This window comes from Thamnophis elegans, chromosome 7 (genome assembly GCF_009769535.1).
Source record: "Thamnophis elegans isolate rThaEle1 chromosome 7, rThaEle1.pri, whole genome shotgun sequence".
Taxonomy (NCBI): Eukaryota; Metazoa; Chordata; class Lepidosauria; order Squamata; family Colubridae; genus Thamnophis; species Thamnophis elegans.
The window spans coordinates 78068963-78208572 of NC_045547.1; the positions used below are offsets into that span (position 1 = coordinate 78068963).

At 43.2% G+C, this 139610-nt stretch overlaps 5 protein-coding genes across 6 annotated transcripts in view; 2 read left to right on the top strand and 3 right to left on the bottom strand.

The window, feature by feature from the left end:
* Positions 1-1702: 1702 nt before the first annotated feature.
* PMPCB (peptidase, mitochondrial processing subunit beta) lies at positions 1703-22148 on the top strand. Its single transcript, XM_032221028.1, has 13 exons — positions 1703-1843; positions 4387-4530; positions 5746-5832; positions 7865-7994; positions 9423-9621; positions 10809-10888; positions 13438-13550; positions 16092-16235; positions 17387-17547; positions 19180-19265; positions 19368-19456; positions 19836-19911; positions 21825-22148. Exons 1-13 carry the CDS (start codon positions 1745-1747, stop codon positions 21887-21889), a joined length of 1473 nt encoding a protein of 490 aa, XP_032076919.1. The 5' UTR covers positions 1703-1744; the 3' UTR covers positions 21890-22148.
* Positions 22005-53006, bottom strand: DNAJC2 (DnaJ heat shock protein family (Hsp40) member C2). Of its 2 annotated transcripts, XM_032221027.1 has the most exons (17): positions 52850-53006; positions 45981-46171; positions 44812-44887; positions 43661-43759; positions 41216-41357; positions 40103-40183; positions 38937-39002; positions 37133-37224; positions 36917-37038; positions 35074-35223; positions 31403-31491; positions 31239-31308; positions 28759-28943; positions 27121-27221; positions 24799-24906; positions 24063-24217; positions 22005-22287 (listed from the first exon to the last, which is right to left on the bottom strand). In XM_032221027.1, exons 1-17 carry the CDS (start codon positions 52905-52907, stop codon positions 22213-22215), a joined length of 1860 nt encoding a protein of 619 aa, XP_032076918.1. In that variant the 5' UTR covers positions 52908-53006; the 3' UTR covers positions 22005-22212. The 2 variants fall into 2 exon arrangements, with proteins under 2 accessions (XP_032076918.1, XP_032076917.1); XM_032221026.1 differs by lacking the exon at positions 22005-22287 and having other exon boundaries at positions 24095-24217; positions 27107-27221; positions 52850-53005.
* A 1624-nt stretch (positions 53007-54630) lies between these two features.
* On the top strand, positions 54631-70498 carry PSMC2 (proteasome 26S subunit, ATPase 2). The gene is made up of 12 exons (XM_032221533.1): positions 54631-55158; positions 57181-57218; positions 59636-59717; positions 61024-61123; positions 62057-62188; positions 62720-62792; positions 62911-63006; positions 64362-64526; positions 66395-66482; positions 67682-67884; positions 69635-69731; positions 70163-70498. The coding sequence occupies exons 1-12, from the start codon at positions 55089-55091 to the stop codon at positions 70318-70320; spliced, it is 1302 nt and encodes a 433-aa protein (XP_032077424.1). The 5' UTR covers positions 54631-55088; the 3' UTR covers positions 70321-70498.
* Positions 70499-72525: 2027 nt separating this feature from the next.
* Positions 72526-114419, bottom strand: SLC26A5 (solute carrier family 26 member 5). The gene is made up of 19 exons (XM_032221704.1): positions 114332-114419; positions 104350-104663; positions 102624-102763; positions 101045-101155; positions 99304-99470; positions 96699-96863; positions 94265-94417; positions 92663-92745; positions 89844-89991; positions 88046-88159; positions 87232-87309; positions 84911-85006; positions 83679-83785; positions 82770-82839; positions 80594-80686; positions 79532-79642; positions 77928-78140; positions 75869-75923; positions 72526-74457 (listed from the first exon to the last, which is right to left on the bottom strand). The coding sequence occupies exons 2-19, from the start codon at positions 104502-104504 to the stop codon at positions 74327-74329; spliced, it is 2190 nt and encodes a 729-aa protein (XP_032077595.1). The 5' UTR covers positions 104505-104663; positions 114332-114419; the 3' UTR covers positions 72526-74326.
* An 8497-nt stretch (positions 114420-122916) lies between these two features.
* The window catches only part of RELN (reelin), a 380071-nt gene continuing 363377 nt past the window's right edge, over positions 122917-139610 (bottom strand). The window contains 2 exon segments of the mRNA XM_032221885.1: positions 122917-124031; positions 137239-137337. Coding sequence (XP_032077776.1) covers positions 123932-124031; positions 137239-137337 — 199 coding nt within the window. The 3' untranslated portion in view covers positions 122917-123931.

The window sequence follows — 139610 nt, forward strand, 5'->3', positions numbered from 1 at the left end:
AAAGCCAAAGAGCCAGCGCTATCCGAAGACGTCTCCGTGATCATGTGGCTGGCACATGACTAAACCCCGAAGGCGCATGGAACGCTGTTACCTTCCCACCAAAGGGGGTTCCTATTTTTCTCATTGCATTTTTACATGCTTTTGAACTGCTAGGTTGGCAGAAGCTAGGAAAAGTAACGGGAGCTCACTCTGTTATGCGGCGCTAGGGATTCAAGCCGCCGAACTGCCGACCTTTCTGATTGACAAGTTCATTGTCTTAGCCCGAGTACCTTAGTCAGAGTAAAGCTATTAAAGGATTAAGTACTTCGTTGCCTGCTTCTGAGTCTCCTCGAAGGCTTTACAGTAAAGTCTAACTCTCTTGAGAACTTTTGATTTAATCTCTGTTACGTTGTTTTGTTTGCTAAAAGACTCTGATAGTCCTTGATTTACAAACGCAACATTTCTGTTGCCAAACGAGATGGTTGTGAAATGAATCTGGTTTCGTTAACTTAGCCACAGAGGCACTGCGTCCCTGACAGATAGTACAGGATAATAAAAACAAGGACAAATAAGCTGAAAAACAGCTTCTATCCCAGAGAGCAGTAACTATATTGAATTTGATGGTTACAGTGCAATATTAATGCACTATTGGCTTTTCAATGTCAATTAAATAGCACGTGAAGGATATGTCTTTGTGTTTTTATTTTTGTAGTTATAATGTACACTGAAGATGGCATTTAATTTCATTGCACGGTGTCCAATGACAATAAAGCAAACTAAACTGAACCAGGTTGCATAAACAGACGGAGAGAATCAAGATCACGTGAAGTGTTAATACCACTTTATAAGGCCCTGATAAAGCCACACTTGGAATACTGCATCCAGTTTTGGTTGTCACGATGTAGAAAAGATGTGGAGACTCTAGAAAGAGTGCAGAGAAGAGCAACAAAGATGATTAGGGGACTGGAGGCTAAAACATATGAAGAACAGTTGCAGGAACTGGGTATGTCTAGTCTGATGAAAAGAAGGACTAGGGGAGACATGATAGCAGTCTTCCAATATCTCAGGAGTTGCCACAAAGAAGAGGGAGTCAAACTATTCTCCAAAGCACCTAAGGGTAGAACAAGAAGCAATGGGTGGAAACTAATCAAGGAGAGAAGCAACTTAGAACTGAAGAGAAGTTTCCTGACAGAGAACAATTAATCAGTGGAACAGAATTTGCCTCCAGAAGTTGTGAATGCCCCAACACTGGAAGTTTTTAAGAAGAGATTGGATATCTATTTGTCTGAAGTGGTGTAGGGTTTCCTGCCTAAGCAGGGGGTTGGACTAGAAGACCTCCAAGGTCCCTTCCAACTCTGTTATTCTATTCCTATTCCTATTCCTATTCCTATTCCTGTCCTAAACTAAACTAAACTAAACTAAACTAAACTAAACTAAACTAAACTAAACACAACACACTAAGATCATGGAAACATCAATGGATCTTGAATTTGAGAATCCACAGGTCTGGGATTTTTGCAGTCTCATGGTGAATCAGGAAAGAGTAATCTGCTAGAAGCTGCTTTCTATTATTGGATGGTTGCTTAACGTGAGATTGAAATTGCAAGGAAAACTCATAAAGGATTTAAAAATAGACAGAAACGCTTCCAGCATTTTTTTATGCCAATCATGTGGCTTGGCCCCGCCCACTTACCCTCGGATCACGTGACTCCCCTTCCGGGAATGCTCCCGGCTCCTCAGCCGATTCCTTCGCTTGCGAACTAAGATGGCGGCGGCCGTGTCCGCCGCTTGTCGAGCGGGCCAGCGGCTTTTCTGGGCTCGGCCGGGATTGCTTCCCACGCGGTGCTCAAACCCCGGACAGCGGGTAAGAGACGATTCAGACGTGACTGGGTGTGAAAAGCCGGCTGGACTGCCTCGGCTGCTTTCTTACTGCGGCGGGCCTTGAGCGCGCTGCATTTTGGGAGATGTAGTCTCCTGGCGGTGTAATGAGGCGGCCTGGGCGGATAAATACCGTAAGAGGGCCAGATGGCGGCGGTGTAATGGTGCCCTCTAGCGGTTTCTTGCAGTCCAACCGCTCTCGCAGGGATCTCTAAACACTGGGCAGCTTGTGAACTTCAACTCCCAGAATTCCTTAGTGAAACATCTGGTGGATTTGTAAACTCTGCCCTATAGCATTAGCCTTTCTTTCTTTCTTTCTTTCTTTCTTTCTTTCTTTCTTTCTTTCTTTCTTTCTTTCTCTCTCTCTCTCTCTCTCTCTCTCTTTCTCTTTGTTTCTTTTTCTCTTTCTTTTTCTTTCTCTGTTTCTCCTTTTTCTTTTTTCTCTTTCTCTTTCTCTTTCACTTTTTCTCCTCTTTTTCTTTCTCTTTTTCTTTCTCTTTTTCTTTCTCTTTTTCATTCACTTTTTCTCCTCTTTTTCTTTCTCTTTTTCTTTCTCTTTTTCTTTCTCTTTTTCATTCACTTTTTCTCCTCTTTTTCTTTCTCTTTTTCTTTCTCTTTTTCTTTCTCTTTTTCATTCACTTTTTCTCCTCTTTTTCTTTCTCTTTTTCATTCACTTTTTCTCCTCTTTCACTCTTCCTCTTTCTCTTCCCCTCTCTTTCACTTTTCTCTTTCTCTTTTTTCTCTTTCTCTCTTTTTCATTCACTTTTTCCTCTTTTCTCTTTCTCTTTTTCATTCTCTTTTTCTTTCCCTTTTTCTCTTTCTCTCTTTCTTTTTCTCTCCCTTCTTTCTCTCTGTTTCTCTCTCTCCCTTTCTTTCTCTCTCTCTCTCTCTCCCTCCCTCCCTCCCTTTCTTTCTCTTTCTTTCCCTTTCTCTCTCTCTCTCTCTCTCTCTCTCTCTCTCTCTCTCTCTGTTTCTTTCTCTCTCTCCCTCTTTCCTTCCTTCCTTCCTTTCACATTCCAATATACAAAAGTCTGTCTGTTTGCCTTCATGTGAAGGAACACTTTGGACCTTGATAGGGCCATAATTACACTACCAAATTCATGACTTTGAAGAAATCGGCTCTTAAATGCAGGTAGTCCTTGAGTTTGAGTTTTAAGTTTTGAGTTTTATTGAACACTTATAGGCCGCCCTTTTCCCTGAGGGGACTCAGGGCGGCTTACAATAATGAGGGAGGGGAGTGCAAGACAAGACATTAAAAAAATGTGAATAAAAAAATAATTAACAATAAAAACACAACATTCACTCAGCATTCGGGCGGGGAGAGAGTAAAGTCCTATCCCCAGGCCTGACGGGATAGCCAGATCTTGAGGGCCGTGCGGAAGGCCTGGACGGTGGTGAGGGTGCGGATCTCCACGGTGTAAGTCCTCAACTTACAACCATATGTTTAGGGATGTTTTGAAGTGACAACGGCACTTATGGCTGTTTTTCACATTTACGACTGCTGCAGTCCCCATGCTCACGTGATCACAGTTCACAGTGCTTGGCAACTGACTCATATTCATGACAGCTGCAGTGTCCTGAGGTCATGTGATCTCCTTCACAAATTTCTGATCAGCGAAATCAATCGGAAACCCAGATTCGCCGTGTTACTAACTTAACAACTGCAGTGATTCACTTCATTTAACGACTCTGGCAAGAAAGGTTGTAAAACAGGGCAAAACTCACTGAACAACTGTCTCGCTTAGCAACATAAATTCTGGGCTCAGTTGTGGTCAAAAGACTGAAGAGTAGAAAAGATGTGGAGACTCTAGAAAGAGTGCAGAGAAGAGCAACAAAGAGGATTAGGGGACTGGAGACTAAAACATAGGAAGAATGGCTGCAGGAACTGGGTATGTCTAGTTTAATGAAAAGAAGGACTAGGGGAGACATGATAGCAGTCTTCCAATATCTCAGGAGTTGCCACAAAGAAGAGGGAGTCAAACTATTCTCCAAGGCACCTGAGGGCAGAACAAGAAGCAATGGGTGGAAACTAATCAAGGAGAGAAGCAATTTAGAACTGAGGAGAAATTTCCTGACAGTGAGATCAATTAATCAGTGGAACAGAAGTTGCCTCCAGAAGCTGTGAATACCCCAACACTGGAAGTCTTTAAGAAGATGTTGGATAGCCATTTGTCTGGAACGGTATAGGGTTTTCTGCCTAGGCAGGGGGTTGGACTAGAAGACCTCCAAGGTCCCTTCCAACTCTGCTATTGTATTGTATTGTATTGATTAACATACCAGCCCTATTATTCTGGTCTGGGACCTGGGAACGTGCCCTCTCCTTAAAGTGAAAACTCAACGTGCATTTTGCACTGTAGGAACTCTCTTCATGGCGCTCCCCAAAATAATGTGGGTCCAGATTGGAGTCCTCATAACATTTGCCCTGCCGCAAAGCAAACAAGCGAGACTTTAATTTCCCTTCAATAAAACCACACTGCATTTTTTTTAATCATGTTGCTCACATGATACTTTTTTTCCCCCCCAAACTAGGCCCTCCTCCATCTTGGGAAAAACCGATTCAGGGCTACCAATGTAGCACCCCAAATCGTCGTGAATGTCCCCGAAACAAAAGTCTCGACTCTGGACAATGGCCTGAGGGTAGCTTCTGAAGATTCCGGACTTACAACATGTACAGTAAGTAACCGACACGGGCATCTGGCTTAAGGAGCTCCGTGACTTACAACTAAAATTCCAGGTTCAATTGTGGCCATAAATAGTGGCCTTAAGCGACTGATCTGTTAGCAGAAAGAACATTTTCTCCTGACGCTTCTTGTCCCGATCAGCTTCCGTTGCACATTCCGGGAGGGACTATGCTCTTACAAAATTCTAAAATTTGATTAGAATTAGAATTGGAATAATGGAATGGAATGGAATCGGAAACGAAAACAATAGAATAGAGCCTAGCATAGCATTAACTCTGGAATGTCTCAAGCAATTTCAACCAAACTTCGTTTCATAAATGATTTACCTTTTGGAGAAAAATACTGTGGGACTAAGACACTCCTAAAACCCCTTAGGACAGGGGTGGGTTCCGGATCCCGTTGCAACCGGTACGCTGCGACGGGGCTGGGCATGTGCATCACCGCCCTGCGATGCTCCAGCTGCTCGGTGGAGCATGGCACAGATGCTGGGCGCATACGCAAATGGCCCGGTTGGGTCAAATACAGGTAAGGTGGGTGGGCAGGTGGGCCCTCCAAAGCACCATACCGGAATGGTACCTGTGCTCTGAGCAGGCACCAGTATGCCTGTACCGGGGCGTACCGGCTGTAACCCAACACTGCCTTGGGATGTTTGTTATGTTAAGATACAGCCTGTTGTACCTGAAAATGGCTTCTATTGAACAGCGCAGTGGAGTTGGCATGGTAACGGCTTCACGGTACTCCACAAGGGGGCTCTGTCTTGTAAGGGGGGAAATCCCAATGTTAGAAATTACATTTGGTCCGGACATTTTCCTCCTATAAATACCCGGGCATGGAATATAGAATCAAATTGGAATGGGATGAGATGGGAAGGAAGAGGAACAGAATGCTTTATTGTCCAAGTGTGATTGGACAGACAAGGAATTTGTTTCTGGTACATAAACTCACAATGTACATATAAACAGCAAGTAATAGTTCTTAGATCATAAATCATAGCTACAAGCATTAATCATACGTTACAGCAATTGATAAATCATAAGAAACCAATAGAAGAAGATAGTCGGAAAGATGAGAAGAGAGAGTGTTCAGTCGTTTTGATGAAGATTTTAACCACCGAAACAAAAATCAGCCTGTGGTTTCCTCAGCATTTATTGAAGCTGGATTTTATTCTTTTAGTAAAAAAAACCCCACATATGTGCTTTTGAATCAGGTGGGACTTTGGATCGATGCTGGAAGCCGATATGAGAACGAGAAAAATAATGGAACAGCTCACTTCCTGGAGCACATGGCTTTTAAGGCAAGTTCTCAAACATAACATTTCTTTTTTTAAAAAAATATATTTTTATTCTTTTTAAACAAAACAACACATACAAAACAAAGCAAGAGAAGGAAAAAGAACAACTTTCCTCCATTTCATCAAGCATGTCGTTTGGTTACAAGTTTTTGTGCATCAATTCTTAAACTTCGGTTTAACATCACTGGTTTACATTAAACATGGCTAAATGTTTCGCTGTCTTTGAGCATTATGTGTTCAAATTACCATTAATATTCTTTCATTTGTAACAATCCTTATTTCCTTGAATTCATAATTATCTGTCAAATAACAATAAGTCTTTAAAGTACTATAATATCACCTATCTCTAAGGAATAAGAGCGAAAATTGGGACAAAGAATTCCCATTGGTTTATAATAAACATTCATACTTTCAATTGACCATAATGTCTCCAATCGTCCAGAATTCCAAGAATGTTTTCCCGTTATTAATTAGTTAGTCCACATAGTGGTTAAATATTTCAATTCATGTATATATCAATTATTCCTTACATCATCATTGATCTGTTTAATATACAAAGATCTTTCTAATATGAAATGGTCACTACATACAATTATACCAACGTATTCAAATCATCCCACTCTTATACATTAAAAAACATCATTGTCCTTTATAGATCATATAAATAGTACTCTATATCGTAACAGAAAAAAATAAAAAAGACAAAAAAGAAAAAAAAAACTACTACAACATAAGTAAAACGTAACATTTCTTGTATTGATTTTTGACCGGATGCATTGCAAAGCCCGAGGTAGCTTCTAGCACTTCATTTTATTTTAACAAGAATTCTTCTGGGGCGTAGGGAAGCCCAGTGAGGTTCCTTAAAAAAAAATTAAAAGCATTAAAATTCCTGTGTTGAATCTCTGGTAAATAAAGCAGGATAAAACACAGAATAACGGCAGTTGGTAGTTAAACATGTCTATGGTCACAAAAGCCCAGAAAAAAAAAAATCCTTTTCCCTTTTACCGGCTGGCAACAGGGAGCCGCAGCTGAGGGATGAAAGAGCCACATGCGGCTCTCGAGCTGCAGGTTGCTGATCCCTGGTTTAAGGGCTAATCGAATGCTGTCAAAATTCCCAGCTTCTCAAATCCCCCGCTGGCTTTTTATGAATTAATAGCAATAGCAATAACAGTGGACTTATATACCGCTTCATAGGGCTTTCAGCCCTCTCTAAGCGGTTTACAGAGTCAGCATATTGCCCCCAACAACAATCCGGGTCCTCATTTTACCCATCTCGGAAGGATGGAAGGCTGAGTCAACCCTGAGCCGGTGAGATTTGAACCGCTGAACTGCTGATCTAGCAGTCAGCCTGCAGTGCTGCATTTAACCACCGCGCCACCTTGGCTCATAAAAATTAACCTGTTCTGCTGCTTTTGCTTTCTGTGAATGCATCCGTGGCACGACAAAACCGCGCTCGACTATGCCGCACCCGATTAAACCGCGTCGCTGACGTCATCAACAGGGCGACAACAGCGAGCGCAGAGAAAGAAGGGCGCTTTAAATAGCGCTTTGAAAGCAAGCCAATTCAACTTAAGGTAAGGGTTAGGTTTAGGGTTAGCTTTAGGGTTAGGTTTAGGGTTAGGTTAAGGGTTAGGGTTAGGGTTAGGGTTAGGTTAAGGGTTAGGATTAGGTTTAGGGTTAGGTTAAGGGTTAGGTTTAGGGTTAGGTTTAGGTTTAGGTTTAGGGGTTAATTTTAGGTTTAGCGTTTACAGCGTGCTTCTGTCTCCGCGCTGTTGTCGCCCTGTTGATGACGTCAGCTACGCGGTTTCGTCAAGCGCGGTTTAGTCGAACGCGGTTTTGTGGTGGAACCGAATGCATCAACTGTCAGAATTTTTAGGACAGAGCTGTCGGTTTCTGGAATACTTTGAAATCACAAGTGCATGCATACTGCATTGGTCTAAGATGGAAGACCCAGGCAATAAAGTCTTTACCTCCCCCCCCCCCTTTATTTCTATCACATCTCCAGTTGAAATAATTGCAGACCCTTAAATCGCAGGGAACCAAAAAAAGATCTCAGCTGGATCTGGAGCTAGAGATTGAGAACATGGGCGCCCACCTTAACGCCTACACCTCGAGAGAACAAACGGTGTATTATGCAAAGGCTTTCTCAAAAGACCTGCCGAGAGGTAATTGTTTTTAAAAGTTATTTACCGTATTTTTCGGAGTATAAGACGCACCTTTTTTCTCCTCAAAAAAGAGGCTGAGAATCTGGGTGCGTCTTATACATTGAATACAGCATTTTTTGCCTCCTGAAACCCTGCCCCCTTCACCAAAATGGCCGTGCAGAGCCTTTAGGAGGCTTCCAGAGTGATCCTGGGGGCTGGGGAGGACAGAAATGAGTGAAAAGCGGTTCTTTTTTTTGCTCAATTTTGCTCCCCCCACCCCCAGGAGCACTCTATAATAAGCCTCCTAAAGGCTATGCATGCAATTTTTTTTGACAAAAACTGGGCTCGTTTTTTGCTCCTTTTTGGGGGGAGGGTGCGTCACCCCCCAGGAGCACTCTGCAAGCCCCCTAAAGGCATTCATGCCTTTTTTTGGGGGGGGAAACGGGCCCGTTTTGGGGAGGTTTGCAGAATGCAAAAACCTTTTTTTTAAAAAAAAAAATTGCCTCTTCAAAACCTTGGTGTTTCTTATACTCCGGTGCGTCTTATACTCCGAAAAATACGATATTATTATGGCAAACGAGTGGTGTGGCAGTGGAGCTCTAGGACGCTGTGAGTTCGATCCTAGGGAGGGGCACATGGCCCTGGGACGCTGCAACCGTCATAAATATGAATCAGTTGCCAAGCGTCTGAATTTTGATCACGTGGATGCTGCAACGGTCGTTAAGTATGAAAAAACGCTCATAAGGCTCTGTTTTCAGTGCTGTTGTAACTTCAAACAGTCCCTAAGTGAACTGTTCGAAGACTATCTATGTTTAATAATTAAAAATGTCCTTAGCTTATTAGAATTAAATGTCATTCTTTTGTATTGCATAACTATATATAACTATATATATAACTATATAACTATATAACTATATAACTATATAACTATATAACTATATAACTATATAACTATATAACTATATAACTATGTATCATGTATCATGTATCATGTATCATGTATCATATATCTTATATTAGTTAGCTTTCTCTCATAATTGGGGCATACCAGGGGTTGTGACATTAAATATATACCTCCCTCCCTGGACTCAGCTGATAAGGAGGAGGACCTGTGGCTTAATGGTTAAGACGTTTGCCTAAGATGTAATACAGCACAGGTTCAAATCCCAGTGAGGGTATGGCTAGCTGATGAGAGCTAAATAGCTTGAAATAGAACTATACTAGTCTCCCTTTATTTATTTATCAGCACAAATACAACACAATATGTAACAAAGGCAACAGTAAAATATTGGGCTTTCTGTCTGGATGGTCTCTTGTGACGAGCTGATGGACAGAGAATGGAAGCAGTTAGCTTCCTCTCATAATTGGGGCATACCAGGGGTTGTGACACTATATATATATTGTGACAATATATATATAATGATTATTCCGTCTGTCTTTTGTTTTCAGCGGTTGAGATTCTTGCTGACATCATACAGAATAGCACCTTGGGGGAGGCCGAGATTGAGCGCGAACGGGGCGTGATCCTTCGAGAAATGCAGGAAGTAGAGACCAACTTACAGGAAGTGGTCTTTGATTATCTTCACGCCACCGCTTACCAGAACACAGCCCTGGGACGGACGATTTTAGGACCCACCGAGAATATTAAGTAGGTGTTCTGACCCAGCTCCTCAAACACGGCAAATCCTCCAATCTCCCACTGCCATGCTGGCAGCTTCCACCCATCCAGTTCCGGTCAGGTGCAGAGACAAAGGATGACCTTGACTTTCTAGAAAGAATGTTGTTATGGCTACATCACATCTAACTCCGTACAATCCCATTTTCCCATAATAGAAAGTGTGGCAGGCCAAAGATCTAAAAGAAAAGATGGCTGCAGGCCTGACATTCACATGATGATCTGTTTAATGACCAGAAGAACATATGACTAATTCCAGGCTCAATTACACTTATAAGTCTAAGGCTACTCATTCAGGTTATCCTCGACTTACGACCACAATTGTACCCGGAATTTATGTTGCAAAGTTGAGCCGGTTGTTGAGTGAATTGTGCCCTATTTTAGGATTTTTCTTCCCACGGCTGCTAAGTGAATCACTGCAGTTATTAAGTCAGTCATTAAATGAACCCGGCTTCCCCATTGACTTTGTCACAAGGTCGTAAAAGGGAATCACGGGACCCTGGGACACTGCAACCGTCATAAAGATGAGTCTGTTGCGAAGTGTACGACTTGATCATGTGACACTGAGGATACTGCAACGGTCGTTAAGCGTGCAAAAATCCCGTCACACTTTTCAGTACCGTCGTGACTTTGAACGGTTCACGAAATGACCTGCTGTTGGGGACCACCTGTATTTATAATAGTAGTTTTGCTCGTGGCACGACAAAACCGCGCTCCACTAAAGCGCGCCTGATTAAACCGCGTCGCTGACGTCATCAGCAGGACGACAACAGAGACCGCGGAGAAAAAAGGGCGCTTTAAATAGCGCTTTGAAAGCAAGCCGATTCAAGTTAAGGTAAGGGTTAGGTTTAGGGTTAGGTTAAGGGTTAGGGTTAGGGTTAGGTTAAGGATTAGGGTTAGGTTTAGGGTTAGGTTAAGGGTTAGGTTTAGGATTAGGATTAGGTTTAGGGGGGTTAGGTTTAGGTTTAGGGGTTAATTTTAGCTTTAGCGTTTACAGCGTGCTTTTTTCTCCGTGCTGTTGTCGCACTGTGATGATGTCAGCTACGCGGTTTCGTCGAGCGCGCTTTAGTCGAACGCGGTTTTGTGGTGGAACCATTTTGCTTCCCCCCCCGCTTTGCATATTTTTATTTTTTCATTCCTTGGTTTCACTCATCTTTTAGGTCCATTAACCGCAATGATTTGGTGGAATATATCACAACGCATTACAAAGGACCGAGGATTGTGCTGGCGTCTGCGGGAGGTTGGTGCGACTCACTGCTGTTGGTCTGTAATATCAGCATGATTTATTTTAGGTTATTTTTTCCCTGCTGCTTAGCATCCTTCTTTTTTTTTGAAAATGTCTTTTAAAAAAAATTGTTTATTTTAAATGCTTAAACACATCGACAAAAACATACACAAAACTTACAGACAACATCGGAACTGCACATTCCTTCCTACCGCAGATATCTATGGGTGCATCTTTACAAATATTATTTCCCCCCTCTATACGTTCTGATTTTACACTAATGGTCCTTTTATTTCTTACTCTTTTACTTAGTCTTATATTTGGTCATTCGTATCAGACAGTCGTTGTTACCTTTCTTCTATTGTACCTCTTTTTCTACTTTTATAAATCCTACTGTTCTGTTCTGACCCCCGCCCCTCGTCCTACACCAAAGCACGCCGAGACAAAGATACTTCAAAGATTTATTAACACAGAGACTAGACCTTGGCAGCAATCCGGCACAGACTCATCTTGGCAGCAATCCAGCCTGCCAAGCTAGCCACGATAGCTTTTCCAGCTCTAGTAAATACATTGACTCCTGCCACGAGCATGTGGAACGTCATTCCTTTTATAGTCTTGAGAGGAGCCTAATTACCACCAGCTGAGTTCAATTATCTCCTGCAACTGCGTAACTGTTCTCCGTTGCCGGGCATCCAGGACCAACTCCCTTGTCTCCTCCCCACTGCTCCAATGTATGATGTCAGGATCACACACTCCCTTGTCTCCTCCCCACTACTCCAAGGCTTGACTTGAGGAGCGTGCTCCCTTTGGTTCCCACCGCTACCTCATGCGCCTCCTGGTGGCCAACCAGCCTCTCTGCGCCCTGCTCTGAGTCGGAACCCTGTCCAGGGTCCTCCACATCTTCCAGAGCCGACTCATAGGGCCCCTCGCTGTCGGAGTCTGGTGGCAGCTCCACCGGCTCCTGCTGGGCCACAACAATGTTCCTACTTTCCTATCACTGAAAATGCCTAAGAGCCAATACTCTGGACCTGTTGGCCCTTAGCAGGGAACAAGGATTAAATATGGGCGATCGACTCTAAAGAAACGAAAGGCAATCTTATAAATCAGGTGTGTCAAACTCGATTTCATTGAGGGCTGCATCAAGGTTGTGTTTGACCTTGTGGTGGGGGGGAGGATGTGGTCAGGGTGGGCCTGGCCAGCTTGATGTCACTTGTGTCGGGGGCACCCGTGGTGGCCAGAGCGCTCTACCAGCGAAAATGGGCTCCCAAGCTCAGTTTTCAGCCGCGACAGCCTCTTGCAACCCTCTGCCAGTGGTCCCCTCGAGCGCCATTTTCACTGGCAGAAGCATTATGGGCCTGTCTGCTGTTTCCAGGGTGGCCCTGCGGGCCAGTTCTAAGCACCCCGCGGGGCTGGATCTCAAGGCCTGGGGGCCAGATCCGGCCCGCCGGGTCCTTAGATCTGACCCCCGGGCCTTGAGTTTGACACCCCTGATTATAAATATTGTACGGGATTATTTCCCTTTTGTTCAACGTAGAGAGTTGTAGGGGGAAAGATGGAAAGTTCTGTTATAGTGATGCACGATCTTCAATTTTTATTAAAAAATAAGACATTTTAAAACATATAGCAACCGTTATGATGCTACCTGAGCCAGACCAAGGAGAATTGGACAGATAATTAAGGTATGGTGCAGGTCAGCCACTTCTTATAACGAGGACCTTGAGGCTCTCTGAGCTTGGCTGTTTTCTTGCAGGCGTTTCATTACCCATCTAGGTAACACCATCAGTACCAGGGACGTGCAGTCAGGGGGAGGAATTCAAACTTCATCCTCCTGGTGCGGGGCTTTGGGCAAAGGCTGGAGGGAAGTGCTCTCCCTCCCCAAGTGTAGTTTGATTGCAGGCAGAGCCACATTGCCTTTTCAAACCTGTAATCAGTGAAGCTGGTCTAGATCCTTCCCGGGGCTGGGGGAAAGTGTGTGTGCTCCAGTATGGCTCTTTGACTGGCTTCCTGCCTCCTCCTGTGGTCTCCCTGACTCCCTCCAATCCAACTTTGTGTGTGTGTGTGTGTGTGTGTGTATGTGCTTGTTTGAGAGAGAGTTTGTTTGAATGAGAGAGGGAAGGGGGTAGGAGAGATAGTCCAATCCAACTTCTGTGTTTGTGTGTGTGTGTGTTTGGGGGGGGGAGGGAGAGAGGAAGGAGGAGAAGGGAGAAGAAAAAGAATGAAGGAAACTTATTTAGCAAAGGAGAAAAACAAATGCTGTCGCTTTAAATCGGAACTGAGCATGCCTGGCTGTGGAATTCTGGGCGTTGAAGTCCACAAGTCTAAAAAAATTGCTGCCTCACCAGCCATAAATCTCACCGCACGTCACTGATCGGTACTAATACTGTACTGTACTGTAGCACCAATAATGTTAACCTAGTTTGGGTAACAAAACATCTGCAAGAAAGCAATTTAAGTTTGGAGACCACTAAGGACTCCTCAGTTCAGCCCCGAAGAAGTACAAATATTCTCCTTTATTATGATAATTTTTGCTTCTAAATGGAAAACTTCCTTCTGTGCCGATTTAGGAGTTGCTCATGGAGAATTGCTTGAGCTGGCGAAATACCATTTTGGCAACTTGCCGTCCATTAAGAAAGAAGGCGCCCCAGTTTTGCCCCCTTGCCAGTTCACCGGCAGTGAAGTAAGTGGAGGTTGTTCTCTTCTCAAAGGGGCCTGAGACACATCATCTTCCTTCTTTTAACGACCCCATGATCCCTTTTTGGGGTGGAGTCTGGGCAGCTGAATGGAGCTTAGCAGAGTGTTTTAATGGCCGGATGCTCTCCTGTTGCCATTGCGGAGTTTTGTTCGGCAGGTATATTCTCATGGTGCCCTGAGAGACAAATATTTGTCTCTGCCTAGGATCGAACTCACAGCCTCCTGACTGTGAAACGAAAGCACCACCTCTAGGCCACCGCACTACTCAAGACCTGAGGCACAACAGCCCCCACAATTATGGTTGATAGCATAATAGAAGATTTGGTTAGCGCAGCTTTTTGCTTGACCGCGAAAATTGCCGAGAAGTTTGAGAAAGGTCGCTTGTTTCTTTCAATGCAGTTTGAGCCACTGGACTGCCTGTGTGGCATCACGAGTTCAGTTTTTTGGGTTACTTTGTTGATTATTTATATATTTCCTTTTTTATTTATTAGCTTTTTAACCTGCCTTTATTTACTTTATAAGTAACTGAAGGCCGTGGATATTCCTTTCTTTTCCTGTTTTCCCCACGATGAGCAACCTGGTGAGGGCTGAGAGAGAGAGAGAGAGAGAGAGAGAGAGAGAGAGAGAGAGAGACATAGATAGATAGATAGATAGATAGATAGATAGATAGATAGAGATAGATAGATAGATAGATAGATAGATAGATAGATAGATAGATAGATATTGGCCTAAGGTCACCTAGCTGGTTTTCAGGCCTAAGGCGGGACTAGAATTCACCATCTCCTGATGATTGGCCCAAAGTCACCCAGTTGGTTTTCAGACCTAAGGCGGAACTAGAATTCACCATCTCCTGATGATTGGCCCAAAGTCACCTAGCTGGTTTTCAGGCCTAAGGCGGGACTAGAATTCACCGTCTCCTAGTGATTGGTCCAAAGTCACCCAGTTGGCTTTCATGCCGGAAGTTGGACTAGAATTCACCATCTCCTGATGATTGGCCCAAAGTCACCTAGCTGGTTTTCAGGTCTAAGGGGGGACTAGAATTCACTGTCTCCTAGTGTTTGGCCCAAAGTCACCCAGCTGGTTTTCAGGACTTAAGGCAGGACTAGAATTCACCGTCTCCTAGTGTTTGGCCCAAAGTCACCCAGCTGGTTTTCAGGACTTAAGGCAGGACTAGAATTCACCAGCTCCTAGTGATTGGCCCAAAGTCACCCAGCTGGTTTTCAGGACTTAAGGCAGGACTAGAATTCACCGTCTCCTGTTGATTGGTCCAAAGTCACCTAGCTGGCTTTCGTGCCTGAGGTGGGACTAGAATTCACCATCTCCTGGTTTTAGGCACTCACCGTCTCCAGGTGATTGGCTCAAAGTCCCCTAACTGCCTTTCATGCCTAAGGCGGAACTAGAACTCACTGTCTCCTGGTGCTTGGCCCACAAATCACCCAGTAGGTTTTTTTATACCTGAGGCCGGTGCTTGAACTCACTAGTCTCCTGGTCTCTAATTCACGTCATGTTGCTTTCTGCAAACTCCTACATTACTATATCCTTAACCTTATTGGAGATTGAGTATCAACTTTTAGCCACCCCCATAGATCCATTTTTCCTAGCGGCGTCTGTCTCCCGTCTGGGTCGTAAGGTCGCACGTAATGTGGATTACTGCTTCATTGATTTATGGGAACAAAATTGCAAGTTTTTATATTCATTCGATTGGGAAAGCGGGTGCTTTTCAGGGTGGCTATGAGGTTCAAGTTCCGTGGCCGTTTTATTCATGGTATTCCTCTGTCCTGATTTTTTTTAAAAAAATAATCTTTATTGGCTATACATTTTTTTTAATAAGACATACAAATACACCTTCAAACATACAACCCCCCACCCGCCCCGGTGACAGTCATTTACAGCCCAACATTTTTTTCTTCCTCATTGTTTAGTCTCTAACCAGCATATTCTTGTTACAAAGAGATCTATTACAATACCCATGTTCACTTTTAATTCCCATTGTTAACAACTGCTATTTAACTTTCCCAGTTTTAAGTCCCTGCTGTTCTCCTTGTCGCCCACATATACCATAGGTTCCAGCTAAGATAATGTTCCGTTTCTCCTTTGTCCCTCAGCCAACCCGTCATTCTGTCCATTTCTGCACACTCATAAATCTTTTTAATTATGGCGTCTTCCGATGGTATGGTAGTAGATTTCCAAAATTGCGCATAGGTTATATAATTGTGGCCACAATTATATGTAGGCTCAAATGCCATATAGATTTAACTCATGTTTTCCGGTTTTATGCTTAGTAAAAAAATCTCTGGTTTCCATTCCATATTTGCCCCAGTAACCTCTTTTAGCCAGTTTTGAATCCTTCTCCAGTATTTCGTGGCCTCAATACAGGACCACCAAATATGGTAGAATGTGCCATCCCTTCTTCCACATTTCCAACACAGTGGGGATAACCCAGGAAACATTTTGGCTAACCTCGTTGGGGGAAAGTGCCATCTATAAACCATCTTGTATATATTTTCCCTCTGTCCTGATTGATCAGATCCGTGTGCGAGATGATAAAATGCCTTTGGCCCACCTGGCCATCGCGGTGGAAGCAGCTGGCTGGTGTCACCCAGATACCATCCCTCTGATGGTGGCAAACACGCTCATTGGCAACTGGGACCGTTCTTTTGGCGGGGGAATGGTGAGTTGGCACCGAACTTACTGGGCAGTTTTAAAGAATGTGTGCTTTGGGACTAGGGCGGCTTCTAATAAAACATTAGCTGGGTTTTAGAAATGTAATTCCAGGACGTCTAAAAATGAATTTCTTAAACCGGGCTACCCTAATTCCTGCATTCCTTCGAAAGGTATTTTGAAGTCGATCTCCACAGTGCACGAAGGGGTGCAAAAATTGATGGAGTTAGCAGAGATGGCTGAGCTGACTGATTTGATCAGGGGTGGAATTCAGCCGGTTCGGGTGAACCGATAGTTCTGGTCAGCATTTGGCCCCGCCCCCCTCCCCGTCCCTGCTCTTTCCTGTCCTACATTTCCCTGTTTTGTAGCTCAGCTGTTTTGTGTGGCTGAACAGATTGACACATGTCAGCTGTTACACTCATAGGCGCTGACATAAGAAGGTATGTTTTGAAGCTTTAAAAGGTCGGGTTTTTTTAATGCTGAGCGCACGCGCAAAGGGCGCACACGAAGCGCGCACCAGTTGTACCCCACCGCTGGATTTGATCAAAGAAAGACGTACGAATACTTTTATTTATTTATTTTATCATTTTACTTAGTTTTTTTCTTTAACATACATAAATGCCTAGTGAACAGTGTCAATGTACTTTACACACAATAGTAACAACAACAACAATGGCTGACCATCACAGCCCGCTGAGCCTCCAGGCGCCGGTACCTGGCGTTGCACTCACGCAGGTCTTCCCTCTGCTTGGAAAGCCTATGCTCGTAGTCCTCAGTGAGGTGCTTCTGCTGAGCACGGTCAGATCCAATTTGAACTGAGCTGTTTTGCCAACTCTTTCTCATTGTGGCTACTTAGCTCCAACAACTGCTTCCTGTTGGGGCCCTTAGGAGCCCTGGCGGGCAGGCGAGGAGTACCTGGGAGGGGAGGAGCGAGTAGAGGCTGGCAAGGCACCCCTCGACGTGAGTGACATCGAGTTGGCCGCGCCCACCCAGTCACACGGCCACCTAGCCACACCCACCCAGCCGGTTCATTAGGCAGATCATATTTGTGGTCCGCGGGATTTAAAAATAATGGATTTAGTGGTCCCTGAGGCCCGAAAGGTTTTTGACCCCTGTTCTAAGGGCCGTTGAAAAGCTCGTCTTCCTTCTCTCTTTCAACAGAACCTGTCCAGCAAGCTCGCCCAAGCTGCGTGTCACGGCAATCTTTGCCACAGTTTCCAGTCTTTTAATACGTGTTACACGGATACAGGATTGTGGGGTCTTTATATGGTTTGCGAAGGGGCTACCTTAGAGGATATGATGCACTATGTCCAGCGGGAATGGTAAGTATTCTGACCAGGCTTCCCGAGGAAGCATAAATCACCCTCTTAGCCCCCCAAAACCCTCTATTTATTTATTTATTTATTTATTTTTATTTTAATAAATATTTTTATTAGTAAAAGAAAAATACAACAACCAATAACTGGTAAAAAACAGTACAACATTCACTGTTTCGCTTTACATTTGACTGCGTTTCAAGACGTTCCCATATCATCAAAATCCTTATAGACATCAGAGGTTAGATATCTTCTCCCCTCCCTCCCTCTTTCCTTCCCTTGTTTCTTCTTTCCCACTCCCCTTCCTTCCCTCCCTCCTTCTCTCCTTCCCTCCTTCCTTCCCTCCTTTCTTTTCCTATCCTACCTTTCCTTCCCTCTCTCTTTCCTCTCTTCTTCCCCCCCTCCTTCTCTCATATCTTCCCTCCCTCCTTTCCTCCTTCCCTCCTTCCTTTCTCTTCTCTTAAGTTCCCTTCTTTCTTCCCTCCTTCCCTCCTTCCTATCTACTCTCCTCTCCTTCCTTTTTATTTATACAGCTGTGAATTATAGTCATTCACGGCTTCCCCAACAGCCTGTGAAGAGTCCGACAGAGGTCTGCTCGAGTTGCCACAGTCTTTCAGGATAAGGTTGATAAGCACCCGACTTCACTTCCCTTGAAACGCCGCCGGAGACCTAATTGTCAAATGCAGAGCAAGGCTAAATGTAGCACAGAGTCAAACAGAGCTTCTCGGAGTTTGAACCGACCACAATGAACTAATTGCTTCCTGCAAAGGCTCACAGTTCTGTCTGCTCCTCTTTTATGTCTTATGGGAGGGGCCAGTCATCGCCAAGCCTTACTCCCGAGTCGCCTCTTTTTTCTTAATTGTTCTTGCCTTCTGGCAGCTCTGCGCATGCGCACACTGGGAACAGGCTCCCCCTGTTCCTCTGCCTTGCTGATGTCAGACTCCAGAGGCAGCACATAACTCCCAGATGGCCCTGGCCCCCCTCTCTGCCTCCAACGCAGAGCCCTCGTCCGAGCTTTCCCAAACTCCAGGACTGGCCCAGGTTCCTCCCCAACCTCCTCGCTGTCCGACTCTGCTCCCAGCTCTGCAGGCCACCGGCGGAGCACAACAGTAAGGGAAATAACTTTCCTTTTGAATTGGAACACAACCAGCCCCCTCTGCAGTGAGACAGGTAGTCCTCGACGTGTGGCAGTTCACTTAGCGACCATTCGAAGTTACGACAGCACTGAAAAAAGCAACTCAGGACCATTTTTCACCCTTCGTAGCATTCCCCGTAGTCACGTGATTAAAATTCAGACGCTTGGCCCCTGACTCACACTTACGACCATCAAAGCACCCTGGGATCATGTCATTCCTCCTTTTGCGATCTTCTGAGATGTGAAGTCAATTGGGGGAAGCCAGATTCACTTTAACGACTGTGTTACTCGCTTAACGACTGCAGGGATTCACTTGAACAAGGGTGGGAGGAAAGTTGGTAAAAATGGACTTTTAGCAGATGTTTCGCTTAGTCAGAGAAACGTTGGGCTCGGGGGGTCGTAAGATGAGGACTGCCTGTATTCCAGACCAATTGTTTGAATACAAACCAAACCCTACAAAGGGAAGTGACAGCTGTCAGTCACTTGTCATCTTTCTCTTACAGGATACGTCTGTGCACCAGTGTTACAGAAAGCGAAGTAGCCCGTGCGAAAAATCTCCTGAAAACAAATATGTTGTTACAACTGGACGGTATGAACTATAATGGTTGATTGGGGTTTATTCCCTCCCTCCCTTCCCTGCCCCGTGCTGTTTAATTCATTCATAGGCATCTGTAAACATCTGCAATCTTAGGTTCCACTCCCATTTGCGAAGACATTGGGCGACAGATGTTGTGCTACAATCGCCGGATCCCAATTCCTGAACTCGAAGCAAGAATTGAAGTAAGGAAACTCTCCCTTGTCTCCTCCCCACTGGTCCAAGGCTCAGGCGCCTCCTGGTGGCCAACCAGTCTCTCTGCGCCCTGCTCGGAGTCGGAACCCTGTCCAGGGTCCTCCACATCCTCCAGAGCCAACTCATAGGGCCCCTCGCTGTCGGAGTCTGGTGGCAGCTCCAAATGCTCCTGCTGGGCCACAACAGCAACCTTAGGAGTTGACATTGTGTGGCGTGACACAATTCTTAGTGTGACAGAATTGTAATTTCCCTTCTGCCAAAGGTTTTGGCCTTTCGCCTATAAAAACTGAAGGTCCGTTGCCAGGCGGTGGGCTGTCAATTGTACTTTAAATTTTCTTCAAAATCTATCTCTTTTATTTCCTATTTCAGGCTGTTGATGCTCAGACGATCAAGGAAGTGTGTACAAAGTACATCTATAATAAGCGTCCCGCGGTTGCAGCAGTGGGTAAGCACTTAATTAGACACAATTTTTTTAAAAAAAAGGTACAAGTGGATTTAATATCGGGAGGCAAAATGCAACGGAGAAAACTATTTTTTATGTCAATATAAAGTTGGACTTGGTGAAATGCCACCCCGAGAACCCATCAGAGAAAGTAAATATGTAAGGGCAACAATGGAAAAGGAGGGAGGACGAGGAAGGGAAGGAAGAAAGGGTAAAGCAGAGGAAGTAAGAGGAGGGGAAGGAGGAGGAGAAGGGAAAGAGAGGGGAAGAAGAAAAGAGGAAAGAAGGCAGAGAAGGGAGGTTGAGAAGAGAGGAGCAAGGTTGCTGCAGAATAAGATGGAGATACGAGGTGGCAAAAAAGTGGCCCAAATTCTATTTTATATATTTGTAAGAAGATAAGTGATAAACATTAATGGTTAATAGATAAATGTTAACTGTACTTATAAGAATGTATATTTGTGAATGTATTTGAATGGGAAAAATAAAATGGCGGCGCGGCTTGGCTAGCGACGCTGAGCACTGCAAGGAGGGGGTGAAGCGATTTTCAGGTAATCTAACGAAAAAGCCTGTAGAAATTCCTGTAGTCTGTAGAATCCTGTAGAACTAGTAAAAAAATCTGAAAAACTCCTGTAAAAAAAGACCTTAGCCTTCAAAGTGAGGGAGAGTCAGGTAAAACACTCCTGGGCTGGAGACTGAGTTTAATCTGGGAGGTCAGGAGGATCGGAGGTGTGGCCTCAAGATTTACCTCAGTCTCCAGGGCAAAAGGGCTGTGGTAATACCCATGAATGACTCCTCCCACGCCTCACTTCGGAAACTATGCACAGGCAGTCCTCGATTTACCACAACTGAGGGCCCTATTTCTATTGCCCAGCGAGGTATTTTGTTAAGCGAGTTCTGCCCCATATTGCGACCCTTCTTGCCACGGTTGCTAAGTGAATCACTGCAGTTGATAAGTCTGTAACCCGGTGCCTAAGGGAATCCGGCTTCCCCCGTTGACTTTACTCTTCAGATGGTCACCAAAGGATCACATGACCTCGGGACACTGCGACTGCCATAAATCTCGAGTTAGTTGACAAAAGACCTGAATTTTGATGGCGCCGTCACAGGGACGTTGCAAAGGTCGTGACACTGAAACACGGTCATTAGTCACGTTTTCCAGTGCTTTTTGGGATTTTGAATGGTCGTTAAATGAATTGAAAGTCGAGGGCTGCCTGTAGTTAATTAATCTTGTTTTTTAAAACATTTTGCAAGTTTTCATCATCTTCTTTTAAAGACCCCGTAATACCTTGCGGGGTGGAATCTTGGGCAACTGAATGGAACTGTTTAAGATTAAGATTTAATTTATTTGTATGCCGCCCTTCTCCGGGAGGGACTCAGGGTGGCAAACAACTCCAAAGGGGAAAGGGGATACAAACACAATACACGTAATTAAAATACACAAGAGTCATACAGCCATACAAGTCGAGAGGGGAGGGGAACTCATCAACCCCAGGCCTGCCGGCACAGCCAGGTTTTGACGGCTTTCCGGAAGGCCTGGAGAGGGGTGAGGGTCCGAATCTCCGCGGGGAGTTCATTCCAAAGGGCCGGAGCTGCTACAGAGAAGGCCCTCCCCCGGGTGGTAGCCAGATGGCATTGGCTGGTAGACGGAACCCGGAGGAGGCCGACCCTGTGCAATCTAACAGGTCTGTGGGAGGTAATTGGCAGCAGGCTATTTCCTGGCCAGATGCCTCCCGTTTCCGATGTGGAGTTTTTGTTCGGCAGATATATTCTCATTGTGCCCAGAGAGAGAAATATCTGCCTCTATCTAGGATTGAACTCACAGCCTCCCGACTGGGAGGCGAGAGCTCCACCGCGAGGCCACCGTACCACATTTTGCAAGCTTTGATACCAAGTAACGCCCTTCCTTCTTATTCCAGGGCCTCTTGAACAGCTGCCTGATTACGAGCGACTCTGTAGCGGCATGTATTGGCTTCGCGACTGATACTCTCAGCGAGCTTTGGGGAAATTTACGATGGCACTTGAGAAATTTTGTGACGACAGTTAAACATTCAGGACTAGAGGGATGATTTTTATTCCCTTTTCACCAAATGGCAGTGTTTTTTTTTTTAAGTCACAGGATAGATGCTGCTCCCCCGCCCCCGGATAATCTGTCCAATGGAAAGGACAATGCAAATGGAGGGGAGCCTCTTGAGAACCACAGGACTGTCTCGAAAAACTAAAATAAAACGAAGCCTATTCTACATTTGTATTTATTTTATTACAAAACAAACACACACACACACTAGGATTGTCGCGGGAGAAATCTCATTTCTTAGTTTTAGCAGCGTTCACGACTTGCTCTTGGGCGGCTTTCTTGGCTTTGACCATTTCGACCAGCTCCTAGAGGAAGAAAAATAAAAGGATAAACAGAATTGGCTCCTTTTTTTATTTCTACCCGGGAAAAACTCCATAGCACAGGGGTCCCCAAACCAGTGGTGCAGTTCAGCCGGTTCTATCTAGTTCGGGAGAACCGGTAGCGACGGGAGGCTCTGCCCACCCGCCCGAACATCATCACGTCCTGTTTTTGACTCTCTGCGCATGCGCGAGAGGCCCTGCGCACACGTGGAGACGCTCACATTTGCGAACAGGTAGCGAAGGTGATTTCATCCCTGCCTGAAACCCTGGACAGCGGCCCACAGGCCGTGGCCTATTGGGAACCAGGCTGCAAAAGAGGTGGGCCAACACGTATGTACACGCATGCAGGTCCACTCACACGAGTGGTAGGCCGGCGCACACGTGTATGTGCCCACAGCCCAACTTGCATGCACATTTGTATTCACACCGGCCCAGTTTCCCTCTGCCTCCCCCCCCAAAGCCAGGCTCCCAATCCGCAAAAGTTGGGGATCACTCCCGTAGCATATTATTCCTGGAGCAGCTGAAAAATCCCTTAAGCCAGGGGTCGCCAAACTTAAAACACTCCAAGAGCCATTTGGACCCGTTTCCCACGAAAAAGAAAACACCGGGAGCCACAAAGGTCCTAACCAGAAGCCCCCTATTCAATTCTGGAGCTGCTGACCGGAAGTTCAGTTCCCCCACCATAGAGTCTCCTCCTAGCGTGGCGTACTTTTTCCTCTACCTGTCCTAACCGAAAGCCCTATCAATTGTGGAGACAACTGGAAAACCCTCCCCTTGCCATAGAGTCGTCTCCTGGCGCGCTGTGCTTCTCTTCCCCCCATCCCGGAAGCTCCTCTCAAAATTTTGGCCCCGACCGGTGACGGAGCCGCAGCAGAGGGAGGAAAGAGCCACATGCGGCTCCAGAGCCGCAGTTTGCTGACCCCTGCCTTAAGCCATAGGACACTGCATAAGCACTGCAAGCAGTTAGCAAATTCAACATTTGCCATTGGATGCTAAGAAGGACACCTGTGGCTTGAGGGGTGGGACTCTCAAAGTCTGTTAAGTCTGGGGGAAGAGGTTTCTTTGCAAGAAAAATGGGGCAGAGGTAACAATCCTGGGCCCACCAGCTGGCAGATTTTGATCCTTTTAGGCTGGATTGAGCTTCTCACTTCAAAATTAATTACAGGTAGTCCTTAATTTACGATCACAAATTCAAAGTTTATCCTGTTGTTCTGTCGGTCACTAAGCGAACAGTTGTTAAGTTGAGGACTACCTGTACTTCATGGATTTAAGCAAGTAATCGTCAACATTAATTCAAGAGAAGAAAGTTAACAAAGATTGGACTTTTTATAGATCCAAAGTAGTCCTTGAGTTAGGTGTTTAACAAGTGTTAAAAGTTATGACAGTGCTGAATGCAGGGATTTACGACCAGTCCACAGCGTAACACCTGTTGCAGTGCTGAATTGTATCATCATCATCATCATCATTTAACGACCCCATAATCCCTTGTGGGGTGGGGCACGTCGGCAACTGAATGGAGCTAACCGAGCATTTACTGGCCGGATTCCCCTCCTGTTGCCGGTGCGGAGTTTTGTTCAGCAGATATATTCTCATTGTGTCGAGAGAGAGAAATATCTGCCTCTTATCTAGGATCGAACTCGCAGCCTCCGGATTGTGAGGCGAGAGAGCCACCTCTAGGCCACTGTATCACTCTGCAGTGCTGAATGTATGTTAAAGTTTAATTAAAACAAAATGAAAAGCAAAATTCACATTGGCATTACCTTATATCGTTTCATACAGTCTTTTTTAGACCGGCCCGGAACGGAGGTTGCTATTTTTTCCCATCTCTCGGGAGTATTCACTGGATACGTTTTGAGAGCCTGTTCTAAGAGTTTTTGCTCTTCTGTCGTCCACGGAGTTGCGTCTGTGAATGATACTGGGGGTCGGGGGGGGGGGGAGAAGGAAACGAGAATGGTCTCACGCCAAGAATTCCCTTCAAAACATTTCCCTTCAAAAGTGCGGGACTCCAAACGTGTAGATTTCTTCCAGCTATTAAAGTGCGTTTCTTCTTTTTAATAACAAGATGCTCTTTAAACAAATGGGTCTTTTTCCAAAGACAATTCTATCTTTATTTCCTTATCTAGCCTTCCAAGGAATCCCAGCCCTTCAAGCTATGTTGCTGAAACACAGGGAAAATGATGTGGCCCGCCAGCGGGCAGCAGATTCAGCCAGTGAGGAGGTTGGGGAGGAACATGGGGCCAGTCCTGGAGTCTGGGGAAGGCTCGGATGAGGGCTCTGATGAGGGCTCTGTCTCTGACTGTCTGTCTCTCTCAATCTCTCTCTCTCTCCCTCCCTCCCTTCCTGTCTCTTTCTCTCTCTCAATCTCTCTCTTTCTCTGTCTCTGTGTATCTCTCTGTCTTTCTCTCTCAATCGCTCTCAATCTCTCTTTCTCTATCTCTCAGTGTCTCTCTGTCTCTGACTGTCTGTCTGTCTCTCTCTTTCTCTCTCTCCATTTACCTTCAAAACGTTCTGATGGGGCAGCGCTGTCTGCTTGTGGTATGACGCCATGCTCTTTCTTAAATTTATCAAAAGCTTTCTTATTGATGTCGTCCTTTTGATGAGGATCTAACAATAAGGAGATATTAAGACAAATCAACCATCAATGAAGTTCGTAGGGATTCTCGGTCATCCATAGTTGTCCCAAAGGTGCTTTTTCAAGGAGGCAAAACTTTCTTCTTTTCTCTTTGAGGACGTTTCGCTGCTCATATAAGAAGCTTCTTCGGCTCGCTTAGACGAAGACCCTTGGAATGGGGTGGGAGTAGGATTTCCAGAGAAAAAATGGCAAACTACAGGAACCATTTGCACCACTCAGGACACGGATAAACCTCCCAGTGGCCTCAACGACCCTCTAAAAGGATGCAAATGACCAGCTGTCTGCAAATAATATAAACCCTTCCCCACCAATCCTGTCAGAGCTGAAGAAGCTTCTTTGGATGAGAAGCGAAAGGCCTTCAAAAGAAAAAACCCACCACCAAGAAAGTCCAGTTGCCTCCTGAAAAAAACACTTTTGGGACACTAACGAAGTTGTAGTAAATAAAATCTACTGATTTTTACTCAATGTTTAAGTAAAGATTTAGCCTATGCTCAAATAATTCAAGTCTGGTAATAAATTTACACACGTCCTTTTTTTTTTTTTAACTTGCAGTCTGAATTCTGGAAGGATTTTGTAATAATCTTTAACAATGTCCTGATAAAGCTTTTTTCCCCTCTTCCCATGCAGATTCTTTTCAGGCTGCGTAAGTACGTTTGCGGAAACGACGTACTAGTTTTTTATGTCTACAATATTTATTTATTTTTGTATTGGAGGCAATTTGGGAATGAAAGCCAAGCCTGTTTAAAACAGGATTCCTTGTTTTCTCTCTTCAAAGGCAAAAAGGCTGAAACACTCAGTTTAAGCATCGACCGGTTCTTTTAAAAAAAACCAGACATTCCTGGTTATTTTGCTACGGGTTTCATCGACTTTTTATTATCCTCCAAGGCCACCAGAATACATTTCTTGGACAAACCTATATCAGCACGAACAGCAGAAACACCGTTTAATATATTTTCTCAACGACAGCAGCTAACTGTACTATACACACAGAGTACCAGATAGTGCAGTGGTCAACAATTGGTAATGCGCGAGAAAATTTTGGTGGCCTGCAGAAAAATTATTTGCATTTTTTATATTGCACTAAATTAGGGGTCCTCAAACTACGGCCCCCGGGATGGATACGTGCAAGGAATGTTTGTGTTACTGCAGAGAATCTCCCCCATCGGGGTCTTTTTGTGCAGGTCAGAGGGGGACAGAAATTCTGGCATGGGGTCTGCTTCAGCCTCCTGGTGGGGGGCTTTGGGCGAAGGCTGGACGGAAGGACCACTGGTGGCAAAGAGCCGGAGGCCCCCGTTCCAGTGGGACTGCATCATGGCCTGGAACTGGCTGACCATCTCAGCCCGCTGAGCCTCCAGGCGCCGCTACCTGCACTCCCGCAGGTCTTTCCTCTGCTTGGAAAGCCTATGCTCCTAGTCCTCTGTGAGGTGCTTCTGTTGAGCCTCCTTCTCGGCCAGATCCAATTTGAACCGAGCTATTTTGCCAACACTTTTTCGTGGGGGCAGCTTAGCTCTTCCTAAGGAGCCAGGATAGGCCGGAGAGGAGTGGCTGGGAGGGGAGGGGCAAGCAGAGGCCGGCGAGGCGCCCCTTGATGTGAGTGACATTGAGTTGGCCACGCCCACCCAGTCACATGACCACCAAGCCACACCCACCCAGCCGGTCATTAGGCAGATCATAATAGTGATCCGTGGGATTTAAAATTATGAATGTAATGGTCCCTGAGGTCCAAAAGCTTGAGATAGTGTGTTGCAGTGAACCTCTATAACCCAGAGATATTTTCTGGTGCAAATTCCGTTACACCAAAGATTTTACAATCGTTGGCTGCATTCTGAACATGCACAAAATCTCATTCGGAATTAATGCTTTAACGATCGCACCCCTTCCTCCCACTGACTCCATCAAATTTAAGGGGTTACTGAATGGATTAACAAGATTAAAAACTCTCATTCAAGCATTCAGATGTGATGTTCTGTAATAGCAACCAGCACCCCCAGCAGAGACCAAGTAAGAAAAGAGAGACAGTGGAATGTGAAGGTTTCTTCCCTTTTTTGCTTCAGACTGGGGGGAAGGTGAGAAATCTCCAGAGGCAGCCGGAAATGATTTTAAGCTTGCGGAAGAAGGAAGACCAAATTTAAAGCCAAAGTAAATAAAATGAAGGCATGCAGACCATCTTACAAAGATAACGATACCAAGTTTCTGGAGGTTCTTTGCTTTGTTGATAACGTCTTTCGCTGTTCTTTTTATCCCCGTGGTAGAGTGCAAATTCATGTAATTGGCAATAACTTCCCATCTACAAAAAAGAAAAGAAAAAACCATCCGTAATCGAAAATTATTTGCAGAATTTTTGAATGAACTTACCAAAGGTTGCAATGAAACACTTCCAATACTGGGGAAGCTTTAAAGAAGAGATTGGACAACCACTTGTCTGAAATGGTGTTGGCTTTCCTGCCTGAGCAGGGGGTTGGACTAGAAGACCTCCAAGGCCCCTTCCAACCTTTTTTTTGCAGGAGTCATGAAATGAACACAGCAACTGTTTGCTAAAAGCTGGTTTTGCTGAAAACCATAAGTAAATATGATTTTTTTGGGGGGGTGCGGGGGGACTAAAAATTACATTAAACATGATTGTAGGACTGTGGATGCTGCAAATAACCAGAATAGAATAGAATAGAAATATAGAATAAAATAGAATAGAATAGGAATATAGAATAGGAAAATAGAATAGAATAGGAATATAGAATAGGAATATAGAATAAGAATATAGAATAGAATAGGAATATAGAATAGAATAGGAATATAGAATAGGAATATAGAATAAGAATATAGAATAGAATAGGAATATAGAATAGAATAGGAATATAGAATAGGAATATAGAATAGGAAAATAGAATAGAATAGGAATATAGAATAGAATAGGAATATAGAATAGAATATAGAATAGGAAATAAGGATAGAATAGAATAGGAATATAGAATAGGAATATAGAATAAGAATATAGAATAGAATAGGAATATAGAATAGGAATATAGAATAGGAATATAGAATAGAATAGGAATATAGAATAGGAATATAGAATAAGAATATAGAATAGAATAGGAATATAGAATAGAATAGGAATATAGAATAGGAATATAGAATAGGAATATAGAATAGAATAGGAATATAGAATAGGAAAAAAATAGAATAGAATAGAATAGAATAGGAATATAGAATAGGAAAATAGAATAGAATAGGAATATAGAATAGAATAAGAATATAGAATAAGAATATAGAATAGAATAGAATAGAATTCTTTATTGGCCAAGTGTGATTGGACACACAAGGAGTTTGTCTTTGGTGCAGCTGCTCTCAGTGAACATAAGGAAAATAAAACACATTCATCAAGAATAAAAATATACAACATTTAGTGATAGTCAAGGTTACTAAATAAGCTGTCAAATCGTACAAGGAAACAATAAAAACAATATAAATTGAAAGATACAAGCAACTTGGCTGTAGTCATAACTGGTGAGAAATAAATACTAGGAAGGAAGAGAAGAAGAATAGTAATACAGTCTTGGTAAATTATTGAGAGTATTGTGGGAATTAGTTGTCAAGTAGAGTGATGGCACCCCCGGGACAATGCACCCCACCCACCCCCGTCACAAATGTGAGTCAGTTGCCAAGCATCCGGCTGTAAATCACATGACCACGGGGGACGTCGTGAAAAACGCTCGCTTTTTTTCAGCGCCGTTGTCCCTTCAAACGGTCATTAAGCGTACTGCTTGCTGTAAGTCGAGGGCTACCTGTATGGCTGTCGACTGATGCTCATAGAATAAACACAGGCTCACCTTGAGTTTGTCCCAGCAGGAAAGAGATTGACTGCTTTAATCAGCAACTGGAGGTCATCTTCAGACCAGGTCTTGCTGCCTCCGACGCTTCCGCCGGTCGACTTCTCCGAGCTCTTTGTGGCCTGCCGCATTCGGGCTTCTGCTTCTTCCTTCTCTCTCCTTACCTGCTCATTTACTTGCTCTATCTACATGGAGGTAAACAAACACACCTCTCAACTGAATTACCAAAAACCAAAAAAGTACGTTCTCTCCAACCATCGCAGAACTGTGGCGAGACTCCCCGTTTATTTTGTTCCGATCACTGCTGGGGGAGAAGAAGCCGACACACACACACACAAAAAATGGACAGAAATTGTCAAATGGAAGGACAATTTTGATTCCCCACAGGGGAAATGAATGGCTGCAAAAATTGATGGAGTTTGAAGAGAGATTGGAAAATTGACTTGCTTTGGTTAAAGAAAAGAACACAATGACTTTTGTGTCTACTTGGAAACCACTTCTGGACTTTGTGCTTGAGGTGGACGAGAATGAAACTTTTGCTTCTGGGTTTTGTTGACTAGCTAGATCAGTTGTTATAGAAAGGGCTAGTCTATATTACTATATAAAAGTAAAAAGTTGAGGTTTGATGCTATTATCTTATTCTACTGCACCAAAAAGAGTTGGAAATCAACGTGCTTTTTCCCTTTCTTTTTCCCTACACTTTCCCTCCCCTTTTCCCTCCCTTATCTTCCCATTATTTTCTTTTGAATTTGGTATTTATATTGTATTTTGATAAACAGATACATTTTTCAACTACCCCCCAGAGAACGGACAGAAAGTCAAGGAGAACTGTAAAATAATGATGAAAATAGTCTTGCTTAGTATAGTATCTTTTATCAAGAGGTAAAAAAATTCCCCAATCAACCAAAATTAGAAGTTTTTAGATGATTCTACACTGGCATTTATTTGTTTTGTATAGTGATATCCAATGGGCTTATTCTTTTATTTGTTCAGTAGTTAAGTAGTTTTGGTCACCTATTCTCTTTTGGGAGCTATGCCACCATCTATGATCCGAATTGTAAGAATGTTTAAATGCCACTAATTCTGAATGAATTCCAGTAACTGATATTGGGGTGCAATGGAAAATAGCTAGTAAGTATGTTAGTAAGGATGTTGTCTTGGATATCCCTGTGCATCAAATCAGAAGGTATCTAGGAGCCATGCTGGCACAGAGCTTAGAATGTGATATTGCAGGCTAATTCTGCCAACTGCCAGCAGTTTGATCCTGACTGGCTGAAGGTTAACTCAGCCTTCTGTTCTTCTGAGGTCAGTAAAATGAGGACCCAGGGGACAAGATGCTGACTTTGAAAACCGCTTAGAAGGGGCTGTAAAGCACTATAAAGTGGTATATAAGTCTAAGTGCTATTGCCCTTCCTTCCTTCCTTCCTTTCCTTCCTCATTCCCTTTCTTATTCTCCTTTTTTGGCACAGTGGTCAGAATGTGGTATTGCAGGCTGACTCTGCCCACCACCAGGAGTTCGATCCTAACCAGCTCAAGGTTGACTCAGCCTTCCATCCTTCCGAGGTCACTAAAATGAGGACCCAGACTTTTGAGGGCAACAGGCTGGCTCTGTAAACCGCTTAGAGAGGGCTGTAAAGCACCGTAAAGCAGTATATAAGTCTAAGCGCTATTGCTATCTAGGAAAAATCCTTGGATTGAATCATGCAGATTTCAAATTCCTTCTTTTCCTGAACTAAAATATATATTTTCTATTTTCTCTTCTGGGAATGCAGAATTATTATTATTATTTTTTGCAAATACAGGTAGTCCTCAATTTACAACAGTTCATTTAGGGACCGTTTGAAGTCACGACGACCCTGGAAAAAAAAGTGACTTATGATCGTTTTTCACACTTACGACCCCATAGTCACATGAGCCAAATTCAGACACTTGGCAAACTGATTCATATTTATGACGGTGGCCGTGTCCCCGGGACAATGTGATCGTCTTTGGTGACCTGACAAGCAAAGGCAACGGGGCAGTGGTGGGTTTCAAAAATTTTTGGAACCTCTTCTGTAGGTGTGGCCTGCTTTCCGGGTCCACTGGTGGAACCTCTTCTAACTTGTTCAGTAGATTTGACGAACCGGTTCTACCAAACTGGTGCGAACCAGTAGGAACCCACCTCTGCAACGGGGAAGCCAGATTAAACTTAAAAACGGTGGCACGAAAGGCTGTATAACATGGAGCAAAATTCACTTGGTAAGCGTTTCACTTAGCAACAATAATTTGGGGCTCAAATGTGGTCATAAGTTGAGGATTACCTGTAAATCTCTATAGGCCCCACAGAAAAATGTTTTTATTACGTTTAAATTCTAGTAGACCTGGCAGCTGCCATGTTCCAATTTTTAGAGATGCCATTCTACAGGGGAAGTTTCCTCTTTCGTAAGTTTTTCGCCGATTTTTAAATTTTTTTTTTTACAGGACAAAATATTCATATTTACCTGTTTTAATACCGCAGCCTTCCCTTCGTCCTTTGTGGTGGATGTAAGTGCTTCATTCAAGCACTGCAGACTAAAAATAAATCATTGAGCGACATTTCAGATCTACCGGTAGCAGAAAAGTGGAAGGTCAGAGAAACAGAGAGTAGAGGTCAGCACTTGCATACCTTGCTAGCTCCAGCCGATCGCAAAGCTTTTCGACTTCTTCCATCATCTTAACGTTTTCTGCCTCATTGTCAGAAAAGTAATTCCAGTTCTGAAAACGGACCGCCAAGTGCTTTATTTTCAGGTTGGAGAATAATATTACATGCAAGTAACATACAAACATATCTGACTGGAGAAAGGACATCACCAGGGGTGGGTTTCAGGCGGTTCGCAGCGGTCCCCGCGAACTGGTTGGTCGGCGAACCCGGAAGTAAGTAACTTCCAGGAACGCTGAAGGATCCACCCGCCCGCCCGCGTTTCTTACCCGGTTTTGACAAGTTCTGCGCTTCCACGCATGCGCAGAACGCATACCGCGCCTGCGTGATCCTCCAGGAGCAGCTGGAGCATCGCACAGGCGCTAGTACGCATGCGTGCACTGCGCGCGTGCACGAGGACGCCGCTGGCCCCGTTCCAACCGAACCGGTTGGAATGGGGCGAGAAACCCACCCCTGGACATCACCCTGCTATAACACCAACGTTAAGATGAGTTTCAGTGGTCAGAAAGTATGGCTCACTCAAACAATTATAGTCAAGTAAAAATTGGAGGTATAAGGGTAACATGTATAAATATCTGAGTTAAAATCAGTTTTCTCAACCTTGGTGACTTTAAGTCCCGTGGACTTCAACTCCCAGAATTCCCCCAGCCAGCTCTGTCACCAAGGTTGAGAAACACTGGTTAAAATACTATGGCAGAAAATACAAGATTGTTTTGTTATTGGAACGATACAGGTTGATAGATGGAAGAATATAACTTAAAACTAGTTAAATTTAGTGAAATTTAGTAATAATAGATATAATTAAACAAATAATTGATAATGATAATAATGTATACAATGTGTAGCGTTGTGATAAGTAATAATTGGATATGAATATTGAATGGTAGCCATGAAAGGAAGATTAGAAATCCTTTTGGATTATAGATAAAAGCTAATAAAAAAGAATTTAGTTAGATACAGTTAAGTTTTGATTATTAGAGGTAAAATGTTGTGATACAGGATATAGCCAAATAAAGGAGGGATAATGATGACAACCTATATACATATATATGAGTATAATATAAGGAAACTAGATGAAAATTGCCAACAGCGATTTGGAAAGGAGGATTAGAAAAGTCTGTTATCAAAAGTCCATATGTCCTGTTCTAGCTAAATATTAATGGATATTATATGGATTCAGTGTTATTGGAGGATTTTTGAAATATTAAATGAAATGCCAGTATGTGGTTATGTATTAAATTTCGGTATATTTTATGATGAAGGATGTTTAAATAATTATAGTCAAATATAAATGGAGGTACAAGGGTAACATATAAATATTTGAGTTAAAATACTTGAGCTAATATGAATTATGCTTGATGACTGTGGAAGAGATGCACGAAAAACCTTTTGTAACCAACTGATACACTTTCTACAGTATGTAAAAAAGGAAGATTTTATGTGTTGTGTTTGTTTTGAAAAAAAATTTTTTTTAAAAAAAGAAAATATGGCTCACTCTTTACTTTGCGATAGAAGATGGAGTTGGGCAATTGGTTCCACCACAAATGCGCACACAACAAAAGCGCGCCTGACTAAACTGCGATGTCTAAAGCGCGGTGACAAAACCGTGCGACGAATGAGTGACTAATTAGCTCTAAAGCGCGCCGACAAAAGCGCGCTGACAGAAGCGCGCTGTAAAGTAACCCTAAACCTAACCCTAACCCTAACCCTAAATGTAAATCTTACCTTAAAGTAAATCTCGCTTCTGTCGGCGCGCTGTTGTCGGCGCGCTTTTGACATCGCGGTTTTAGCAATTAAAACCTTGGAGGTTTTTAATTTTAATTTTAAAAACGGGTTAATTTTAAAATCCAAGGGAACACGGTGGCTCAGTGGCTAAGACACTGAGCTTGTCTGTCAGAGAAAGTCGGCAGTTGGGCGGATCGAATCCCTAGCGCCATGTAACCGAGTGAGCTCCCATGACTTGTCCCAGCTTCTGCCAACCTAGCAGTTCGAAAGCGCTTAAAAAAATGCAATCCCTCTTTTCTTTTTAGGGTTCAGGCATGTCACACTTTCTACTGTTTACTTTCTATGGTGGGAAAATGGGAAGGGAAAAATTATATGGACTTGGGTGATAATATGTAGCCATAACAACATTCTTCTAAGAAAGTCAACATTGGTCTCTGCACCTGGCCGGATCTGGATGGGAGGAATCTGTCTTTGTGGCAGTGGAAGATTGGACCATGTGATGAACTTGTGTGGGATTTGGGGCAGGATCCTGATCTTTCAACTGGGTGGGAAAACCCAGGAAGCGTTCAGATTCAGGTTTTCCCAGATGTGCCAACATGGCATCCCTAATAAATTGGAACTTTGAGGAACCACAAGCGTCAGAGTTTTATCTCGTTGGAGGTGATTTCTGGAACCCTGACACCTACATGGTTTGGGACCAGGTTCTTTGAAGGGGCGTCTTTTCCCAGCCCCCCCCCAAGGTGGTCCATCTGGTGGTGGAACAAAGAAGTGCCTTTTCTGTGGTGGCTCCCTTCCCTATGGAGTATCATCCCTCCAGAGATGAGATAGGCCTTCACTTTGACCCTCTTTCGCAAGGCCTTGAAGAGCTGATTCTGCCAACAAGCCTGGTGTTGTGGCCCAGCAGGTGCCGTTGCAGCTGCCACCACACTCCGACAGCGAGGGGCCCTCTGAGTCGGCTCTGGAGAGGTGGAGGACCCTGGACAGGCTTCCGACTCCAAGCAAGGCGCAGAGAGGCTGGTTGGCCACCAGGAGGCACCTGAGCCTTGGACCAGTGGGGAGGAGACAAGGGAGAGTGATCTGGACGTCAGCAATGGGAAGGAGCCAAGGGAGTTGTTCCTGGATGCCCGGCACCAGAGAGCTAATCGGCGTAAAGAACAGTTGCACAGTTACAGGAGGTAATTGCACTCAGCTGGTGGTAATTAGGCTCCTCTCCAGACCATAAAAGGAATGCTTGTGCACACGCCCTTTTTGCAGGAGTCAACGCATTCACTAAAGTTGGAGAACTGTCGTGTTAGCTTGACAGGCTGGATTGCTGCCAAGACTTGTCTGTGCTGGATTGCTGCCAAGGACCTGTCTGTCTGTTAATAAATTCCGTAAAGTATCTTTGGCTCGGTGTGCTTTGGTGTGGGACGAGGGGGGGGGGGGGTCAGAACAATTTTCTATGCATGAATTAGGCATTAATTTTACATCTCTTTTCAAGCCAATTATACCACCTATTCCATGTTTTTTAGTACTCTGTTTCCTCTCTGCCTTTTAGTTCCATCGTTAATTCATCCATTTCCACACATTCTAGCACCTTTTTAATAATCGCTGTGTTTGAGGGAATGTTTTTTTGTTTCCAATTTCGATTTTTAAAGATGCTTAGGTGGGGCATGGCCAAAAAAAGATTAGGGACCACTGCCCTAACCCTAACCACAAAGCGATCATTGCTCTGAAGCAACTAAAGCATCAAAGCCCCTTCTAAAACATTTTGAAAAGGTCAAAGCACAATTTCAACATAAATCTGCTTGCGGGGAAAACATTTCGATAGAGAAAAGAAATTCTGAGAAGGGAACAAATGTCGTCTCCCGTTTCCCCGGGTTTTAACAATTATGATATTCAAAAAAGGTTTGACAAGGAGAAGAGCTGCTCACCTTGCAGGTTGTTCGCAGTTTCTGCCTCTCCTTTTTAATCGCTTTCTTCTGTATATCCTTCTCTTTCTTCATCAGCAACGTCTGTTGTCTCGCTTCCTCCTCCTCCTTCTCCTTGGCCAGTCGTGCCATTTCGAGTTCTGCTTGCCTTTGCTGAGAGACAAGAAAACTCTGGAGTGATCCTTCTCTACGTCAAAATTAAAAGTCGCAAGGATTGCCTTTGCCCAGAAATGGAAAAACAAATTAATTCCAAGCGAAGATGAAATAATAAGAAAGGTTATGGACTGTGCCGAAATGGACAAACTAACTAAAGAAATCCAGGGAAAAGAAGAATCAGAATTCTACCAGATATGGGATAAATGGTATAGGTGGATGGAGGAAAGAAACAAGAATCAATGAAGGAATATAACAAAACTCAAAAAATAATAGCTATGAGTAAAATAAGAGGGTTAAGAATGGTGAAATCCAAATGAAATACAATAGAAGGAGAAATAATATAAGGTGAGCGATATCAATTGATGATTGCTATTATAAAGAACAGAAAGTTCCTGTTCGTATTGTGTAAATGTGGTGTACGTCTAAATTTTGTGTGTGTGTATTTTACATATTTGTTAATAAAAATCTTAAAATAAAATAAAATAAAAGTCGCGACTCGGAGGGGAACAAAACCAGCCTGGATTCCCGAGTTCTCTCTTTCTGGCAAGAATGAATGCCTATCACAGGGGTCGGCAACCTTAAACACTCAAAGAGCCACAAAGGTCCTAACCGGAAGCCCCCCATTCAATTCTGGAGCCGACCGGAAGTTTGGTCCCCCCCACTATAGAGTCTCCTCCTAGCACGGAGTCCTTTTTCCTCTATCTGTCCTAACTGAAAGCCCTAACCCTAACCCTATCAATTGTGCAGCCAACTGGCGACAGGGAGGGATGAAAGAGACACATGTGACTCCAGAGCCACAGGTCGCTGACAAGATGGGAAGGCCATAGACCTGAGCCATCTTAAGAAACCCAGATGTTCTTATTCTACAGCTGCTGCTGATAAGAATGGAGAGATCAATTGATCACAACATCCTAAGGATCAAGTACAGGTACTCCTCGGCTTACGACCACAAGGGAGCCCAAAATTTATGTTGTTAAGGGAGAGGTTTCTTAAGTCAGTTTTGCCCCGGTTTTACGACTTTTCTCGCTGCCTCTGTTAAGGGAATCCCCGCAGTTCTTAAATTAGGATTCTTTAATTTTGGAGACATCAGGCATCGCAATGTATTCTGGTGGCTGTGGAATCTTGTTTTAGGGGATGAACCAAAACATGGCTTGATGTCACTTCTTGAATAATCGCAGCCATAAATTTGTAAACCAGGATTTATTCTTTTAACATGTTGCATGCATGCTACAATATGTGACATAGGCCACTGTGCTATTAAACTACTAAAAACCCAAGCCTATACACCCATTTATATCTGAAACTAGTTGATAATAGGGGGAGAATGTCCGGACCAAACATAATTTCTGATGTTGGATTTTCCCCCTTACCAGAGGGAGCCTTCTTGTGGAGTACTGTGAATCCATTACCATGGCAACTCTACTGTGCTGTACAGTAGAAGCCATTTTAAGGTACAACAGGCTGTATCTTAGTAGAACACACACACACCGAGGGGTGTTAGGGGTGCCTTACCCCCACAGTATTTGTTTCCAGGGAATAAGTCATCTGTGCATCAAGTTTGGTTGAAATTGCTCGAGGCATTCCAGAGTTATGCTGGAAAACACACACAGACACACACACACACAGAAAGAAAAAAGAAGAAGAAAGAAAAAGAAGATGGTTTCAACTTAAGATATAATTTAGAACTCACTCTTTCTTTTTCCTCTTGTTCTTTCCGTTTTGCTTCGACCTTCGCTTTCTTCTCGGCTTCTTTCTTTGCTCTTTCTTCCTCTTTGAACTTTTTTATTCTGGGATCACAACTGTATGAGTTATCTTGGAACAGAAAGAAAATTTATATACATAGGGCTGGCACAAAAGGTGCCATTTAACGATCGGATAAACCAAGGATCTGGGAGTTCATACTTACCCACTAAGGTCCTCATTCTATTCATCTCTTCCTTTTTCCTTAACGATCTGCCGGCTCTGTTTTGCTTTTCAATCCATCTTCTCTCATCTCGACTGAAGGGAAAGACGCTCAGTTTAGCTCGGATACGTTTGCAAAATAAGCCATGGTCCTAGGCCAGTGTTGGTGAACTTCTGTCGCGCATGCACACACGAAGACCAGCTGGCCGGTGCATATGTGCGCGACGGAAACTGGAAGATCATCTTCCCAGTGCGCGCATGCACACTGGGCAGCTGCTCTTCCGGTTTCCGGCATACACGAGCTCCCGTTTCGACACTCGGTGCCAAAAAGGTTCATCAAAAAACACCTTTTGGGTATAAGGGACCCCGAGATCACCCAGGTGGCTTCCTATCTAATCGGTGGAATGGCTCGTCTCTAGAAATTGTGGGTGCTCCAACATTGGAGGTTTTTAAGAAGAGACTGGACAGCCACTTGTCTGAAAAAGTGTCGGGCCTCCGGCTTCAGCAGAGGGCTGGGCTAGAAGATCTCCAAGGTCCCTTCCAATTCTTAATTTTGTTATTCTGAGCGCATGCACTAAAATAGGCTCCTGAAAATAAGCCCCTCCCGAATTATTGCAGCACAGCAGCACCCATGAGGTGGCCAAGCTCGCCTCCTCCTGCACCTCAAAAATAAAAAGACCTCCCCGAAAATAAGGCCAAGCGCTTATTTCAGGGGGGGGTGTCAAAAGAAAATAAGACCCTGTCTCATTTTCGGGGAAACACGGTGTATGTATGTATCCATGCATATGTATGTATTGTGGCCCAGCAAGAGCCGTTGGAGCTGCCACCAGACTCTGACAGCGAGGGGCCCTCTGAGTCGGCTCTGGAGGATGTGGAGGACCCTGGGCAGGGTTCCAACTCTGAGCAGGGCGCAGAGAGGCTGGTTGGCCACCAGGAGGCGCCTGAACCTTGAACCAGTGGGGAGGAGACAAGGGAGAGTGATCCGGACGCCAGTAGTGAGTTGTTCCTGGATGCCCGGCACCGAAGAGCTAATAGGCTTCAGGAACAGTTGCGCAGTTACAGGAGGTAATTGCACTCAGCTGGTGGTCACTAGGCTCCTCTCCAGACTATACAAAGACTGCTTGTGCACACGGCCCTCTTTGCAGAAGTCAATGCAGGATTGAATGTCGGAGGAGCTTGGCAGGCTGGATTGCTGCCAAGCTTTATCTGTGTTTATTGCTGCCTGAGTTTGTCTGAGTTGCTGCCAAGGTCCTTATCTGTTTGTTATGCTTGGCTTTCAGCCACCGAGGTTTTGGTTTCTTGCTAATAAAGTACATTCCAGTTAAGCTTGCCTTGGCATTCGTTACTGGACAGAGGAGGGGGTCAGAACATTTATGTATATGTGTGTGTATTTTCTTTCTATTTCTTTCTATTGTTCTTCCTTCCTTCTTTCCTTCTCCTCTCTCTCTCTCTCTTTCCCTCCCCCCTCCCCTTGGAAGCGGGGCAAGCCATGTCCAAAAATAGTATGTCGAAAAAGAATCAGGACTGACCCAAAACCACTAATAATAAGAACAAGACAACAATAATGTACCATCTAGTAATATGCAACAACACAAGATTACTACTTAAGTTCAGACATATTCCTAGATAAGGCTTCAATCCTCTTCATAGCTATGTATACGTAAGTATTTTCCATTGAATTAAAAGGGATTTATTTCCGAGCAAACAAATACAGGGCTGTCTAAAATTGGTGACACCCAGTCTAATGTGTGAACGCATCATTTCGATATATTAATCATTTCTTTTGAAAAGCCCTTTTCTTTACGCACCATTCTGCTTTCTCTTTTTCTTCTTCGTCCAAGTAAGAAAATTCTCGCCAAGAATCAAAGTTATACCTATTGAAGTAACATCAAAAGAAAAAGTCAATAAAACACATGGGAAAATGACAGCTCCTTAATATAATTTAAAAGCCTTTTTTAATAATCCATTTTGGTAATATGCGAATTCCAGATTAGAAAGCAGGAAATATCACTTTTATTGTTTGTAGTCTGATAATGGAAACACCATATACAAGAAAAACCGCAAGAATCATAAAACATGCAGAGTAATAGTCTATATTGCCACATATATTTTCGTCCTTTTAATGTGTTTTTACATAGCAGACTAAATACAGCATGACAGAGAGCAGGCTTTGACTACTTATGTAAATCCATGTGTTAGTAAAAATAAAAGCCCGTTTTCCAAACCCAAAACTTAATATCACACTTATATAGTAGATCAGAGTTTTTTCAACCTCTGCTACTTAAAAGATGTGCGTAGTTCTATTTCCAGAATCTTCCCACCAGCATCCTGACTGGAAGTTTTTTTAAGAAGAGATGGGATAACCATTTGACTGAAATGGTATAGGCTTTCCTTCCTAAGCAGGGGGTTGGACTAGAACAGTGATTCCCAAACTTGGCAACTTTTAAGACTTGTAGACTTCAACTCCCAGAATTATCCAGCCAGCAGAGCTGGCTGGAGAATTCTGGGAGTTGAAATCCACAAGTCTTAAAGTTGCCAAGTTTGGGAACCACTGGACTAGAAGACCTTCAAGACCCCTTCCCACTCTGTAATTCTATTCTATTCCATTCCATTCCTATTCTCCATTCCATACTTTCTATTCTATTCTCCATTCCATTCCATACTTTCTGTTCTGTTCCACTTTATTCTCCATTCCTCCTATCCTACCCTATCCTGTTCTTATCCTATTACCAATGTTTGATCTATGCTCTCTGGTGTTTGAAACTCAGTTAGTTATATTCAAGATAGTTTATTTTAGGGAAGATGAGGAAAACAAAAAAAAAAAGGAAGCAGGTTCATTAAATAAAAGCTAAAGACCACAATATTTTATTTTCCTTGTATAGATTTACAATTTCTATTCATTCTCTATTTGCTTTTCCTATAGGTTTCATCTGTATGATCCTGATAAAAAAAGTGGCAGAATTAATTCACTTACCAGAAAGAATAAAAGGCATCCACCTCATCGAAGGATGAGTTCAGATCCCCAAGCTTAGGAACATTTTTCTTATTTGACCATCTGTAGCAAATGAGCAAACAAACATACATATTTTTTTTGCAGAAACCGCATCTCCAGCATTGTTCCCCATATATAAACAGCTGCATTTTTATTTTATTTTAGGGGGATTTCAAATTCAGAAAGAAATAATATATCAAATGGTCTAACATGCTACCCCAAGCAACTAAACTCTTAACATGAAACAGAACTGCAAGATGACATCATCATGGTGCCAATGTTACATTTGTTTAATTTATTAAGGAAGTACACATGGCCATCCAACTCACTCTGGTGGCAACAATCAAGCAAACCACTTGATGGACTCCATATCTCCTTAGGGTCACCAGGCCTGCTGATAAAACCCCTATCTTTGGGGCCTTTCCAAAAGAGCGTCAGAATGGAGGCCAATTTGATCTCCGCAGGGATGATGTTCCATAGGGAGGGAGCCACCACGGAGAAGGCCCTTCTTCTGGGCCCCACTAGATCAGGGGTGTCAAACTCGATCCCACTGCGGCCAGGATTTTGTTTGCCCTTGGGGGCCTGGGATGGGTGTGGCCTACTCCTTGCGGTCTAGTGGGGTGGCGTGGCCGGGGTGGCACGGGATGTCCCTCGCTGTCTCCAGGATGGCCCTCTGGGACAACTCGGCCTATCGCAGGCCATGTGTTTAACACGCCTGCAGTAGATGGGACATCCTTAAGTAAGGGGACCCGTACGGGGTTGGAACGGGATCCGGAACCCACCACTGCTTCCAACTCTGTTATTCAACGTTTATGGTATCCACAATCCAGGCAAAGCAATGAAACTGTTTCAATGTCATCCAGATTCCGCCTGTATGTACAGTCGAGCAAATTGCTTTACACTCCAGTGTGTTTTCCTGCCAATCTGCCAAACACAAAGGTAGGAACCGACTGTTCTGTTTTTCACCCCCCCGTAAGCGGACCTTCAAGGAAATCCAATGACGGCTTGAAAAGATTTGAAAAGCACAATAACATTCCCAGAGAGGGGAAGGAGGAATCCCTGAGAGTCTAACCAAAAAAAAAAAAAAAGGCTTACCTGGCATTCCTTTCAAAAACGGGGGCAAACACCTCGAAGAAGTTTTCCTTGGCTTCGCTTTTGGAAGGAATGGTGTTGTCGAAAGTAGGGTCTATGCTGTTAAACGCTCTTCTTTTCACAGGGTCTGATAACGTTTCGTAGGCTGGAAGGTTAAAATTAGACATTTATTTATTAAATGGATAGAACAGTGTTTCTCAACCTTGGCAACTTGAAGATGTCTGGACTTCAACTCCCAGAATTCCCTAGCCAGCGAATGCGGAAAAACAAATCTCCCTCTGCCTCCCCGCAATTTGCCTCCTTGCAGCAAACAGCAAGTTTCACTTTCAATTTCAGCAGGGGCCTCCCGATCACCAGCTGTTTCAGGCTGCAGGGATTGCTATAGCCCATTGCAGCCTCCGCAAGCCCCATTTTCCCCATTTGCTGCAAGGAGGTAAATTGCTAGGAGGTAGAGGCCAAAGGGTGGGGGAAGGTGAGTGTGTGGGGCTACATTCAGTGTATAAGGCCCACCAAATTTTCACCCTCTTTTAGGGGGGAAAGGTGCATCTTATACTCCGAAAAATACGGTAAGTACTTTTGTTTCCACACGCTTCTGAGCTTTGCACTTGAAGTGGAAAAGAATGAAATATTGACTTTGGGTTTTATCGATTAGATTGATAGATCTTTATAGAAATGGCTTGTTCATATTATTATGAAGAAACAAAAAAAAGTGATTTGATGTTAATGCCTTATTTTATGGCGACAGAGTCGGAAGTTAATGCTTCTCTTTCTTATCTTTCCTCACTTTTCTGGCCTTTTAAAGAAAATAGAATCAATAGGCTCAAATGAACACCCATCTTTAATCTCCCAAGATCAGCTATTTGAAAACTATAAGGTAACAAGACAGTTCTCAGAATAATTAAGAACCAACACGGGTAGTCCTTGAGTTATGACTACAATAGAGCAGCCGCATTTTTCTTGCTAAGCAAGACAATTGTTAAGTGAGTTTTTTGCCCTATTTTATGACCTGTCTTGCCATAGGTGCTAAGGGGATCTCTGCAGTCGTTAAGTTAGTAACATGGGTGTGAAGTGAATCTGGCTTCCCCAACTGAGTTTGCTCGTCAGGTGGTCGCAAAAAGGGAATCATATGACCCCCAGGACACTGCAACCGTCACAAATCCATGCCAGTTGCCAATCGTCTGAATTTTGATCATGGGATCATGGGGACACTGTTACCGTTTCAAGTGTGGGAAAGGTGCATAAGTCACTTCCCTCCCCCCCAATACCGTTGTAACTTTGAACGGTCACTCAACGAATAGTTCTCAATCGAAGATTACCTGCACAGGAATTTCACAAGGAATTTTACTGCCAAGGTCCAATTAGAGCACACTTATCCATGCCTGTGATAACTCACTCCTGGGTCTATTTACATTGATCAGTTGCTTCCTAATTTTTTGTAACACAAAGTTGTGTCCCCAGACTGTTTTCACTTCACCCCCACCCACCCACCCCAATTCTTGTTTTTATTGTGTCTGTTCTGACCTAGGCTTCTTAAGAACATGCAGGAAACTCCTCGTCCCGGCAAAATCCCGTTATTACTGTGAATTCTGCTCATTCAAGGGAGTCTTTCAAGGGAGGATTTACAGTCACAGACCTTATCTGGCTTGGAGAGCTGGCAGGCTGAGATCTGCAAAACTTGGCAAGGAGTCTCAGAGAGTCATGAACCAATTAAGCAAATGAATTGTCTCCTGCAAACTCCACTCCCCTTTTGCTCCTCTTTTATTTCCTCTGGGAGGGGCCATTCATCGTCCATCTGTGGCCTCACTCCCAAGTCGACCCCTGTTCTTTAGCTGTTCCCTTCGTCAGGCAACTTTGCACATGCGCACACTGGGAACAGACTCTAGCTGTTTGTCTGTCTCACTGATGTCTTACTCTGAAGGCAGCTGTTAACTGGCCTACGGCTCTGGCCCCCTCTCTGCCTCCGACAGAGCCCTCATCCGAGCCTTCCCCAGACTCCAGGATTGGCCCATGTTCCTCCCCAACCTCCTCACTGTCCGAATCTGCTGTCAGTTCCGCTGGCTGCTGGCGGGCCACAGCGTTCAGAATGACTGCTGCACTTGGTTGCCATCTTCTTCCCATGCCTTTGGGGATATTTTAGCGTAATACAACTGGTCTGTATATGTGTGGGTGGATGTGTTGTTCAGAGGAATTAAACAAGGTGGGTTTGAGGGGTAGAATCAATCAACTGGAGCACTTGGAGGGAACAAGGAAACGTAACTCAGCTGCTTACAGCACGATATAAAAGTCAAAATGAAAGTAGGAAGTGCAGACAGTAAAAAATATATATATTTATAGATAGTGGCCCATTCGTAAGGCAAAGGTTGGGCATGAAAACTGATCAGCTGATAACACCTATGGCCTGATAAGACAACTTAATTTATATTTAGTGCTATACTTGGTAGTTCTTACCTTTCGTAATACAGGTAAAATAATCATTGTCACCTTCACCTATTTGTTCTCCTGCTGCTTTCCGCTTGTCAGGATGGTGCTTCAGGACCATGGCTTTATCTATGGATTAAGGAAAATAAAATCAAGCCCAGTTCCATTACACATGAACTCAGGCAACCTTTCGAACACTTTATTTAATTATACATGTACTAACTGCAGCGCGCATAACTTTTGTGCAGAATTTGAAAAAAGAAAATACACCATCAGAGCTAGATATAATCAGAAAAGCGTTGTCCTGTGCAGAAGCAGATAGGCTCCCTCTTGAACTTAAAAATAAAGGGGAATCAGAATATTTTGAAGTCTGGAACAGATTTTATGACTGGTGTAAGACAAGGTGACAAGACTGGAACCAACTGTATATATTGGGATTGGACAGAAGGATAGACAATGTATTAAGTAGGCTAACTGTTAATGGTTGAGACTAGCTGTATATAATGTGAAGATATGGTCACTTCGACTTCGCGGTACTGCATTGTTTTAAATGTAAAAATAATAAAAATATATTGGGGAAAAAAAGAGTAACCATTTAGTTTGGGGAAAATGGTACAAATGGTTAGATGATAGAAATAAGAAATCAGGAAATGTATTGTAGAAGAAGTAGGAGAGAGTGATAAGAAGGTAGGGAAAAATAGGATATACAAAAGTAGAAAAAGATATACAATAGAACAAGGGTCATTTGATTGTCTGATACAAATAACTAAACATAAACAACTAAGTAAAGAATTAAGAAACCAAGTGACCACAAATGTAAAATTAGAATGTATAGTAGGGGAAACAATAACTGTAAAGATTCACCGATAGGTACCTGCTGTAAAAGGAACATGCAGTTCTGGGGTTGTTTGTAAGTTATGCCTATGTTTTTGTCGATGTGTTTAAGTGTTTAAAACAATTATAAAAAAAGAATCTTATGGCACATGGATGTTACCCCAGCTAGATATGGATGTAATCTTGTCCAGGAGGGTGAGACTAGTTGAAGGAAGGATGTTAAATTGTCCCCTTGTCCCACTCTTACCTTGCAGCCTATGAGCGACTGTGACGAAACAAAAAATTCAACTTAGGGAGAAGAAGTTTTATTATTTTACCAATTTCCCACGAACGCTTGGCGAACTTACGAGCTGCTTTGATCTGTTTCTGAGAGGCCTTGTATCTTAACCTTCCCAATCCAAGAACTGAATAGTGATCCTGATTCTGGGAAGGGAAAAAAAAACCATGAATATTTATAGCAGCCTCAGGTTAATAATAAGAGAAACCATAACATGAAGGAATTATATTTTCCCCATCCCCATGGTCTCTCCCTTATCCAGTTCTCTTGTCTGTCTTGCCAGTACTAAAGTTATTGCAGCCTCGGTGGCACAGTGGTAAGAGAGCAGTACTGCAGGCTACCTCTGCTGACTGCCTGCAATTTGCCAGTCCAAATCCCACCAGGCTCAAGGTTGACTCAGCCTTCCCCCTCCCTTCTGAGGTGGGTAAAATGAGGACCCAGATTGTTGGGGGGGCAAGAGGCTGTCTCTATAAACGGCTTATAGAGGGATGTAAAGCACTGTGATGCAGTATATGTCTAAGTGCCATTGCTATTGAATGGCCACTAAATGAACTGTTGTAAGTCAAGGACTACCTGTGTTGATACATACACCTGGGGGCTGCTTACCCACTTGATTTTAAGTGGCTTACAATGAGGACCCAGATTGTTGGGGACAATATGCTGACTCTGCAAACTTAGAGAGGGCTATAAAGCACTGTGAAGTGATATATAAATTTAACTTCTATTGCCCTTCCTTCCTTTCTCCCTCCCTCCCTCCCTTATTCTCGTTCCTCATGGCTCAGTGGTTAGAATGCTCTATCGCAGACTCACTCTGCCCACTGCCAGGAGTTCGATCCTGATCGGTTCAAGGTTGACTCAGCCTTCCATCCCTTCCGAGGTTGGTAAAATGAGGACTCGGATTGTTGGGGGCAAGAGGCTGACTCTGTAAACCGCTTAGAGAGGACTGCAAAATACCGATATAAATCTAAGTGCTATTGCTAAGTGCTATTTTGCTTATAACAAATAGATTTGCAACAGTTTGTGTGGTGACCATTTGAAGTTACAACGGGCACTGGAGAAAAAAAATGATTTACGACCGTTTTTCCCACGACTGTTGCAGCATCTCCATGGTTGTGAGATCAACAAGAGGCTTGGCAAGCGACTCATATTTATGACGGTTATGCAGTGTCCCAGAGTCGTGTGCTTATCTTTTGTGACCTTCTGACCAGCAAAGTCAAAGGGTGCAACATTATGATGTACCTTCCAATCTTTGGGATCCAGAGTTTTTAACATGGGAAATTCTTCTAGCTGTAGCTCTTCGTCCCCCGACTCTTCCGAGAGTTCCTTCTCGTCTTCTAATTCTTGGAAAGAGGCAGAAACGTTTATGTTTCTCCTCCTGACGAAGGCTTCGAACCATCTTCCCACGGGCTCCACCTGGCAGAGGACGGAAGCTGGGAAGGCAAGTATGGGAACAAAAGTGAAACGGGTGATGCATCCCCAAATGCAGAGGTCCTCTCTATCAGATGCCATTTGTTTTGTTTTTTTAAACAGAACTTTTTTATTTTTCTTTAAAAAAAAACAAACACAAATATGTCATCATTTGTCAATCATTAAGACATTGAAGTACAATTTTTTTTTTGTTGTGTGTGCCCCTCCCTCCCTCCACCCCCCCACCCCCCCTCCTCCTTCCCCCCCCCCGACTTCCCAGAACCCGTACACGGTATGGATTTTTAACTAACACAGTCTAAAATCTATTGAGAAAAAAGAAATAAAGAAATTAATGACATTCTAGATTGACCTTAGCTTCTTCTTACTGAACTGACTTTTAACAGTTTAAATCATTTCTGATCTTAAGCATAGGCTAACTGGAATTTCTTAGTCCCGTATTTATTTTGTATATAGTCAATCCATTTTTTCCAGTCTCGTTTATATATCTCATTTGAATGATCTTTGAGATATGCCGATATTTTAGCCATGTTTCGTAGATGCCATTTGTTATAGGGTGCCCTATCATTGAACTGCGGCAGCTGAGAGAGAGACAGAGAGACAGTCTGGTCTAGGGGTTAAGGCACCAGGCTAAAAAACTGGGAGGCAGTGAGTTCTAGTTTTGCCTTAGACGTGAAATCTGGCTGGGTGGCTTGGGCCCTTCACCAGGAGACTGGGAGTTCTAGTCCTGCCTTAGGCATGAAAGCCAGCTGGGTGACTTTGGGCCAGTCACCAGGAGACTGGGAGTTCTAGTCCTGTCTTAGGCATGAAAGCCAGCTGGGTGACTTTGGGCCAGTCACCAGGAGATTGCGAGTTCTAGTCCCACTTTAGGCATGAAAGCCAGCTGGGTGACTTTGGGCCAGTCACCAGGAGACTGGGAGTTCTAGTCCTGCCTTAGGCATGAAACCAACTTGTTGATTTTGGGCCAATCACCAGGAGACTGGGAGTTCTAATCCTGCCTTAGGCATGAAAGCCAGCTAGGTAACATTGGGCCAATCACCAGGAGACTGGGAATTCTAGTCCCACTTTAGGCATGAAAAGTGGTGGCTTTGGTCCAATCACCAGGAGATTGAGAGTTCTAGTCCCGCCTTAGACATGAAAGCCACCTGGGTGACTTTGAGCCAGTCCCCATCCCATCTCATAGGATTGCTGTTGTGGGGAAAATAGGGGGATGAAGCTATGTTCAATGCTACCCTCCCTGTCCTATTGTCCCCATTTATTCACATTCATTTCTTTCATTCATGTCCATGTTTATATTTATACATGCTACCTTTTATATGTTTAACAAACTAATAAATACAAATGCAGATACAGATAAATAAATGGGGAGTCTTCTCATATGTACTGAAGCCAACTGGGCAATTTTGGTCTATTCGCTTTCTTTCAAACTTAAACTGAGAAGCTGAAAAGCATCCAAGAATAAACTATTGCCAAACCACTTCCCATAGTGTTGTCCAGAGAATTGTTTTTTTTTGTTTTTATTTTCAAATGTTTTATTCATTTTCATTTTCAATTTTGTACATTCACTTATATACTGAATATTTGCAATAATAATAATATAAAAAAATAAAACAAACCTCATCCAACATATAAAACCAACCTGTCGCTTTCATCCTCCATACACCCCTTCTTCTCCCCCTCCAACTTTCCTTTCTCCCTCCAACAATCACCCCTCCTACTTCCCTTTCCCCTCCTATCTTCCTTTCTCGCCTTCTTCACCCTCCTTCCCCTCTCATCCTCCTTACATTCCCCTCTTCCTCCCTCCTTACTTCTCCCTCTTCTTTTCCTCTACTTCTCACTTTGGTGCATTTCTCTATTCATTAATCTATTCAGTTACTAAAAATTGCGCTAAAAAGAAAAAAGAAGAAAAAAAAAAGAAAAAAAAAGAGAAAAATAAAAAGAAAAGATAAGGAACAACAGTATACAAGTGTATTCTTCTTATTCTTCTCTTCCAGAGAATTGTTTATGTAGTTACCAGAGTCAAGATTAAAATAAAGGACACATAAAAGGACAATTGAAACTGAGTAAAGCCAACGTAAACCATAAAAATAGCCAGAAAAGTATATTCTTTTGCAAGTGGAGTCTGTGACCAAGATGTTCAGACCTAGGCTTCCTGTTACATTAAAAAGCACACGCTTAGTCCCCCAAACCCTCTTTTTATTTCAAAGGCTGTGAATTATGTTCATTTACAGCCCGTAATGAGTCCCAAATAGTTTTTAAAAGTCCTACAGTAAGCTGCCAAAGTCTTTCGGGATAAGGTTGACAAGCACCCACCTTTATCTTCCTTGAAGCGCTGCCAAAGACTGAATTGGCAATTAGCTTGGCAAGGTCACATGGAGCAAAGAGTCAAAACGGAGCTTCAGAAGGTAAACTGACCAGAATGAACTAAGTTGCTTCCTGCAAAGGCTCACATGCCTTTGCTCCTCCTTTATGTCTTATGGGAGGGGCCAATCACTTCTAAGCCTTACTCCCAGGTCATTTCTTCTGTCTTAACTGTTCTTGCCTTCTGGCAGTTCTGTGCATGGGTGCACTGGATACAGGGGGAGCCACATTCCTCTTCCTTGCTGCTTTCTGACTATGGATGCTCCACAGGCAGCATAACAACTCCCAGATGGCCCTGGCCCCCTCTCTGCCTCCGACACAGAGCCCTCGCCCGAGCCTTCCCCAGACTCCAGGACTGGCTCAGGTTCCTCCCAAACCTCCTCTCTGTCTGACGCTGCTGCCAGCTTCTCAGGTTACCGGAAGACCACAACACAAGACAAACAATCTATACAAACATTTATAATCAGAAGTTCCTTAGAAATGAGTCAAATTCACTTCCTGAAAATACTTTTATCTGAGCAACAATAGATATCTGCAGAATTAAAGGTTGAAACAAAGTGATTTTTCAAAGTGATGAAAAAAAATCCATATTGTCTTTCCTTCCTTCTTTCCTTCTAGAATACAGCAATTGCACCATTACTAATGATAGTAATGTATTATGCATATCAGATGTCTTATTTAAAAATGGCCTACAAAACATAATCTGATTTTTCTGTTCTTTCTGATAAGTTATTGTAAAAATGTTACAATCAATCAAGGATTGATTTACGTCAAACAACAGAAACATGCACAAACGTCTTCAACTATCAGTCTACTTGATTTTTTTTTTGTTACCTATCAAACAAGAAAGTTTGCTTCTAAAGCTCCCTTATTCTCCATAACTTGCTAGAACGGAAAGTATTTAAATAATTAGGTTATGCATTTCAGCATTGGATGTAACCAAGACGTCTTTCAACGCCTCCAAATTCAATTAATGAACGCAGCAGGCGTATCTGTTATTGAACTAGGGAGAAAAAGCATCTCAGGAACTTTTGTCAGCCTGTTGACAAACCTGACTTAATATATACTAGCTGGTAACCTGGTGTAGCCCAGGTATATATTTATCCCAATCCTGTTATTAGAGGGAGCCCCCTTATGGAGTACTGACAAGCTGTTGCCATGGCAATGCCACTGTGCTTACAGTAGAAGCCATTTTAAGGCACAACAGGCTGTATCTTAACAGAACTTGAATCCAAAATGCACACTATCACTGTCAAAAGTACCATGACTTGACACCATAGATATAATTCAGTCCTTTTCATTTCAGCGGCCCAGGCGTTTCAGAGTTATGCTAGAACACACACACACACGGACCCCCACCCCACCCCCCAAGAAATATACTGTATATACTCGAGTATAAGCCTAGTTTTTCAGCCCACTTTTTGGGCTGAAAAAAGCCGCCTCGGCTTATACTCGAGTCAGTGAAAAATTTGCCCGAAATGGAGGAGAAAAAGGGGCGGGGCCATGCCGCTGGGTGACACTCGTGAATGGCCCAGTGCCCCTGTGAGTTTCCCCTCCCTCTGTGTCAGTTTGCCGCGCAGCGCGCACCGCACCATCCCCCCTCCTCACGTTCTAATGTAATGCAGGGCTGTCTTACGATTCCCCTTCCTCCCCCTCCTGCCGCTCTGCAACGATGTCCCACCTCCTCCTTGTTATGGCAAGCAGCCACATAGCGATGTCCCACCTCCTCTGGTACAGTGATCCAATGATAGGAATCACTGTGCCGTGTGTCATAGGAGGCGGGACATCGCTCCCGCGGCTGCACGGGACATCATCATCACAGCGGGACATCAGCATCATGAGGTGAGTGAAGTATTTCATTGAATACACCGCTAGTTTACTGTTTTTCTTTGAAATAAATATTCAAAAACATTATTGGTATCTATTTTTATTTTTGAAATTTACCGGTAGCTGCTGCATTTCCCACCCTAGGCTTATACTCGAGTCAATAACTTTTCCAGTTTTTTGTGGTAAAATTAGGTGCCTCGGCTTATATTCGGGTCGGCCTATACTCGAGTATATACGGTATATATATATATATAACTTTTCAGTTAAGCAGGAGAACATGGAACACAACTAATAACTTAGCAGTATTAAAAACAACTTCTTGTGTGAAAGCTGTAAAGATGCCCTTCTTCCAAAAGAACAGTGTGTTCCCTTATTACCTAAAGAGGCACATTCACACTTTGGTCAATTCATGCCTGAAATTAAAGCAAGTGTGAGTTTCTGCTTCTTTCTCTCCATCGCAAGACATTTCAGGGGCCAAACATGAGAAGCAAACTCCAGGCTCTAGCACTATCTTTGAACAACCTGCTGCTTGGAAATGAGGAATCCAAGTCCCCTGAAAAGTTTCAGGTTGTCTGATTCTGACCTCTTTTCATCGAGTGCCAAACACAAAAAGAGAGAAAGGAAGCACCCCCTCTGGACAGGTAAATTATCTTGATATAAGCCACTCAGAGTCACTTGAACTGCGAGATGGACGGGCGGATGGATTTGCTAGCTAGATAACTGGATGGATGGATGACATAAGTAGATGGGTGATAAATAACAGATGATATAGAGATGATATATGTGATATAGATATATAGAAAGAAACAGATATACAGTTGATATACAGATGAAAGAGATAAGATGAAATATATACTAGATATAGAGATAGATAGATAGATAGATAGATAGATAGATAGATAGATAGATAGATAGATAGATAGATAGATAGGATAAACAGTTGATTATTATAGGTGATAGATTTTGACGATAGATATAGTTTATAGATGACATTTTAATGATAGATAGATGATTAGAGATAGATGACAGATTGAGATGATAGATAAGATAGATATACAGATAGATACTATATAGACAGATGAGAGATATATAGATAGATGATAATAGATAAGACGCCGGGAGTCCTATGGGATTGGGCAGCATATAAATTTATTAAATTACAATTACAATAAATAATGGATACATGATAGAGAGATTGATATATGATAAAGAGATGCGAGAGATGATAGATGACATTTTGATGAAAGAAAGATGATAAAGTTGATGATAGGTGACAGATTTTGATGACAGAGGAGATAGATAGATAGATAGATAGATAGATAGATAGATAGATAGATAGATAGATAGACAGATAGACAGACAGATATGATATGTAGACGGATGATGGATATATAAATAGATGATAATAAATGATTGATAGATAGATGATAGTTTATAGATATTTTAATGATAGAGATAGATGACAGATTGAGATGATAGATAAGATAGATATACAGATAGATACTATATAGACAGATGAGAGAGATATATATAGATGATAATATGGATGGATACATGATAGAGAGATTGATATATGATAAAGAGATGCGAGAGATGATATAGTTTATAGATGGCATTTTGATGAAAGAAAGATGATAAAGTTGATGATAGGTGACAGCTTTCGATGATAGATAAGAGGATAGATGATTAGAGATAGATGACAGATTGAGATGATAGATAAGATAGATATACAGATAGATACTATATAGACAGATGAGATATATAGATAGATGATATTAGATAAATGATAGATACATGATAGAGATTGATATATGATAAAGAGATGCGAGAGATGATATAGTTTATAGATGACATTTTGATGAAAGAAAGATGAAAAAGTTGATGATAGGTGACAGCTTTCGATGATAGATAAGAGGATAGATGATTAGAGATAGATGACAGATTGAGATGATAGATGAGATAGATAGATATATGTAGACAGATGGATATATAAATAGATAATAAATGATTGCTAAGATACAGAGAGATTGATATATGATATAGAGACGAGAGAGATGATGATGATAGATAGATAGATAGATAGATAGATAGATAGACAGACAGACAGATAGACAGACAACATATAAATGTATTAATATCAGTGGGGAAGGGGCTCCTTCCCAATGGATTTCTTCATGGTCTCCTATCCCTCTCCAGGCAAGGCCAGCCCAAGGCCTCCTCAACCGTAGAGTCCCTGTAATTCAACAGGGTGGAATTCAACAGCAGACAAGGAGAGGAAGAGGAGGAGGAGGAGGAGGGAAGAAGCCCCAGGGACCCCTACCCGGAAGACCAGGCGCTGCCCAGAAGCCCCCCAACCCTCGCCCCTCCGCCTCCCCAGAGCCCAGGCCGCTCGCTCAGCACCCCCAGTCCCAAGCGGGGGTTGCCCCCCCCCTCGCCCTCCCCTGCCCGGGCGTCTCCCGCTCGGTGAGCGACCGGCGGGCGGAGGCGGCACGTACCGGCCGACAAGGCTCTGGTGACGGCCGTGGCCTGGCCTTCGGGCGCCCCGCGAAGCATCTCGACCGGCGGCGTCGGCAATGGCTGGGCTCGCCGGGATCGCTCGGCCCTGCTCACGGGTTGCCAGGTGCCGGCGCGTGGAAGGGCCCGGGCAGTGCTTCCGGGTCGTAAGGTCAACGCGGCTTTCTCTCCCCTCCCTTCTGGGGGCAGGCGAGGTCGCGGGTGGGCGGGGTGGTTGATGGAATGGGGGGGGGTGTGTGATTGCAGGAAAGCGGTCTCTCCTTCCTTCCTTCCTTCCTTTCTTCTTTCTTTCTCTCTCTATATTTTCTTTTTTACATTTTCTCTTTTTTCTCTATATTCTTTCTCTCTCTTTTTCTTTCTATTTCTATTTTTCTTTCTCTTTCTTTTTCTATTTTTATTTCCTTCCCTCCCTCTCTCCCTCCCACCCTCTCTCTCTCTCTACACACACACACACCTTTCTATTTCTTTCTCTCTATTTTTATTTCTTTCTCTATTTCTTTCTCTATTTTTCTTCCTTCTTTCCCCCTCTCGTTATCTTTCTATATGATCTCTCTCTCTCTCTACATACATACACACACATATCTTTCTATTTCTTTCTCTCTATTTTTATTTCTTTCGCTATTTTTATTTCTTTCCTTCTTTCCCCCTCTCGCTATCTTTCTATATGATCTCTCTCTCTCTCTCTCTCTTTCTCTTTCTACATACATATATACATACACACACACACATATATCTTTCTATTTCTTTCTCTCTATTTTTATTTCTTTCGCTATTTTTCTTTCCTTCCTTCTTTCCCCCTCTCTATCTTTCTATATGATTTCTCTCTCTCTCCCTCTCCCTCTCTGTGTGTGTGAGTGTGTGTGTATTCTTTCTTTCTATTTCATTCTGCTTCTTTTTCTATTTTTGTTTCTTTCCTCTCTCTTTCCATATATATTCTTTCTCTCTGTCTCTCTTTTTCTTTCTCTATTTCTTTTTCTTTCTTTCTCCTTCCCTCTCTTTCTCTCTCTCTCTGTATCTCTCCCTCTTTCCCCACTGGAAGAGTTTGAATAAAAGCAAAAGGAGGAAAAATTGGGGGGGGGGGGAGGAGAAGGAAGGAGAGGAAACAATGGATGGAAACAAATCAAGGAGAAAAACAACCTAGAATTAAGGAGAAGTTTCCTGACAGTTGGAACAATTAACCAGTGAAACAAATGGCCTCTTGAAGTTGTGGCTGCTTCATCACTGAAGGTTTTCTAGAGGAGACTGGACAACACTTTGTCTGGAATGGCGTAAGGTTTCCTTCCTGAGCAAGGGGTTGGACTAGAAGACCTCCAAGGTCCCTTCTAACTCTGTTATTATATATCTTGAATATTTAAATATCAAATTATCTCTCGTATATACAGACACATACATACACACTAGTATATATGTGTGTACACATATACAATCTATACAATTTGTGTCCGTGTATCTAGAGATAGGTGTCTAGATCTCTGTGTTCACAATCAGACATACATCCTCCCCATTACAAGATTAGATTTCAGTTCAAATTTTGAAAATTTTGCTACATCCTTCTCCAGGGAAGGCATTTCATTAAGTGTTAATGATACCCCAAACAAAAGGGATCTTTGAGTTCTAGTGGAGAACCATTTAAATATGAGACAGTTGGGCTCAATTGTGTTCTTAAGTCTAGGACTCTAGGACTACCTGTATACACTGTAATACATATGTATTTACACGCAACTATATAATTGTGTTCTGTGTCTCTAGATACAGGCGGCAGGGTTGGACTAGATGACCTACAAGGTCCCTTCCAACTCTCGTCAATCTGTTATTGGTTACATTATATAAGCGAGGGAAGCTCTAAAGGCATTGATGATTTAAAATATGAAAAAGAAAGAGCACAGTGTGTTAATAAGATCTCTCTCTATAGGCACACAATCACATTCTTCTATCTTCTATCGTCTTCTATCTTCTTATTAAATAGCATAACTGCCATTTGTCCAGGGAAAGGGGGGGGGAGGAGGAAGAGAAGGATCATAGAGTAGGTCCGACCTCCATTTGCTTCCCCCGCGCGCTGCTTCCGGCGGGACGTTTCCTCCCAGTCGCGGAAGGAAAGAAAGGCGAGGTGCTGCGTAATGCAAGAGCTGGTTCGGGAACATCTGCGCATGTGCATCAGAGAGACCGAGGAATAAACCGGGTTTGGCTATCGGGGTTTGAGCCGGCCGTTGGGAAGCCGCGATGCCGGATTATTTGGGGGCCGATCAGCGCAAAACCAAAGAGGAGGAGAAGGAGGACAAGCCTATCCGTGGTAAAGAGCCTCACCCAGGCGTAACGCGTAACCCTGGCTCCTTTATAAGGCGGTTGCGTTCACACGACTCTATTTTATAACCGGCTCGGGTCCATAAAGATGCGTGTACGGCAAGCTTGCTTGCTTGGGCTGCTTCACGTGTGGTGGGAAGCCAGTCGGTGATTCGGTTTCTTGGAAAGTGGGTTGAAATAGCCTAAACACGGGTCTGGCGTGTGTTGTGTGAATGCGGCCAAAGAGGCTGGATAATGGAAACACGCGTCTCCATTCATCCAGACACTTTGGCGGGGCTCCTTCGAATCATGCAAGTCGCCCCAAGAGATAAAAACTGGGATTTGCTGGCTAAGCTGAAAAACGAAAGGCATTTATAGAATTAAATCCGTGTTTACTTGTAACTCTCGTCCTGCAGAAGGAACTGTCAACTCCGTTTAAACCTTGTTAGAGTTTGGGTTGGATGGTAGTTCAAAACTGCATCATGGGAGAAACAAAGCTAGACAGAGATTGGGACGTACAGCATAATTTTACTGTACTAAATAAAGGAGAATATTTGTAGCTCAGGGTTGACGCGAGGAATCCTTGCTGCTCTCTGAGCTTGGTTGTTTTCCTGCAGACGTTTCATCACCATACTAGGTAACATCATCAGTGCTAGATAGTAGATAGATAGTAGAGATTGATAGGTGATGGATAGATGATACATGGATAGGTGGATGTAGAGGAAATAAAGGAGAATATTTGTAGCTTGGGGTTGACATGAGGGGTCCTTGGTTTTCTCTGCTTGTTTTCTTGCAGACGTTTCATTATCATACTAAGTAACATCATCAGTGCTAGATGGTAGGTAGGTAGTAGAGATACATAATGGATATGTGGATAGGGAGGTGGGTGTATGGATGGATAGATAGATATAGAGGTAATAAAGGACAATATTGTAACTAAGGGTTGACATAAGGTGTGCTTGGTGCATTCTGAGCTCTTATTTTCTTGCAGATGTTTCATCACCATACTAGGTAACATCATCAGTGCTAGATAGTAGGTAGATAGTAGAGATTGATAGGTGATGGATAGATGATACATGGGTAGGTAGGTAGATGGAGAGAGAGAGAGAGAGGCAATAAAGGAGAATATTCTTAGCTCAGGGTTGAAATGAGGGGTCCTTGGTGCTCTCTGAGCTTGGTTGTTTTCTTGCAGACGTTTCATTACCATACTAAGTAACTGCATCAGTGCTAAATAGTAGATAGTGGAGATAGATAGGTGATGGATAGATGATACATGGATAGGTAGGTAAGTAGATAGATAAGACAGACAGAGAGATATAGAGGCAATAAAGGAGAATATGTGCAGCTCAGGGCAGAAACGGGGGGTCCTTGGTGCTTTTCTGAACTTGCTTGTTTTTTTACAGACGTTTCATTACCATACTAGGTAACATCATCAATGCTAGATAGTAGAGAGATATAGGTGGTGGATAGATGATACATGGATAGGTAGGTAGGTAGATAGATGATAGACAGACAGACAGACATAGAAGCAATAAAGGAGAACATTTGTAGCTCCAGGTTGAAATGAGAGGTCCTTGGTGCTCTCTGAGCTTGCTCATTTTCTTGCAGACATTTCATTACCATAGTAGGTAACATCATCAGCGCTGATGATATTACCTAGTTTGGGCCATGAAACATCTGCAAGGAAACAAGCAAGCTCAGAGAGCACCAAGGACCCCTCATAATTTTATTGTCTTGGCAAAAGTGAGATCTCAAGATGCTTAAATAATGTAAAAAACTCTGTTTTGTTTGCCATTAGTAGAGCATATTTATTTATTTTTAAATTTTCCAGTGGAGGTAGCGGGTCAGTCCTCACTAACTGAGTTTAAATGTTCAATGATTTTTGTTGTTGTTGTTCTTTAAGGTTGTATGAGTACTGATGATAAAATGGACTGACTGTAATAATCTGGTTTTCTATTGAGAAACAAAGTAAAACGTCATTTCTTTATTTTTCTAAACTCTCTCTGTAAACTCTCTCTGTTATGTCTCTCAGCTTTGGATGAAGGTGATATCGCCCTGTTGAAAACCTATGTAAGTACTCCATGTAGCATTTCCAGCATTACTTTTAAGAACTGGTCATAATGAAATATTTAGGAAGCATCTGCATTAAACAAATTGATAGAGTTTCTAGAGGAATATTCACATTCATATTTTCTAACACTTTTTTTTTGGTAACTTTAATTGAGAAAATGCTTTATGGCCTTTTAAAGACCCGATTTTAATTTTTAAATATGTTTTGATCCACTTTCTATCTTTAAATGCATAGAGTATTGTCCTCAGCGTATTTTTTATATATATACACACACACACAGAATTGTAGTTAGAAGGGGAAAGAGGAATTAAAAAAGACAGTCTTTTACTAAGAAAAAGTAATTAAATATAGTCCAAAGTTTCTTGCAGTGAGTTTCTGGTTGATACATGTATGATCAGGAACATACATTTGTCAAATATGTTTTCTTTGTTCATTTTCCAACTTCAGAGGTATAGAATATTTTCCTCTGAATTTTCTTTTATACCTACCATAGACACACAGAGATTGTAGTTGGAGTGTAGAAGAGGAATCTCTATATAAATAAAAGCGAAATACCACTCACGCATCATCACGAAATCTCCAGAACCGTAAAGCCTACAAACTGGAAATTTGGCATGTATGTTACTCTTAGCTTCTAGGTGCTTGCTAAGAAAGGATTTTTCAAAATGAGCATGAGATCTTTAGTGTTTCTTATACAGTAATGAACATGCTCTGAAGCTAAGGAGTTCTACTCCCTCTTCCCACCTGAAAAGAACTCTGTTCCAACTGCCAGTTACCTCACATTCCGTTACCTCAGTTCAAACTGGCAGACGTTCCACTCCTTCACTCAGGAGAGGTCTGAGGCTCCTTACAATACTAAATGTTGGTACCTCAACAAAAATGTCTATGCCTTCCATCTACGGAACTGCTTCCGGACTCAAAGTGGCGGGAGCGATATTCTGTTATCTGTTTCAATCACCGACCACCACTGAGCCAACGGATTGAACCGGATTTTTTCCTGCATTGCCTGATCACATAATTTCGTTGCAAAGCACAGGTATCCAGCTAGTAAAAAAGAGACAGTTAAATATAGATGGTCTTTTACCAAATTAAACATAGTTCAAAGATTCTTGCAGTGAGTTTCTGGATGTATGTTCAAAAACATAGACATAACATCCTGTTTAATCCATGAAATCTAAATTCTTTCCTGATAAATCTGGGATTTACTTTTTTGTCATTTTGCCTAGCAGATCGTAACTACCATAAAACACTGTTTTTCTTTAGAAATGATTCAATTAATTTTAATACCTAAGTCCTGTTTGGGTGCCATAAAAAGGGGTAGAACTCACTATGTCTGCAATTTTTATTTCTTTCTTTATTTATGAAATTGATTTGCTACCCATATCGTTTTGAAGCGACTCTGGGTGGCTTCCAGCAGGTTTAATGAAGGATGTGTGCAGCAAGGTTGTCTATATGTTTTAGTTTTCTCATGAGCTTTGATCTTTTTGATAATCATCATCGTTTAACAACCCCATAATTCCCTGCAGAGTGGAATCTGGGCAACTGAATGGAGCTAGCAGAGTGTTTTAATGGCCGGATGCCCTTCCTGTTGCCAGTGAGGAGTTTTGTTCAACGGATACTTTCTCATTGGGCCCAGAGAGAGAACTATCTGCCTCTGCTAAGGATTGAACTCACAGCCTCCTGATTGCGAGACGAGAGTTCCACCTCTAGGCCACGGCACCACTCCTTTGATCTTTTTCAGAATGCCTGCTGGAAAATATTACGAAATCATATTCTACTGAATATAGGTCTTAATAAGCATTAAATAAACGTTGGATGGAATCTCAGCTTTATTCCTTAATATTTAGTGTCGAAGCTGGGAAAAAGAACCATTTGCAATTGACCGGGGTTAGACGGTGATCGACTTAGTAAAGATAGTCTTAAATCGCAGGAATTTGGATAGATTGTAGAAGGTGGTGGTAACACAAATGTCTGTGGAGATTTTTTAAATCATTCTAGGTCATGGTTGTCCCAAAGGTGTTTTTTTTCCAGTAGCAACTGTTCTAATTTTTTCTTTGAAGACATTTCTCTTCTCATCCAAGAAGCTTCTTCAGCTCTGACTGGATGGTGAGGAATGGAAGGATTTAGACTCCTTGCAGACAATTGGTCATTTGCATCCTTTTAGAGGGTCCTTGAGGACACTTGGAGGTTTGTCTGTGTCTTCAGGGTCGCCTCAACGACTCTCCAAAAGGATGCAAATGACCAGCTGCCTGCAGGTATACATCCTTCCATTCCCAGCCATCTCAGTCAGAGCTGAAGAAGCTTCTTGGATGAGAAGCGAAAAGTCTTCGAAGAAAAAAAAAAGGAACAGTTGCCACCTTTGTGACAGAAATATTCCTCATTTCCCTCAAACTCCGTAAATCTTTTTCAAATTCAGGGCCAGAGCACCTACTCGAGGCAAATCAAACAAGTGGAAGATGATATTCAACAGTTGCTTAAGAAAATTAACGAACTCACAGGTACTTTTTTTTTTAAAAAAATATTTCTTTTATAGTGCTTTTAGGAGCAGTAATCTATCGGATGCTGGCCTGGACAGTCAGTCCCAAGTGCTGAATTTTCTAAGGGTTATTCTGTCATTTGTGTCAGAAAAACTCACAAGGGGGAAGGAAGGTTAAAGAAGAAAAACTAAAAACAAATGAAAGTATTTCTTCAACTGCCCAGTTCCGAGAACCCACAAATCCCACCCGTGGCTGGCCCTGCCCACCCCTCCCCTCCCAGGAGTCTCCACGCGGCCCGTTTGGGATGCCAGGTACCATATTTTTCAGAGTATAAGGCGCACCGGACTATAAGACGCACCAAGATTTTGAAGAGGCAAATAATAATAATTTAAAAAAAAACGTTTTTGCACCCTGCAGACCTCCCAAGTCACAGACCTTCTCTGGCGTGGAGAGCTGCCAGGCCGATATCTGCAAAACTTGGCAAGGAGTCTTAGTCACGAATCAATGAAGCGAACGAATTGTCTCCTGCAAACTCCACTCCCCTTTCGCTCCTCTTTTATTTCCTCTGGGAGGGGCCATTCATCCTCCACTTGTGGCCTTATTCCCAAGTTAATCCCTGCTCTTTAGCTGTTCCCTTTGTGTCTGGCCACTCTGCGCATGCGCACACTGGGAATAGGCTCCAGCTGTTCTTCTGCCTCACTGATGTCTGACTCCGAAGGCAGCTGATAACTGCCATACGGCCCTGGCCCCCTCTCTGCCTCCGACACAGAGCCCTCATTAGAGCCTTCCCCAGACTCCAGGACTGGCCCGTGTTCCTCCCCAACCTCCTCACTGTCCGAGTCTGCTGTCAGCTCCTCTGGCGGGCCGCAACAGCAGGCACCTACCTCTGCCCTCATCCAAATGACGAAAGCAGCATCATGCCATAAGCTCCGCCCCTTTGGGAATGTGTGAGTGACATCGCCAGAGTTGCATAAAAGGGGTGGAGCCTATATGCTGCTTTTTTTTTTTTTTAGATTGGCCCTTTCCACCCATCCTTCTCCCCACCATCGCTTTTGACCAAGGCTCTCCAAATTTGCCCATTTTAAGGCTTGAGGAATTCTGGGGTTTGAAGTCCCCAAGTCTTTTAATGTGGGCAAGTTTGAAGACACCCCCCCCCTCTTCTTTTGACCCTACTCTAGCCCTGACTTTAAAAGAAGATTTATTTCTGTCCCGTTTGAGCTGACTTACAAGTTGTAAATTTGTTGCAGTAAGCTAATGCTTGAATATATATTGTGTTGGTTTATATGGCAAAATGGCTCCTTGTGTCTTTTGTTTTTTCCCCCTGTAGGCATTAAAGAATCAGATACTGGCCTGGCACCACCTGCCCTGTGGGATTTAGCTGCTGATAAACAAACTCTTCAAAGCGAGCAGCCGCTACAGGTGGCCAGGTATATCATAAGCTCATAATAAATAACAAATTTTTTATTCAGTCGCTGATTTAGCCAAGCTCTTATCAAAAGGAAGAGCGTTCAATCCTTTGTGTATAACCTTTACTTCTTGTTGAAGAGTGAAATTATCTTAAGTCATCATCTCCTTTTAATGACCCCCCCCATAATCCCTTGCGGGTGGAGTCTGGGCAACTGAATGGAGCTGAGTGTTTATTGGCCGGATGCCCTTCCTGTCACCGAATGCGGAGTTTTGTTCAGCAGATATATTCTCTTAGTCTCAGCTTTGCTCAGAACAGCTTATTGTCAAGACTGACTCGTATTTTCACCTACGTTTTTGCTTCGCTCGCAGTTTAACAATAACGTGTGTGTGTGTGTGTAATGGGAGGGTGGGAGAATGGTATCCAAGCATCTGTCGGCTTCCATGAGACATTGCCAGCATCTCAAGGACACACCGAGTAGATGTCCCAGCGTGGCTGGCTGTTTCGCATAACAAAATGAACAGAAGTGATTGGTGGACTTAATGGACTGTGAGTGGCCCATAGAGAAAACGGGGGATTAACTATGCTTGCTTTTGCACAGGAAACACAGAGCTGGTTTTGCTTCTTCTGTGCCAGTGTGGTTTATTCAGTAAAGTTTTATACTCTTGGTAAAAAATAATGTTCCAGGAGTTTCTTTTTCTGGATTCGCCAACTGGACAGTAGACACTTACCTCCTGTGACGATAGCTTTAATACTGTCAAACATGTACTTATCCCCAGGTCCTTAGAAAGGACTTGATAAGTGCTCAAAAATGCCGAATCCAGTCTGAACACCTGGCTGACCATTGCAACGAACCATTTGAAGAAGAATAAAAACCGGCTGTGAATGATACTTGGCTGAATGCTGGCAGGTTGAATTGTATTTGTTTTACCAACTCCTTTTCTCTCTGGATTAGGTGTACAAAGATAATCAACGCGGATTCGGAGGACCCCAAGTACATTATCAATGTTAAACAATTTGCCAAGTTTGTGGTGGATCTCAGTGACCAAGTGGCCCCCACCGACATTGAAGAAGGAATGAGAGTTGGGTGAGTTGGCTTTACTCTCCCTGGGATTGAACCAGTTACCGTCTCCCTCTGTTTTCTTATGCTCATTGGGGTGCAAAATGCAACCCAGCTCTATAATTATTGAAACATCTAGCTGGAACTGGCAGTCATTTCTATAAGCATCGTATAGATCCGAGATGGCAAACCTATGGCACGCATTTCTCCGGGCATGCGAGCCATTGCCCATTGCTGTTCCAGGTTCCGGTGTGCTGGTCAGCTGGTCTTCATATGCGCGAGAGTGCCGGAAACTGGAAGAGCAGCTGCCCAGTGCGCATGCGTGCGCCAGGAAGATGATCTTCCGGTTTCTGACACACGCATGGGCTCCGGCCAATTGGTCTTTTTGTTGGGGGTGTTACTGGGAACCCGGATAGACGTTTTGCCATTCAGTTAGTTATGTTCTGTTATATGTCAATATTCTGCATGCCGTCATTTTCTTAACATGCCAGAGGGATGTTTTGAGCTTTAAAAAAGACATATTCAAAACAAGCGGTTTTTCCCCATTTCTTTATGCAGCGTGGACAGAAACAAATATCAGATCCACATCCCCCTACCTCCAAAGATCGACCCGACGGTGACTATGATGCAGGTGAAGACACCTCTTGATTCTTCTTGGTTTTTCCACAACTTTTCCCATCGGTGGTTTTTCACCCGGAAGAATCTGCAAGATTTCCGACTGCCTAACGGACCTCTGTTTTCTCACGCAGGTGGAGGAAAAACCGGATGTCACGTACAGCGACGTGGGAGGATGCAAAGAGCAGATTGAGAAGCTGAGAGAGGTGGTGGAGACCCCCTTGCTTCACGTGAGGATGAAACCTTTTCCTTCTATTTTAAATTGGACTACGCAATAAATTCGGCTTCGGCCAGCCGAAAGGCGTAAATTGTGGGTGCTCCTTCTGCATCTTGTTTATTGGGCATCTTTAGAAGGCCCAGTGGCTTGTTCCTATCCAGTGGTGGTATTCAGGCGGTTTGGACCGGTTCAAGTGAACCAGTAGTGGCGACCTGTGGGTGAACCCACCCTGGGCCTGCCCCGGCTCTGTGCCATCCTATTTAACTACATTTTTTCTAAGCTGCGCGCATGTGTGCAAGCCCTGCGTGCAAGCAAATCACATGCACGGAAGGCCGCGCACATGGGCAGAAAGTGTGCGAGCAAAATACCATGCACATACACTCACATTTTTGGTGCGCAGTGAACCGGCGGTAAAATTGTGTGAAACCTACCTCTGTCCCTCTCCTAAACAAAACAGGTTTAGATGCCAAGGTTGGTGGCTGGCTTCTAATGTTGGTTTGCAAGGAGAACGAAGCCAAAAGCCACTGCCAACCATCTTTATTTCTAGGCATTTTTTAATTGAGTTATAAAGTAATGTAAAATACAAAGTACAAAGTAAATAGGAAAGCAGTGGGGAGGGAAAAGGGAAAGAGAGGTGAGGAAAGAGAAGGGGGGGGGGAAGTAGCATTGACTTCCGACTTGTTAAAGAAATCACTCCCGTTGTTAAGCAAATCAGACTTCCCCCATTAAATTTGCTTGTCGGAAGATTACAAATTGTGATCACATGACCCCCCCCCCCAGGACAGTGCAACCATCATAAATACGTGCCAGTTGCCAAGCACCCAAATTTTGATTATGTGACCATGGGGGGAGGGGGGATCCTGCAACGGTCAGAAGTGTGAACAGTGGTCATAAGTCATTTTTTTCCCATGCCATTGTAACTTTGAACAGTCACTAAACCCGTGTTTCTCAACCTTGGCGACTTTAAGTCCTGTGGACTTCAACTCCCAGAATCCCCCAGCCAGCATAGCTAGCATAGCTGGCTGGGGGATTCTGGGAGTTGAAGTCCACAGGACTTAAAGTCGCCAAGGTTGAGAAACACTGCACTAAATGAATGGTTGTGAGTTAAGGATTACCTGTAGGTAAGACTTTTGCCAACTCTGTTATTCCATCTCTTTAAAAACGGAAAAGGTTTGTGACCCTTCATTGATAGCATTTCAGTTAATAACCTTACGGCAGTTTTTGGCTCTTTCTGGCAAGCTCTCTGCTCCGGTGTATTGGGTGGTAGAAGTCGATGATGGAATCGTGACCATTCTAGAGATTTTAATCTCGATTCTTTGGGTTTTTTCTCTCTCTCTCTTTTTCTCTTTTCTCCCCCTATGATTACAGCCCGAACGATTTGTCAATCTTGGGATTGAACCTCCCAAAGGCGTCCTTCTCTTTGGCCCACCTGGGACAGGCAAAACTCTCTGTGCTCGAGCTGTCGCTAACAGGACGGATGCTTGCTTCATCCGAGTGATTGGGTCTGAGCTGGTGCAGAAATACGTGGGAGAGGTAATGGAGAACACCAAAGGAATACCTTGCAAGCTGGATTCTGTTGTATTTAATGCTTGGCTATGTTCTGGCCTTGGGTTCACCAAATCACGAAGCAGACTCCTTGTCCCGACAAAATGCCCTTTTTATTAAGCAAATGTGAATTCCTCTCATTAACATCCAGCAAGTCCCGGCAGTCTTTCAAGGGTAAATTTATAACCACAGACCTTATCAGGCTTGGAGAGCTGCCAGGCCGATATCTTCCAAACGCCACGCTGTACCAGAAAATACTTAGCAAGGAATCTCGGAGAGTCGCGAACAAATCTTCACACTAATTAAGCAAACTAATTGTCTCCTGCAAACTCCACCCCCCTTTTGCTCCTCTTAATTCCCTATGGGAGGGGCCATTCACCATCCATCTGTGCCTTTGCTCCCGAGTCGGCCCTTGTTCCTTAGCTGTTCCCATCTCCTGGCAGCTCTGCGCATGCGCACATTGGGAAGAGGCTCTAGCTGTTCTTCTGCTCCACTGATCTCTGAATCCGAAGGCAGCTGATAACTGTTGGATGGCCCTGGCCCCCTCTCTGCCTCCGACACGGAGCTCTCATCAGAGCCTTCCCCGGACTCCAGGACTGGCCCATGTTCCTCCCCAACCTCCTCACTGCCTGAGTATGCCACCAGTTCTGCTGGCAGGCCACAACGGGCTACACTCTCAATCAGCGTTTCTCAAACCTTGCCTTTTTGGTGGACTTCAACTCCCAGAAATCCCATGCTGTCTGGAGGAATTCTGGGAGTTGAATTCCACCCATCTTCAAGCAACTAAGATTGAGAACTACTGCTCGAGATCATCTACATCTTTCTGTTTTCTCACTGGTGCAGAATGTTACAGGTTCCCTATTTATAGAATGTGATTTTGTTTCGATGGATTTTCCCTCCCCCTTGTCTGCTCTGTTGTATGACTGAATGAGGAATGCTGGAATATCATGACAATGTACACATGTACTCAAAACCGTATTTATTAAGAAAAGTGTACATGAAAATTCCAACCTGTGGGATGCCTTGCCTTCAGAAGTCGTGGGTGCTCCATCACTGGAGGTGTTTAAGAAAAGTCTGCGGATAGCTATTTGTCTGGAATGGTATGGGGTTTCCTGCTTGAATAGGGCGTTGGAGTAGAAGACCTCCAAGGTCCCTTCCAACTCCGATGATTGTGATCTTCATGTTGGATGTGGGGATTCTGCAACAAATGGAACTTTATGTTTGGAAATGATCTCAAGCAATTCCATTGGTTCAAGTAAAATAATGTGGGATCCATTTTTTGAAATTGTAATTGGCATAAAAGATCAGGCCACAGACGAATATGTATGTCTGTATGTATGTATGTGTGTGTGTGTGTGTGTGTGTGAGATTTTTTGTACAACCCCCGGTATGCCCAAATATGGGAGGAAGGTCACTGCTTCCATTCTCTGTCCTTCGGCTCGTCACAAGAGACCATCCAGGCAGAAACCCAATATTTTTACTGTTGCCTTTTTGTTACATTTTGTTGTATTTGTGCTAACAAAAAGGCAACAGTAAAAATATTGGGTTTCTGCCTGGTCTCTTGTGACGAGCCAAAGGACAGAGAATGGAAGTAGTGCTCTTTCTCCCATATTTGGGCATACCGGGGGTTGTAAAAATAAAAAATCTAATAGATACCTTTCACCCTGGCTTTGCTGATAACGGATAAGAGCCTGTGGTCTAATGGCTAAGATGTCTGCCTAGTATGTAATATAGCCCAGGTTCAAATCCCAGTAAGGGTATGGCTAGCTGATGAGAGCTAAATAGCTTGAAATAGAGAGCTAAATAGCTTGAAAGGTGAATATATATTCACCTTTTCCTCCTTTCTGGTTATATAGGGTGCTCGAATGGTTCGGGAGCTGTTTGAAATGGCAAGGACTAAAAAAGCGTGCCTCATCTTCTTCGATGAAATTGATGCTATTGGAGGTTGGTGTTGACATATATTTCTTCATACAACATTTTCTGGGGGGATGACTAGGCTGAGCCCAAGAGAGGAGTTGGAGGCATCCTAAGTCATGAGTCCCTCCACACCCATAAGAGATCTCAGTCCAATGCCTCTCTTATCTCCTGCTCTTCTTCCCTTAACAGTCGCTTGGCCACATTCTTGCAGAGAACGCAAGCTTGCAATAAATCTTCATGCTGATTTGAATTTCTTGAATCTCCTGGACACATTGACTGTGATTCTTCTTTGTTTTTAATGATGTAAATAAAACTCTGCTTCTGTCTACAGAGATTATCAGTCATCCAGGTCATGGTTGTCCCAAAGGTGCTTTTTAAAGAGGCAACTGGACTTTTCTGGGGGGTTTTTTGGAGACATTTTGCTTCTCATCCAAGAAGCTTCTTCAGCTCTGACTGAATGGTGGGGAATGGAAGGATTTATATGCCTTGCAGCTGGTCATTTGCATTTTTGGAGAGTTGTTGATGCGATCCTGAGGACACAGATAAACCTCCAAGTGGCTTCAATGACTCTAAAAAGAATGCAAATGACCAGACTATAAATCCTTCCATTCCCCACCATCCAGTCAGATGAGAAGTGAAACGTCTTCAAAGAAAAACCGGAAAGTCCAGTTGCCTCTTAAAAAAGCATCTTCGGGAAAACTGTTGCTTCCTTTCCCCTTCTCTTTCTCTGAATAGCTAGCCCTTGGTCTGATTTTAAAAATATCCTCTCCCCCAGATCCAGGCACCATTCACCTGCTTCGCTCCAGCACCAGTCTCAGATGGTCATCGGTTGTCCCAGCTTTGTGGCAGCCATCTGTAGCTTTGGCTGCCTCTTCTGGTGGTTGAGAGGGAAAGTGAACCAGGGGGTTCCAGGAGAGCTGCGACTCTCCTTGACCAAAAGAGGGGCAGGATGCCCCTCTTTGCTTCACCACCCCTACAGGGTGGCTTTGGCCCCTCATGGAGCCCACAAACAAGAAAATTCAGCACAGGGAACGGAGCCCTGTTCTCCTGTGTCTGAAAGGTGCCGCAACATCTACCGGAAGTTGCTCTGATTTGCTCTTAATTCATCTGTAAAATAACCAGCACCAGCAATCGGTGTCGACAGTGTGGGATCAAAATCTTGCCTGGATTTTAGTTAACCTCTTCAGTCAGGATATCGTTCTAAAGTGCTTGTTTTTAATTTTTAGGTGCTCGCTTCGATGATGGGGCCGGAGGAGACAATGAAGTCCAGCGCACAATGCTGGAATTGATCAACCAACTGGATGGCTTTGATCCGAGAGGGAATATCAAAGTGTTGATGGCAACCAACAGGCCGGATACCCTCGATCCAGCATTGATGAGGCCTGGAAGATTAGATAGGAAGATTGAATTTAGCTTACCGGATTTGGAGGTTTAGAATGCTTTTATTCTTAAATAATAATGACGTTGATGACAATGATGAAGAATAGTATACCAATACAGGTAGTCCTCAACTAACGACCCCATTGAGTCCAAAATTGATGTTGCTAAGAGATGTTTGTTGAGTTTTGCTCCATTTGACGAGTTCTTGCCACCTTTGTTACATGTGAACAACCTGTCAGGCATCCGAATGTAAATCTCCTGTCCATGGTGGCGGGGGGGGGGGGGGCGTAGCAGTCATAAGTGTGAAAAACAGTCATGTCACTTTATTTCGTAACTTTGAATGGTCACTAAATGAACTGTTGGAAGTCGAGCACTACCTGTATATTTATTAGAACGGAGTGACTGGGTGAAAAAAGACTTTTCATATTAACATCTCTGAGCTGTGTACCTCGTAAAAAGAGCAAACTTAGCATTTTTTTTGCGCATTCAAAGGACAAATTTCCTCAGATTAATGGTGGACATTCTATGTTAGGTGTGAATAGTTTGAGCTTGTCTTTCTCTCTCCCTCCGTCTTAAGAATCTTGCACAAGTCTGAGGTAATAAGAGTAGAACCTGTCATTGGTTGTTTATTGATATCCGCCTTTATTATTACAGGTAGTCCTCGATTTACGACTGCAATTCAGCCCAAAAATTATATTGCTAAGAAAGACATTTGTTATGTACATTTTGCCCCATTTTATGACTTTTCTTACCAATGTTGTTAAGTGAATCACAGCAGTTGTTAAGTTAGTAAGCCGGTTGTTAAGTGAATCCGGCTTCCCCTTGATGTTGCTTGTCAGAAGGCCGCAAAAGTGGATCACGTCACCCCAGGACACCGCAAATGTCATAAATATGAACCAGTTGCCAATCCTCCAAATTTCGATCCCGTGACCATGGGGATGCTGCAACGGTCATAAGTGTGAAAAAACTACTTTTTTCAGTGCCGTTGTAACAACACTCACTAAGTGAACTGCCGTAAGTCGAGGACTACCTTTATTCCAAATAATTCAAGGTGGTGAACATCTCCAATACATCCCCGTGCTCTTATTTTCTCCACAATAACTCTTGAGGTAGGTTGGGCTGAGACAGAGCGATGGGCCCAATGTCACCCAGTTGGCTTCATGGCCGAGGCAGGACTTGAACTCACAGCCTCCCACTTTCTAGCCTGGTGCTTTGACCCAACTGGTTCTCACATAGTTGTTCCACCTACCCCCACACTCATTCGCCCCTACCCACATCTGATCTGTTTTCCATTCTTCACTTGCACACAATCATCAGTTTTGTCATTTAACAACCCCATAATCCCTTGGGCAACTGAATGGAGCTAGCAGAGTGTTTACTGGCCGGATGCCTTTCGTGTCACCAATACGGAGTTTTGCTCAGCAGATATATTCTCTTAGTCTCATCTTTGCTCAGAACAGCTTACTGTCAAGACTTGACTCGTATTTTCAGATATAGTCTCATTGTGCCCAGAAAGAGAAACATCTGCCTGTACCTAGGATCGAACTCACAGCCTCCCGATTGTGAGGAGAGAGCTCCCCCTCTAGGCCACCGCACTACTCATCCTCAGTTGCACACAACGGCATGCTCAAAACCCCTCTGTCTTGCTTTTCTTGGGAAGAGCAGGGCAAGTCGTCTTGATCTGAGCCAGGAGAACCTGCCTTGAAGGGAGCTCAACATTTGCTAAACCCCTTTGAGTTCATGTATGCTTCTCATAACCAAATCCTGGTTCTTTTCTTTCTTTTTCTTTTTTTCTTTAGGGAAGAACTCATATATTCAAAATCCATGCCCGTTCCATGAGCGTTGAAAGAGACATAAGGTTCGAATTGCTGGCTCGGCTGTGTCCCAATAGCACCGGTAAGTTAAACGTTAGCAATAGCACTCAAGACTTATATACCGCTTCATTGTGCTTTACAGCAGGGATCCCCAATTCCCACTCAGTGGAATGGCACCAGTCCATGACATGCCAGCAACAGGGCTGCCCGTGGGATGCACGGAGCCCCGCCTCCCCCCAGAAAAACCCGTCTCCACAGAACAGGTCCCCCAAATGTTTGGGGGGGGGGCACTGCTTTACAGCCCTCTCTAAACGGTTTACAGAGTCAGCTGAGTCAATCTTCAACCGATCAGGATCAAACTCCTGACAGTGGGCAGTTTGCCTGCAATACTGCATGCTAACCACTACGCCACCATGGCTGTTTTCCTACCATTATAGTTTTTGTCTCACATGCTTTGTTATTAAGCTTCAATGGGATTGTTTTTAAATCCCATTTTTTTTATTCCCTCCCCAGGTGCCGAAATCCGCAGTGTCTGTACAGAGGCGGGTATGTTCGCTATCCGAGCGAGGCGAAAAATTGCCACCGAGAAGGACTTCCTGGATGCGGTGAACAAAGTCATCAAGTCCTATGCCAAATTCAGCGCGACCCCGCGATACATGACCTATAACTAAGCTTGGATCTTTCAGATGAGCCTCAAGACGACAAGTTTGTTTCTGCGGAGTATTGCGTTGTAGCTGGACCTAGTAGAAGCTTTTTTAAAAAAATGACATTCCAACTTACGTGGTTGTCTTTATTAGTGTAAACATTTAGCTTTATTGTGATATTCAATAAAGAGATTCAACTCCCAGCTTTTAATGCTGCTTGTTTAATTTACTTTCTAAATTGCGCCACAATGGTGCAGTAGCTACAGTGCAGTATTGCAGGCTACTTCTGCTGACTGCTTGCAATTTGGCAGTTCAAATCTCACCAGGCTCAAGGTTGACTCAGCCTTCCATCCTTCCAAGGTGGGTAAAATGAGGAGCCAAATTGTTGGGGGCAATAGGCTCACTCTGTAAACCACTGTAAGATGGCACAGTGGCTAGAATGCAGTATTGCAGGCAAACACTGCCCACAGTCAGGAGTTCGATTCTGACTAGCTTAAGGTTGACTTAGTCTTCTATCTTTCCAAGGTCAATAAAATGAGGAACCAGATTGCTGGGAGCAATATGCTGACTCTATAAACTACCCAGAGAGGGCTGTAAAGCACTGTGCAGTGGTATACAAGTGTAAATGCTATTGCTATTGAGCCACAGTGACTCAGTGGTTAGAGTGCAAGTACTGCAGGCTACTTCTGCTGGCTGCCATCTGCCTGCAATTTGCCAGTTCAAATCTCATCAGGTTCAAGATTAACTCAGCCTTCCATCTTTCCGAGGTTGGTAAAATGAGGAGCCAGATTGTTGTGGGCAAGAGGCTGACTGTGTAAACAGCTTAGAGAGGGCTGTAAAGCATATAAGTCTGAAGTGCTATTGCTACATTTGTTAAATCAAATGTAAATCTCTAGGTTTAGATTAAGCTTTAGGCCAGGAACACTTTTGAGAAGAGTACAATGGTGCCTTAGCCTACAGCTTTCGGCACACAAATAATGGTACCTGAGATGGTTCTTCTAGCTGGTTTGAAGACTAGAGCATTTAATGCTGGAGCAGTGAAATTAATTTTTAACAAAAGAAGAAAGTGAGACTGAGAAGTGAAGAATTGGAATAAGGCGGCACTGTATCCTGGTTGGTGGCTTTATTATAAGTCCGGGTTAGCCAATCTTGGCAACTTTTAAAGACTTGTGGACTTCCAACTCCCAGAATTCCATGCTAGCTAGGGAATTGTAGGAGTTGAAGTCAAGTCTTAAATGTTGCCAAGGTTGGACACCGCCTGTTGGAAACAATGAATGTGTCAGGTTTCCGAAAGATGCCCCAATTGATTCATGAGCCTCGAACCAAATTTCAAAAGAAAACCAGTCATTTTGGCAATACCTATTGCAGTCAGATCTAAGCCTCATTTGAATTACAGCTGAACTTTACCTGTTCCTTCCCTCCCCCCATTCTGTGTCATAAATCACATTCTCCAATGAGGTGCACCCCTCCCAAGCCTGCTGTAGTAATCTGAGATCTGACTAGCGAAAGATATGCATGGAATGCGCTCTCCTCCATTTTCTCACCATGGGTTGACAGGCTGAAGCAGTGAAGGCCCAACATACTATACATTTGTTACCATACCAATGAATGAATTGGCAGAGGGAAATGTCAAGATTTACCTTCTTTTTTATTGAGAGGTTTTAACTTTGGACTCGTTATGTGAAAGAAACTTCTGGTTATAAAATGCAACAGGTCCTTCGCCAGAACGGGCGGTCGATAGAATATATTGTCCTCAGTGCAGTCACTCCCACAAAAATGTCAAGCTCTTGCAAAAAACTCCCCGAATGATTAACCTGTATATTCACAGAGTATTTCTATGTTCACTCTAGCAATTCGCATAAGCGGCAAAAGGGCCACAGAGGAGTCCCACATCCTTTTGTACAACATCGCTAAGCAGCAACTACGAAAGTGTGGGGGTGGCCTGAATAACTTTCATTTCTAGAAACTTCTATTCAGTTGGCAAGGTAAAGATTCCCTCCCGTCTCTAGGGGGGCGGTGCTCAACTCCGTTTCAAAGCCGAAGAGCCAGCGCTGTCCAAAGACGTCTCCATGGTCATGTGGCCGGCATGACTCAACGCCCGAAGGCGCACGGAACGCTGCTACCTTCCCACCAAAGGGGGGTTCCTATTTTTCTACTTGCATTTTTTACATGCTTTCGAACTGCTAGGTTGGCAGAAAGTGGGACAAGGAACGGGAGCTCGCTCCGTTATGCGGCGCTAGGTATTCGAACCGCCAACCTTTCTGATCGACCCGCTCAACATCTTAGCTAGTGAGCCACCACATCTCTCTAATCAGTTTGCAAACTGATGCTAAATGAAACAGTTTTTGATGGAAGAGTCTTTCGGCTATCAATATTTCAGGCTTGCTTCAAAACAATAGATAATAAACACACGCTTGTAAACAGCCTGCGATAGATACACCAAAATCCCCTGGTTTAAACGTACCGAGGAAGAAAACCTGTTTATCTAATAATAATATTATTATTCTAAAACAGGAGAGTAACAGTTTGGCAACGTTATCAGGAAGGCAGAAACTATTTGGAGAGGGGAGGAGGGGAACCTCCCTGGATGCTTAAGGCTTATTAAGTATGGTTGAAGAAATCGAATTATCTGCTCAATTCCTCCATTCGAAGTCTTTTATTTTCGGCTGCTTCGTGGCGCCAATGTCCCAACCCTGTTTTTTCCAACCTGAGAGCACTTTTGAAATAAAACTTACATAGGGCTTCCAGCTGCATTCTAGTCAACAAAAGAGATTTTTAGGGAACCAACCGCTGGACATCATCTTTTTAACAACCTCATAATCCCTTGCGGGGTGGAGTCTTGAGCAGCTGAATGGAGCTAGCAAAGTGTTTACTGGCCGGATGCCGTACCTGTTGCAAGTGCGGAGTTTTGTTCAGCAGGTACAGTCTTCATTGTGCCTCCACCGAGGTTCGAACTCACAGCCTCCTGATTGTGAGGTGAGAGCGCCACCTCCAGGCTACCGCACCACTCCAACCAACTGCTGGACATAATGGGACATAAATTGCGATGCTTGTTCACCGATTCCCACACTGCGTCGAGAGTTGACTCGAGAAACCAACTTCCTCGGGAGTCAAGTGATGTGGGATTTTTAGAAGAGTCTTTTTTTTTGTGTGACTTCATTCAAGATGTGTCAGTGCGCAGAAAATACATCCAATGGGATCCTCTTAACGCCATTTCTTCCATTTTTTGTTCTTTCCAGACGACTCGTAGCTTGCTGCAGTAACTATGCCTAGTTAGCTTTAGGTGTAAAAAGTAGATTTTGGGTACTAAGTTTTTTCTCTCTCTCTTGCCTAACTAGTTGCACTATTTATAGTCTTGTTCATTCCCAGCTAATTTTAAATACGCCTTGCTTAAGGTTAAGCATTGGGTCAGTACAAGGAGCCTCCTTTATGTGAAAACGATCTATTACTCTTGATTCATAATCATTTATAAAACGGAGCTAAAGTCCTCATGGTTGCAAAAAAAATGTTTATCCTTAGTAGTTCATCGAACGAAAACCCACTGATTTCTAGATCGGAAAATCCGGAAACACAGCTTGCATTTTCAAGAGCAGCACTATCATACACACACCACCACAATTGCACCCACCCATCCACCCAGTTCCGCCTTCCACACCCATCTCAATTCTTGCACGGAAACGCGCTGTTAAAATAGCAGCGCGTTCATATTTTCTGGCCCGTCCCTCGAAAGAAAACGGGCCAAAACAAGACAAATCTTCCCGTGCTCTACAAATATTCGCGTTGATCCCACATGCACCCCCCCCGACAGCTTGTGGATTTCCGTGAAAAGGTAACAACATTAGAAAAGGATTAAGGCTTCGGAGGTCTTCAGGCCGCAGGGCTGGCAGGGAAATGCGGGCTGTTGGGGGTGTGGGTGCAAACACACACACCTTACCCGTAGCTAGTGGCTAGTCTTCGGCTCCGTCATCTGTGCAAATTGTCTACGGGAGCCCTTTGGAAATAGATCCAACTGGTTCAGGGGTGGAGGAGTGAGTTAAAGATAGGTGGAAGAGAAGCCCCTCAGCTGGCTGGTGAGGACAGCATCGTGAATGCTCGGAAAGAACAACTCTCGTAAGGATGCTTTCTCAAAAAAATGCAGCTTAGCAAGATTGTCCAAAACAGAACCTGGTGAGAATAAAACAATACATATATATTGTGAAATATATACACATATATATATTACAGGCATGTATATGATATCAAGAGTCAGGTATCCATTTAAAAGCCCCTTATACAAGTAGTCCTTGATTTATGACCACAATTGAACCCTGGATTTTGGTTGCCAGGTGAGACATTTGTTAAATGAGTTTCGCCTCATTTTACAACCTCTTGTGCCAAAGTTGTTCAGGGAACCACTGCAGTTGTTACAGTTAGTGTTGTGGCCCAGCAGGAGCCGTTGGAGCTGCCACCAGACTCCGACAGCGAGGGGCCCTATGAGTCGGCTCTGGAGTATGTGGAGGACCCTGGACAAGGTTTCGACTCCGAGCAGGGCTCAGAGAGACTGGTTGGCCACCAGGAGGCGCCTGAGCCTTGGACCAGTGGGGAGGAGCCAAGGGAGTGTGATCCGGATGTCAGCAGTTAGGAGGAGCCAAGGGAGTTGTTCCTAGATGCCCGGCACCGGAGAGCTAATAGGCGTAAGGAACAATTACGCAATTACAGGAGGTAATTGCACTCAGCTGGTGGTCATTAGGCTCCTCTCCAGACTATAAAAGGACTGCTTGTGCACACGCCCCTTTTGCAGAAGTCAAGGCAGGAACGAATGGGGGAGAATATTATCGTGAGCTTGGCAGGCTGGATTGCTGCCACGGCTTATCTGTGCTGGATTGCTGCCCAAGCTTGTCTGTGCCGGTTTGCTGCCAAGGACCTGTCTGTCTGTTCATTAAATGCCGTAACTTATCTTTGGCTCGGAGTGTATGTTGGTGTGTTACGAGGGGGGTTAGAACAAGTTAGTAACACAATTGTTAAGTGCATCTGGCTACCTCATTGACTTGGCTGGTCAGAAGGTCACAGAAGGGGATCACATGACCTGGGACCAGTGGTGAAATTCATTTTTTTTTACTACCGGTTCTGTGGGCGTGGCTTGTTGGGCCTGGCAGGGGAAGGATACTGCAAAATCTCCATTCCCGCCCCACTCTGGGGCCAGCCAGAGGTGGCATTTGCCGATCCTCCGAACTACACAAAATTTCCACTACAAGTTCTCCGAACTACTCGAAATTAAATGTGAAAAAGAGAACTCACTTTTTTTCCCCACTGTTGTAACTTTGAATGGTCACTAAACAAACAGTTATAAGTCAAGGACTACCTGTACGAAGAATGCACACATATAATTCCAGTTCTTCAAGGAATCGCTAATCCTACTTGGTGTGATGTAGGACTTCAGTTGGATTAAACAACGTGGAAGACTTCTACCCATCATATTGACTAGGTAGAAATTCAAGGGTAGTAATTTTGGAACGCATGAAGTTGAGGAAGACTAGACAAAACGTTAATGTCCTAATGACTGCGGTAAAATTTAACCCACACTTCTCCGACTTACCGTTGCAGGCAGTTATATAAACGGAAACACCAATTTCTTCATATTCTTTTATGATCTGAAACAGGGAAGAAAATAAACTTTCGGTTAATATTTCTACATGTCTCAAAGCTCATCCATTCCACCCTTACCAATCTGCTATAAAATTCCCTCTTAAAAGCTGATTTCCAGTTGTCCTAGAAATATTTGGAAGGAATACGATCGAACACAATGCTAAATCTCTCAACCTGTCTTGCTTCCATTGATGCCCCTCGGGATGTGGCTAAAGATGTAGGATAAGTGGCGGAGTCTCGGGGCGGAGTCAAAAGAGGAATTAGCCTAGAACCGTGATGGCGAACCTATGGCACGCATGCCATAGATGGCACGCAGAGACCTCTTTGTGGGCATGCAAGCCGTCGTCCAATCTGAGCTCCACCGTGCACGCATGCCTGCCTCCTGCCAGCCAGCTGATTTTCAAGTCTGTCGCGCATGCCCATTTTTGTTCCCAGGAGGCTTCAGGGAGGCCCGCTAGGCCCAAAATGGGGCTGGGTGTGTGTCGTACCCCCCCTGTGGCCCCCTCTTGGACCCAGAAGACTGCAGGGAGGACTGGTAGGGCCAAAATGGGGCGTGGGAGGGTCACATGTGCATGCGCGGGAGGGTGGGGGAGCACACGTGTGCATGCGCAGGGGTTGGGGCACACAGGGGTTTGTGGGCGCATGCGCAGAAAGGTGGGGGCATGGGAGGTCTTGCATGCATTGCATTACAGGTGTGGGCACACGCACATGTGCTATTACACACGCACACGTGCGCTTTCGGCACGCGATGACAAAAAGGTTAGCCATCACGGGCCTAGAATCTCTACATAGTCATAAGTGAACTAAGTCCCTGGACCCTTATTTAACTCTAAGCAGGTGCTATGGTATATGTTGTGGCCCAGCAGGAGCCATTGGAGCTGCCACCAGATTCCGACAACGAGGGGCCCTATGAGTCGGCTCTGGAGGACCCTGGACAGGGTTCCGACTCTGAGCAGGGTGCAGAGAGGCTGGTTGGCCACCAGGAGGCGCCTGAGCCTTGGACCAGTGGGGAGGAGACAAGAGAGAGTGAGCCGGACGCCAGTAGTGAGTTGTTCCTGGATGCCCGGCACCGAAGAGCTAATAGGCGTCAGGAACAGTTGCGCAGTTACAGGAGGTAATTGCACTCAGCTGGTGGTCATTAGGCTCCTCTCCAGACTATAAAAGGACTGCTTGTGCACACGCCCCTCTTGCAGAAGTGAACGCTGGAATGAATGTTGGAGAACATTATTGTGAGCTTGGCAGGCTGGATTGCTGCCACGGCTTATCTGTGCTGGATTGCTGCCCAAGCTTGTCTGTGCTGGTTTGCTGCCAAGGACCTGTCTGTCTGTTCATTAAATGCCGTAACTTATCTTTGGCTCGGAGTGTGTGTTGGTGTGGGACGAGGGGGGTCAGAACAGGTATAGTTGAGAAGTTTCCCATGCCAAGGCTGTTTAGCAATTTTTAATTGATCTTTTTTGTGTGATCTTTCCCATCTGACAAAAATTAAGAAAATAACATATGTGGGGAAACTCAAAAAAAGAAAGAAAAGATTTTGAATTGTAAAGAGCTCTTTTTACATGGTCCTACCACGAACCATGCAAACAAAATTCCCTGTAGTGTTGTAAGAGCTCCCACAAAGAAGAGGGAGTCAAGCTATTCTCCAAAGCACCCGAGGACAAGACAAGAAGCAATGGATGGAAACTAATCAAGGAGAGAAGCAACCTGAAATGAAGGAGAAATTCCCTGACAGTGAGAACAGAGTGGAACAACTTGCCTCCAGAAGTTGTGGGTGCTCCAACACTGGAAGTGTTTAAGAAGAGATTGGACAACCGTTTGTCTGAAGGGGCATAGAGTCTCCTGCTTGTTCAGGGGGTTGGACTAGAAGACCTTCAAGGTCCCCTTCCGGCTCTATCATTCTCTTATTCTGTATCTTTTAACTCGACCCACTTCTCCTCTGGGTGCACGAAAGAGCCCAAAATTAAGCCGATGCTTTATTGTCTGAAAGAGCGGTTAAAACTGGTAGTACGTACTGTCTGAAGGGCTTTGGCGCCAACTGAATCCACAAAGTTCACGGGTGAGAAGTCGAGAATGATGGAATGGACGTTGCTTCCCAAGATCACAAAATGTTCCAGTTCCTCTGGAGAGGAATCTGGCGGAGACGCTTCAGCCGCTGAGAATTTCCCGTTAAGTGAGACTTCATCCTGCATCACTTCATGTTTCATGCTGTGGTCCATATCGTTTGACTTTTTTAAATATATTTTTTTAAATTTCGTTTGAAGACAAGATTAAAATAGGGAAAAAAAACAGAAAAGAGTCAAAACATTAAAGAAGAGCATTTGAAAAACCCCAAACACCACATCGACACATATTATCCCCTCTAATTGAATATTGATTAATATATTATTGCTACATTCGTTCTGACCCCTTGCCAAAAACAGGCCTTCTTTAAACTACTAAATCTAGGTGCAAATTATTGACCTGCCTTCTATATATTATGTTAGTGACAAAGTAATTAATGGGAAGAATAATAATACTGAAACAAGACTAAAGTTTCAAAACTCTCTTGTTAGCAAGTTGTTATTGTAGTGGCGGAAAGTTTACCTCAGCATCTTATCTATCCCGAATCATCCCCAAAGTTTATTTTATTTATTTATTTTATTTATTTTATTTATTTATTTTATTATTATTTATTATTATTTATTATTATTTATTTATATTATTTATATTATTTATATTATTATTTATATTATTTATATTATTTATATTATTTATTGCATTTATTTATTTTATTTATTTTATTTATTTTATTTTTTATTTTATGTATTTTATGTATTTTATGTATTTTATGTATTTTATGTATTTTATTTATTTTATTTATTTTATTTATTTTATTTATTTTATTTATTTATTGAATTTATATTGCCGCCTATTTTACCTCAGCATCTTATCTATCCCGAATCATCCCCAGTTTATTTTATTTATTTTATATTATTTATATTATATTATTTATATTATTTATTGTATTTATTATTTTATTTATTTTATTATTTATTTTATTTATTTTATTTATTTTATTTATTTTATTATTTATTTTATTATTTATTTTATTATTTATTTTATTATTTATTTTATTTATTTTATTTATTTTATTTATTTTATTTATTTATTTATTTATTTATTTTATTATTTATTTTATTTATTTTATTTATTATTTTATTTATTTTATTTATTTATTGAATTTATATTGCCGCCTATTTGACCATGGAACTCAAGGCTTACAGAATATAAAACCACATTTAAAACAATAAAAACTATCAAAAAGAATCAAATAAATTAATGTAGTAGTACAACGTTAACAAAATGGACATGCATAGCTTGTAGGAGGCATGCCCTGCCATAGAGTCGCCATCACAGCACTAGTAATATAAACTGAGAGCAAACCTCATTCCTTACTAGCACTGATGATGTTACCTAGTTGGGTAATGAAACGTCTGCCAGAAAACCACCAACTTCAGAGAACACCCAAGAATCCCCTCATTTCAACCCAGGTCAAATATTCCCCTTTATCGCTACAAATCTCTTAGCAGATAAACCCAAGCCGCAAGCCATATTCCCCAATCCGTTTCAAACTTACCAACTTCACAATTGCTTTCTTCTGCTGTTCATCCAGTTGCTTTAGTTCCTTCGCGTGTCTCTTCTGGGCTTTTTTCTTTGCTGCCAATATTTTATGGGGATCCACGCCAGTCTAGCCCAGAAAGAAAGGAAAAAAATCTCCTGAAGCTTTATCCTAGGCAAAGATTCCTCTCGCACATATGTGCTAGTCGTTCCCGACTCTAGGGGGGAGGTGCTCATCTCTGTTACAAAGCCGAAGAGCCAGCGCTGTCCGAAGACGTCTCCATGGTCATGTGGTCAGCATGACTAAACACCGAAGATGCACGGAACACTGTTCCCTTCCCACCAAAGGTGGTTCCTATTTTTCTACTTGCATTGTTTTTCGTGCTTTTGAACTGCTAGGTTGGCAGAAGCTGGGACAAGTCACGGGAGCTCACTCCGTTACACGGTGCTAAGCTCAGTGTCTTAACCACTGAGCCACCGCGTCCCTACAGCTTTATCTTGCCTTGTAAAAAAAGCAAGATTAACACCGATAAGCTACTGCCAAAATAAATAGGTGAATCTTATAAGATACGATCCTTCTATATAAACTTTGTGCCGAAATATTGCCCCTGGATGAATAGCTTTAATTCATGAAAGCTGCTAACACTGTACTGAATTAATGAGGTCAATTTACTTACTATGTTTATCATTCATGTCCATTGCAAATGGGACTCCGATTTAGAAAAAAGAGGTTTTGCATAGCCTAGTAAAATGATCACTCTCTGGTAGTGTTCGGAGACTACAGTTGGTCCAGAATGCAGCCACGCGAACGATATCGGGTGTACCTCGGTACACCCATGTTACACCTATCCTCCGCGAGCTGTACTGGCTCCCCATTGGTCTCCGGACGCGCTACAAAGTGCTGGTGATTACCTTTAAAGCCCTACATGGCATTGGACCTGGATATCTAAGATTGAGAAGACCACAAACTTCCTGTCACACCCCTACCAAAGCCTGTAATTCATGACTTTACTTTATACAATTTGGCTATGAAATTTGACACCGTGGGCTGAATAACCGGAAAGAAGGAAATTGCTTTTACCTTTCTTTTCAATGCGCTGATAAATAATTCACTGTTGGCAAAATAGAGCGGTGCGTTTGCCTGGAATATTTTAATCCCGGGGCATTCTTTTACCTAAAGGGAGGCAGGATTAAAACAAAGGATAAGCATTCCTTGGTAAGTTTGTATTGCATTAAATTCACCAGAACCTCCAAAAATAGCGAATAGTTTAGCAATAGCAATAGCAGTTAGACTTATATACCGCTTCATAGGGCTTTCAGCCCTCTCTAAGCGGTTTACAGAGTCAGCATATTTCCCCCAACAACAATCCGGGTCCTCATTTTACCCACCTCGGAAGGATGGAAGGCTGAGTCAACCCTGAGCCGGTGAGATTTGAACAGCCGAACTGCAGAATTGCAGTCAGCTGAAGTAGCCTGCAGTGCTGCATTTAACCACTGCGCCACCTCGGCTCTTACCCTCGAAACGTAGGCAATTATGAAATTTACTGGACGTCAGTCTTGGTACAGTGGGACCTCCGGTGTCGACCTTAATCAGTTACAGGACTTTAGTTGGCACCCAATTTGGTTGTGACAAGAAGACTGACTGCACATGTGCGCGCACACACACAAAAATGGCGCAGAAGGGGAAATCTCTGCAGCAGGGAAAAATCAGTGCCGCTGTGTTTATTCCGCACCCAAGGATGTATTTGTGACCTGAGGGACACATTTGGTGGATTTTTCGGTTGGCACCCGAATTGTTCGTGGTCTGAGCCATTTGGGATCCGAGGTCCACTGTATCAGGGGTGAAATGCTACCGGTTCGGACTGGTTTGTCCGAACCGCTAGTAAAGCTGTTTGCCTGAACCGGTAGTAAAAAAAAAAATGCGGATGATCAGCTGTGCCGCTCTATTTATATTAGCTAGAAAGCAGGACTTCCTTGCTGTATGCTTACCTTTGCTCGGTAGCAGGCTCCACCCACCTGCCTGTCATTTTGACACTCTGCACATGCGTGGAAGGTCCTACACATGCCCAGAGGTGGCATGTGCGAGCAAAGCGTAAGGTAAGTGGATTTCACCCCTGCTCAAAATCAAAGATTAGTGTTTCTATGGGACTGTTTTTCTTCACACGAAAATTCTATGGGGGTATTTTTGTCACTGGCAGATGGGAAAGTGGGGAAAATGGAAAACCCCCCCTCACATTTTTTTTTAAAAGGATGAAAAACAGGATTGCATTTGTACAATCCTAAAATCCTGTGACTTTTGCTCTATCCAGTGTATCCATATTTTCCTTTCCACTGTTCCTCCAATTCTGGCCATGTGTCTTCCTAAATTAATTGGCAGTTGTAAATATTGTGCCTTCACAGTTTGTTTACCCTCCAAATTTGCTGCAAAATTCTTCTTTTTTTGGGGGGGCAGACCACTGAACGATGTTCTAATAATTGGAATGACTTTCCCAACGGAAGCAGAGCTGTTTAAATCTTTTTTCGTCCTAATAATAAAAGACCCACAACTTTCCACATCTGTAGTAAACAGAACTAGCAAGCTGGGGCCCAACGGCTGGGTTTGTGAGACGGAAACAGAACTACATCCGTGTTCCACAGCCTTCAAATCCATGTTTTGTAATGGAGTCCAACATATGGACCAACCTTCCTGATCTGGAAACCTCCTAAGATGGATTCCAAAGTGTAGATTCAACCTTTCTGATCTGGAAACCCGAGACTAAATCCTAAGGATGATTTAATCTGGAAAAGATTCTGGTTGACTTTCTTCCTAGCTTTAGTTCATCCCAATCAATCTATTGAGGATTTCTTTCGTGAACCTACTGGAAAGACAAGAAGACAAGGAAGATTCCCCATGAGATCCTATCAGAGGTGGTATTCAGCCGGTTCGGATCGGTTCAAGCGAACCAGTAGCGGAAATTTTGCGTAGTTCGGAGAACCGGCAAATACCACCTTCTGGTTGGCTCCATCCTCCCGCCCCCATCGTTCCCTGTCCTATAGTCCCTTGTTTTTTAGCTGATTCGCGCGGCAGAAAAACACATCTCAGCTAAACAGAGCTGACACTGAGGGGGGGTGGGGTGTCTTTGCTGTGCGTGCGAAGTGCTCTCTCATAGTACCAGTAGGCAAAGATTTGGAATCCACCAATGGATCCTATTGTTCCACCCCTCTTTTTAAAGGAACATGTTAATTTTCTGTGCCTTCAGGAGTTCCAAATCTCTTACCTCTTCATACAGTTCCACGTCCCAATAAATATCTGAGTTATGAATCTGGCCAAGGATTCTATATTGGGGACTGTAGAGGAAAAATGACAGAAATACAATTATTTGCGTTATAACCTTTCCTGTTGGGAGAAATCACAAGATCATGTTTACCTGCGCGTGGCAGAATTCTTAAGAATTTTTTTTTTTTTTAAACCAAGCCACACAACAAAACCTGTCACTTGACTGATCATGTCCAAAGTTTATGTCCACTATCAAAACAGGTTCTACGGCTTTTTTTTAAAATAGTTTTTATTAAACATTATTACCTTTAAAAACAGAAAGAAAAACACAACAACGTAAGAAAAGACAACACATACATAACAATATAAAGTAAATATACAGCCTTTTGTATCGGCATTCATTAGTTATACATTTTTTTAAGAGTAAAACATACAAATACAAATACAATTTTAAACATACAACATCCCCCCCCCCCCCCCCGCGGTGACAGTCATTCACAGCCCAACTTTTTTCTTTCCTTCCTCATTGTTAGGTCTCTAAGCCACATCTTCTCATTACAAAGTTCAGGGATCTATTACAATACCCATGTTCACTTTTAACTTTCCCCATTTTAAGTCCCTGCTAAAACAGGTTCTACGGCTTTGAACCTGACTCGCTGATCGAAAAAGAAAGCAAGCAACCTTCTGCTAACAAAATAAAGTGGGTTATATAATGAAGCCTTTACTAGTGAAAAATCTACCTTGCAAGGCATGGATCCCCAAACAGGGACATGAACTTAGAACTCAAGTGGGAATCTGAATTAAATTAAATAAAAACGAAATAAACAAATAAGGGAGGTGGGGGGAAGCATAAAGAAGTGTAAAAACGAACCAAAGAACTTCGTTTTATGAGTTGAAAAGTGAACTGTACCTTTGGGTCCTGTAGACAATGGTAATCACAGCAAAAGTGATCGATGTGAGTAAGCCGTAATCCAGGCCCAGGAAAACTGAGGCGAGAAACGCTACAATCCAAATGGCCTGAAAAAGAATCAAAGAATCATCCAATCAGCCACAAAGGTAACTCCTTCACTTAAGACGGCAACTGAACCCAAACTTTCAGTTGCTAAGTGAGCCATTTGTTAAGTGAGAACAGCCCCTTTCTTGTCCCGGTTGTTAAGCGAATCACCGCCCTTGTTAAATTAGTCATGCGATCGTTAAGTGAATATGGATTCCCCTTGTCAGAAAGTCGCAAAGGGGCCAGGAAGATGGTTGAGATATATAAATTGAAAAAGGAGAACGAGAAGAAACTGGTAAATAAACGACAAGATGAAAGAGGAACTTTACAGCATCAAAATGAGTCTACAAAGAAAATAATTCAGGAGTTCTGTGGGAAATTATTTGAGCAAGGTTCTCCTCGCATATATATGCTAGCCGTTCCCGACTCTAGGGGGCGGTGCTCATCTCCGTTTCAAAGCCGAAGAGCCAGCGCTGTCCGAAGACGTCTCCGTGGTCATGTGGCCGTCATGACTCAACGCCAAAGGCGCACGGAACGCTGTTACCGTCCCACCAACGGTAGTCCTTATTTTTCTACTTGCATTTTTTATATGATTTCGAACTGCTAGGTTGGCAGAAGCTGAGAAGTAACGGGAGCTCACTCCATTATGCGGCGCTAGGGATTCAAACCGCTAAACTGCCGACCTTTCTGATCGACAAGTTCAATGTCTTTGCCACTGAGCCACCGCGTCCCTTTTAAGCAATACTTAAGAGAAGGCTAAATTATCAAAAATGCCTGAAGGTATGAGAGCAATGCTAAATGAAAGAATTATGGATGATGGCTTTAACAGGGGCAATAAATAGACAAAAGAATAATAAAACACCAGGGCCAGATGGATTATCTGCAGAAGTGTATAAATATTTTCAGGATATATTGAATATGTCAATGCTTGAGGTCTAGAATGAACTACACTGCGATAGTCATCAATATGAATCAATTGCCATCTCCCGGGTCTAAATTTTGATCACGTGACCAGCAGTCATAAGTGTGAAACGATGGTCTTGTCACTATTTTCCAGTAACTGCGAACGGTCGCTGTTGTAAGTCGAGGACTTATCTGCAAAGGTGACAAGCTGAAGAAAGGAAGCTGAGGGGCACGGAATCACTCACCAGTTCAATTTTGCTGGTTCTCCAGAAATGGACGATATCTCCAAGTTGTTTGAACATGCCTTTCAGGTTGACCATCACAATGGCTGCCAGCACAGTCTAGAAAAATAATTCGAGAATAGTACGGCTTTCTTTTGCTGGATTCGTTTCAATCTCCTTCCAAGCAGGGGTGAAAATCCTCCCGGTTCAGCCGAACCGGTAGGGATGATTCTCCTGGGTTCTGGGAACCGGTAGTTAAAAAAAAAGAAAGCTTCCGACAATCGCGCGGATCACAGCTGCGCCCCGCGATCGTCAGAAGCTCCGCCCCCACGCTTTTTAAAGCATTTTTTTCCTGCCTATTCGCCCGAACCTGCAGGTGCTTTAAAAAACGAAAAAATGTTGGCCACACCACCCAGTCACATGACATCTCCCCACCAAGCCACACCCACAGAACCAGTGGGGGTGGGGGATTAGATTTCACCACTGCTTCCAAGCATCTATCCTTATGCATGTATTCTTTTTTTAAAGAACATAATTTCGGATAAGCAATGCACGACTTTTTAAAAAGAACATTGCAATCCTAATAACTGTAAGCACTCCTGTAAACAGAAATAACTTTTAACCTTCCGGTCACACGTTTCTCAGAAACTAATGAGATTGTTTTTAATGACAATTGCCAGCAATATCTTTTTGGCTGTCTTTAGTTGGCAGTTTTCCTGGTTTTTGTCTTTTTTTTTTTTTCAAAGTTAGCCTGAAACTTTCTGTTCCTGCTTGTTAACAAACTAGCTTAAATCTGTCAATTGCAAATGCTTTCTAGGATCGGAGGACAGCAGCACAATACAATATATTCGTTGTAATTAAGGACACAGAGGATCCCCATTTGAGCAACCAGTTTTGTTCTCCAAGTCTCTCCGTAAGTCAAATTTGTATAGGAGCTGTGACAGTATCTCCCTCTATATATAAAAGTGTGTGTGTTCAACATAACTCTGGAACGCCTCGAGCAATTTCAACCAAACTTTGTACATAGATGACTTACTCTCTGGAAAAAAAATACTGTGGGGGTAAGACATCCCTAACACCCGTCTGGGGGGTGTGTGTCCATATATGTATGTTCCAGCATAACTTTGGAATGCCTCGGCCACTGAAATGAAAAGGACTGAATTATATCTATGGTGTCAAGTCACAGTACTCTTGAGAGTGATAGTGTGCCTTTTGGATTCAAGTTCTGTTAAGATACAGCCTGTTGTGCCTTAAAATGACTTCTACTGTACAGCAGAGTGGAGTTGCTATGGTAACAGCTTCTCAGTACTCCACAAGGGGGGTGGGCTCCCTCTAATACAGGATTGGGATAAATAGATACCTGGGCTGCGCCAGTCTATCAGCTAGTTGTGATATAAATAATACTGTGTAATTGGACTTGAATCACTGTGTATTTAACTTGAATTTTGCTACAATGGGCTCTGTTCTTAACCATCGGCTGTCTGTAACCGAGGCATTCTTGGTCTGGGGGCTTCCTGTATTCAGAAAAGAACTTTAGAAAAAGCTAGTGGTGTTTATGGAGAACCACCAGAGAAAAGGATACAAAATAAAATATCCAACAATTACCTATAATGTGGGTGACCAAATGAGGACACGAAGCGGTAAGAAAGCAATGTCCAACACACAAGAGACAACAACAGCGATAGCACTTAAGACTTATATACCGCTTCACAGTGCTTTATAGCCCCCTCTAAGTGGTTTACAGAGCCAGCCTGTTGCCCCCAACAATCTGGGTCCTCATTTTACTGATCTCGGAAGGATGGAAGGCTGAGTCAAGCTTGAGCCAGTCAGGATCAAACTCCTGGCAGTGGGCAGAGTCAGCCTGCAATACCGCATTCTAACCACCGTGCCACCAGGAAGGAGAATGAGAAAGAGAAGAAGAGAGGAAGGAAGGAAGGAAGGAAGGAAGGAAGGAAGGGTAATAGCACTTATATACCACTTCACAGGGCTTTAGAGTCATCTCTAAGTGGTTTTACAGAGCCAGCCTCTTGTCGCCAACAATCTGGGTCCTTATTTTACTAATCTTGGAAAGATGGAAGGCTGATCTTGTGCCATTAAGGATTGAACTCCTGACAGTGGGCAGAGTCAGACTGCGATATGGCATTCTAACCACTAAGCCACCAGAAAAGAAGGAGGGAAAGAAGGAATAGCAATAGCACTTAGACTTGATGGATCGAACTGCTGGCAGTCAGCAGAATTAGCCTGCATTCTAACCACTGCGCCACTATGGTTCTTTATGGACAGATAAATATTATGGTCAACAAGACTTTTAATTCTGCTGATTTAGATGTCCAGAAAATACTTACCTGTGGCAAAGGTGTAAAGAGATAACCAATGGCAATAACCACCAAGAAAACCATGATTGAGGACAGGGTTCCTGCAATCTGAAAAAAAAAAAAAAAAAAAACCCAGATAAAACATTTTAGTACGAAAAGGAGCTAGGATGGTTCAGCTTGTCGGACGAACTTTTACTGATAAATCTGATAATTTTCAGTATTAAACCCTTGTACGGGTAGTCCCAAAATCTCCATTGCTACACCAGACGGTCGTTGAATTTTCACTCAATCTATGATCTTTCTGGCGGTTCACCGACAAAAGCGCACCCGACTAAACCGCGGTGACAAAACTGCGAGTTCTAAACCGCGCCGACGGATGAGCGCTGAATCGCGCCTACAACAGCGCGGCGACAGAAGCACGCTGTAAACCTAACCCTAACCCTAACCTAACGCTAACCCTAAACCTAACCATAAATCTAACCCTTACCTTAACTTAAATCGCCCTTCTGTCGACGCGCTGTTGTTGGTGCGTTGATGATGTCACGGTTTTAGCGACGTGGTTTTGTCGTGCGCGCTTTTGTCGGGTCACGCTTTCTGGCCACCGTTGTTAAGTAAATCACTTCAGTGGTCACGTTAGCAACACAGTTATTCAGTGAATTTGGCTTCCCCACTGATTTTGTAGGTCAGGAGGTCGCAAAAGGGGGAAATCACATGACCCTGGGTCATAAATACGAGTCAGTCGTCAAGCATCCAAATATAAATCTATATTTAGTGGACACCACATTTGGAGGCCTCTCCTTAAACAAAGGGAAAGACGTCATATAAAAGTAAATATTTTTCGCACCTGTGTCTTCCCTCCTGTACCTTCCTGAACAAGGCTCCGGGACATCGAGCAGGTGATTGCAAAGGTCTGGAAAAAGGACCCTGTGGAATTGCAGATTCCTAAGGCGATGAGTTCCTGGGATATCATAAGAAGGAAGAGAAAAGAACACAAATATTGTAAAAGAAGATCACGTAGCACGAGCAACCAAGGTTAATTTCCAAATGGAATGGAATAGAATGCAGAATGGAATGGAATGGGAACAGAACAGAACAGAACGGAAACTATCAACTGGAATGGAATAGAGAATAGAATAAAATGGAATAGAATGCAGAATGGAATGGAATGGAAACAGAACAGAACGGAAAATATCAACTGGAATGGAATAGAGAATGGAATGGAATAGAATGCATAATGGAATGGAAACAGAACAGGACAGAACGGAAAATACAGACTGGAATGGAATAGAGAATAGAATAGAATGGAATAGAATGCAGAATGGAAACAGAACAGAATGGAAAATATCAACTGGAATGGAATAGAGAATAGAATAGAATGGAATGCAGAATGGAATGGAATGGAAACAGAACAGAACGGAAAATATCAACTGGAATGGAATAGAGAATAGAATGGAATAGAATGCAGAATGGAATGGAAACAGGACAGGACAGAACGGAAAATACAGACTGGAATGCAATAGAGAATAGAATAGAAGGAAATGGAATAGAATAGAATGCAGAATGGAACGGAAACAGGACAGGACAGGACAGGTCGGAAAATACAGACTGGAATGGAATATAGAGTAGAGTAGAGTAAAACAGAACAGAACAGGAATACTTTATTTGTTCAAGTGTGGCCACATCCAACTGAACCCCCCCCCCCCCCACATTTAGTGGTATCCATGGGGCGGGTCAAAAGGCATGATGGAGGTCACACAACCTTTTGGGGCAGGATTTCAACCATGTGGCCTTGACCACTATCTTCTCTCTCTCTCTTTTTTTTGTCCCCTCCTGTGGTTCACTCTATACTTGCTTATCCTCAGTAGTGGCAACCCAAAATGGTGACGATAAAAGATGATGAAAGGTAAAAGATAACATAAAAGATTAAAGTGAGGTGAGGTGAGAGGACAAGAGGAGAGGAGAGAAGGATAAGATAACAGAAGATGTTTAGTAACACGGCTGTTAAGTGACTCCAGCTTCCCCATTAGCTTTGCTTGTCAGAAGGTCACAAAAAAGGGCGTCAGGCCTGCAGCCATTTTTCCTTTTGGATCTTTGGCCTGCCACACTTTCTATTATTCTGCTATGCATTTTCTATGATGGGAAAATGGGATTGTACGGAGTTAGATGCTATGTAGCCATAACAACATTCTTTCTACAAAGCCAAGGTCATCCTTTGTCTTTTGCACCTCTGCACCTGACCGGAACTGGAGGGGTGGAACTGCCAGCATAGCAGTGGGAGACTGGACCATGGGATGGACTTGTGGGTGTGGGGGCAGGATCTTGAACTTTCAACTGGGTGGGGAAAACCGGGAAGCTTTCAGATTCGGCTTTTCCCAGATGTTCCAACACGGCTCTCTGAATAAATTGCAACTTTGAGCGATATTTTGCCTTGGACTCCGATTTACTTTCGGATGCTATTTGGAACCCTGACAAGGGGATTGTGTGGTCCCCCACCCTGCCACAGTCGTATGTGTGAAATTAGGGTCCTAAGTAATTTTTTCCTCAAACCAATGACTGTTAAGTTGTCATGAGGAGCCCATTTTATCGGCCGCGGAGTTTTATCCAGGTCGTGAGGCGCGAAGGCTAGGTTACAATGCTGTCACCTGATTCCCATCCACCGCGTAGCCGTGCTTCAAGGCGAAGATTTTGGCCATCGAGATGGTCATGGAAAACCCAACAAGAGCGATAGCGATGGCATCGACAAACACATTCGGGATGAGGCTGACGTCAGGGACTTGTGGAGGGATTAACCTGTAAGAAGCAATCAGGGAAAAAAATAATAAGTTATAACAAATTTGGAGGCTCTAAGACAGGGGTGTCAAACTCAAGGCCTGGGGACCAGATCCGGCCCACAATGTGCTTAGATCTGGCCCACGAGGCCACCCTGGGAACAGCGAAGAGCCCTCCCAAGCTCCATTTTGGCTTGCAGAGGGTTACAGGAGGCCACTGTAGCCAAAAATAGAGCCAGGGTGCCCATTTTCTAAGAGTTCTGACTGAGGCTTCCCAAGAGGAGGCAGCAAACTCTTGGTCCTGACGAAAAACCCTTTTATTAATTGACTGTGAATTCTGCTCATTCACATCCAGCAAAGTCTTTCGAGGGAGGATTTACAGTCACAGACTTTCTCTGGCTTGGAGAGCTGCCAGGCCGATATCTGCAAAACTTGGCAAGGAGTCTCGGAGAGTCACGAACCAATTAAGCGAACTAATTGCCTCCTGCAAACTCCACTCCCCTTTCGCTCTTTTATTTCCTCTGGGAGGGGCCATTCACCGTCCACCTGTGGCCTTGCTCCCAAGTCGACCCCTGTTCTTTAGCTGTTCCCTTCGTCTGGCAACTCTGCACATGCGCACACTGGAAACAGGCTCCAGCTGTTTGTCTGCCTCACCGCTGTCCACAGGTAGTTGATGACTGTTGGACGGCCCTGTCCCCCTCTCTGCCTCCGACACACAGCCCTCCTCAGAGCCTTCCCCAGACTCCAGGACTTGCCCATCTTCCTCCCCAACCTCCTCACTGTCTGAATCTGCTGCCAGCTCTGCTTGCAGGCCACAAACACTCTTAACAGAGTGCTCGGGCCACCACAGGATCCCTGGCATGAGTGATGTCGAGTTGGCCACTCTCTGTCCCCCACGAGGTCAAACGCAACCCTGATGTGGCCCTCCATGAAATTGAGTTTGACACCCCTGCTCTAAGAATTCAGGTAACCCTTTACTTGCAACCCCTTGGTTTAATGTCCGTTCAGAATCACGAAGGAACTGAGAAATGTGACTCATGACTGGTTTTTATGACCATTGCAGCATCCCTGTGGTCACGTGATCAAAATTGGCAACTGGTTCATATGTATGACGGTTGGAAGTCCCGGAGTCATCTGATTCCCCATTTGCGACCTTCTGTCCAGCCAAGTCAATGGGGGAAGCCAGATTCACTTCACAACCATGTTCGTAACTTACCATATTTTTCGGAGTGTAAGACGCACCTTTCTCCCCCCTAAAAAAGGGTGAAAATTTGGGTGCGTCTTATACACTGAATGTAGCCCCACCCACCCACTGGCTCCCACCCTTTGGCCTCTGCCTCCCAGCAATTTGCCTCCTTGCAGCAAACGGGGAAAATGGGGCTAGCGGAGGCTGCAATAGGCTATAGCAATCCCTGCAGCCTGATGATTGGGAGGTGTGCTTAAACTGAAAGTGAAACTTGCTGTTTGCTCCATGAGGCAAATTGCTGGGAGGCAGAGGCAGATTTTTTTTCCTTGCGCTAATCAGACTAAACTGAAACAGGCTGTTTGCTGTTTGCTGCAAGGAGGTAAGTCAATAACCTATAGAACGTTCAAATCATTAGACTTATTTTTTAAAGACGGCTTTATGATTGTTCTAGCCACCTTAACAAAATGAAGAAGCTTTTAAAAATAAATGCTTGATCTGAAGAGAGCCGGTGCTATTGTATCTTCTTTTAAATAGCACAGAATAACTATAGTTAATTGTAATTTAATAAATTTATATGCCGCCCAATCCAGTAGGACTCCGGGCGGCTTACAAAAACAAGACTAAAAGATAAAAAGTTAAAAAAAAGGAAGAGAGGAAAACAAATTTAAAAGCAACGCACCATACACTCAATCTTGGTGTGGCCGGACCTCGTTCGTGAGGTCAACAGCCCCAGGCCTGCCGGAATAGCCAGGTTTTAGTGGCTTTTCGGAAGGCCGAGAGAATGGGGAGGGTCCGGATCTCTACGGGTAGATAGTTCCACAGGGCCGGAGCAGCTACAGAGAAGGCCCTCCCCCGAGGGGTCGCCAGCCGGCATTGTCCGGTCGACGGCACCTGGAGAAGGGCCAACCTGTGAGATCTTATCAGCTGTTGGGAGGTATGTGGCAGGAGGCGGTCTCGCAGATATCCGGGTCCTAGACCATGTAGGGCTTTAAAGGTAATGACCAGCACCTTGAAGCGCGTTCGGAGATCGATAGGAAGCCAGTGCAGCTCGCGGAGGATAGGTGTGACATGGGTGTATCTAGGTACACCCGATATCGCTCGCGCGGCTGCATTCTGGACCAACTGTGGTCTCCGAACACTTTTCAGGGGCAGCCCCATGTAGAGCGCAGAAAGTACATCAATTTTAACAGAATCTGTACAAGTAAGTCTGAAATGTAACACCACAAAGAGTGTATATTGTCTGTACTGTTTGCTGTTTGTTGCAAGGAGGCAAATTGCTGGGAGGCAGAGGCAGATATTTCCCCCCTTGTTTTCCTCCCCAAAAGCTAGGTGCGTCTTATACTTTGGAGTGTCTTATACTCCGAAAAATACAGTAACCACTGCAGTGACTTGCTTAACAACTGTGGCAAGGAAGGTCGTAAAATGGAGCAAAACTCACTTAACAGCTGTCTTGTTTAGCAATTGGAAATTTGCTCCCTCCCCCCCCAATCATATATGTTAAGCTTACCCGCTAGGAATGTTCCCAACAATATCGACTTTGTAAGTCTCGGACAGATTCATTCCAGCTGAAACTCCAGTTCCAATGACCACCTTAAAACACACACACAAAAAAACATTTGGAGTTCAAAGGGAAGAATTCCAGAAGAAAAACTGACTGGCTTAGAATAGAATAAGTTTATCGTCCCTTTAAATGTACGCTAATTGGCATATATTAAAATGAAATTTCGTGGAACTCTGGAAACAGATGCTGTGGGGGTAAGATACTCCTAACACCCCCTCAGGGTGGTGGTGGTGATGTTCTGTTAAGATACAGCCTGTTGTGCCTTCAAATGGCTTCTACTGTACAGCACAGTGGAGTTGCCGTGGTAATGGCTTCACAGCAGTGGTGGGTTTCAAAATTTTTTGGAACCTATACTGTGGATGTGGCCTCCTTTGTGGGAGTGGCTTGCCTGCCATGTGATATGGTGGGAGTGGCTTGCCGGCCATGTGTTTTCTTTCTTTCCTTCTTTCTCTCTGTCTCTCTCTCTCTCTTTTTCCTTCCTTTTGTCTCTGTCCCTTTTTTCTTTCATCTCTCTCTCACTCTTTTTCTTTCTTTCTTTTTTCTTTATTTATTTCTTCCTTTCTTTCTCTCTCTGTGTCAGTCTGTGTGTGTGTGTGTGTGTGGCAGTGGTGGGTTTCAAAAATTTTTGGAACCTCTTCTGTAGGTGTGGCCTGCTTTTCGGGTCCACTGGTGGAACCTCTTCTAGATTTGACGAACCGGTTCTACCGAATGAACCCACCTCTGCTTCACAGTACTCCACAAGGGGGCTCCCTCTGATAAGGGGGAATATTCAACATTAGAAATTATGTTTGGTTCGGACATTTCTGAATGTCAGCACAGGACTGGGATAAACAAATACCTGGGTAACACCTGGGTTAACAGCTAGTCCTATAATAAGTAAAAGAGAAGGAATCCTGTCTTTATCTTTAACTTCCAACCAAGGTGAGGAGCAAACTAGAACCAAGGAGAACTTCCCTAATGGTGAGAGCCCAGAAGCTGTGGGGGCTCCAACACTGAAGGTTTTAAAGGAGAGATTGGACAACCATTTGTCTGAAGTGGCATAGAGTCTCCTGCTTGTGCAGGGGGTTGGACTAGAAGACCTCCGAGGTCCCTTCCAACTCTTGTTATTCTATGTTCTGCGTTCTGAGAGTTCTGCGTTCAGCCAGGGACGCGCAGTCAGGGGAGGCAGAGCCTCACCACTGTCATCATTAAAAGAAAAAAAATGTAAAAGGAAAAAGGCTGAGTTAGTTGCTGCCAGAGTCACAGTGGATGACTCTGCTTAGTGCTTAACTGTTTTAAAAAGCCTCTAAAAAGCGCCCTCTACAGGAGGAGGTGGGAGAACGAGGTGCCTCATCTAGTCTGAGAAGAAAAAGAAAGAAGGAAAAGTTTTTCGCAAAGGAGAAAAACAAATGCTGTCGCTTTAAATCGGAACTGAGCATGCCTGGCTGTGGAATTCTGGGAGTTGAAGTCCACAAGTCTAAAAAAATTTGAAACCCGTGTGTCAGTGCCTCACCAGCCATAAACCTCACCGCACGTCACTGCGTTCAGCTATGCTTGAAGAAGACCCACCACAATGATTTCCAGTGGAATTGGAACGATCATCTTCTTCTTACAACGGTCGTTGATTTCTTTGCCGCTCAGGAGCAGGACGATGCAGATGAGGCCAACCACTAAAGTGGCCGTGTTGGTTTGGGTGATGTTGGAAAACACCGCAATCAAACTCTGAAAGGACAGGCAAGAGAGAAAGTTAGACAGTTAGGTCAGGGAGGGCTCACTTTTTGGTCCTCGCGCGCTGAAATGGTGCATGCGCACGATAGCCCGCACGTGCATGCCCACACCCATAATGCAATGCGGCCAGTCCCTGTGGGCATGCACCCACAACCCTTCCCGTGCTCCCCCCACCCTTGCAGGCTGACAGACAGCAATAAATGGATGGATGTATATGGATGGATGGATGGATGGATGAGCGCTAACAAACTGGATGAGCGCTAACAAACTGGTACTCAACCCGGACAAGACCGAGTGGCTGTTGTGTTTCCCTCCCAACAATTTGGCCGATATTCCAACACTCAGGCTGGGGGGTCAAATTTTATACCCCTCAGATAGGGTCCGTAACTTAGGAGTCCTCCTGGATCCACAGCTGACTTTTGACCATCAGTTGTCGGCTGTGACCAGGGGGGCATTTGCCCAGGTTCGCCTGGTCCGTCAGTTACGGCCCTACCTGAACCGGGAGGCTCTTGCAACAGTCACTCGAGCCCTTGTGATCTCTAGGCTGGAATACTGCAATGGGCTCTACATGGGGTTGCCCTTGAAGTGCATCCGGCGACTGCAGTTAGTCCAGAATGCAGCCGCGCAAGTGATAGTGGGCGCACCGCGGTTCGCCCACATTACACCCATCCTCCGCGAGCTGCACTGGCTACCTGTCGATCTCCGGGTGCGCTTCAGGGTACTGATGACCACCTTTAAAGCACTCCATGGTAGTGGATCTGGGTACTTGAGAGATCGCCTTCTGCCGATTACCTCCCTCCGACCGATTAGATCGCACAGACTGGGCCTCCTCCGAATCCCATCTGCCAGTCAATGTCGACTGGCGACTACACGGAGGAGAGCCTTTTCTGTTGCAGCTCCGACCCTGTGGAACGATCTCCCCGTCGAGATTCGTACCCTCACCACCATCCAGACCTTCCGCACAGCCCTTAAGAACTGGCTCTCCCAGCAGGCCTGGGGATAGGTTCCCAATTTACCCGCCCGAGTGTTGACTGTTGAATGCAAGTTGTGTTTTATTATTTTATTTTGTTCACTTATTGTTTGTTTTTTGGTATTGCACCCCCTTCCCTGTGATTGTAAGCCGCCCTGAGTCCCCTCAGGGAGAAGGGCGGCCTATAAACCTTAATAAAATGTCTAAAAAAAAAAAAAATGGATGGATGGATGGATGGACAGTGATAAATGGATGGATGGAATGGATGGATAGATGGATATGGATGGATGGATGTATATGGATGGATGGATGGATGGATGGAATGGATGGATAGATGGATATGGATGGAATGGATGGATAGATAGACAGTGATAAATGGATGGATGGATGTATATGGATGGATGGATGGATGGATGGATAGATGGATATGGATGGAATGGATGGATGGACAGACAGTGATAAATGGATGGATGGATGTATATGGATGGATAGATAGATGGATATGGATGGAATGGATGGATATGCCGAGGTGGCACAGCAGTTAAATGCAGCACTGCAGGCTACTTCAGCTGACTGCAGTTCTGCAGTTCGGCTGTTCAAATCTCACCAGCTCAGGGTTGACTCAGCCTTCCATCCTTCCGAGGTGGGTAAAATGAGGACCCGGATTGTTGTTGGGGACAATATGCTGACTCTGTAAACCGCTTAGAGAGGGCTGAAAGCCCTATGAAGCGGTATATAAGTCTAACTGCTATTGCTATTGCTATATGGATGGAATGGATGGATATGGATGGATGGATAGACAGTGATAAATGGATGGATATGGATGGATGGATAGATAGTGATAAATGGATGGATGGATGTATATGGATGGATGGATAGATGGATATGGATGGAATGGATGGATAGATAGACAGTGATAAATGGATGGATGGATAGTGATAAATGGATGGATGGATGTATATGGATGGATGGATAGATGGATATGGATGGAATGGATGGATATGGATGGATAGATAGACAGTGATAAATGGATGGATATGGATGGATGGATAGATAGTGATAAATGAATGGATGGATGTATATGGATGGATGGATAGATGGATATGGATGGAATGGATGGATATGGATGGATAGACAGGCAGTGATAAATGGATGGATGGATGGATGGATGGATAGATATACAGATAGATACAGTTAGATAGACAATGATAAATGGATAGACAGACAGACATATTCAGACAGATATACAGGAGAGATAAGACAGACAGATATTGACAGATGGCACAGACAGAGAGATATACTTACGTAAAGAACAGAGAGGGGGCCACTGAATCGCTTGATTTTGATCCCAAGCAGATACTTCAGCTGAGAAGTGAAGACATGCACGGCTGCCGCCGTGGTGAATCCGCGCACCAGTGGCTCCGTGAGGTAAATGGCTACAAACCCAAAACGAAGCAGTCCTAAACACAACTGATAGGGAGAGAACCCACATTCTAGCAACAGTTACGGCCATTGCGTTTGGTTTTTAAAAGTTCCTAGAAGCGTCCTTCCCTCCCCCCCCCCGTCCCCCCTCCACGCCTCCGATTTCCTTGGAAGAAAATAAGCAGAATGTTTCAGTCACGGAGTACAAGAAAATATTTGATTAATGAGAATCGCAGCCAAGAGTGACTACGACTGCATATACGTGTGTGTGTGTGTGTGTGTGTGTGTGTATATATATATGTATATATATATGTATATATATATATGTATATATATATATATATATATATATATATGTATGTATGTATGATGTATGTATGTATATATGTATATATATATATGTATGTATGTATGTATATATATATATGTATGTATGTATGTATGTGTATGTGTATGTATATATATATATATATATATATATATATATATATATATATATATATATATATATATATATATATATATATTTGTTGTTCTCTCTGACTTTTTCCACGTTGTCTATTGCACAATGTAGGCAAATCTGTCCAATTCAAACGGAAAATTAAGTTATTTTTTTTGACATAAAATGCCAGGTTGACTAAAGTTGCCATAACAAATGCGATGTACAATATCTACCACATAATTAGGCCACTTTTCTTTTCACCTACCATTTTTCTTTTTTTGTCATTTAATGACCCTGTTAATCCAGTGGTGGGTTTCAAAAATTTTTGGGAACCTCTTCTGTAGGTGTGACCTGCTTTCCGGGTCCACTGGTGGAACCTCTTCTAACCGGTTCGGTAGATTTGACGAACCGGCTCTACCGAACTGGTGCGAACCGGTAGGAACCCACCTCTGCTGGAATCCCTTGCATCGGGATGGAGTCGGGGCAACGGAATGGAGCTGTGTATTTACTGGCCAGTTGCCCTTCCCGTTGCCAATGCGGAGTTATATTCAGCAGATTTATTTATTTATTAAATATATTTATATGCCGCCCAATCCCGAAGGACTCCTATATTCTCATCGTGACCAGAGAGAGAAATATCTCTCTCTACCTAGGATTGAACTCAAAGCCTCATGATTGGGAGGCGGGGGCGAGAACTTCACCTCTAGGCGACTGCGCCCACTCGTACCGTCACAAAAACACTGATGGACTTGACCGAAGAGAATATTTGAAACTCGCGGTTGAATTGTGGGGTCATTGATGCTCTCCTTGCTTGATCATTTTCTTGCAGACGTTTAATTACCAAACCAAGTTACAGCATCAGTGAAGCGTCTGCTGGAAAACCACAGAGCTCAGAGAACACCAAGGTACCCCCACATTTGATGGAATATATTCAGCCCAATCTTGAATTGCAAAAAGAAAAAGACTAGGAAAATCAGATTTTTGACTTAGACTAAGGCAATATCGTATTTTTCGGAGTATAAGACGTTCCGAAGTATCAGTATAGCTTTTGGGGAGGAAAAAAAAGAAAAAAAATCTGCTTCTGCCTCTGCCTTGCAGCAAAAAGCTTGTTTCAGTTTCAGAACAGCCTGATTAGCACAAAAAAAAAATCTGCCTCTGCCTCCCAGCAATTTGCCTCCTTTCAGCAAACAACCTGTTTCAGTTTCAGCGCAAGCAACTGATTGTTGGTTGGATCAGCCGCCTGGACGATCAGCTGTTTCAGTCTGCAGGGATTGCCATAGCCTATTGCCACCTCCTCAGGCCGCATTTTCAGCCTCCGCGCATCCCATTTTCCGCCCTTTCCAGGTGGTGGGGATTAAAAAGGGGCCAAAAATGGGATGTGGAGGCCAAAAATGGGGCACGCGGAGGCAGCAATCGGCAATGGCAATCCCTGTAGCCTGAAACAGCTGATGGTCGGGAGGCTGATCCAAGCGACAATCAGCTGCTTGTGCTAATCAGGCTGTGCTGAAACTGAAACAGGCTGTTTGCTGCTTGCTGCAAGGAGGCAAATTGCTGGGACGCAGAGGCCAAAGGATGGGGGGCAGTGGTTGAGCAGGGCTGCAATTGGTGTATAAGATGCACCCAAATTTTCACCTTCTTTTTTGGGGGGGAAAGGTGCGTCTTATACTCCCCAAAATACGGTATATTGTACTTCAACTTGCTTGATCTTGCAAACAGTTTAGCTCTTGGCGCCTCCAGCTGGGGCTAATGGAAGTGAAGTCTAACACATCCGAATGACTTCAGCTTGAGTGGAGAACAATTTCTCTCTATCCATATTCACCGCAGCAAGCTACAATTCCTGTAAAGATGACCCGTTTTCATCCGGAGAAAACCTGACGGCCTGAGCTGCTGTAAGGAGGCAAAATGCTGGGAGGCAGAGGCCAAAGGGTGGGGCCAGTGGGTAGGCGGGGCTACATCCGGTGTATAAGACGCACCCACATTTTCACCCTCTTATATTCTGAAAAATACGGTAGCTAAAATCTGCTTCTGAATCTTGCACCCTCTTACCTGTATGACACCTGACAGCAAGGTGACTGCCACGGCTACTTTCACCCGCATAGCATCTCTGGCGTCGGTCCCGTTGGTCGAGTTGCTGCCCGCCATCTCAAACAATTCATCGGGGACTTCTCTCACTGCCACTCCGCCAATCATCAGGCTGATCACAGCAAAGGTTCCTGCGAGAGGGGGAGGTTTGGCGAAGTCGGGGTTACGGGTAATCGCCGACGTAACCAACCACAATTGAGCCCAAAATTTTCGTTGCTAAGCAGGACGTTTGTTAAGCGAGTTTTGCCCCATTTTACGACCTTCCTTCCGACAGTTATTAAGTAAGTCTGCAGTTGTTAAGTTAGTAATAGGGTTGTTAAGGGAATCTGGCTTTCCCCATTGTCTTTGTTGGTCAGAAGGTCGTAAAACGGGATCACGTAACACCCCCCTCCGGGACATTGTGACCATCATAAATATGAGCTGTTGCCAAGTGTCCGAATTTTGATTGGCAGGACCATACAACAATCCCAAGTGTGAAAAAATGGTCATAAGTCCCTTTTTCCAGTGCTGCTGTAACTGTGGTCACTAAATGAACTGTCGTAAGTCAAGGACTACCTGAATTGCCAACAACATCAACACATGTGAAAGAAAGTGCTTGCATTTTTTTTTTTACTACAAAATAATGTATGGTTTGTACTTAATAACCTGAAAAATTGCCCAAGAGGTTTAAAAGTCTTACAAATGTATGGTGGAGATGGATGGCTAGTCCTTGACTTACGACACTTCATTTAGTGACTGCTCAAAGTTACACCACCACTGAAAAAAGTGACATGATTGTTTTTCACACTTACAATCGTTGCAACATCCTCCTGGCCACGTGATCAAAATTCAGACGCTTGGCAACTGATTCACATTTACGACGGTCGCAGTGTCTTGAGGTCACGCGATCGACTTTTGCGACCTTAATCACCATATTACTAACTTAACACCTGCAGTGATTCGCTTAAGAACTCTGGCAACAAAGGTCCTAAAAAACACAGGGCAAAACAGCTTAAAATTAAAATTCATTTCACAGCTGTCTCGCTTTGTGACGGAAACGTTAGCCTCAATTGTGGTAATCAGTTGAGGACTGCCTGTACAGGTAATTTTGACTTGTGTAACAAAAGTAAAAGCTAAAGGTTCCCCTCGCACATTATGTGCTTGTCGTTCCTGACTCTAGAGGGCAGTGCTCATCTCCGTTTCAAAGCCGAAGAGCCAGCGCCATCCGAAGACGTCTCTGTGGTCATGTGGCCGGCATGACTCAACGCCGAAGGAGCACGGAACACAGTTCCCTTCCCACCAAAGGCGGTTCCTATTTTTCTACTTGCATTTTTACGTGCTTTCGAACTGCTGGGTTGGCAGAAGCTGGGACAAGGAACGGGAGCTCACTCCATTTCGTGGCGCTCGAGATTCGAACCGCCAAACTGCTGATCTTTCTGATCGACAAGCTCAGCGTCTTAGCCACTGAGCCACCAAAGGTAGTCCACATTAATAAGATGGAAAGGATTTTACCCAAGTATATTTTCAAGAACAAAAGTCACCCAAACCAATAGTTCTCAACCATGGCAACTTGAAGATGCATGGACTTCAACTCCCAGAATGCCCCAGCCAGCCTTCCACATCTTTCCCCCTTACTGGCTGAGGCATTCTGGGAGTTGAAGTCCATACATCTTTAAGTAAGGTTCAGAAACACTGTTCTAAATATCAAATCCATTAAGAGAGATACCTATTGATATATGTCTGGAAGTTCCAAAAAATGTATACAGAAAGACAGGATAAAACGAAGAATACAGGCCAAACACTGGAGGAACGGCAGCCAGCGATGCATAGGCTAATCCTGAAAGAAACATTAAAAGAAAAAGGAAAAAGAGAGATGCACATAAGATTCCCCACCAAATTATTAGAATAACCAGTTGCTAAAGAATAATTAAGACAGTTGTAATTTATCAGTGGGTTTTTTTTTTCCCTCCCCAATTTAATTCTCGGTCAGCAATTGGTTTGTATCCGAGTTTTTTTGCAGAAAAATCAACTCTAGAAAGCACATGCAGAAAACTGATTCAGCTGGACTCCTTCACTTCTTTATATTCATAGTAACAAATGAATAAATGTATAATACCGATAGTAGATTCTTTCAACAGGGTGGAAGTTACAAGCAGAACACAAGCAGGAGAGAACAGTTAACGTCTCCTGCATGCGCAGAGTTAAAAAATCAGCTGGCCAGCAATGGACGTGAGCAGTGGTGGGTTTCAAAAATTGTTGGAACCTACTCTGTGGGTGTGGCCTCCTTTGTGGGAGTGGCTTGCCACCCATGTGACCGGATGGGGGTGGCTTGCCACCCATGTGACCGGATGGGAGTGGCTTGCCACCCGTGTGACCGGATATGAAATTATGAATTAGGACTTAGGTCGGTCCAAGTAGCTATTCAGAAGTTAGTGGTTAGAAGCAATCGTAAAGCAAGATATGGAATTAAAACCAGAAATATTTTGTTGGCTATTTGAAAGGGAGTATAATATTTAATATTTAACTGTACACATGTTAGCAGCTGCTGGAATTGTGTTTGCACAACAGTGGAAAAACAGAGATACGTAAATGAATAAATATTCCAATGTGCAGGAATAAATAAATTGACAATTAAAATCAAGGCTTTGAATACTTTTTCACGTGGGATTGGTTTTTGCAATTGCCAACTAACGGAAAGAGAAATTAGAAACCCAAAAGTATGAAAGAAAACATCAATTATGTAAGGAAAGGTCCCTAAAATGTATAAGGAAATATTACTAGATCATTATTAATGCATAGATAACTGCGGGACATTACACACCCAACAGTGGTGGGTTTCAAAAAATTTTGGAAGCTCTTCTGTAGGTGTGGCCTGCTTTCCGGGTCCACTGGTGGAACCTCTTCTAACCGGTTCGGTAGATTTGATGAACCGGTTCTACCGAATAGGTGCGAACTGGTAGGAACCCACCTCTGGACCTGAGCTGTCTCCGCATGCCACCTGTGGCACACAGGTTCGCCATCACGGATTTAGGGTATGGAACCGTGGTAGTATTCAGTGTTTCGGACCGGTTCGGCCGATCCGGTAGTAGCGACCTACGGATGGGGCCGCCCACCTGCCAGGCACTATGCCGTCCTATTTAGCCACATTTTCTAAGCCGGGCACATGCGTGCAAGTCATGTGCTCAAGCAAAGCGCATGTGCGGAAGGCGTGCGCTTGTGTCTCAAGTTTTTGGCGCACGGCGAACCGGTAGTAAAATACTCTGAATGTGGAAGTTTTTGTTTTTCGAAGTGAAAACTCTACTAACCTTGAGGGAGCTGCATAACTCCCGTACTGATTCCTGAGATTACGTCCCCCATCAAATATTCTTTCACGGGGTATTGAGGAAGCCATGTTAAAATCGGGAAAAAGCTATGAAGGACCGATTTGGCTTTCTTGGAAGAACAGCTGAAAGGCAAAAAACAACAACAGAAACAACACGTCATCAGTCAAAAGCAACGAAGCGGTTTCACCCCAAAATTAAAAAATTGATTCTAGGAAATGCGTTTGCTCCTAAGGCAGATCCAGGTAGCCCTTGAATTACGACCCCGATCGAGCCCCAACATTTATGTCGCTAAGTGAGAAATCTGCGAAGGGAGTTTTACGACTTTTCTTGCCACGCTCCTTTCAGCGAATCCTTGCAGTTGTTAAATGGGTCACATGGTTGTTAAGTGAATCTGGTCTTCCGCGTTGACGGCTTGTGAGATGGTCGCCACAGGAGATCACGTGACACCACCACCCCCGTGGACGCTGTAACCATCATAAATGAGAGCCGAGGTGGCGCAGTGGTTAGGGTGCAGTACTGCAGGCCACTTCAGCTGACTGCTATCTGCAGTTCGGCGGTTCAAATCTCACCGGCTCAAGGTTGACTCAGCCCTCCATCCTTCCGAGGTGGGTGAAATGAGGACCTAGACTGTGGGGGCAATATGCTGACTCTGTAAACCGCTTAGAGAGGGCTGAAAGCCCTGTGAAGCGGTATATAAGTCTAACTGCTAAGTTGTCAAGCATCCGAATGTAAATCACTTGACCATGGAGGGGGGGGAATGCTGCAGTGGTCATAAGTGTGGATAAAGTCCTACGTCACTTTTTTCACTGCCGTTGTAACTTTAAACAGTCACTAAGTGAACTGTTGTAAGTCAAGGACTACTTGTATAATGTTTTGAGTAAGCTAGTCATGGGATTTATGGAAGAAACCAGGCACATTAATTGAGGTGTGAACCCAATGAAGTAACGGCCATATTTACCCCTGCTTGTCTGTATGGAAGCGAGATAACAATTTCTGGATTACAGTGAAAACATATTAGTATAGGTAGTCCTTGATTTACGACCACAATTTATTTATTTATTTATTTGACTTATATACCGCTTCATAGGGTTTTCAGCCCTCTCTAAGCGGTTTACAAATTTTTTTTAGCAAATTGAGTCAGCAACTTGCCCCCACAATCCGGGTCCTCATTTCACCCACCTCGGAAGGATGGAAAACTGAGTCGACCTTGAGCCGGTGAGATTTGAACCGCTGAACTACAGATCACAGTCAGCTAAAGTGGCCTGCAGTACTGCACCCTAACCACTGCGCCACCTCGGCTCTTAAAAAATTGAGCCCAAACTTCCATTGCTAAGAAAAGCAGTTGCTAAATTGAGTTGTGAGCCACGTTATGACCTTTCCTGCCACCAGTTAAAGCAAATCCCTGCAGGTATTAAGTGGACCCTATGGTTGTTAAGTGAAACTGCCTTCCTCATTGACTTGGGGAAAGTCAGTGCATGACCCCGGGACACTGGAACGGTCGTAAATATGAGTCAGTTGCCAAGTGGCTGAATTTTGATCACATGGCCATGGGAACGCGACGGTTGTTAAGTGTGAAAAACGATCGTAAGTATTTTCAAGAGTTGTTGCGTCTTCACTAAATCATTTGTAAGTCGAGGGCTACCTAAGTGGGATCCGAAGAATGGCCAGCTCATTCACTGAATGACACCAAGGAGATTTTGCGTCTTACCGGAGAGCATGCACTATCTTTTGATGGAGACACTGAGTTGCTTGGTCCTTCGTATGCAGCTGCTCCTGCAGAGTTCCTTGGCTGTAAATTTGCCTCTCCACATGGTACATGTGTGACGATGCGGGCCGCGTTTCATATTCTCCAGCATGTTCCATAGTACATATTCGATAAATGGGAAGACGGGTGAGGCGTTCCTTCAGGCTGCTACCAAAGGACGTTTTTATAAAAAGATTTGGCACGAAGTGTTTCTTTCTATTTGAGGAAAAGCCACCCAAAAAAGCTTCTCTGCCACTTTTCTCTCTCGAGGAAAAGTACTGAAAGAAAGAAAGAAGAGCGGGAATGAGTAAATTATTATTTTTTGTTTAATTTTTATTTTATCAATTTCATATATACATTCACAATTATATGATCTCATAACTGTTATTAATAATATGTATTTATAACAATTTTTCTCTACAGTTGACAATATACTTGAAGATTGCTTTCTTAACATCCCATAGATCCATCTTATCTTACAACGGTCCTACTTCTTCTTCCCTCCCTCCCTCCCTCTTTCCTTCCCTCGTTTCTTCTCTCCTACTCCCCTTCCTTCCCTCCTTCCTTCCCTCCCTCCTTCCCCTTCCCTCCTTCCTTCCCTCCTTCCTTCCCTCCTTTCTTTTCTCCTTCTCTCCTTCCTTTCCCCCTTCCTTTCCTCCTTCCTTCCCTCCTTTCTTTTCTCCTTCTCTCCTTCCTTTCCCCCTTCCTTTCCTCCTTCCTTCCCTCCTTTCTTTTCTCCTTCTCTCCTTCCTTTCCCCCTTCCTTCCCTCCTTTCTTTTCTCCTTCTCTCCTTCCTTTCCCCCTTCCTTTCCTCCTTCCTTCCCCCCTGAGTAAATTAACAAATCATCCTTCCTCCGAACACTTTTTTTTTTTAGTACAGATTTAGTTTAAACAAAAGTACAAGTAGGCCTTGACTTATAATGGTTAGTTTAGTGACCGTTGGAAGTTGCAACAGCACGGGAAAAAGTGACGGGGCCGTTTTTCACGTGGCCATGTAATCAAAGTTCAGACAGCTGGCCACTGACTCATGTTTATGACGGCTGCAGTGGCCCATCTCCTTTTGCGACCTTCTGACAAGGGGAAGACATATTCACGTTTACGAGCGTGTTACTAAGTGGACAACTGAAAGGATTCATTGAACAACCGAAAGAGGGCGCAAAAAATCCACTTGACAACTGCCTCACTTAGCAACAGAGATTTTGAGCTCCACTGTGGTCGTAAGTTGAGGACTCCGTGCAAAGCTGGTGTGGATTTCACGTTTCTCTTGCGGGCCAAAAGGAAAACATGAACGATACAAAAAAGTTGCTCTGGGCATTGCAGGAGCACACAAAGAATGATAGCACAAACAGAGCTAAAAGGACTTTCTTTACGCTTTCCTTATCCGTCAGATAAAGGCGCTTAATCCCATCCAATCACAGTAAGCTTTTAAAGGATTTACTGCTTCTATTGACCAGCAAACAGGAGACAAATATATTCTACAAAAAAAATAAAATAAAGGAATATCATAGTCTGTCCTGCTCAGGTTCAGCACTACCATTTCAAACAGAGAACACAAAAAGATTGAATAGAACAGAATAACAGAGTTGGAAGGGACCTTGGAGGTCTTCTAGTCCAACCCCCCCCCCCTGCTTAGGCAGGAAACCTTACACCACTTCAGACAAATGGTTATCCAACATCTTCTTAAAAACTTCCAGTGTTGGGGCATTCACAACTTCTGGAGGCTAGTTGTTCCATTGATTAATTGTTCTAACCGTCAGGAAATTTCTCCTCTGTTCTAAGTTGCTTCTCTCCTCGTGCAATTTCAACCAAACTTGGTACACAGATGACTTTACTCTCTGGAAACAAATACTGTGGGGTTAAGACACCCCTAACACCCTTCGTGGTGCGTGTTCTGTTAAGATACAACTTGTTGTACCTTCAAATGGCTTCTACTGTACTGCCATAAAATGGCTTCTGTTGTACAGCGCTGTAGCGTTGTCATGGTAACGGCTTCACAGTACTCCACAAGGGAGCTCCCTCTGGTAAGGGGGAAAATCCAACATTAGAAATTACGTTTGGTCGGGACATTTCCCCCCGCTATAAATAAACACCCAGGCGCCAGGTTATCAACTAGTCATTTATAAAAAATGTGCTTTCATTAAACGTTTGTGCCTGGGAGTGCTAGTATATGATGAAATGGATGTTTATTCTGGGCAAACAACAATAAAAAGGTTATCAATATCCTCTTTCTTTTTTTTTAAATCATATGCTTCTTACATAGCCAGCTGATTAAACATGGAATATTCTACAATTGACCCAAATGTTCCATGATTCATTTTGACAACCGGAGCCTTTGGTTCTTCCTGAAACTGGCCAGCCTGTTTTGACCTCGGAAAAATGTAATTTAATTTCTCCACCAGTCCTCCCCCCCCCCCCCCCCCGCTTCCCCTGTTGTTTCTAGAAACACCAAAGGCCGTATCAAAATGTTCCTTGGGCCGTGTAAAATGTTCCTATCAAAACTATTTTTTTTTAAGGCTGATGGCTTGACCAGCCCATTTCGTTTGGCAGCTTCCACAAAGCAGGAGAACTTTTAAATGGAAATCTTTACCACCCCAAAGTAACAGTACGTCCAAAGGTGAGATTGAGGCTGGGTTACCTAGGCTTGGCCAATAACAAGAGAAGGAGAGGGAAGAACCAATATTTCTGTAGCTCAGGCCGCCAGTTTTTCTCTGGATGAAAAGGGGTCATCTTTAGAGGAACTGTAGCTTGCTGCCGTTAATATGGATAGAGAGGAATTATTCTCCACTCAAGCTGAAGTCATTCGGATGTGTTAGACTTCACTTCCATTAGCCCCAGCTGGATGGGCCAAGAGCTAAACTGTTTGCAAGATCAAGCAAGTTGAAGTCCAATATACCGTATTTTTTGGAGTATAAGATGCACCTTCCCCCCCAAAGAGAAGGTGAAAATTTGGGTGCATCTTATACACTGAATGTAGCCCCGCTCAACCGCCGGCCCCCATCCTTTGGCCTCTGTCTCCCAGCAATTTGCCTCCTTGCAGCAAGCAGCAAACAGCCTGTTTCAGTTTCAGTGCATCCTGATTAGCACAAGCAGTTGTCAGTTGGATCGGCCTCCCAACCATCAGCTGTTTCATGCTGCAGGGATTGCCATAGCCTATTGCCACCTCCGCACGCCCCGTTTTTGGCCTCCGCATCCCATTTTTGGCCTCTGTGTGCCGTTTTCGGCCCCCCACGTGCCTGATTTTCTGTCCATTTCTATCCCTGCCGCCTTGAACGGGTGGAAAATGGGGCACAAAGTCTGAAAATGGGGCGTGTTTAAGGCCCTGCAGCCTTAAACAGCTGATGGTTGGAAGGCCGATCCAACTGACAATCAACTGCTTGTGCTAATCAGGCTGTACTGAAATGGAAATGGGCTGTTTGCTGCTTGCTGCAAGAAGGCAAAGACAGATCCCCCCCTTGTTTTCGTCCCCAAAAGCTAGGTGAGTCTTATTCTTTGGAGCATCTTATACTCCAAAAAATATGGTACTCAAAGGACCAGATTTGGAAACGTGATCCAGAGTACATTTCTGAAATTCCAGTTTACGTCAGGCGTGCACAATATAGGTATGTCCTTCTCCTCTCAAACAGAGAAGGACCTAAAACATCCTGTTGTAATGATTTGTACTGATCTCCTAATTGTGGTGTTGGAGAAGACTTTTGAAGGTCCCTTGGATGGCAAGGAGATCCAATTAGTCAATTCTGAAGGAAATCAACCCTGACTGTTCTTTGGAAAGACAGAAACGGAAGCTTCCAAGGTTTTGGCCGCCAAATGAGAAGAGAGGAGTGCTTGGAGAAGACCCTGAGATCGGGAAAGACGGAAGGCCAAAGGCTGAGATGCAGAGGTGGGTTTCATAGACGTTCACCACCGGTTCACCCCACACACGGCTTGCATGCATGCACACGGCTTCGAAAATGTGGCTAAATAGGACAGCACAGAGCCAGGGCAAGTGAGTAGGCCACCCGTAGGTCGCCACTATCAGTTCGCCCAAACCGCTCCGAACCGGCTGAATAGCACTTCTGATGAGATGGTTAGATAAGGTAATTGATAAGGTAATAAGGTAATGGACATGAATTTGGGCAAATTCTAGGAGGCCCTGGAGGACAGAGGGACCTGGAAATGAGGTCACAAAAAGTTGGACACAACTGAGCAACTGAACAAGAACAAAATACCACTCATTTCAATAAGGTTGTTCCATTTATACAAAACATAGACTCATAGGGCTGGAAGGGACCTTGGAGGTCTTCTAATCCAACCCTCTTCTCATGGCAGGAGACCTTATATCAGCCTGGAGAAATGGCCGTCCAGTCAATTTTTGAAAACCTTCAGTGATGGAGCATCCACAACTCCAGTAAGTAATTCCACTGATTGTTCTCACGGTCAGAAAATGTCTCCTTACTTCTAGTAATTTGCACTTCCCTTCATTCACATTTATTTACAGGGTAGCCCCTAACTCCCTACCACAATAGAGGGGAAGAAAACCATCCATAAGGGGTACAGTCATTAAATGGGGCAACATTAAGTGACTGTACCCAATTTTGTCGCGACAGTTATTAAGGAAGACAGTGTATGATTTGACGTGCAACTTTTCTCTGCTGGCTTCCCATTAATTCTGATTAAGATTAAGATTTAATTTATTTGTATGCTGCCCTTCTCCGGGAGGGACTCAGGGCGGCGAACAACTCAAAAGGGGAAAAGGGGATACAAACACAATACACGTAATTAAAATACACAAGAGTCATACAACCATACAAGTCGAGAGGGGAAGGGAACTCATCAACCCCAGGCCTGCCGGCACAGCCAGGTTTTGACGGCTTTCCGGAAGGCCTGGAGAGAGGTGAGGGTCCGAATCTCCGCGGGGAGTTCATTCCAAAGGGCCGGAGCTGCCACAGAGAAGGCCCTCCCCCGGGTAGTAGCCAGATGGCATTGACTGGTGGACGGAACCCGGAAGAGGCCGACCCTGTGCGATCTAACGGGTCTATGGGAGGTAATTGGCAGCAGGCGGTCTCTGATTGTCAGAAGCTGTCTGAGGTCACAAATGATGATCACTTGTGGAACACTAAGGCTGTTAGAAATGTGTGGCAGTTAGCAAACACCCATATCACACTCACATGACTGCCGGGGTGGTCGTAAGTGCAAAGATTGTTCGTAAGTTATTTTTTTCAACACTGTTGTAATTCCAAGCAGTCGTTAAACAAACATTCCTAAATCAAGGTCTACCGGTAGTTTCCTTCTCCTGTACTTGGGGTGTCCCCTCCTGAGCTATTAACCATGTTTAGATGGGAATCCACCTCTTAGTTAAGCCAATATATGGAACTCTGCTTCTCATTGTGTTCTCAGAGAAACCGTCTCCACTTCTAGCAAATGAAATATGATTCAAATATTGTGGCACACAGAGTACCAATTTACGGTACATCAAGTTTCCTTTGCTAAGTCGATACATAAATGTTGAGATGATGAGTTTTCAGGAAGCGCAGGCATAATTCTTTGTAAGATTTGATAGCCGTTATTATTCTGTAGAGGTTTTAGCTGGAATCGGCTCACTGTAATTCAATGCTTATGAAAGCAATTCTGATTTCCTGTAACAAATATCCAGCAGAAAATGATCTCCTCTAAGAACGTTTCCAGGTTTATGCCTGATGTGCTCAAATACAGGTCTACCTGGCCAGATCCTGTTCAAAGTTGAAATAAATCTGCTCAGGTGTTCGTTTGTATTCTGTGTTTATTTTTACAAATAAGGCTACAAACTTGTCTTTCTAGTTTCCCCACAACAGCCCTGTGAGGTGGGTTGGACTGAGGCCCAGGAACTGGTTCAAAATCAATCAGGCAGTTTCATGAATAAAGCAAGACTAGAACTCACCGTCTCCTGGTGATTGGTCCAAAGTTACCCAGCTGTCTTTCATGGCTAAGGCGGGACTAGAATTCAGAGTCCCCTGGTGATTGGCCGAAAGTCACCCGGCTGGCTTTCATGGCTAAGGCGGGACTAGAATTCACCATCTCCTGGTGATTGGTCCAAAGTTACCCAGCTGGCTTTCATGGCTAAGGCGGGACTAGAATTCATAATCCCCTGGTGATTGGCCGAAAGTCACCCAGCTGGCTTTCATGGCTAAGACGGGACTAGAATTCACCGTCTCCTGGTGATTGGTCCAAAGTTACCCAGCCGTCTTTCATGGCTAAGGCGGGACTAGAATTCAGAGTCCCCTGGTGATTGGCTGAAAGTCACCCAGCTGGCTTTCATGGCTAAGGCTGGACTAGAATTCACCGTCTCCTGGTGATTGGTCCAAAGTTATCCAGCCGGCTTTCGTGGCTACGGGGAGACTTGAACTTACATCCTCCCACGTTCTACTCTGGTGCCTTCACCACGAAACCAAACTGCTTTGAACATACCTTTCATGTTCTTTTCTACCTTTTAAATGTACACACTGCCACAACTGATCACCTTTTTATTTCCTTGCCCACATTTTTGTATGTATGTATGTATGTATGTATGTGTGTGTGTGTGCATATATATATATATATATATATATATATATATATATGTGTGTGTGTGTGTGTGTGTGTGTGTGTGTGTGTGTGTATGTATATATATATATGTTATATTTATGCTGATAAATAAATAAATATAACAAATGTAACAAAAAGGCAACAGTAAAAAATATTGGGTTTCTGTCTGAATGGTCTCTTGTGACGAGCCGAAGACAGAGAGTGGAAGTGTGACCTTCCTCCCATATTTGGGCATACCAGGGGTTGTGACTTTAAATATATATATATATATATATATATATATGTATGTATGTATGTATGTATGTATGTATGTATGTATGTATGTGTGTATGTATATACTAAATACATACACACACACACACACACACACACACACACACATGTATTGTGTCAATGTATTGTATTAGCTGATAAAGGAAGAGAGCCTGTGGCTTAGTGGCTAATATAACTGCCTAATATATAAAAACAGCCCAGGTTCGAATCCCAGTAAGGATATGGCTAGCTGATGAGAGCTAAATAGCTTGAAATAGATCTATACTAGTCTCCCTTTATTTATCAGCATAATTGCAACACACACACACACACACACACACTCAGTTTGCATGGCTGCCCAGCTCACAATGTCCAATTGAAAGCAATCATAAAAAAAAAAATCTAAATGACAAAACGAAGTGGCTACCCAGGACCTCAGTCTATAGCAGGGATGTGCAAATTTGGCAACTTTTAAGGCCTGTGGACTTCAACTCCCAGAATTCCCCAGGGCAGTCATGTTATAACGGCACTGGGAAATGGGACTTATGCCCCGTTGTGGCACTTATAACTGTCACAGCACGCCCAAGGTCATGTGTTCAAGATTCAGGAACTTGGCAACCTGCATGTGTTTACAATGGGAGCAGCCTCCCAGGGCTGTGCGATTGTCATTTGTGATCTTGCCAGCAGGATTCCGACAAGCAAAGCCAATGGGGAGTAGCTGGAGCTGCTTAACGGCTGCACGATTCACTTAACAACAGCATGATTTTCTTAACAGCCATGGCTTTAAAAAAGGTGGTTAAAACCAGACACTTAAAGTTGCTTAAACCTGGCTCAGCCATGAAAATTCTGGCCGTTAAGATGAGGACCGTCGGTGCAATAAAAGCGTCTGGAGAACTTCAGACACAGAAGGAAAAGCAAAAGCAAAAAACAGAAGCAACATTGCTAGAAAAAGTTGATCAGTAGAACAAGAAAATAAGTGAAAGAAAGATTTACAAACCATGGGATTTAAGAGAAGGGAAACAATTTGGAATTCCAGTTTGTTAATTCACCCTAGATTTTATTCACTGTATGGACAGGCAAGTTTAATTTATACCTAAAAGAGCCACAGGCTTCCTAAGTGTCCCACATTTCTCAGTTTACACAATACAATCCTCCACAATGCAGGCCAAAATTTCAGTTGCTAAGTGAGACACTGGTTAAACGAGTTCTGCCCCATTTTGCAACCTTTCTCGCCACAATTGTTCAGCGAATCACTGCCCTGGTTCAATTATAAACAACCCGGTTGTTAAGTGAATCTGGCTTTCCCATTGACTGCATGTCAGAAGTTCGCAAAAGGGGATCATGTGACCCCCCCCCAGGACACTGCAACCGTCGTAAGTATGAATCGGTTGCCAAGCATCTGACTTTTAATCGCGTGACCATGGGGATGCTATCACAGTTGTGTGAAAAACCGTCACGAGTGAGTTTTTTTCAGTGACGGAACTTCAAATGGTCAGTAAATGAATTGTAAGTCGAACGACTACCTGTACACTGAACTGTAGAATAGAAGGATGTGCAACTCACCAAAGTAAACTATGTTGGGTCTATTTTAATTGTGTGTCATAAGAGCCCAGATTAATTGTGGCCATAAACTACCACGATAACTTCTGGTGTGGTTCCTAATTGAAGCAATGGTTTAATTGCAACCTCTGTGTGTAGATAAATACTTTAGTCATCCGATTCTCTGCACACAATTCGTTTGGGTACATAATGTAAAACATATCCTACTGATAAAGCATGATTAAGCAAATTATGCAAGAAAGGAAGAACAGAGAAGGGGGGAAAAATTAAGAAGTAGCTATAAAACAGTTAAAGGGAAGAGCCGGAGAAGAAATCAGGTGACCAGAACTTATAGAAAAATCCAGCCAGCGACTTAAGGGAAAAAAAACAAAACATTTTTTTAAAAGGAGGATGTCAAAATAAAACAGGCAAAGCCCTTAAAAACCAGACCCAAATCCTGGGTTGCCAAAAAAAAACCCCAAACCCTTTTCAAAAACCAAGTTTGCTAAACTCTTCTAAGCTAATCCATCTCACAAGGTAAGACTGCAAAATTCCCGTATAGCAAAAAGTCATAATTTGGTTTCATAATTCAGAATTCCGTGGCTGAATTTGTGAAAGTGAAAAGATCTTTGGTACAAAAAATAAGTAATCGTTTTTGTCCATCATTTGTCTTTAAGGAAAGAAGAGGAAAAAAAAACCTTCCTGTATTAAAATAGCAAAATATCTATTTTTTTTCTCCCCTCCCAAGATGAATTAGATTTGGGAACAAACCTTCAAGAACCCCACATCTCCACTGACTGAGCCAAAGGTGAACCAGATTAACACGTGTTTCCCTCCAACGTCTGAACCAATTTAAAGGGGCATCCCAAAATTGAAAAATAAAGCTGAAGTCCTTCCCTTTGCAGCTGCCCTCCAACAGCGGTCAATCATTGGTCAAGACGCACTTTCAAACACAAACGCTCCAAAACACGCATCTCCAGCAGAGGGTTCACAAGACCGGATTGCTATCACGTCTCGGAAAAGGTCCTTGTCTTCCCCGCAGCCCAGGATTCGGGTGGGTTAAAATGACCCTTACATTTCCAAGTCTTGCGGCGGGGGATGGCAGCCTCGGCCCCGGCCAAAGGGGGAAAACCCCACGGATGCTCGTCTGAACCTGCCGGGAGGGAAAGTCCCGTGCAACGCCGGTGCTCGTGATTTTTTTTTTTTTTTTTGCATTTTTTTCCCTTTTTTTCGCAATTGCTTTTTCATTTTTTACAATTTTTTTCACTTGTTTTCAATTTTTTGCAGTTGTTTTTGCAATTGTTTTCATTGTTTTGCAATTGTTTTCATTTTTTTGCAATTGTTTTTGCAATTTCATTTTTTTTGCAACTGTTTTGGCAATTGGGGGGGGGGGCTTCTTGTTTGCCAGGGGAGGGTTAGAAGCAGAGCGACCCCCGGCCCTTCGCTTGGCTAGGCAGGGATGAAGCCAGCTCGACCTTGCTTCGAAGCAAAGGCATCCATCCCACCGCCCCACAGCCGTCTCCGCATCCCAGCCCAGGGAGGCAGAGAAAGCGGCCGGCTGCCCTGCCCTCCTTTGCCCCCCGCACGCTCCAAGCCCGGCCGGCCACGCGTTGCTCACCTGCGCCGCCTCCGCTCGGCCTGGAACCACCCAACCAGCCGCTGCAACTCGGCTGCTCTTCTCCTCCTCCTCGCCCTAGATCCCTGGGGGAAATCTTGGCCCCGCCCACTCCGCTGGGAGGCCCCGCCCACCGCTCCGCCTGCCCGAAAGGGGGTGCCTGGCAGGCGTGGTGGGCGGGGCCGCGCAGGCCCCGCAGCAAAGGCTGCCGGGAGTGGTAGTTCGCCCTGGGATGAGGGAAGCAACCTTTTGCATTTTTAGCCCCCCTATTTTTCTGTTTTGTGCGCTCTGAAAAAAATAAGGGGGGGGTGTATTTGGAGACCTTTTTTTAGGGGTCCCTTCGAAAGGGGAGGGGGGATATTTGGTGGAAGTGTGGGGGTGCAAAGGGCTGCTCCGGATGGACCCAAATCAAGCCTTGGAACCGCTGTCTGCAACGAAATTTCCCTTTAATGCAGGGGCGGAAATAAACAAACGAATAAAACACATGCATACATACATAAGTAAATAAATTAAATGAATAAATAAATTAAATGAATAAATAAATAAATAAGTAAATACACACATAAGTAAATAAGTAAATAAACAAACAAGTAAATAACTAAATAAGTAAATACATGCATAAGTAAATAAGTAAATAAATAAATAAATAAACAAGTAAATAGCTAAATAAGTAAATGCATGCATAAGTAAATAAGTAAATAAACAAACAAGTAAATAAATTAATTAATTGGATTTTTTAAAAAATCGGATTTTTTAAGTAAATAAATTAAATAAATACCTAAATAAGTAAATGCATACATAAGTAAATAACTAAATAAGTAAATAAATAAGTAAATACATACATAAGTAAATAAATTAAGCAAATAAATAAGTAAATACATACATAAGTAAATAAGTAAATAAATACATAAATAAATGTTATTAATTAATTAATTAATTGGTTTTTTTAAATCAGATTTTTTAAAGTAAATAAAATAAATAAATAAATAAATAAATGCATACATAAGTAAATAAATTAAGTAAATAAATACATAAATAAATAAGTAAATAAATACATAAATAAATAAGTAAATAAATACATAAATTGGATTAAAAATGGATTTTTTAAAATTTAAAGCAGTTTTTTAAAAAAATTAAATCGAATTTTTATTTTTATCCAATTTATTTTAATAAAACGCTTTTGGAGTAAAAAAAATATATCTAAAGATAAGATAGATTTTTTCCGTTTAAGATACATGAACCATTTAGTTTATCCAGCATGAAATTGGAGCTTAGTTACGTAGCACGAGGCTGTATATTCTGCAATCATTGGGTCAGAGGAGAAGCTGCTGCGGGACAGAGATGACAGTGGCTCTTCAAAATATTTAGATTTAAATCGAGTTGATTTTTTTTTCTAGTGATATAAATCATAAACTGCTATCATGTCTCCCTTGGTCCTTCTCTTCCCTAGACTAGCCATGCCCGGTTCCTGCAACTGTTCTTCGTATGTTTTAGCCTCCCTAATCATCCTGGTTGCTCTTCTCTGCACTCTTCCTAGAGTCTCCACATCTTTATAGTGTGTTGACTATAAAAAAATCCCTTCCAATTCTGTTCTTCGGCTCTTATTTTTCCCGTGGCCTTGCTGTGTGCTGGCTCTTGGGTGATAAGAGGAAGATGTTTAAGTATGAAAAACAGAATTAAAAGTTTATTGAGAATTTCTTCTGTATTTCTAAATCAAGCAAGGGCACGCATGTTGTTGTGATTCATTGCCCCAACAAACTTTAACTTCTCCATCCTGCTTCATCTGGCATGTCTCTACAAGGCTGGATAATCTGTAAGACACGCTGCCCATTTTGGAGTTTCTCAATTTTGGATAGGATGTTTTTGAAGAATATAGAAAAAATATTCCAATTTTAGGATTATTTGGTAGTTCCCAGCAAGCATCATCTGCTTTACTCCCTGGTAAAGGAACCTATCCTGGAGGGGTTTAATTCACACCGTTTAATGTGTGTATGTAAAACAGGCTTTAAATCTTCATCAGATTTGAGATCTAGAATTCCAAAAAAAGCTTAAGGAAGGTGCCACACCCTGATATTTATCATTTGCTTCCAAAAGGGTTCCAGCCTCTTATTTAGCATCAATTTTGCAATTTTGTAAGATCTTAGTTAGATTGGATACTTATGGGAAGGTAATCCTTCTCCTTACTATCCCAGTTCAGCCCAAAATTTATTTTGCTAAGGGAAACATTTGGTGAGTGTGATGAAACGCAAATCCTTTGGCCACCTAATGAGAAGGAAGGACTCACTGGAGAAGAGCCTCATGCTGGGAACGATGGAAGGCAAAAGAAGAAGAAGGGGACGGCAGAGAATGAAGTGGCTGGATGGGGTCATTGAAGCAGTCGGCGTGAGCTTAAATGGACTCCAGAGGAAGGTAGAGGACAGGAAGGCCTGGAGGAACGTTGTCCATGGAGTCACGATGGGTGGGACACAACTTCGCAACTAACAACAACATTCCATTTTATGACTTTTTTTGGCCACTGTTGTTATGCGAATAGCTGCAGTTGTTCAGTTAGTAATCCGATTGTTACGTCAATGAGGCTTCCCCATTGACTTTGCTTGTCAGAAGGTTGCAAAATGTGACCACGTGACCTCCTCCGGACAATGCAGTGGTCATAAATATGAACCAGTTGCCAAGCACCTGACTTTTGATCATGTGACCAGGGGGATGCTGCAACCGCCGTAAAGTGTGAAGAATAGTCATTGGTCCCTTTTTCTAGTGCCATTGTAGCTTTGAATGGCCACTAAATGGACTGCTGTAAGTTGAGGACTATTCGTATTTGCATCTGTGCATGTGTTCCCACCCCTTTCATTTTAAAACGCATTTAAAACAAAAGTTTGTTTTTAAATCTTTAACCTCGAAAGGTAACCCATATGTTGACTGGCTTTATTTCATAATGGCCCACAGCTTTGCGGCATTTTTTAAATGTCCTGTATTATTTTAACGATTGTAGCACAAACTCCCTGGTCAAAAATGTTCTTTGCTTTAAAAAAAATTCTGCGTCCTGAAGAGCAAGGGGAAACTCTCAGGAAACAACAACTGAACTGAAAAACTGCTGTTGTCCTTCCACTGCTGCACCATAGAGAGTATTTTAACTTACTGCACCTGTGCATGGTTTGCCAATTGCACAGTGGAAGATAGGGGAGCGCTTCAGAGGGTCAACGTCATTGCCCAGAGGATCATGGGTTGCCCCCTCCCCTCTTTGGAAGATCTTTAGAGCTCCCACTGCCTTATGTTCGAAACATTCTTGAAGATCCATCTTATCCTGGGCGCCCCCCTTTTTTTTTGAACTATTACCATCTGGCAGACGGTACAGGACAATGAAAACCATGACAAATAGGCTGAAAAACAGCTTCTATCCCAGAACAGTAACTATATTGAATTATACTGTATAGTCAGTGCAATATTAATGCAATATCAGATTCTCAATTTCAATTATATAGAATGTGAAGGATGTGTTTTTGTGCTTTTATTTTATAGTTATGATGTACTCTGAAGATGGGATTTAATTTCGTTGTATGAGGGGCAATGACAATAAACTAAACTGCATGAAATTCAGTTTTTTTAGTGATTCATCTGCGTACTTTCTATTTTCATTGAAGATCACAATTTCATTCTGTGCAGAACGTGTGAACTTACAGGCGGTAACGGCACTTAAGGACAATTTGTTATTGTTGACTTTTAGTACACCTGCTGTTACTTGTGTTATCTCTTGTACACCTCAATGAATCAGACTTTGTGTCAGGTTTCTGAAAGAGGCCCTAATTAATTCATGAGCCTTGAACCAAGTTCCATAGGTGGAAGGAGTAGACATTTTGGTGAGTTACTGACATTTAGTACTGTAAGGAGACCCAGACCGCTCCTGAGTGAAGGAGTGGAACATCTGCCAGTTTGAACTGAGGTAACAGAAAGTGAGGCAACTGGCAGTTGGAACAGAATCCTTTTCAGGTGGGAAGGGGGAGTAGAATGTTTAACCCCTTAGCGTCAGAGCGTGTTAATATAAGGCAACTGGTAGTTGGAACAGAGTTTTTTTCAGGTGGGGAGGAGGAGTAGAACTCCTTAGCATAAGAGCATGTTAATTACTGTATAAGAATTACTAATGATCCGATGGTCAATTCAAAAAATCCTTTCTTAGCGAGCACCTAGAAGCCAAGATGTGCCAAATTTCAAGTTTGTAGGCTTTATGGTTCTGAGATTTTGTGATGAATGAGTGGTATTTGGCTTTTTTATATATAGATTCATAAAAGGGCAGGTAAAAATAACTTTCTCAGTGTAGTTCTGAAAACCCAAATACCACATAGATTCAATGACAGAACATGAGTTTCCCGAAGTTCAATCTCAAGTATAGAACTAGGAGTTAATTTTCAACCAGAGGTTCCATTGGTGTCATAAGGTGAGGATACTAAAACTCTCATGTCCGGAACCTTTAACAAGATTAACAGAGTTGAAAGGGACCTTGTGGGTCATCCAGTCCAAAATAGTTTTGAAATTATATTTTTCAGATCTAGCCTCTCACCCAATTGAAAGAACAGTGAGTTCCAGATACATAAAGTTTAATTAAACAACTGGATGATATTTCATGTACTACGGAAATTCTGAGAGGAATGACTTTAAAAATCATTTTGCGGGAAGCCTTATTTCCCCACCCAAATAAAATGAAAGTAGTGTTTATATTACATACACTGGATGATGTTTGATGTACTTCTGGGATTCTGTTAAGAGTGAATTTAAATGATTTTTGAAGTCATTCTTAGGTCTTTGAAAGAACTGGCAGTTTAAGGCGATTAATGTTATAATAACGACCTTGGATGACTGTTATCCACTATAACATCAAATCCACAATACGTGTATGTTTGGTTTGACTGATCTGCATGTAAAATTAAACCCGAGAAATGCTATTTATTTTTCTGAAACGTCAGCGATTTCTCTTTGCATTAGACAGAACATGATAGCCATTCTATCAATCTTGGTATGAAGAAGGGGAGAATATAGCAAGCCTTCTCAATCCATCAGTTTAAAATTGGGAGGTTTTAAGAATGGAAAACAGAATTGAAGGTGCCTTGAGATACTGTTCTTTTATTGTCGTTTGCATTGGATTATGAAGTGTACACTACTTTACGACGCTTGTGTAAACATCACAGGTGAAGGGGTGGAAATGTCTGTGTTTTATATCCAGGTCTCTCGCTGAAAATGTATGCCAGAGAATAACAGAGTTGGAAGGGACCTTGGAGGTCTTCTAGCCCAACCCTCTTGCTCAAGCAGGAGGTGGTATATCATCCCAGATGGCTGTCCCATCTCTTGTTAAAAGCCTCCTGTGATGGGAGCACCCACAACTTTTGGAGGCAAGTTGTTCAACTGGTTAATTTGCTCTGATTATCAGGAAATTTCTCCTTAGTTTTAGGTCAGTTCTCTATTTTAATAATCTTCCACCTGTTACTTCGGTTCCACCACAGAACCGCAGACGACAAAATCGCGCTCGACGAAAGCGCGTACGTGATGTCATCACAGTGCAACGAAAACATTGCGGAAAATTTAAAATTAAAGCGAAAACCTTACCCTAACCCCCCCAAACCTAACCCTAAACCTTAACCTAACCCTAAACCTAACCCTTAACCTAACGCTAAACCTAACTCTAACCCTTAACCTAACCCTAACCCTTAACCTAACCCTAACCCTAAACCTAACCCTTACCTTTATGTGAATCGGCTTGCTTTAATTTAATTTTAATTTAATTTATTTTTTAATTATTTTCGTCGCGCTGCTGATGACGTGCTGAAAGGTACGCGCTTTCGTCGAGCGCGCTTTTGTCGTCCGCGGTTTTGACGGGTCACAGTTACTTCTTATCCTGCTCTCAGGTGCTTTGGAGAATAGTTTGATACCCCCTCACCCCAGAGGTGGGTGTCATGTACTGTAACAGCCGGTTTGCCAAGATGTGAGCACGAGGGGCAGCAACCACATGGCGATTATATAAGATGGGGTAGTGTTGGGATGGGTGGGCGTGGCCAGCCGCTGGTCGGAAGTACTGGTTCAGCTGAACTAGTCTGAACCAGCAACTGCCCATTTCTCCCCCCCCCCTTTTCTGTGACAACTAGAACAAGGGTCTCCAACCTTGGCAACTTTTAAGATTCTGAGGAATTCTGGGAGTTGAAGTCCACAAGTCTTAAAGTTGCAGTTGCCAAGGTTGGAGACCCCTACACTAGAAGACTATATAGTGCTGCAAATATAGATGATGTGCATTTCTGGAGCTGCTGGTGTCATACGCATCCCCGGTGGAAGCAGGAAATCTTTCTGCTTTACAGGAAGTAAATTTTCTCAGCAGTTTTTTTTAAAAAAGTCAGCACTATTCCGAAACATTGACTTGACAAGCTACGTGTCCTGTGATGAGTAATGCTCAGCAGTCCTCTTAACACAAAAGAAGAAATAATAGAGGCATATCTGATTGCATTTGTCGTCTCTCCTGCCTGCTCCTATCACTTTCTAAACAAATGGAATGGCCAAAGGGAGAATGATTTAAGTAATTGTTTTACAATCGGGCCAGGCCGTAGATGTTGCAATGAAATGAAAGTCACTGCATTCTTCTCTCTTCTTATCATTGCCAAATGTTAACTGCATTCTAATAGATATCTTAATAGTACAAAATGTGCTGGTAACACATTTTAGGAATTGCAGAAGGGAAATTCCCCTTTGCTCTGCTAACAGCTAGAAACATCAGGAGTCACAAGGTGAGTTTGTTCTCTATTTATATCTATCTATCTATCTATCTATCTATCTATCTATCTATCTATCTATCTATCTATCTATCTATCATCTCTATATCTATATCATCTATCTATCTATCATCTATCTATCTATCTATCTAATCTAATCTAATCTAATCTAATCTATCTATTAGATAGATTTATTATTTTTACAAGTAACAAACAACTCAACATACCGTTGTCCTTCCTCCTATTTTCCCCACAACAACCCTGTGAGGTGAGTTGGGCTGAGATTGATTGGCCCAAAGTCACCCAGCTGGATTTCATGCCTAAAACAGAACTAGAACTCTCAGTCTCCTGGTGATTGGTCCAAAGTCACCCAGCTGGCTTTCATGCCTAAAGCAGGACTCGAACTCTCAGTCTCCTAGTGACTGGCCCACACTCACCCAACTGGCTTTCATGCCTAAAGGAAGACTAGAACTCTCAGTCTCCTGGTGACTGGCCCACAATCACCCAACTGGCTTTCATGACTAAAGCAGGACTCGAACTCTCAGTCTCCTGGTGATTGGCCCAAAGTCACCCAGCCAGCTTTCATGCCTAAAGCAGGACTCGAACTCTCAGTCTCCTGGTGACTGGCCCACAATCACCCAACCGGCTTTCATGACTAAAGCAGGACTAGAATTCAGTGTCTCCTGGTGGCTCAAAGTCACCCAGCTGGCTTTCATGCCTAAAGCAGGACTAGAACTCACATTCTCCTTCTTTCTAGCCTGGTGCCTTAACCACGATACCAAACTGTCTAATTCCCATATACATACCACGCACAAGTATTGTTAATTAAATTGTTTATGATCTGTATTTGTAGAAACTCTCCCAATTTCACCACACTAAACATTGAAGTTTACCTGGATAAACATTGAAGTTTACCTGGATAGATATAGAACTTCTGAAAAGATTATATTTGCTTATTGGGGGGGGAAATGTCACACCTGAAGCAGTCAGATGTTTCACGTCTATGGAGATTCTCAGTCATCCAGGTCATAGTTCTCCCGAAGTCCTTTTTTTTTTTTCTCAAAAGGCAACTGGACTTGGTTTTTTCCTTGAAGAGACCGCCTGCTGCCAATTACCTCCAATAGACTGATCAGATCCCACAGATTAGATCTCCTCCGAATTCCATCCGCCGGCCAATGCCGACTGGCGACTACCCGGAGGAGAGCCTTCTCTGTGGCTGCTCCGACCCTCTGGAACGAGCTCCCCGTGGAGATTCGAACCCTCACCACCCTCCAGGCCTTCCGCAAAGCCCTTAAAACCTGGCTGTTCCGACAGGCCTGGGGCTAAAGAGCTTTTGTCCCCCCTCCTCGAATGTTATGGTTGTTGTGTGTTTTAAATTGTATTGTTATGTTCGTCTTTTATTCCCTGTCTGTACCCCCTTCCCTGACTGAATTGTGAGCCGCCCTGAGTCCCCTTCGGGGAAAAGGGCGGCATATAAATGTAATAAATCCAATCCAATCCAAGATGTTTCACTTCTCACCCAAGAAGCTTCTTCGGTTCTGGTTTCTGACACAACTTCTGACAGAACCGAAGAAGCTTCTCGGAGAAGCGAAACGTCTCCAAGGGAAAAACAAAAACAAAATCCAGTTGCCTTTTGAAAAAGCACCTTCGGGACAAGTCAGGTATTTCCAACCAGAGGATCTTGCTAATATTCCCATTTTTCTGAATTGTCTCTTTTCTTAATGCAAATTTCCTCATCAACGTAGAGCTGTAAAAAAAACAATAATTCATCATCAGATTTTTCTCCAAAGTCCACTCTTTCTCTTTGGTATAAAATCGTGAGGGGGAGAAAAGCCGGCCTAAATCATGGGTTGACATCTTTATTGAAGCATGGAATTTTAGTCGACTCCTTGGAGAGTGAAAGTTTACAGACAGTTAAGAGAGTGGCGGGGTCATAAATTGTGTTGCTGGTGGGGAGGACAGTACCCAAGGTACAGAATGAAGCCCCCCCCTCCAAAAGGAAACCACAAAAAAACACGAAGAAGAAAAAACGTTCCACTGTTTACAAATCACTCCATTACTACCGAGAGCAAATGGCAGCTACTGTTAAGTAACGCATCCGCGGAGGACAGCTGTACTTCTCAACAAGGAAATAGGAACTTCTGTTTCGGTTACCACAAACAATGATTAACAAGGTAGACAAGGAGAAGGAATGAAGGACATCATGGTCTCTCGTACAATGGCTTTTGAGATTATTATTATTTTTTTTTTTGAGTCCGGCGTTCGTCGGCTTTATGTATAGCGTCGAAGTTCTTTAAGTTGTGCAGACGTCACTTGTGCTCAAGTTGCAGAAGAGGATACAGAGAGGACGAGAATAACTTAATCATATAAAATATGATACAGAGCCAAAATACAGTGCATTTAAATAATGAGTTGTACTTAATATCGTAGTTTTCCCGACGTTAAATATTAAGTCTTTGTGTGCTTACACGCTTGTTTTTTTCTTCTTCCTCTTCTTCTTTCTCCTGTTCAAAACAGTCGCTTTACTTCCAATACTGCCACTGTAACTGGTATTACAACAGAATCACAATTTTTTTTTCCACAGACACAACAACATTCAAAAACATTTACCTATGAGAAAAATAAGTTCGCTTCCCATGAGGATCACAGTGAGAGAAAAAAAAAAAACAGGGCGTAACTTTCTGCCTTGAGGGAGGCTTTCAAAATATACCTCCAGGAAGGAAAAGGGTGCGGATGTGTGGGTGCGGAGAAAAAGTCCTCGTAAATCAAATTGGCGGTGAGCGGTTGAAGGGAATTGAAAGCAAAACGTCACAGGTTGGGGGTGGGGGAAAGGGGGGTGGGGAAAGGAATGTCTTTTTCTTCACGGGGATCGCCTAAGAAGTGACCTTCGTCTTCTGTTGTAGAAATGCCTGAGCCCGTGTTGCCGTGAAAAATTCATCATGTAATTTTGTTTGCGAGTGCTGCACAGCGGAGAGAAGGACGAAAGAGAAGAGCGTCACTTGCCTTCGACCACGAACAGGGCGCTCAAATGCACAACGCGTAGACCGCCGCTCATCTTTCGACCGCAATACGAACGCGGCCTTAAAGCAGAGGTGGTATTTTACTTACCTTCCCTACCGGTTCGCAAATGTGAGCCCATGAGCTTTTGGGACCTAAATGGGATGACATAGAGTCGTGGGGGTGGGGATGGGCAGGCGGGGACCCGCGATTTCGGGCGAACTGATCCGAACCGGCAGAATACCACCTCTGCCTTAAAGCGATTCCTTTCAGGCAGGCTTACAACCATTTGTGGAGGGGCCATTCCAAGGGACTCAAATGGCACTGAAAGAAAAGAGACCTAAAGGTGATTTTCACACTTAGGACTGTGGCAGAATCCACCCGCCCTGGTCTCCCGATCAAAAAACAGGAGGGATGTATTTATGACCGTTGCGGGTCATGGGATCATTATTTGTGAGCTTCCCAGCAGTCAAGCAAAGCCGTGGTTCACTTAACGACTGTATGATTCACTTAACAACGGCAGCCGTTCGCTTAACGATGGTGGCAAAAAAAAGTAAAACGGAGCAAAACTCACTTAACAACTGCCTTAGCAGCAGAAATTTGTGGCTCAATGGTGGCCACAAATTGAGGACTATCTGTACAATTCTATCGCTCTGCTTATTGTTTATTTACCCGTTTACTGCCTACACTACCATGTGTTTCAAATGATGCAGAGGCTCTTTTGACCTGTTGTGACTCTTTATCAGTTACGTTCTTTGAGATGAACTTAACCGAGCTAATTTCTTGAAATTTAAATAAGCCGCATGATACATTAACTCTGCTTGCTGCTATATTACACTGCAATTCGTTTCGGAAACTGAGCAAAAGTTTTTCAGCGGTATAACCGCCTGACCTCAGATCGAATGGTTGCCGATTCATACATGCAAATATATACCTTGTTTAAAACATACCAGGGAATAAATCAAGTTGCTAAAGAGAGAATGAAGTATTGGGAACATAAAAGAATAGATAAAGGATAACTATATAATGGGCAAATAAGGATGCCCAACATTAAGCTACATATTTCTATGCTCTAATGTGACTTTGGAGCAACACGCATTGATTTAATTGCAGTTACTGGAAGCTGGTGGCGAGTGGTGCGGTGGCTTAGAGGCGGAGCCCTCACCTCACAATCGGGAGGCTGTGAGTTCGATCCTAGGTAAGAGGCAGATATTTCTCTCTCTGGGCACACTGAGAGTATATCTACTGAACAAAACTCTGCATTGGTGACCGGTAGAGCATCCGGCCATTAAAACTCTCTGCCCAGACTCCACCCCACAGGGGATTCTGGAGTAATTGACGATGATTGATGATGACTGTAGGCTGGTGATAACACTGATGTTTGCAGCTTACTTAAATAGATATAGTCTAAAAATCGACATCACCACCCCACAGGGGATTCTGGAGTAATTGACGATGATTGATGATGACTGTAGGCTGGTGATAACACTGATGTTTGCAGCTTACTTAAATAGATATAGTCTAAAAATCGACATCACGACTGAAGTATTTTTACATTATTCGTTGGTATATCCAGTTTTATAAATCTCAGTTTATTTATTTAGTTGCTTGGGAAATGACCCGGGTATATACACAAGTAATCCTCAACATATGACCGCAACTGAACCCTAAACTTCTGTTGTTAAGCAAGACATTTGTTGTGAGTTTTTGCCCTATTTTACGATCCTTCTTGGCACAGTTGCTAAGTGAATCACTGCAGTGGTTCAGTTAGTAGCCCGGTTGTTAAGTGAATCGGGCTTCCCCATCGGCTTTGCTCGTCAGAAGGTTGCAAAAGGAGATCACACGACCTATACGGGAGATTGCGACCGTCATAAATACGAACCAGTTGCCAAGCATCTGAATTTTGATCACGTGCCACTGGGATGACGCAACAGTCGTTAAGTGTGAAAAACGGTCACAAGTCACTTTTTTTCAGCCCCGTTGTAACTTTGAACAGTCACTAAACAAACGGTTGTAAGTTGAGGACTAGCTGTCAAATCAACATTTGCTGAAATAATGGGAGCAAAAGTTAATTCCTGCGCCATGCAGCCTTTCGGCCTCTAGATGGCAGTCTAACACTGTGACTGAGTGGCCAATTACAGATTGGCTGCATTGTGTGATCTCTCTCTCTCCTATCAGTATGTAAAATCTACCCTCTCCCAATACTTTTGCCATGCTAAGAAATCACATTTCACCTTTATACCCACTTGTGAGCCATGCTGTCTTATTTAAAGCTACAACAGAAAGTGGCACTCCTTAGTTAACTTAACAGAGAATAAAGGAAAGACATTCTGGGATCAGATTAAGATCTATACCACTCCTGCTATAAACTAATTTGTTCTCCATTATTAGGAGTGTCTTGGGTCATTAGAGGTATTTGGGAGTTATTTATAAATCAAAAAGAATCATACGCTTCGTAGAACCAGCCTCTTGAATTGTCCCCACTGGTCAAGCTGGAAGACCATGTGGAGATGCCCAGAATTAATTCCATTATTTGGATGGGGCTTTAATCCTCCAATCATAGGATAAACCAGGGGTCAGCAAGCCACGGCTCTGGAGCTGCATGTGGCTCTTTCATCCCTCTGCTGCGGCTCCCTGTCACTGAACGGCTCCACAATTGATAGGGCTTTTGGTTAGGACAGATAGAGGAAAAAGGATGCCGTGCTAAGAGGAGACTCTATGGTGGGGGAACTGGTCTTCTGGTCAGCTCTAGCATTGAACGTGGGTTAGGATCTTTGTGGTTCTTTTGAGTGTTTAAGGTTGCCGAACCCTGGGATAAAACTATTGGCTATCTCCTAGGCTGGAATTTCTCAAACGTGGCAACTTTTAAGACCTGTAGGTGGTGCGGTGGTTAAATGCAGCACTGCAGGCTACTTCAGCTGACTGCAGTTCTGCAGTTCGGCTGTTCAAATCTCACCGGCTCAGGGTTGACGCAGCCTTCCATCCTTCCGAGGTGGGTAAAATGAGGACCCGGATTGTTGTTGGGGGCAATATGCTGACTCTGTAAACCGCTTAGAGAGGGCTGAAAGCCCTATGAAAGCGGTATATAAGTCTAACTGCTATTGCTATTGCTAACTCCCAAAATTCCCCTCTCCGGCCATGATTTTAATTAACATTTGCAAAAAAACAAAACCCAAACCCCCAACTTCCCTTCAAAATTAGCGAGGCAATTAAGAAAGTAAAACTAATCAACAGCCATGGACCAAGATCAAAATAGCTAAACTTTCGTGTTCATTGAAAACCAGTAACATTTTGACCCTGGGCTTATTTTGTAGATTGAGGGATCTACACAAATTATGTTCAAAGAATGTGCAATTATATGTAGCTAGACCAGGGGGTGTCAAACTCAATTTCATTGAGGGCTGCATCAGGGTTGTGTTTGACCTGGGGGGGGGGGCTAGGGTGGGTTGTTGGGGGCAACATCTGTAAACTGCTTAGAGTGGATTGTAAAGAACTGTGAAGTGGTATATAAGTCTACTTCTCTTTTATTGCTATTTCTGGAGCATGGGGAACATGGGTGCATGATGAAGAGGGAGTAGTGGGCCTCTGTCAATTTTTTGGGGGTGAAAATATTATGGAATTGGTGCCCCACTGCCTTCTTCTCAAGGTGTTCCTTCTGTCCTACAACCCTAGAATTTCCCCGGTGGTCTCTTAGGCCTGACCTCTGCTTAGCTTCCCAGCCCAGAGGAGGCCAGCTAGAAGAAGTCAACAGATATATTTGAAATAATTTATCTGACGCAGGCTTGAGTTGGAGCACCTTCCTTAAAAGCTTCTATTTTTTAACCACAGTGGCGCAGTGGTGAGAGTGCAGTACTGCAGGGCTACTTCTGCTGACTGCCAGTTGCCTGCAATTTGGCTGTTCAAATCTCACCAGGCTGAAGGTTGACCCAGCTTTCCATCCTCTCGAGGTGGGTACAATGTGGACCCAGATTGTTTTGGGGGGGGGGGGGCAATAGGCTGACTCTGTAAATCTCTTAGAGAGGCCTGCAAAGCACTGGGAAACGGTGTATAAGACAAAGCGCCATTGCTATTATCTAAGCTGTGGCGGCGCAGTGGTTAGAATGCGTTATTGCAGGCTAATTGTGCCGACGGTTAGTTCGAACCTGGCTGGCTCAAGGTCAGCTCTCATAATTAGATTCCTTCCTTTTGTGAGGGGGAAATCCCTTCGTTTTCCTTTTGAATTTCGGTAAACATCGAACAGATCCAACCAACAACTTTCAAATTCCAATTATTTGGCATGCAAGTATCTAGGGCCCCAAGGCCCAACTCAGGACTACGATACCCCTTCAGGTAAGACTTTCAGGGTTTGACACGAGTGCTGAAGCTGAGCAACTTCAGCTTCAAACAACAATATCAGTATTAGTGAACGGAATGATGATCATTGAGAAGATATGGAAGCTGCACTGATATTGCAGGAATGAAGTCACTTACCTTACTCTAGTGTAAAACCAATGACAGCAAATAATGAAATACAACACAAATTAGAAAATGTATTTCAATGCATGCAGCACTGTGATTAGTCATAAAAGCTTGATGAGGCTTAGAGGCAATATAGGATTTTTCATCTCTTTTGAAAATAAAAATTGAACAAATTACTTTCTGGTTGAAAGATTTAGATCCTCTATAGTTGCAATCATTCAAATCTTTTTTTTATATAACCATGTCTTATATAATATTTCAGAAATAAGACTTACAATATTTAAAAAAAGTTGGCATAAGTAATGGGCAAGCTAGCAGGAAGCTGCAAAAATGTAACATTTCCTTTTCTAGTTGAAATAAGTTATATATATATATATATATATATATATATATATATATATATATATATATATATATATATATATATATATATATATATGTTTTCGTAGATTTTCGTAGTATATATATATATATAAATAAATAAAATAATATTATTTTGGGTATATATCAACACGATTCTGGACTAAAGAGATGAAGCAAAGGAAGATAGCCACTTACATGAATGTACATTACTACTGATAAGATATTTAAAAAAAGATCTTTTCCCCCAAATTTTTGCAATCCCTTCACCTTTAAAATTCTTGTGCCAAAAGATACAATTTTAATCATGAAAACTAAGACATATATATATATCTAAAGGTTAACTGCATGCCTCTTATTCCAAATATTGCGATTCCAGCATTCAGTTTCATGACAAATCTTATAAAAATATTTTACGTCATTATAAATATTTTATATTATTCATAATAAAAATATTTTGGAGGCTGCTCTCAGGTTTCTGTGCAATTCATGTTTTGGTGCCATTACAATTACAAGTTAGGAATGGGAAAAATGAAACCTCAGCGGGTCTGTCAATCTCTTTTTGTCTTAATAAAATATATTAAGCGCAAATGTTTATATTTTCTGTTGAAGTGCTTCTTATGGAAATAATCAGAAAGGAGTGCTGGGATCTTGTTGTAAGCAGGCAGGGTGTGGGCTTTGATTGGGGAAGGACTGACATGCACTGCAATTATCGCTTTGATTGTAAACTATTTTTACAGACTAAATACACACAAAGGGAGAAAAAAAAACTATTTAGAAAAAAAGGAGTTGTGTTTTGATAGAGGTCCAACAGGTTCCCATGACTTTAATCAAAGTGATGAAAACATGGAGGTCTTCTCCTCCTGCTCCCAAGCTCCACCCCTTTGAGATAGGCGGGTGATGTCACAATGCCGTATACAAGAGAGGCAGGGTTTGCCTTGCAATGGCGGGAAGGATGCTGCTTTCATCAGGCTGATTGGTTTGGCACAGACGGGTTTGGCGTCTTTCTGTGCAATGTTAACGATAAGCTAAATATACCGCTCAAGGGTTTTTTTTCCCCCCAACGGACTGTTCTGCAATCAGAAATGCCTTTAAAGTAAACTCTCTTGAAAGCCACTATAATGTTAGTTTTAAAAAATTGACTCAACCACCAGCCATCAATCCTACTTAAATAGGACTTAATGCAATGTTGGTCCCAGGCAATTTTCTTAATTTTTTATTAGCAGATCTGGAGGATATTACAAGATATTAGGTTGGTCAATTGCCTGTCTATTTATCACTATATCTCTGTGTCTTCTCTCTCTCTCTCTCTCTCTCTCTCTCTCTCTCTCTCTCTCTCTCTCTCACACACACACACACACACACACACACACACACACACACACTTCTGTCTGTCTATCTTCTGTCTGTCTCTATCTATTGTCTGTCTGTCTATCTATCTATCATCGTCTGTCTATCTAATCTATCCATCTATCCATCTATCCATCTATCCATCTATCCATCTATCCATCTATCCATCTATCCATCTATCCATCTATCCATCTATCCATCTATCCATCTATCCATCTATCTATCTTCTACCTACCTACCTACCTACCTACCTACCTACCTGTCTCTGTCTGTCTGTTTGTCTGTCCGTCCGTCCATCCAACCATCCATCCATCTATCTATGTATCTAATCTCGTCTAAGAAACATGCCTCAACTGGATCTCTTGAGCCCAAACTTCATCTGTAAGAATACTAGACTGGGCTATTTTAAGGTAAAGATAAATGTTTCCCCGCACATATGTGCTAGTCGTTCCCGACTCTAGGGGGTGGTGCTCATCTCCGTTTCAAAGCTGAAGAGCCAGCCCTGTGCGAAGATGTCTCCGTGGTCATGTGGCCGGCACGACTCAACGGCGAAGGCGCATGGAACGCTGTTACCTTTCCACCAAAGGCGGTTCCCATTTTTCTACGTGCATTTTTTACATGCTTTCAAACTGCTAGGTTGGCAGAAGATGGGAAAAGTAACGGGAGCTCACTCCATTTTGTGGCGCTAGGGATTCGAACCGCCGAACTGCCGACCTTTCTGACTGACAAGCTCAGCCCCTGAACCACCGCGTCCCTTCATGGCTGTTTTACTAGACCCCAAAAATCTAAAGGTTCTAGATCTAATTCACATTCCAAGCCCATTACAGGTAGTCCTTGAGTTATGACCAGAACTTCCATTGCTAAGCAAGATGGTTCATAATTGATCCATGCCCAACGTTATGACCGTTTTTTTGCCACAGTTGTTAAATGAAACACACGGTGGTTAAGCAAACCCAGCTTCCTCCATTGACTCTGCTTGTTAGAAGGCAGTTGGGAAGGACACAAGTGGTGATCACATCAACCTGGGATGTTGCTTGCCCCCATCGTGAACTCAAGTTGCCAAGGGCCAACTTTTTAATCTCATGTCCATGGAGACCCTGTAATGGTTGTAAGGGTGAGGACTACTCACAAATCCACTTTTTCAAAAGAAAAAGGGCATGAATACTTTAGAAGGCTTATAGAGTGTTCCTGCCCCCCCCCAAATGAGCAAAAAAGGGCCCATTTTTCATGAAAATGGACCCATTTATTTATTTTAAAAAAGGCATGAATAGCCTTTAGGAGGCTTTTGCGAAAAACGGGCAATTTTTGGGAGGGTTGCAGAGTGCAAAAACTTTTTTTTAATTTGCCTCTTCAAAACCTTGGTGCGTCTTATACTCGAAAAATATGGTAATCTCTCTCTCTCTCTCTCTCTCTCTCTTAAAAAAAATCCTTCTATGGCAGGGGTCCTCAAACTTTTTTAAACAGGGGCCCAATTCATGGTCCCTCAGACTGTTGGAGGGGGGGGCTGGATCGGCTGGCCGGGCGTGGCTATGTGGTCATGTGACTAGGTGGGGGGGTGGCCAATTTAACAGTCCATTAAACAATGCACACAAATTAAACTTTAATTTGTTTGGCTCCTGGGGGTGTTTTAATTGCTTTTTCCCCCCATGTTGTTCTTTTGCTGGTCTTTTCTTTCAATTACATGGTTTTTTCCAGTTGTTTAGGAGTCTAGTGGTCCATTTCAGGAAACTTGGTTTCGCAGCAATTCTTCTTGGCCCCAAGAAGCTTGAGAAATCTCTCCCCCTCTCTCTCTCTCTCTCTCTCTCTCTCTCTCTCTCTCTCTCTCCCCCCTCTCTCTTTCTGTCTCTCTCTGTCTCTGTCTGTCTGTCTGTCTCTCTCTCCCTATCTCTCTTTATCTATTTTCTGGAGGTGGGGGAGGTGAAAAACGGCCCATTTTCACCTGTTTTCTGGCCTCCTGGGGAGTTTGTTCACCCCGTTTTCAGCTCCCCCACCTCCAGAACATCTCTGTAGGCCAAAATCGTTGGCCTTACTGTTCAATTCCAGCCCGTGCGGCTTCTGAAGGCAAGTCCTGCACTCAGCTGAAGGCTGGGCGGGGCAATGTAGGCGGGGCATCTTTGTGGTCCTGCACGGGCCGAATTAATGGCTTCGGTGAGCCACGTGTGGCCCCCCCGGGGCCGTAGTTTGAGGACCCATGTTCTACTGCTATACAATCCTGTGGACAATCTGCCCTGTCCGTGTGTGTGTGTGTGTGTGTGTGTGTGTGTGGCTCAAAAGTTATTTTTTTTAAAAAGTGTTGGCACCAACTGTTCTAACTTTCTGTTTGCCTTTTATATTGCCCCTCTTTTATTCCTCTTTTCCTCGGTTTAAATTAGTCTGGGAAGAGGTCCAGGAGACGGAAGAATAGAGAGGATTGTTAACTGCAATCCAAGCCGCGTTCCCGACTGATAAAATCAATAGTGAACCACCTTATGAACCCACTGTGATAATTGTCTCCTGCTCATCAAGATCTTCCGATCCCAAAGCAAAAGATAATAATAAGCTACGCTGCAAAATTACAGGAAATGAATAGCATTCCAAGGCTGGCATATGCATCCGTCTGTCTGTCTGTCTGTCTGTCTATCTCTCTCTCTCTCTCTCTCACTCACTCTCTGCCAATATGCTCTAGTGGGATAAAAGCAACAGATAAAATATCAAGGTGCTATAGGCAAATATTTTAAGTCAGACCAAGTTGAACGAAGGGTCTAATCAGCTCTGGGTATCACTGCCCAGTTGCTTTTATCCCAAAAGCACGATGCATTTTTTTCCCTACAGTTTTTATATAGTTGCAACGAATTCTGAAACTCGCTTTGGTTGCATGGCAAGCTGTATAAACTGAATAAAATTTTATGGATAGCTAGAGATACAGGGCAACTGGGAAAAAAAACCTCTTTTGTGATGTGTTTTAGAGACAGAAAAAGACAAGAGAGTGCATGCATCACTGAATAATTTTAATCTGTTTTATGATGTGCTTTAGACAGACATAGATGATAGGTGATAGATAGATAGATAGATGATAGATATAGATAAGATAGATCAATCAATAGACAGATGATAGATAGATAGATAGATATAGATGATAGATAGATGAGAGAGAGAGAGAGATGAGAATGAGATATAATGAGAGAGGGAGGGTAAGCATATAACTGAATAATTTTAATTTGTTTATGATATTTGTATTTGTAACCCAATCCAAAGGGCTCTTTAGCAAGAATCATAATACAAACAAAACTTTGATATGTTTGCATGTTAGTAAGGTGTAAAAATTCAATTTCTCCCCCATTTTCTTTCATTCTTTTTTGTCTTTCTACAACTTGCTTAAGTCACAATATTCTAGGTGTAAAGGTTTTCCCTGTCCACTCATCTCTGTTTCTGAGCCGAGGGAGCCAGCATTGTCCGAAGACACTTCCATGGTCATGGGGCAAGCATGACTAAATACCGTGGAATGCTGTTTCTTCCCCACCAAAGGGGTACCTATTTATCTACTCGCAGTTGCATGCTTTCAAACTGTTCGGTGGGTTGGAGCTGGAGCAAGGAGCGGGAGCTCATCCCGTCATGGGGCGCTCGGATCTCAAACCCTGCCAGCTTTCAAGCTGACAAGCCCAGCATCTTAACTGGGAATCACTGCGTCACCCCCATAATATTCTAACTCGTTTCTAATAGAAAAAGGAACTCTTCAAGAACTATACATTTTTACAATCAGAACATTATTTCTGCCTTGGATAAAAGGTACTGGATGAATCAGTAATAAGGTATATTTTCATGTGTAGTTTAAATATTAGAAGTTGATGTGATGGAGGCCAAGCTTAGCAAAGAGTGTGGTTTAAAAATAACAACAACTAGGCAGGCCAGCTAAGCGTGAAAAATTACCAATTATTGGATAAAGGCTACAGTTTAAGTGTGGCATGGATGCCATGCAAGCTGGTGCTTTCTGGTGCCAAAAATAATAATAATAATAGCAGAATAAACTAGGCATCTTAAGCTGTTCTTGTCATCTTCACTTGTTTAAATTAGGGCTGTCCATAGATCGATAGAGATTTTTTTTTTGATAGCAAATTGAATGCCTTCCTTTGGAACTAATCAATGGCGGCTGGGTTTAAATATTAGTGTTGAAGATAGATGGGTGTGGCAATGACATTTTGGTCAAAGGTAAAGAGATAAAAGATTTCAATTCCGACTCCAGGGGGCGGTGCTCATCTCCATTTCTTAGCTGAGGGAGCCAACATTGTCTGAAGACCCTTCCGTGGTCATGTGGCCAGCATTATGCGCCAAGTTGCAGAGAAGGCTGTTGTCTTCCCACCGAAGTGGTACCTATTTATCTACTCTCATTTGCATGCTTTAGAACCGCTAGATTGGCAAGAACAAGTAACAGGAGCTCACGCCATCATGAGGTGCTTGGGTCTCAAACGGCTAACCTTTCAGTCGATGAGCCCAGTGTCTTAACCACTAGGACACCATGTCCCCAATTTCAACAATGCTCACTGTAATCTCCAGTCCAAGTACGTGGAATTTGCGAGGGTCCTGCCCCCCCCATTTTTTTTGTGGGGGGGAGGCTGAGCAAGGAGGAAGAGATCCATGGAGGAAGAGATCCATAGATCCTAGCCAACAATTCTAAGCCAAAGAAAGTTAGCTGCAATTACATCATCTTAGTCTACTGGGCTTAGCTGCAAAGACTATAAGTGGCATGAGTGAAACATGGCCAGCTACAGGCCTCTTCGTTTCAACTTGTCATAGAGTAAAGAAGAGGAGATGTTGGCTCCAAATGGGTTAATTTAAAATTTAATTTAAAAATGAAACTTCTGCAGTTTCACCGGAGCATTGCGACTCTGGAAACTTTCCAAGGTCATATAAATAAGATGTGAAGAAGAAGGCAGATGGTTCCCATAACAAAGAGAACTCGTTGATGTGGTCTATCTGGAAGCCTGAGGGTTGGGCTGGGAAATTCATGGTTTAATATTGTGAACTGGTGCCTTAGAAATTCAGAGTTAGTTTTAAGGGTTGGGCTGGGAAATTTATTGTTTAATATTGTGAACTAGTAGTGCCTTGGAAATTCAGAGTTCATTTTACCTCGCCATTTCTGCACGATGAATTCAATAAACAGTAAGCTTTTCAGAACCGACACGATCCTGGATTATTATTTGGATACTCAAGCTGGATGTCGAGTAATCATGGTGGTTACTCAAGAGTAATCATGGTGGTTAGATCATGGCTAGCCTCTGAACCAGGGACCCCCCTCCACAGCTAATGTTACAACTAATAGTACATAATATAGCAACGCTCAGATAGCAATTGGTTCTTCCAGCCGTAATTTAAATGTGATTCAAGGAAATGATAGTTTCATAGTTAATCAACATTTCCAAAGGTAATCTTACAACTCGAAATTTTATCAGCCGTAGTCTTCCAAAATTTTAAATAAAATAACATTTGGAACCTATCTATTGGGTAAGCACACTTCTCTCAGCCAAAGACCGTAGCGATGAATCCCAGCAGGGCATGACACTAGAATTTCAGGAAATTGTTAGAGAAAAGGTAAATAACTTTCCAGTCATATACTGTATAAAGTGGTTTGTTTTTTTTAACCATGAGATCATTTTAGTGTGGACCGGGGGGGGGGGGGGGAGACTTAACAGGCAAAAACACTTTTACTTGGTAAAACTGCTAGGGAAGAATATAATCTCTGCCCACAGAACCTAATAGAACGAATTTTATTTCTCAACCGTATTCCGCTATTTTAAAATAAGGACTGGCGTGCCAAAGTCAATAGCAATATTACGCTATGTGAGAGCAATGCGATTTTTCTATCTGGTTGCAAAGAACGGAAATCAGGTTCATGCTGATGAACTTCCTTTACGTAGGCCGCAGTTTAAAGTGAGAATGCAGTGGGTGGACTGCAACTCCCAGAATTCCCCATTGCATGAGATACATAATTGCATGCAGGCTAGGGAATTCTGGGAGTTGAAGTTCTCCCATATTAAAGTGGCTCAGGTGAGGTTGGGATGCATATATATATATATATATATATATATATATATAGATAGATAGATAGATAGATAGATAGATAGATAGATAGATAGATAGATATAGATATAGATATAGATATAGATATAGATATAGATATAGATATAGATATAGATATAGATATAGATATAGATATAGATATAGATATAGATAGATATAGATATAGATATAGATATATAGATATAGATATATAGATATATAGATATATAGATATATAGATATATAGATATATAGATATATAGATAGATAGATAGATAGATAGATAGATAGATAGATATATAGATATAGATAGATATATAGATATATAGATATATAGATATATAGATATATAGATATATAGATATATAGATATATAGATATATAGATATATAGATATATAGATATTTGATATATATATAGATATATATATTTGATATATATATAGATATATATCAGATGATATATAACTCTGGAACGCCTCCAGCAATTTCAACCAAACTTGGTACACAGATGATTTACTCTCTGGAAAAAAGTACTGTGGGGGTAAGACACCCCTAACACCCCTCGGGGTGTGTGTTCTGTTAAGTTACAGCCTGCTGTGCCTTAAAATGGCTTCTACCGTACTGCCGTAAAATGGCTTCTACCGTACTGCCGTAAAATGGCTTCTACTGGACAGCGCTGTGGAGTTGCCATGGTAACGGCTTCACAGTACTCCACAAGGCGGCTCCCTCTGGTAAGGGGGAAAATCCAATATTAGAAATTGTGGTGACGTTCATGGAAGGAGGATTGGGATACATAAATATCCGGCCAGCGCCAGGTTATCAGGTAGTTTCACAATAAAGAGTGATTGGCAGATAAAGCCTGCTCTAACCCTTCGTTTAAATAGGACTCAATCATGAACTGAAAAATCGTCCATCCTGATGTGGAATATGGGGCAGGTGCTCATATGACGGCATGCGTTATACTCACTGAACAACTTCTACGTGGTCCAGAGCCCATTGATCGTGGCCTGAGCCACAGTGGCGGGATTGCCACCAGCGAAGTAACACGCCCTTCATTCGTGCCTCCCTAGAAATGAGAAACGACACAGTGAGAGAGCAGAAAAGAATAGAGCATAGAATAATAGAGTCGGAAGGGACCTAGGAGGTCTTCTAGTCCAGCCCCCTGCTCGAGCAGGAGACCCTATACCAGGGGTCAGCAAACTGCGGCTCTGGAGCCGCATGTGGCTCTTTCCTCCCTCTGCTGCGGCTCCGTCACCGGTCGGCACCACAATTTTGAGAGGCACTTCTGGTGGGGGAGGGGGGGAGAAACACAGTGCGACAGGAGAAGACTCTACGGCAAGGGGTGGGTTTCCCAGTTGTCTCCACAACTGATAGGGCTTTCGGTTATGACAGGTAGAGGAAAAAGGACGCCATGCTAGGAGGAGACTCTATGGTGGGGGAACTGAACTTCCGGTCAGCTCCAGAATTGAACAGGGGGCTTCCGGTTAGGACCTTTGTGGCTCCCGGTGTTTTCCGTGGGAAACGGGTCCAAATGGCTCTTTGAGTGTTTAAGTTTGCCGACCCCTGACCTATACCATTTTAGACAAATGGTTGTCCAGTCTCTTTTTGAAAGCCTCCAGTGATGAAGCACCTACAACTTCTGATGGCAAGCTATTGCACTGGTTGATTGCTCTCACCGTTAGGAAATTTCTCCTTAGTTCCAGGTTGCTTCTCTCCTTGGTTAGTTTCCAACCATTGTTTCTTCATTAAATGTCAAGGTGTTAAGATTATTGCTAGAATTAAGCAAATTTTATCTATCTATCTATCTATCTATCTATCTATCTATCTATCTATCTATCTATCTATCATCTATCTATCATATAGATAGATCTTTATCTCTCCCTCCCTCTCTCTCTCTCTCTCTCTTTCTATATATCTATATTTATATAAGTGTGTGTGTGTGTGTGTGTGTGTGTGTACACAGATGACTTACTCTCTGGAAACAAATAGTGTGGGGATAAGACATCCCTAAAACCCCTCAGGGTGTGTGTTCTGTTCAGCCTGTTGTGCCTTAAAATGGCTTCTACTGTATTGCCATAAAATGGCTTCTACTGTACAGTGCAGTGGAGTTGCCATGGTAATGACTTCACAATACTCCACGAGGGGGCTCCCTCTGGTAAGGGGGAAAATCCAACATTAGAAATTACGTTTGGTCCAGACATTTTCCCCCTATATATAAATACCCGGGCAACGTCAGATTATTGATTAGTATATACTGAAAAAAAAAAATCCAATAATCTGAGGAGAGAACCAGCGTAGAACTTCAAGGAGAGAACCAACCTAGAACTAAGAAGAAATTTCCTGACAGTGAGAACAATCAATCAGTGGAACATCTTGCCTTGAGAAGTTGTAGGTGCTCTAATACTGGAGACTTTTGAAGAAATTGGACAACTAATTAGGCTTCCCGCCTAAGCTGGAGGTTGGACTAGAAGACCTCCAAAGTGCCTTCCATTAATCATCCCATTTTGAGTTCTAAAGCCATTATGAAAATCTCTCAAGTAATCTGGTTGTTGAAAACAGTATTAGGATCTGGCCACTCTGCACTAGAAATGGCTCTGAGGAATGCAGAGTGACTTAGAGTAGGTCACACTTAACCTAATTCCCCCCAAAATTGGGAGTATGATGTGTAAAATCTGGAGCTTCTGAAGGAAACATAAATTATAAAGCAGAAGATCTCATCCCTGGGCCGCCTGTCTCCTTGTTTCTAGTTTTATAAGTAGTTTTTTTCAAAATTGAACTGTTTTTTTTAAATATTTATCTCTTTATTCTTTGTGAGCCATTCAGAGTGGCCCTATTTGTGAGGAGTATAAATTTAACAAAATAAATAAACGCACCCAATAAACCAGTTCCCCTTCACTGGGGAAGTTGAATTCGCTAAAGATAACAATTGGTTTGGCTGCACGTTTTCAAAGGTGGTATTTTGTAGTTTTTGTGATCGATTCCAAAGGCAACCTTTCAGTAACCAAGGGATTTTCAATCTCTCTCAAAACCAGATTTTATCTGTACTTTATTCAGGGATTAGATGATTTAGACCAAGGGTAGTCAACCTTTTTATACCTACCACCTACTTTTGTATCTCTGTTAGTAGTAAAAATTTCTAAGCGCCCACCGGTTCCACAATAAAGTAGGGAAGTAACTTTACTTTATAAAATTTATAAAGCAGAGTTACAGCAAACTCCTACTGCCCACCATGAAAGCTGGAACACCCACTAGTGGGCGGTAGGGACCAGGTTGACTACCACTGATTTAGAAAGAAGGAGGACAGGCAGAACCTGCAGGTGGAACAGTGGTGCGTTTCAA

Coding starts and splice junctions, on each gene's coding strand:
- PMPCB (XM_032221028.1), top strand. CDS start 1,745: ATGGCGGCGGCCGTGTCCGCCGCTTGTCGAGCGGGCCAGCGGCTTTTC. Junction 1,844..4,386: donor GCTCAAACCCCGGACAGCGG/GTAAGAGACGAT, acceptor CCCCCAAACTAG/GCCCTCCTCCATCTTGGGAA. Junction 13,551..16,091: donor GCCAGTTCACCGGCAGTGAA/GTAAGTGGAGGT, acceptor CTGATTGATCAG/ATCCGTGTGCGAGATGATAA.
- SLC26A5 (XM_032221704.1), bottom strand. CDS start 104,504: ATGGAACATGCTGGAGAATATGAAACGCGGCCCGCATCGTCACACATG. Junction 79,643..80,593: donor TCAGCGCATTGAAAAGAAAG/GTAAAAGCAATT, acceptor TTTCTGGGCTAG/ACTGGCGTGGATCCCCATAA. Junction 74,458..75,868: donor TTATATAACTGCCTGCAACG/GTAAGTCGGAGA, acceptor TATTCTCACCAG/GTTCTGTTTTGGACAATCTT.
- PSMC2 (XM_032221533.1), top strand. CDS start 55,089: ATGCCGGATTATTTGGGGGCCGATCAGCGCAAAACCAAAGAGGAGGAG. Junction 55,159..57,180: donor GGAGGACAAGCCTATCCGTG/GTAAAGAGCCTC, acceptor TATGTCTCTCAG/CTTTGGATGAAGGTGATATC. Junction 64,527..66,394: donor TGCAGAAATACGTGGGAGAG/GTAATGGAGAAC, acceptor CTGGTTATATAG/GGTGCTCGAATGGTTCGGGA.
- DNAJC2 (XM_032221027.1), bottom strand. CDS start 52,907: ATGCTTCGCGGGGCGCCCGAAGGCCAGGCCACGGCCGTCACCAGAGCC. Junction 41,358..43,660: donor TTTTACCTGTATTACGAAAG/GTAAGAACTACC, acceptor TTAACCTTCCAG/CCTACGAAACGTTATCAGAC. Junction 22,288..24,062: donor ACTGTATGAAACGATATAAG/GTAATGCCAATG, acceptor TTCTTCCTCTAG/GAGCTGGTCGAAATGGTCAA.